Source organism: Rhinolophus hipposideros (assembly GCF_964194185.1).
Source record: "Rhinolophus hipposideros genome assembly, chromosome: 2".
NCBI lineage: Eukaryota > Metazoa > Chordata > Mammalia > Chiroptera > Rhinolophidae > Rhinolophus > Rhinolophus hipposideros.
The window spans coordinates 51,728,507-51,836,826 of record NC_138048.1 but is presented as its reverse complement, the minus strand read 5'-3'; the positions used below and the strand labels follow the sequence as shown (position 1 = coordinate 51,836,826).

Genomic DNA, 108,320 nt, shown 5'->3' with positions numbered 1-108,320 from the left:
TGATCTTAAAGTAGAGTTGGGCGATCCAATATGAACTACATTAATAAAACACAATTTAGCATTTCTGTAAAGTATTTTCAAAAGATAACCACATTTACTTGTTGGATTAGAGATACAAATGATGATATTTTGCCTAAGAACAATCACATATAATTCTGTTGCAACAAACAGCAAGTTTTTGTTGTTTGCTTAATGATATTCCTCTACAGAGATCAAAATGCTCTAAGTTTTTATATCCCTTATAAGGTCACTTTGGTTTTCAAATAAGAAGAATAGTCAAGCTAAGCTGGACTGAACATAAAAATTTTATATCCATCAAAAGAAGTTATTAATCTAACTGGGCTACTATGCATCATTCATTAGACATAGTAAATGGGAAACATTTCAAATCATTAGATGAATTCTAACTGGAATTGAACTCCCTTCCTTAAAATCTTTTTTTTTTTTTGCTTTTTTTCATGGAATCAGTATGGGCATCTTAACTGATAAGGGAGAAAGATTCTTGATATAGAATCATTCCGAGCCATTCTGCTTATTTTCCCTCTGTCATAGCTGGATTTAGAATATATGTCATCAGGATCTATTTCAAGTTAATGGCATTGAAATGTTGATGCTCAGTTGGATATCTTGCTGTTTTAAACAAAATGGTTTTAAAATGCTTTCTCAAAGCTTCTGTGTTCTTAATAATGGAAACTATCAATAAATTAAATGGTGTGATTCAAAATATAAATAGGTTTTTGACACTAATCATATGCTCTTAATAACTTTTTGATAATTTATTGCCCTGTAAGTTAAATCTCACATGGAGTGACCATTGCCATCAGAAAATCCCTTTACCTGCTAATTAGAATGAAAGTAGTTATGTGATCTCCACTTTTTAGTTAATGAGTAGCAAGCTTATAGTAGGGGCCTTTTATCTTAACCCATTTTGGGACTTGGGCCTTGTTACTTTCCTAGGTTTGTCCCTTCGGTTTGGAAAGGCTATTTAAAACATCTTCTGGAAAACAGAAACGAGTACCAGTTGATGCTAACATGGGACTTGTACTTTAAGGGGCTTCCATCCAAGTTATGGCATGAATCTGTTAGACAAAATTTTATTCACTCCTTTAAGAATCTTTTTTCTTAGAACGGTTTTCCTTTTGATTGTTAACAACTTCTAAGCACCTGGTGTCCTTTTTTTTAAGCCCTTTAAGAAACAAAGTCTGTTTCCAAGTAGGTATTGATTGTTCCATGGAAGCTCAGGAGTGTTTGTAGGCTCTGTGCATGCTTTGTGTATAAGTTCAGTTTGAACAATGTGTTTTGAATCATCTGGGATGTCCAATTCTGGCATGTCTTCATTAATTGTGTTTTTTAAACATTTTTCATGTCATTTTTCAAACCTCATTTCCCACCTTATTCAGAGAGGTTAATCAAGGAATGAAATTTCTTTGGGGATAGGGATGGGGGTGGGTTGGGAACTTGAGTGAAGTCAACTTGGGGTATTTGCTTTAAAGTGTTTCTCAAGCGGTTCCTAACAGTATTTAGAGATTCCCTGGGATGTTTGTGTACTCAACTTATTTTGGACAAAGTGGTGGTCTTAGTAAGATTTGCATTCTTAATGCAGGACAGGCTCTAAAATTTATCTGTAGTGTAACTTAGTTACTGAATCCAAGAAGATAATGGACATAGACAATGCTCCTATTGTAGTGTTTCTGGCAAGTGCTCCCTAAAATGCACAGGTAGTTCTGTTTTCCAGGCTTTTAATCCCATGGTGCTAGGAGAGACCATTTGTTTCTGCAGGTCTTCTCAAAAGTGGGAAGAAGGTTGGGGTGGCCGGTTAGCTCAATTGGTTAGAGCATGGTGCTGGTAGCATCAAGGTTGCCAGTGTGATCCCCGCATGGGCCACTGTGAGTCGCGCCCTCCTTAAAAAAAAAAAAGTGGGAAGAAGTCTTTGGGGCCAGTGAGTAAGGGGCAACTGGATCACCCACTAAATTTTTTGTTCAAGGCACAATAGAGACCCTCCTGTATATCTATCTAGTGAGTGATAAAGGTGCTAGGGAAAGCCTTCAATTTAAAGACACAAAAAGGCCGTAGAAAATCTAAACTTGTAGGAGAAAAACATGCCATTAGATAAGGCAGAGCTGTAACTGCTGGCTAAGACTCAATGGAACTTCCACTTGCTCTAAAACCAGGGAAATCTTAGATAACTGGGTGTGATATATCTATAGATACACATAGTCTATAGGTAAATGATTTCTGAAATGAGGATCTTTCTCTCAGTTGATCCTCTGGTTTTGGCTGTACCAAATTGTGAATATTCTTGCTGTGTTGTACCCAGTTGCTTTATATTATTGCAACTTGAATTGGGGAGGGGGGGTGGGACATTTTGGGTGGGGGAGGGAGGGGAGTGGGACGATAAGTCTTTTGAAGACATCAGCTCACTGTGCTGAGAGAGGGACCAAACTCAAGGAAACCTCTGATCTATAAATTCAACTGCTGCATTTTTTATAAATACATGTAAATGTCCTGTTGTAATATTTGATCTTGAAAATAAAATAAAAAACTTTTCAGTATTAGTTCTTCGCAGTGTTTTGTTAGATAAGACTGTGGATATAACTTTTATTAATACAATTCAGGTTTTAAAAGCTTTTCCACATATTGTCATGTTTAGGACGGTAGTATTTATGGACAAAAGTTAGTTCATTGTCCCATTGTCAAGGATAATGCTTGCTAGTTTTTTCTGCTCTTAGTAGTATGTTGGACATTTATGGTAAGTGTTCCATAAAAGTTGGTCAAATTGTCATGAAATCATTAGGTTTGCTAGCCTTGATGGGAAAGTAAGGTTCTATATTTGACACATTTGAGCAATTCAAGTGTCTATTTCGTTTTTCAGACTAACAATAATGACTAAGGACTTGGTGTAAGCAAGTGAAGAAAAAAGTAATTACTGAATTAATAGAAAAGCCAGGAGGTACGATTATATTGTTCAGTAGAAATGGAGATTGCCTCCTAGCTCGCAGTAACCTTGAGGGCCAGTTTGTGCTGCTACTTTTCTTCCTCTTGTGGAACTACTTCATCTCCATGCTTCAGCAACATATCCTCATTAGCCTTGCCATCTTCTCTCAAGACCTTGTTTCCCTGGCCACATGGACTGGTCAAGGGGTGGGCACCCTCCTATATTGGGCCAATAGGGTACCTTTCCCATTCCTCCAGCTGTAACGAGCCTCACAATATGCCAAATAGTAGAGACATGGTGATGAACAAAACACGCACAGCCCCTGCCTTCAAGGAATTTTCTTTTTAATTAGACATACAGACAAGAAGCAAATGAAAACAAACAGATTTGATTCAAATACTAGGAGAAAAACTAGTAAGGAGCGAATTTTGCTTTAAATAAGATGTTGGGGAATAATATTTAGGCTGAGACCTGAAAGATGAAAAGAAGGTGGCCATGGTAAGGATAGAAGGAAAACTTCCAAACAGAATGACAAATGCAAAGGCCATGGAGCAAGAAATTCTTTTATGTATTTGAGGTATTGAGGGAAGGCCAATGTGTGCCTGGCATGTAGTGAGCAAAGGGAATGGCATAAAATGAGTAAAAGCTAGATCATGCAAGGCCTTATTAAGCTCTGGTAAGGGACTCAGCTAGTGTCCCAAGTGTAATGAAGCCATTGACGTGGATGGTGATTGAAAGAGAGCAAGAGTAGAGACCATTGAATGATCAAGGTACAAAATAGGTTGCCTGGACCAGAGTGGTGGCAATGGAACTTGGAAGTAATGTATAAATTATAGATGCATTTTGAAGGTAGCAATTAGACAATGTTGGATTAGATGTGGTGGAGGAAAGGAAGGAAGGAAGGAAAGAAATCAAGAATGACTCAAGTTTCCAGCAGGTGGGTAGATAGATAATTGGTATCATCACTGAGGTGGGAAGACGGGTGGATCAAGCAGGTTTGGTGAGAGAGCAATCATTTTGGATGTGTTAATTGTGGTATTTCCAAGTGCGGTACAGTAGAGGAAGTTGGATGTGTGAGTCTGAAACTTAGAGGTGAGGTGGACTGGAGTTAGAAATTTGAAAAATCAGCATTATATGTGGAGTTTAGTACCTTGAGAAAGAATAAGGTCACCTAGGGAAAAAATTAAGAGTGCTCAGAATCCAGGCCTGGAGCTCACCAACATAAAGAGGCCCCGTCAAAGAGATGCAGCTCATGAGGGAGGAGACACACCAGAGTGGGGTGTCAAGGGAGCCAAGACAGAATGCTCAAGAAGGACCTAGCAGCCAACAATGTCTAATTCTGCCTGGGGGTCAAGTGAAAAGGACTAAAGTGTTCATTACATAGAAAAAGTCACTGGAGACCGAGGAGTGGGTTGAAGTTTTATTTTTATACTAATGAACTAAAAAAAAAATAGAACTTCCTCTTCAGTGCACTGGCAAAAATGGCAGCTCTTTCAACATCTCCTATCTTCCTTTTTTTCTCCCTCCAATTAAGGGAATGTGCTCTTGTTTAGTCAGCTGTCAGTTGAGGTTGGAGCCCACCCACAAGGAAGCTGATTAGTCTGTCACTTTTATCTGGGAAAGACTGGCCTGATTGTCATCTTTTCCCTTTTCCTCCTGCCACTGAATTCCATTTCTCATCTTCCTCTATTCCTTGCTCAGATCCCACCTCCAGACCCCACAGTAGCCCCCAGCATGGAACATCTGTCTATCCTGTTTTCCCAAGCCTTTCAGCTTTGGGAATCCTTTTATGGTGTTAGGCAAATTATTTTCCTACCCAGGCCCCATTCTTAATTTGTGCCCTCAGACTCCCATTTGTTTCTCCCTAGAAATAATCACCAACAAAGTGATAACTAGTAGCTGTGTCTCCAATAAATCAAATTCTAAGATAATTAACACATTTGTGGAAAGGTAATACTTTTAATTCTTTCATGGCAGTGACCAAGCCTCTGTTACAATAGAGGGCCTACTACAGGGAAGTTCGAACTTAACCGAAAGCTGGCCTTACTTAGTAAAACTATTGCAAGTATACTCGTATAGTTTCTAAAAGAAGTGTCTTGTTCATAAGGTTAATCACTGAACTAATTGTCACAAATTTATCGTAAGGAACAAAGACCTACAGCTGTCATCACCAGCCCCAACTACGTTTGTCACTTTAAGGGGTTAAAGCCAAATTCCAGCACTTGTCTTTGCTCTAAAAGCACCACTTAGGTATTCATGTGAGAGTGTCTGCTATTAGATAAGCCACTGGGTTCTGAACAGAGATACCTTCTAAAAATCCAAGTGATACCTGGCAGTCAGACATCAGATCATTCAAATTGCCTAATTACAAGATTTCTAACACACTGCATATAAAATCCCTGTTGCTAAGCTGAGATTCAAGAACTGGAGAGGACTAACCCACTCTAGGCAGCTTGCATCTTATTTAATTCTCAAAATAAACTTGAGGTAGGTATTTTATAAATGAGAAACTAAGTCTCAGATTATTACTGAGGTGCGGTAAACAACTGATAAATATTTGTAGCAGGAATTGAGACACAGATTTCTCAGGTGTCAAAACACCACAGTACTGCCTCCAAGAGGAAATACATGAAGATAGTTGGAATCTGGGTCGGGGCAAAATAATATCTCAGCCCTCAGTATGCGGGGCTGTGTGGAGTGTAGAGTTACACAACATAGGCTCATCTCTCCAACCTCACTGTTACTCTGAGCAAGTCAAATTCCTTTGGGCTATAATCCCTTTATCCACACAATGAAGCTAACCTAACATTTATTTTACTTGCCTTAGGTCTATTGTAAGGATCTAATGAAATAGTCTGTAAATGTGCTTTGTAGGGTGAATAAATGTTTCTTTGTATTATAAAGTTTTGTGCATCCTCAGCCTAGTGATATCTTCTATCTAAAATCAATTATCTGGGAAGAAACAAGAATTCATTTAAGCTCAAAAACCATTCCCTTTTACCAGGACAATGAAAACTGGATCCTATTTAATGAACTTTTCAATAGCTGTTTACCAGCTTTTGCTTCAGACATACATCTGCATGCATAAAAATTTCATACACAGAAAGCAGCTCGTATGCAGTTTCAAAGGATGTAATAGGCAGTTATAATTATTCCTTATATATATGTAGCAAGGGTTTTCTCAGTATTGTTTGTCTAATTTCATCATTAGAAGTAAAATCTTTGCGCATAGAGACTATGTGTTTTAACTTCATGCAGTGCATAAATTCATTAATCAAGTGATTCCTGAACTGCTGCCATATTCCAGGTGCTATGCTAAATTCTGGGTATACAGAGCAGACCCAGACACAGCTTCCGCCCTTAGGAATCTCACAGTTGTGGGGGTTGCCAATTAGCTCAGTTGGTTAGAGCATGGTGTTCTTAACAAGGTTGCCCATTTGATCGCCACATGGGTCACTGTGAGCTGTGCCCTCTACAACTAGATTGAGATAACTACTTGGAGCTGATGGGTTCTGAAAAAAACACAAACAAATAAAACTTAAAAAAAAAAAAAAGAATCTCACGGCTGTGGGGAAGAGGCACATAAATAGGACAGGTAAATCAAAATGAAATGGGAAGAAGGCAAAGATTTTTTTAAACAGGACACCAAAAGCGATGACCGTAAAGGGAAAGATTCATAAATGCAACTTAATTAAAATCAAGAACTTTTCTTCATCAAAGATATCATTAAGAGTGAAAAGGCAAACCACAGACAGGAGAAAATATCCATAGCATATATATTTGACAAAGGTCTCGTATTTGCAATTCTAAAGAACTATAAACCAGTAATAAAAAGACAAAGAACCAATAAAAACCGGACAAATGACTTGAACAGGTTCTCAAAAAAGGACCTCCAAATGGCCAATGAGTACATAAAAAGTGCTTACTCATCTTGAAAATGCAAATTAAAACCACAGTGAGATACTACTATACACCCGCCGGAATGCCTAAAATTAAAAATGTTGGTGAGAATGTGAAGAAACTGGAACTCTCACACCCTGCTGACGGGAGTATAACTTGGTAGGACCATTTTGGGAAACTGTTTGGCAATATCATTTACCAAAATTAAATATTCATATTCACCTACCCTATGACCCAGCAGTCCCTTTCCTAGATATATTCCCTAGAAAAATTAGTGCATAGGTAGTTCTTCCAAAAGACATGTATGAGAATATTCTTAGTAGCATTATTTATAATAGGCAAAAATTGAAAAGAATCTATCTTTTCAATATCCATCAATAGTACATTAAATTGTATTATAGTTGTGCAATGGATAATACTCAGCAACAGAAAAGAATGAATTATATGATGGATGAAACTCGCAGATATAATATTGAGTGAAAAAAGCCAAACATAAAAAAAGTACACACTGCATGATTCCATTTATATGAAATTCAAGAACAACCAAATGTTAATCGATGATAAAAGCCAAAATAGAAGTTAACACTGGGGATAGAGGTAATGATGGGAGGAAACACAATAGAAACTTCTGGGGATTTGGAGATGTCCTATATCTAGATCTGTGTGATGGTTGCTCTGGGTGCACATGTAAAAATTTGTCAATTTTTATAATTAAGATTTTCGCACTTTATGTAATACTTAAATTTAAAAAATAATAAAGTGCAATGGGAGCATAAGTGCTTAACTTTGAGTGAAGAAATCAGGGAAGACTTCCCTGGAGGTATTTGAACTAAACAGGGCCTTGTCAAAATGGGGTCACAGATCAGAGGAAGACAAATACCATATGATTTCACTTATGTGTGGAATCTAAAAAAATAAACAAACAAATAAAACAGAAACAGACTTATAGATACAGAGAACAAACTGATGGTTGCCAGATAGAAAGGGGGTTGCGGGGGCTGGGTGAAAAAGCCAGAAGTACAAATTGGCAGTTACAAATATGCTGTAAATAAAGTATAGCATAGAGAATTTAGTCAATAATATTATAATAACCATGTATGATGCCAGGTGGGTATTAAACTTATTGGAATTATCACTTCATAAGTTATATAAATGTCTAACCACTATGCTGTACACTTAAAAAAAAGAATCATAAAAATGTTTGTCCCTTGATTTGTAATCCTATTCTTGAGAATTTATCCCAAGGAAATAATTAAACATAAGATAAAAGCTATATGCATCTCCTCTAATGTAAAAAAAAAAAAAAAAGAGAGAGGGAGAGAATCTAAATTTTTAATAAATTATTGCCTGGGCAATCTTATATAAATTCACAAGGATTGCTATGAAAGCTGTAGAATCATAGGAAAGTGTTTATGATTTCATAATTAGTGAAAAAGGCAATATATGTATGTATAATATTGCTATAACAATGTAAAATAGAATATGCACGTGTTCAAAGGCTAAAAAGAAACATGCAAATATGAAAACAGATGTATAAAAGAGCTGAGATTATGGTGAAGATTTTCTTATTTCTTATAGATTGTCCTTATAATAAAGTTATTTTTTTTTTAAATCCTAAAAAATTGGGGTCACAGATCTCCCATGCAGGGAGCATAAAATGCTCAACAGTCTGGTGTGACTGTGCCTGGGGCTTGAACAAAATGTCGGAAGGTACTGGGTAAAAAAAGTAAAGGAGCCATGCAACACACAGAATTGAGCTAAGAGCAAAGCAAGCAGGGTAATAAGTTAAAAATGGTGGCTGCTCTGTTTAGGGCTGTTCTTCCAAAGAGCCCAAATTCTGCAATGAGTGAAACACAAATGGGCGGCTAGTTTGTGAAACTTGCTGCTTGGGAAAGAAGAGGAATGAAGGTATTTCTCACGGGTGCATCCTCTGACTCATTAAGACGTTTTTGCTCACGAGGCCATGCCTCCTGGTTCCTTCCTTAGCGTCACATGAAAATGAGCAAAGTGTGGGTCATCAGGAGAGGGCTCTCCAAGAGGAGGAAAGCTCCTTCAATGGAAGCCTGTGGGCAGTGTTGTGGGGGCACATACACACACACACACACACACCCGCGCATGCACACACATTCGCATTGGTGACCTCTACATATATTCAGAGTCTCCCTGGCCCTCCTCAAGGGTCCTGCAAAAGTAGCCCCAAGGTCCAGCCCTGCAGGAGTCCCAGCTGGCACTTGCAGGAGTGCTGGCCCACTCTTCTGAAGACAGAGGCTTCTCCAGGTTCTTTCTCTCGCATCTCGACTCTTGCCGACGGATGCAGGTAAGCACAGATGAAAGGGCCCAGTGAGGTAATGGCCAGGGAACAATACAGCCTAGCACGAACTTCCACTCAGGTGAGCCCTGGCTCTGCCACTGAGCAGCTCTGTGACTTCAGGTGATTTTTTTTACTTCTTTTCGCCTCCGTCTATCAACTTCAGACCTATATACATGCTTAGAATACTTTTCCCTTCCCAGCTTTGCCTGTCTCATGCCTGTTGTCATTTAAGTTTTAGCTCGCATAGCACTTTGTCCAGGAGGTTTTACCTTGAGTCTGCAGGACAAGATTAGGGTCCCTCTGTGTGCTTCCATTACACCTTAAATCTGATCCCTCTGCTCAGGACTTGATTGTTACCAGCCTTTAAGTTCCTCAAGGGAAGAGACTGTATCTGATTCACCATTCTATCCCAACCCCTAGCATATTGCCTGGCAGAAAGTGGTCATTTAATAAATATTTTGCTGTTCATGAGGAAAATGAAAGAAAAACCTGGCTAGATGATGAGTAAGGTAGATAGACACACAGAGAATTTTCGATTCCTTCTCATCTCACTTATATTGTTGCCCAGACAGCTAGCTGATGATTTGTTCACCCAGCCATGATCTCAGGTTGGAATATGGCCTCCCCTAAAGCCTGGTTTTAATAAGGTTTTACCTTATCATTCCTGCTTGTCTCTTCGGATATCAAATTAGCCAACCTCTTTGCCAATCTCCTAGCTCACATTTTGGAAAGCATTTCTCAGAGTGTTATGATTTCTAGGGAAACAAAGTCAGGAAGAGGAAGTGAAATTCAAACTAAGTGCCAGGCCTCCTGGCTGGAGCAGCACAGCAAGTGCTTTTGGTGTAAGATCAGTGTGACAGCCAGGATTCTCTGCATTCCACTCTTCCAAAGGCCATGCTCAATTTCGTGGGTTTTTCCTCTCATGTCCGTAATTTTTAGTTTCCCTTCTAAAACTCTTTCCTGATAGGAGAAATTTCCAGAGAAGAGATTGTCAGGGGGATGTTATTTTGGTGATCTGTATGGAAACAGGTCTTACTCAGAGGTGGAATGGTTTGAAGGCTGCTGAAAGTGTTTCTGAACAAAAGCTTCTCCCTTCCTGTGGTCTAGAGAGCATGTTTGAAAGTCCAACTACACACCAGTACTCATTTGGGCTCCTGAGAAAACGTCAGTCATGTGGGAGGGGTGTGGGTTAAAGTCGTAACTTGCTAACACCCTTGATTGGTTAATTCTCTCCAACACTGGGACACACTGACAACCCCGCACTCAGTGACAGGACAGTCTGGGGAGGGAGGCTGCTCAGACGTGCACTTGCATCACAAACTGTTACCCTACAGGTGTCCTGCTTAGTTATTGAATATGGATTGCAGTAATAGTCAAAGTATCTATTTTTCTGTTTTGCATATGGATTGCTCCAGCACCATTTGTTGAAGAGATTATCCTTTTCCAACTGACATACCGTCTTTTTCAAAAATAATTTGATCATTTGTGTGTAGGTGTATTGCTGAACTCTCTAGTCTGTTCCGTTGGTCTGTATGTCTTTATATGTATTTCTTTACCGTATTGATTACTGTAGCTTTATAATATCCTAAAATCACATGATGAAGAAGTCCTCCAACTTTGTTTTTCTTTTTTGAAATTGTTTTGGCTAATCTAGGTCCTTCGCATTTCCATATAAATTTAGATTCAGCTTCTCAATTTCTACAACAAAATCCTGCTGGGATTCTGACTGAGATTGCACTGAATCTATGCATCAATTTAGAGAGAATCGACATGTTAATGATACTGAGTCTTTTCATCCATGAATGTGGTATATCTCTCTATTTATTTAGGTTTTCTTTAATTTTTTTCAGCAATGTTTTGTAATTTTTAGTGTACAGGTCTTGCACATATTTTATTAAATTTATCCATAAGCATTTTCTATATTTATGCTATTGTAAATGGTATCTTTTAATTTTCACAATTTATCATTGATTGTGTATACAATAGAACACAATAGAATTTTTGTATATCAATTTTTTATTCTGTGACTTTGCTTAACTCACTTGTCGGTTCTAGTACTTTTTAAAATAGATTCCTTAGGATCTTCTACATAGACAATTACTCACAATATTACTTGTGAGCAATGATAATTCTCACTTCTTTCTTTCCTATCTATATAGCTTTTGCTTCTTTTTATTTTCTTATTGCACTGCAAAGGACCTCCTATACAATGTTGAATGGAAATTGTGAGAGTGGACATCTTTAAAATGCCATTTTTAAAGAGTAAGGATGACACTTTTAAAAATTTGTTTTTCTGTACCAAATAGAAATAATCACTGGCAGTAATAGAGGTACAAACAAAATATGAAGGGATGAAGTGTGTGTGTGTGTGTGTGTGTGTGTGTGTGTGTGTGTGAGTTGGCAGAAAATGGAACAATTAAATTCTATTGATTGGGGAATATTTATAAGAGATAGAGTTTTTAAGCAAGTTCCTTGGCTCTTCTTGATCTGACCCTGGGAGGTGACAGCATCTATAAGTCTGTTTCCCTCACCCCATGATTTCAGCAGCAGAACTATCATGACCTTCCTTCTGTTGGTTCTAGGACACAGTTGTCTCCCTGCATGATGAGATGTTCACAGACCTGCTCCCGCATCCTGGGGCTGAGCCTCAGTACTACAGCTCTGGTTGCTGCTGGGGCCAACGTGGCGCTCCTCTTTCCTAACTGGGATGTAACCTACCTGTGGAGGGGCCTCATTGGCAGGCATGCCATGCTGGGCTCTGGACTCTGGGGAGGAGGCCTCATGGTAAGTGTCCCGGGTTCCCTGGGTATGAACTCCCTAAGTGCCCTCCAGGGGTGGAGCAGGGTGGTGGTGGGGAAGGAGTGTTTTGATTCCTTGCAAAAAGGTTTGATGTAACAAGCTGGTCTTGAGTCTATAGCAACTCCAAGTGGTAGAAGATTCTAGGACGACTTGTCACAGTTGTTGAATTTTGGACTAGGCAGAATGGGTGTGAATGTTGTCAGATCAGACAACATTTAGAGTCAGATCAGAGTGACATCAGGCTAGCCATCCAAAATTGGGTCCTGACAGTCAAAGCCAAACTTGCTGAGAAAGATAGGATAATCAAGTCCATGTGTGGCTATCTCAATAGCCACAGGTGGCAGCTAAAATGTAAATTGCCTAGTCTCTTCTTACCATTTTTCTCTCCTCTCCCAGGTACTCACTGCAGCTACCCTCATTTCCTTGATGGGGTGGAGATATGGATGCTTCAGTAAGAGTGGGCCCTGCCAAAGTGTAAGCACCAGATTCCACTCTTCTAATACCTAGGATTTCCCACATTCTGTTTCTTTAGACCTAAGTAGTAAAAAGGCAATTTTGGTCTTCGGGTTTGATGTCAGGTTCTGACCATGCCCCTTAATCTCCCTAAGCTCTTAGGCAAGTTGCTTAACCTTTCTGAGCCTCAGGTCCCCACCTGTAAAATGGGAGTTAACAGGATCAAGTCAATGATCCCATTATATAATAAACCATAAATGTAATGAACTATAAATGTTGATACAAATGTGAGAAACTGTTATTTTTATTTTTTAGCCAGTTGAACAATATGGACATGAGTTATGTACATTGTAATCAGGTATTAATGATAGAAAATTAATGAAAGAAAATTTTTGCTTAAATGTTCTTAGAGCTGGAAGGTTCTCCCAAGATCATCTAATGACTAGATTCTGGTCTGATCTTTCCATTTTACAGATAATGAAACTGCAGCCCAGAATAAATCTGCTCTTTATTAATTACAGCGTCATCTATACACACATTTGAAAGCTCTCAGTTTGCTTACACACTATATTGCTTATTCAATCTCAGATGCATGAAACTGTGGCCCCCTTACAGTAACTCCGCGGCTTGCTTTGCTATCTGCAGCCCATGTATTGGAAATCCTACTCACTGAGTCAGAATGACATTTTAAAGAATTAAATATAAACACCCACACATTTCATTCATGATCTGTTCTCAGGCATGTCTGTTTTTCCCCTAGACAGGTGGTTTCAGACCTGAGTATGTATCAGAATCCCTGCAGGGTTTGTTAAAACACAGATTGCTGGGCCCTACTACCAGTTTCTGATTCAGTAGGTCTGGGGTAGAGCAACAAATCTGCATTGCTAACAAGTTTCCAGGTGATGTGACGCTGCTGGCACTGGGACCACATTTTGAGAATCACTGTCCTAAGCTTACATCAGACTAATTCATCTTGAATCTTTTAACTATGAGCCAAAACTTAGTGTGCACCTTTCTCTGTGTCCTCCTAAGTTCCAAACCAGCTTGACATTAGTGGGGAAATGACTCTATAGTTCTGATTAAAAACTATTTATATGTTTTATTTAAAATTATGTATTCTTTGGAAGGGAGAAAGACATCTAGTATCCTGGGAAAGAAGCCAATTTGGAAGCAAAGGAGAACTCTGCCAAGAAAATAAACTCATTGTTATCTTTTCGGAGGGAGGGGTGGGTGGGTGGTGCACCGACTAGAGAGGTACAGTGAAAGAATTAGTGTCATTTCAGAGTTGACTGTAATTTCCCTCCCTCTGTCTCTGTCTCCTTTCTTCCTTTCTTTCCTATCTTTCTTCCATGCTTGATTTGAGAAAGACAGGAATCAGGGATAGGAGCTTGGATATTTTAGAAAATACAGCTTTCCCTTAAAAGAGTCAGAAGTGTGCATGTGATAACCATTCTGACCTTTTAACCTATAGGCTGAATAACTGCAATCTAAGCTTTAAAATTTCTGATGCCAACCTGCTGAGAAGCTCTGAAAAGCCTTCTGAATCAGGGAGGTCCAGGTTCAAGTGCCAGTGTTTCCTCCTTCTCAGTTCTTCTTCTCCCACCCTTTCCTAGCCCTACCAACTGACCCCTCATCAGCCACCTTACCTTGGTTAAGCTTTAAAGGAGGGGCCGTGGGTAGGAGTAGCCCCATGGATATAATGGGAGAAAGCCTGAACACCAGAGAAGTTAGACTTGTCCGGATGGCCCCACAAGTCACCTAGTCATGATGCCATCTTAGGCTTACTGTTTCTTTTCTCCCTCTACAGATGCTCACTGCTCTGTTTTCAAGTGGCCTGGCTTTGCTTGGAGCCTTGATTTGCTTTGTCACTTCTGGAGTAGCCCTGAAAGATGGTCCTTTTTGTATGTTTGATGTCTCATCCTTCAATCAGACGCAAACTTGGAAATATGGTTACCCATTCAAAGACATGCATAACAGGTAAATGGATGGAGACTTGGACGAATTTGCAGCCTTTTCTGAGAGGGAGGGAGGGAGAAAGAGAGATGGACTACAATCTCCTTTTGGTGATGCATTCTAGCATTTCACTCCTCTGAAGCTCAGAAATTGCAAATACAGCAATAGTCACCCTAAAGAGTCTAGAACTAAGACCTGAGGTGGGCGAGGCCCCAGTTTTCTATTGAGATTGCTTATTTGTCTTTTCTTACTTATTCCTCAACTTCTGGTCTCCTTATATTTTGGGATAGGAATTATTTGTATGACCATTCACTCTGGAACTCTGGCTGCCTGGAGCCTTCTAAAGCTGTTGTTTGGCACGTGTCCTTCTTCTCCACCCTTCTGTGCGTCAGCCTCCTCCAGATTTTCCTCGTAGTCATTCATTTCTTCAACAGCATCCTGGGCCTTTTCTGCAGCCTCTGTGAGAAGTCATAGGTAATGCCGTTTCATGCGCGAGAGTTTTCATCAGAAGCTGCCTTGAATCCTCTCTGCAACTAGGACTTATGGGTATGAACATAAACAAACTTCCCTTTTAGGTATTCCTGCAGGAATAATAAAAAGAATAATTCCTTACATGTATGTTGAATGATATAATGTTTTTAAAATCACATTGTAAACTGCAAGATGATATATTTGTAGAAGGAATAATTAAGGCATTATTGTGTAGGAACTTACACTCTGTAAAGTGTCCTCCAGCCAGGATCTCATTTCAGTCTCTCAACAACGCCATAAAATCTGTCACATGTCATACATAGAGAAGTTAAGGCTCCTAGAGGATAACGGACTGGCTGCCCGAAAGCACTCAACTAGGTTCAGGTAACGTCAGTACCTGAGGCCCTATCTTCTAAATTCAAGTTCACCAGTTGTTATGGACTGAACTGGGTGCCCCCCAAATTCACAGGTTGAAGTCTTAATCCCAATTGTGACTTTATTTGGAGATAGGATTAAGGTTAAATGAGGTCATAAGGAAAGGACCCTAATCCACTAGGACTAGCGTCCTTATAAGAAGAGGATGAGATACCAGATCTCTCACTCCACACGAGCACCAAAAAAAAGGACATGGCTAGAAAGTTGCCATCTGCCAGCAAAGGAGAAAGGCCTCAGGAAAAACCAAACTTGTTGGCACCTTGATCTTCAACTTCCAACCTGCAGAAAATAAATTTCTGTTGTGTAAGCCACCCAGTCTGTGGTATTTTGTTATGGCAGTCTGAGCTGCTTAATCTACCAGTGTTCATTTCATTAGTGTTCAGTGCAATTCAAGAAGTAGTATATACTGAGTATCCACTGTGTGCCTGGCATTCACTGCTGTGTATACTGTGGATCTAAAGATGACTGAGACATGGTCCTTGACCTTGAACCCTGCCCTGTCCTTGAAGAGCTCATGGTCAGGTTAAGGAAACAAACACATGTGCCAATAATTTAAATGTCATATAGTAAGGGCCGTGGTAGAGGTCAACAAGGTGTAATGAGAGCTCAGAGAAACAATGAACCTCCAAGAAGAGGATCTGTAAGAGACTAAGGAAGACTTCAGTTATGTCTTAGCTGATTCTTGAAATAGCCCAGCAAATGGGGCAGGGTTTTCCCAGCAGAGGGACCAGCACGCTCTAAGGCATGAAGGAGAGACATGGAATGGGGTGTGTGCAAAACTGGGATGCCACAGCTACTTCTAATGTGGAACGTGGAAAGCAGAGGACCTCCCTCTCTCCCACTTTAGGTCATGAAGCGTCTTATCTGCAAGAAAAGAAGTGTGAATTCTGGCAACACAGCCATAAGGAGCCAATTGAAAGATTTCAAGCAGAGCAGTGGCAAAGGAAAGTCATTCTGAGGGCAGTGTGAAGTGGAGGCTGGAAAAGTGAAGGTGAAGTGAGTTTCTTGGGGTCCGGGAGACCAATGTAGGCAATACTATCAAGAAAACACTTTGTACAACAAAATCTGGAACAGTAAAATTACTTGGTTTCTAGTGGAACTTGCAAAGATATGCTTTTATAGAAACTATCCCCTTTGTGTCTTATAATAGCAAGTTTTGGAATGTGTTGATCCAACCAGTAGGTTAAAGGTTACCAAAGGAAGCCTGGATGGATATTGAAGAAATTTCTTTTCTGTTTTTGAAGCAGTCAGAGACCAGGATACTACATCTTTGTAAACAGGAACAGAAACTGGTGCTATCAGCAGGCAATGCACCCTAAGTCTGCTCCTTCTGACTTTTGCACAGGAGCAGGGTGTGGGTGAGGCTGGAGGAACTGTAGGTTGACAGTTATGGATTAGAGCAGGGCACTGCAAACCTTTTCTGTAAAGGGTCAGATAATATTTTAGACTTTGAGGGCCATAAGGCCTCTGTTGCAACTGCTCAATTCTGCCAACAGGACAAAAGCAGCCATAGACAACATATAAGCGAGCATGGATACGATACAATAAAACTTTATTGCTGGATACTAAAGTTTTAATTTCCAGTAATTTTCACCTGTCGTGAAATATTCTTCTTTTGATATTTTTCATTTAAAAATGTAAAACGTGTTCACAAGTCCTACAAAACAGGATAAAGGCTGGATTTGGCCCGCGGGTCAGTTTGAAGACCCTTTAGAATTTCCAGCCTGCTGTTCACTAACTGTGTATCTTTGGACCTCAACGGGCCTCAGGTTCCGTGTGAATTTCTTAAGATTGTAGGGCGGTTGCTAAGAGCTAGCGTATTAAGTTGTTTCGTAAACCAGGCAGACATACATCCAGTTTGGCCCAAGTGACCATCGCTCCCGCTCGCCTGAATCCCGCCCAGCAGCGGTGCGCACGCGCGGGAGAGGGCGGCGAGAGCCCGCGGAGGAGGGCGGGCGGCTCCGCGGGGAGCGCGCGGCCGCGTCGCGTCAGGGCCACGGGCCGCCCTGTTGCCCTGACTACGGGTTCCCAGTGCCTTGCCGCCGTCCGCCTGGCCTTCATCACGAGATACACTAGGCCAAGAAGTCCCGGCGATGGCTTCGTCCATCCGTCAGTCCATTTCTATGGGCGCGCGCTACTCTATGGCCGACGGGGTGCCTGAGACTGAGAAGACCTCAAGGGAGTCCGACAACACCTATATTCTGCGGCCCATTTTCCAGCAAAGGCGGGTAGCAGACGGGTTGTGGCAGGGACGACCTGCGGGTCTGTGGGTCAGGCAGGCAGAGATCGCCTGGCAACTCGGGGGTAGTTGCCCCCGGGTAGGTAGTGCGGGGGACTGACAGAGTGGGGCGGGGCGGGGCTGGGGCGCGGGGGCGGGGCTGGGGCGCGGGGGCGGGGCTGGGGCGGACGGGGCGGGGCTGGGGCGCGGGGGGCGGGGCTGGGCGGACGGGGCGGGGCTGGAGAGGGAGGAGCGAGTCGGGAAAGAGGGGTGCTGTTCTTGGGCTTTCAGCTGCAGGGGGCAGCAGAGGACCCGTCCTGCCACTGCGGTTTTAAAGCGCCTGGAGCGCCTAAGGCTAACGCAGTGGGGGTGGTTGGCTCTTGGAGGTTGCGGACGTGGGCACCCAGGAAAAAGGAGAGGGATAGAATGGACAGAGGAACAGAAAGCCAAGCGCATTGCGTCGAATGTCATTCGGTCGTGGTCGAGGGTTACTGTGTGCGTACACGTGCCAGAATATGCTTACTCCTCTGCAGGGCAGGGGACCTGTAGGTATACAAAGCTTTAACAAGGTAGTGTATAAAGGCCCTTGGCCTGTCACCCTGATACCTTCCTAAAATTAAGGCACACAGTGCAGAGGACAGCCTGCGAGGCCTGTAGGATACCTCACTAACTTCATTTTCACAAGGTAAACAAAATTTTAAATGAAAGATTTCCCAAGCTCCTCCTCTGCTGTTTGAAACCAGATTGCTGAATCAAATGGTTGGCTAATACTGGAAGCCAGAAATTTTGGTTGTAAAGTAATAAAAATTTTCATGCAGCGGTTTTCTGGTGGATAGGATGGACATAAAAGAAGATATGTTCAGTTATCTTGGTAAAGGAGTCGAAATGCATAGAATGCCATTCACCTGTGTTTCTACTTTAAATAGTGCAGAACATGATTCACAACAAATATATATTATGTAGGAATAATCCTGTGAAATTATTTGTGACTTGTTTGAAGATACAGTACATATGTACATAGGTAGACCACATTTTGAACAGATCAAATCCTGGAAATTTGTCAATAATTCTAAAGTTCTTCTGTGAGAGTAAGCAGGAAGAGACCAAAGAAAATACTGTTAAAAAGCAGTAAGGGGTCACTAGTACTACCAAATATTAAACCATATTATCAACTCAAAACTTAAACATTTTGGTAACTGCACATGACAGACAAATCGTCTGATAGACTCTATAGCTCAGAAAAGGAACTTGTGTAGTAATATATAGTAAATACAACTAAAATGCTAATGGTATTGCTAGGGTGGTGAAAAATTAGACTTTATTTTTCTCTGTCTTCATATTCAGTAATCCATTTCTTCAAAAAATATTGTCTACTATGTGCTGGGTGCTATTCTAGGTAATGGGGATATAACAGTGAACAAAGATAAAAATCCCTGCCCTCCTGGAAATTATGGTCTTGCTGGGTAAAAGGACAACAAACAAGATAAATACATACGTAAACTATGTAGTATGTCAGATAGTAGTAAGTACCAGGAAGGGAGATATAAAGTGATGTGGTAGGAGGGTGGTTTGAAGTTTTAGAAAAGGTGGCTAGGAAAGTGACTTTTGAATAAAGACTTGAAAGAAGTGATGCAGCTAGCTATGCATAAAGGGAGGAATTGAACTTCAGGCAGAGGTTAACAAGTGCAGAAGCACTGAGATTTGCATGCCTGGTGTTGTTAAAGAACACAGGGACGGCCTGTGGGGAGTGAGTGGCGAGAAGCAGGGGGAAAGTAGTAGGAAACCAAATCAGAGAGTTTTAGGATAGACCATATGGGACCTTGCAAGTCGCAGTTAGGATGTTGATTTTACTCGGAGTGAGCTGGGAAATATGTGGGGTATTTTGCATAAAGGAGTGTTAGAATCAGACATACAGTTTAACAGGACCAGTCTAGTTGCTATGGTGAGAACAGGATTTGGGGACAAAGGCAGACCCAGAGAGACTTATTTGTTAGGAGGCCGTTGTAATCCAAGCAAGAAGTAATGGTAGCTTGTAGCAAGGTTGGTGAGAGTGATTGAATTCTAGACTATTTTGATGGTAGAACTGATAAGATTTGCTCATGAATGGGCTGAGGGCTGTGAGTGAGAATGGCAACAAGACTGATACCAAAGTTTTTGGCTAGAGCAACTGGAAGAATGCAGTTACCATTGACTGAGATGGAGGGCCCACTGCAGGAAGACAGTTTTGGGGAAAGCAGATGATCAGAAGCTCAGTGTTGGATGTATTCAATTAGAGTTGCCTACTATACAACCAGATGGAATATGTGTTGGAATATGTGGTCTGAAATGCAGGGGAGAGTTCCAAGCTGGAGATAAAAATTTGGAATATGACTTGTTTCCTTAATTTGTTTTTATTTTATAATAAACAATACGAAAAAGAAGAATTAAATAGTTCTAATGACAAAGGAGCTGGGAGAAGTTGAACTGTGAAGGTAAGTTTGGGTTTTGGAATTACCAGTTAGATGTTTTGAACTCTTTCATTCAGGTTCAGACCCTCTGTGATTAAAGACTGTATCCATGCTGTGCTCAAGGAAGAACTGGCAAACGCTGAATACTCTCCAGAAGAAATGCCTCAGCTCACAAAACGTTTATCAGAAAATATTAAAGATAAATTAAAAGGTAATAGTAGTGATCATTGGAAACAATTTGTTCCCTTCAAACATTCGGTTCTACCCATTTGTCAACCTTCCCCATCTTTAAACAAGGAATATAAGCCATGGATACTATTGAAGACAAATTTCTCTTTAATGTCTAGTTTTCTTAATTATTTGGTAACTTTTATTCATGTAAGTTTTTGCAGATGGTGGGAAAGAGTAAAGATGTGAAATAAAACATTGTATGGAACTATCCAGGAAATCAGAGTATGTAGAATGACCAGGAAGTATAGGGGCTCCTTACCCCCATAATTCTTGGCTGTTTTTCCCACCAAGATATCAAGTCCTCAGCTTACTATTCAGTACCCGTTCAATCTGACCTCAGTCCATCTCTCCAGCTGAATCGTTACTACTTGTCCTATTCAACCCTTCACTCCTACCAAACTCTTCAAGTGCAGAGCAGATGTTGTGCTTTTCCGTCCGGTTCTTTATGTTTCTCTGTCTCTCTTTTATTAATAATGTTTTACCATCTGAAAACTCCTCTCTTTCTATCTCCTCTTTTTAAAATACTTTTTGAGGGAAGAAATATCTCTGTAATAATAATACATTTTCATTGTAATAAACCTGGACAATACAGTAGTTTCTCCTTATCTGTGGGGATACATTCTAAGATCCCCTGTGGATTCCCGAAACCATGGATAGTACTGAACCCTATATACACTATGTTTTTTTCCTATGCATACATACTTATGATAAAGTATAATTTATAAATTAGGCACAGTAAGAGGAACAATAATAACTAATAATAAAATAGGACAGTTATTACAATGTATTGTAATAAAAGTTATGTGAATGTGGTCTCTCAAAATGTCTTACTGTGCTGTACTTAACTTTTTCATGTCAAAGAAGCACATTATGGTTATTCTTTGGCATATCTGAATTGCTAGCATCACTACTTGGTGCTTTGGGGCCACATTAAGTAAAATAAGAATTGCTTGAACATAAGCACTTAAATACAGTAACAGTCGCTCTGACAACTGAGACAGCTACTAAGTGACTAATGGGTGGATACACTGGACAAAGGAATGATTCACGGTGTGGGTGGGACTGAGTGGGTCCTTGTGAAATTTCAGTATGCTATTCAGAATGGTCCACAACTTTAAACTTACGAATTGTTTATTTCTAGAATTTGCCATTTGACCACAGGAAATTGAAACTGGGGAAAGCAAAACCACAGATGAGGGAACTAATGTACACATAAAGTGTTTTTTTTAATTATATAAAATTTAATTACCTCAAAGTAGTTACTATTTAATATTCTGGTGTGTTTTCTTCTTTTCTTAATGTCTTAATTTTTAGAAATAAAAAAAAAGTATAAAGAAGAAAATAGCTATTCTATGTATTTTCATCACCCAAATGAACTGTTAGTATATTAGCATTTTTATTTTGAGGCTTTTAAATGAAAGTTCACTGTTAAAATTATTGTAAAAATATGCATGCTCGTTTAAAAAATTTTAAACAATTTAGAAAAATAAAATCAGAAAAATCACCCCAAATGCTACCCATAAATAATCATTAATATTAGGTGAATATCATACCAGAGCTCTTTTCTATGTATGATACAGATAGATAAATACTTTAATAACAATGGAATATTATAGACCTATTTCCCATAATGGGTATGGCATTCATTCTATATTTAAATGGAATGATTTCTCATTATTTAGTCCTTTTACCATTGCTGAGTTCTATATTTTGGTTCAGGGCTTACCTGACAAGATTTTGTTACAAGTCTTTTTAGGAAGGGCTCAGAAATGCTATATTCCATGGATTCTTTCATGTTTGAGAATACCTTTAAACCAGAATATATTTTGGATGAATATAATATTTTGAGGTAATTATTTTTTTGAAAATCTTAATAGAGTTTGCTTCGTTGTCTTCTAGCATAGAATTTTACTGTGGAGAAATCTGAGGTCAGTCTGAAGTTCTCTGCATAGGGAATTTGATCCTTCATCTTGATACTCAATAGCTTTTCTAGGGTATAGCTTGGTAGTGAGCATTCAAAAACCTGTAGATTTTATTTTTCCACATCAGGGAAATTTCCTGTACCTCTGAATACATTTCTTCTTCAGGACATCAAATATTGATATGTTGAATCATCTGTGTCTTCTGTATCTTTGGCTTTCCTCTGTGGTAATTTCTCCCTTTTTCTTTGATGTCTACTTGTCATTATCTTAAGCCAGTAATTCAGTTTTCATTTGTGTCTGATTTGTCTCTTGCCATTTTAAATTTATTAGTTCTGCATTGCTATTGTGTGGGTATTCAGTTTGTTTTCTAGGGCTTTCATCTCCCTTTTCATCTTTCTATTGTTTTATAATCTGATTGAGTTCTTATTTCATTGAATTTATGAGCTTATGTTGTTCTACATTGTGACTCAGTTGTGAGGAATTGCTCTTTGTTCCTTGATTTACATTATCTCCTAGGTTGAGTTTTTTTTCTTTTAAACGGTACATTTCTTTCTTTCTTGGTAGTCTTTTGTTTCTGCTGTTGCACTTGTGCATATTGCCATTCAGCTTTTTTTTAAATTTTGCTTTTATATAGTGTGATTTTATTTTTACTCTCCTTCCACTTTGCCTGTGACTTTTTATTTTTCTCTCAGAACTATGACTTAAGGGCTGAGTGTTTAATATTCTAGCCACAATTCTAAGGCATGGGTATGAGAAAAGGAGGAAGTGACGTGGGTAGAGAAAGGAGGAAGCTCAGCTAAGCTGTATGCTGTGATTTTAAAAAATAACTTGAGCTGTCATCTTCTGAGATTTTGTTAAGTTTCCTGAATTAGGGTTCATGTCCCACATGAGTGCGTACCTGTAGTGTTTGGATTGTTTGCCTAATTTACTGTATAACCGTGAAGTGTTTACTTTCATCAAGGAAAGTTGGCTGTGTTTCACGTTTGCCCATTTCACATTTTTGTTGTTATTGTTTCCACGATTCCCTGGTCATAAAAGGGGGAACATAAGGATACTCAGTTTTCTTCTCTCCAGATTTGTTGTTAGTGAGAAATTTCAGGATTTTGATTGTCTAAGGTCACACACTAAGTTTACAGTTAAGGTTTGTCCTCAAGTCTGACTCCTAAGCTTATTATAATCATACTCAGTAAGTGCTTATAGACTGAATGCTTATGGCCATTTCTAAGCAAATTTGCCTTCATTAAGTAGTTTTACCATATATTTGCTTATTGATAACTATCTCATTTTTTTTCTTTCTAGAAATGGGATTTGACCGATATAAAATGGTGGTGCAAGTAATGATTGGAGAACAAAGAGGTGAAGGAGTATTGTGAGTAGTTGTTTTTCTTCTTATGTTTCTTATTAGGTATTCATCTTCTTGATGATTCAGTAAGATTGTGTCTTGTCAAAAGTCAGAGGAAAGAACTCTGTGAACCCGAGTGATCCTGGTACTGAAACATGAGGTTGACAGTCTTGGTGAGCTCCATGGGGTAATTCTTCACAGTATCTGTAGGCTAATATATGTTCCCAAAGAAAATAAGATATTATGTATATATCTGTCCTCCCACATTCCTTGTTGCCCAGTTTTCGGTCCTACCATTCTCCTAAACTGATTTCTTTAAAATTATCTGAGACTTCCTTATTAGTAACCTAATAGCTTCTTCATAGCTCTTGTCATTGGCCCGGGCTTCTATTTCTTAAAATTCACTCTGGCTTTATTGGCCCTGATGTGACTTATCTAACTTGTTTCTCTCTTGTTTGTCCAACTGATTATTCTCTACTTCACTGGTTTCTCTTTGTCTCCTACATTCCCAGCTGTGAGCTTTCTTCAAGGCTTTCTTCTGCTCTTCTGCTCTTCTCTGTGCTTTTTCAATGAGCTCATTTATTCTCATGACCTCAAACTGTCATTCTTGTGTTGGTGAGTTCAAAATCTGTACTTCTTGTCTTTTCCTATGCTCAAGTGTTAATCGCCTGTTTCCGTTTGTAACCAGTGCCTAGTATAGTATTCTGTAAGAAAGTACTAAAATACTTGTTGAGTGAATTTAAAAAATACCTTGTAGATAATGTCACTAAGAATTTTCACTATAGAATGTTAGATTTGAAAGGGACTACACGTATTTTCTAGTGTGTAGTCCCCTTGTTTATAATGACACTTATGAGGTTCAGCATGATTTGCTCGAAATTATAGATATGGCTTGTGTCAGGGTCACTAATAGAATCCAGCCTTCTGACTCCCACCATAGTATTCTTCACCATGGTATCCTCTGCCATTTGGTTGAAAGGGTTCAGGAGATTTCCTCACCACAGAGAGCCTAAGAAATACTTTACTATTCTGTCACCTCATATTCAACATGTTCAGAATTCCGAATTTCTTCCTCTCCTTACATCAGCCTGTCATTTTAATTTCTCTGTCTCTCACAGTATTACCAAGGTTTTACTGACTCAAGCTTAAAATCTTGGAGTCTTCTTTTATCTTATTTAGTCATTACTCTCTCCCATTGCATGTATTGTAATCTGGATGTCAGGGTTACTTAGCAGCCCCTTATTAGCACTTCTTGACACTCTCTGATCTGTCTGCTCTACAGTTCATTTTGCATATTAGACTGTCTTCCAGGAGTACACCTCACTTTCTTTCCATAAACTCTTGAGTTTATTGCAAAACCTGTCAAGTATAAACTCCTTAAACTGACCTGGTTAAATGTGATTAAGCCAAACTCTAAAACATGGCACCCAAGGCCTCCCCTACCCCATTTTAAAATTTTTATCGTCTAAAGTTTCAAACATATGCAAAAGTATAGAAACTAAGGAATTCCCATGGAACTACTGTGCTTCTCTGAAAATAAAACCTAGCTGGACAATCAGCTCTAATGCATCTTTTGGAGCAAAAATTAATATAAGACCCGGTCTTATTTTACTGTAAGACCGGGTATAGTATAGTATAATATAATATAATACAATACAATATAATATTGGGTATAATATAATATAACATAATATAATATAATACCAGGTTATTAATTTTTGCTCCAAAAGACACATTAGAGCTGATTGTTCGGTTGGATCTTATTTTTTGGGAAACACGGTATTACCCAGATTCAAAGATTACCGACACATGTATTGTTTCATTTATACATCCACCTACTCTCCCTTCTCCCACCAGATTATTATGTTTTTATTTATTTATTGGGGTGACATTGGTTAATAATAATATATAGGTTTCAAGTGTACAGTTCTGTAATGCAGCATCTATTTATTGCATTGTGTGTTCACCATCCAAAGTCAAATCATACATCACCATATATTTGACTCTCTTTACCCTCATCTACCACTCCCTCCCTTAGTCTCTGGTAACTACTATATTGTTGTCTGTATCTATGAGTTTTTGTTTGTCTCGTTTGTTGCTTTCAGTTTTATATCCCACATATGAATGAAATCGTATCGTTTTTGACATTTTCTGTCTGACTTGTTTCACTCAGCATGATAATATCAAGATCCATTTATGGTGTCGCAAATGACAGTATTTCATCTTTTTTATGGCTGAGTAATATTCCATTGTATATATGTACCACGCCTTCTTGATCCAGTCATCACCAGTTGTTTCCATGTTTTAGCCACTGTGAATAATGCTGCAATGAACATAGAGGTACATATACATGTACAGATAAACGTTTTTATGCTTTTGGGGTAGATACCCATTAAAAGGATTGCTGGATCATATGGTAATTCTATTCTTAATTTTTTGAGGAAACTTTATACTGTTTTCTATAGTGGCTGTATCAATTTACATTCCCACCAGCAGTGTATGGGTTCCTTTTTCTCCACAACCTCTCCAACACTTGTTATTATTACTTGTCTTGTTGATAATAGTTATTCTATTAATAACAGGTGTGAGGTGGTGTCTTATTGCGGTTTTGATTTGCATTTCCCTAAGAGCTAGTGAAATTGAGGATCTTTTCATATATCTGTTGGCTGTTTGTATGTCTTCTTGGGAGAAGTGTCTTTTCAGGTCCTCTGCCCTTTTTCAATTGGATTGTTTTTATTGTTGTTGAGTTGTATGAGTTCTTTATATATTTTGGATATTAGCCCCTTATTGGAGGCATTGTTTACAAATATCTTCTCTCAGTCGGTTGGTTGCTTTTTTGTTTTGTTGAGGTTTCTTTTGCTGTGTAGAAGCTTTTTAGTTTGATATAATTCCATTCATTTATTTTTGCTTTTACTTCCCTTGCCTTTGAGGTCAAATTCATAAAATCCTCTCTGAATCCAAGGTCCATAAGTTTAGTACCTATGCTTTCCTTCTATGCAATTTATTGCTTCAGGTCTTACGTTTAGGTCTTTGATCCATTATGAGTTTATTTTGGTGTATGGTGACAGATAGCAGTCTCATTTCATTTTATTGCATGTGGCTTTCCAGTTTTTCCAGCACCATTTATTGAAGAGTCTTTCTTTTCTGCATTATATGTTTTTGGCTCCTTTGTTGAAAATTATTTGCCCATGTACATCTGGGTTTATTTCTGGGTTCTCAGTCTGTTCAATTGGTCTGTGTATCTGTTTTTCTGCCAATAACATGCAGTTTTGATTATTTTCACTTTGTAGTATAATTTGAAGTCAGGGAGTGTGATACTTCTGGCCTTGTTCTTTTTTTTTCAGGATTGCTTTGGCTATTTGGGTCTTTTGTGAGTCCATACATTCTGATGATTTTTCATTCCACTTCTTTAAAAAATGTCGTTGGGATTTTGGTGGGGATTGCATTAAATCTGTATATTGCTTTGGGTAATATGGCTATTTAACTATGTTGATTCTTTCAATCATGAACACAGAATATCTTTCCTTTTCTTTGTGTCTTAAATTTTTTAAATAATGTTTTGTACTTTTCAGTGTATAGGTCTTTCACATTCTATGTTAAGTTTATTTCTAGGTATTTTACTCTTTTTGTTGCAATTGCAGAAGGAATTGTTTTTTTCCATTTCTTTTTCTGAAATTTCATTGTTAGTATATAGGAACCACAACGGGTTTTTTTTACGTTGATTAGGTATCCTAAAACTTTATTGTATTTGTTTATTGTTTCTAACAGTTGTTTGGTGGAGTCTTTAGGGTTTTCTATATAAAGAATCATACCATATGTAAAAAGTGACAATTTGACCTCTTCATTCCTAATCTGGATGCCTTTTATTTCTTTCTCTTGCCTGATTGCTCTGGCGAGGACTTCCACATTGTGTTGAATAACAGTGGTGATGGGGGGCATCACTGTCGTGTTCCTGATCTTAGAGGAAAAACTTTCACTTTCTCACCATTATGTGTGATAATAGCTTTGGGTTTGTGATATATGGCCTTTAGTATGTTGAGGTACTTTCCTTCTGTACCTTTTATTAACTGTTTTAATTATAAATGGATGTTGTATCTTGTCAAGTGCTTTTTCTGCATCTATTGATATGATCATATGATTTTCATCCTTTATTTTGTTTATGTGGTGTATCACATTGATTGATTTGTGTATGATGAACCATCCTTGCACCCCTGGAATGAACCCCACTTGATCGTGATGTATGATCTTTTTGATGTATTCAATTTGCTAGTATTTTGTTTAGGATTTTTGCATCTATATTAATCAGAGATATTGGTCTGTAGTTTTTTTTTATGTGTTATCCTTATCAGGTTTTGGTACCAGGATAATGTTGGCCTCATAAAATGAGTTAGGAAGTATTGCCTCTTCTTCAGTGTTTTGGAAGAGTTTGAGAAGGACAGGTATTACATCATCTTTGAATGTTTGGTAGAATTCATTAGTGAAGCCATCTGGTCCTGGACTTTTGCTTTTGGGGAGGTTTTTTATGATTGTTTCAATTTCCTTACGTTGATCATTCTATTTAGATTTTCCAGTCTTAGTGATTCAGTCTAGGAAGGTTATATATGTCTAAGAACTTCTCCATTTCTTCTAGGTTATTGAATTTGGTGGCATATAGTCTTTCATAGTATTCTTATATGATCCTTTGTATTTCTTTGGTATTTGTTGTAACTTCTCCTCTTTCATTTCTGATTTTATTTGTGTTTTTTCTCTTTTTTCCTTAGTGAGTCTAGCCAAGGGTTTGTCAATTTTTTTTTTTTTAAGATTTTATTGGGGAATGGGAACAGGACTTTATTGTGGAACAGTGTGTATTTCCAGGCTTTTTTTACAAGTCAAGTTGTTGTCCTTTCAATCTTAGTTGTGGAGGGTGCAGCTCAGCTCCAGGTCCAGCCGCCGCTCCTAGTTGCAGGGGGGCACAGCCCACCATCCCTTGCGGGAGTCAAAGCAGCAACCCTGTGGTTGAGAGGACACACTCCAACCAACTGAGCCATCTGGGAGCTCAGAGGCAGCTCAGCTCAAGGTGCCATGTTCAGTTTTAGTTGCAGGGGGTGCTGCCCACCATCCCTTATGGGACTCGAGGAATTGAACTGGCAGCCTTGTGGTTGAGAGCCCAAGCTCCAGCCAACTGAGCAGAGGCAGCTCAGCTCAAGGTGCTGTGTTCAATCTTAGTTGCAGGGGGTGGAGCCCACCATCCCTTGCGGGACTCGAGGAATTGAACTGGCAACCTTGTGGTTGAGAGCCCACTGGCCCATGTGGGAATCGAACTGGCAGCCTTCAGAGTTAGGAGCACGGAGCCATAACCGACTGAGCCACCGGGCCGGCCGGGTTTGTCAATTTTATTAATGTTTTCAAAGAACCAGCTCTTTGTTGCGTTGTTTATATTGTCTTTTCTCTATTTCATTTAATTCTGCTCTAATTTTTATTATTTCCTATTTCTGCTGACTTTGGGCTTCATTTGTTCTTATTTTTCTAGTTCTTTAAGATGTAATATTAGGTTGTTTATTTGAGATTTTTCTTGTGTCTTGAGATAGGTCAGTAATGATATAAACTTTCCTCTTATTACTGCTTTGGCTGCATCCCAAAAGTTTTGCTATGTTGTATTTCATTCTCATTTATTTCTATGTGTCTTTTGATCTCTCCTTTTATTTCTTCTTTAACCAGTTGTTCTTTAGTAGCATGTTATTTAATGTCCACATATTTGTGTTTTTTCCTGTTTTGTTTTTGCAGTTGATCTCCAATTTCAAAGCATTGTGGTCAGAAAATATGCTTTGTATGATTTCAATCTTCTTATATTTGTTGAGGCTAGTTTTGTGTACAAACATATTGTCTATTATTGAGAATGTTTGATGTGCACTAGAGAAGAATGTATACATTCCCACCAGATTATTTTGAAGCTCATTCCAGTGATTATACCATTTCATCTGTAAATACAGCAATATATATCTCTAAACTATAAGGACCTTTTTAACATAATAAAGTATCATCACATTGAAATATTGTCAATTCTTAATATTATAAAATATTAAGTTAGTATTCAAATTTTCCCAGTTGTTTTGTTTTGTATGTGTGTGTTTGTATGTGTATATACATATATAAATACATATATATTTATATATATGTATATGCATATACATACATATAAGCACACATATATATATATTTACAATTTGTTCAACATAGGATCCAGACAAAGTCCACACATTGTATTTGGTTGATAACATCTGTTAAATTTTTAAAAATACATAATTTATCTCCTTCTTTTATCTATCTATCTGTCTGTCTGTCTGTCTGTCTGTCTATCTATCTATCATCTATCTTTCTTTCTATCTATCTATCTTGCCATTTATTTGTTGAACAGATTGGGTTGTCTGTTCTATAGAGTGTCTTATATTGTGGCATTTGCTGATTGTAGTTCCCTTGTATTGTTTATCACGTCTTCTATTTCCTGTATTTCTTTTAAATAAGTGGTTAGATCTAGTCTTAATCAGTCAGAGTTTTGAGTTTTTGGCAAGAATATTACATAGGTGTTTAGTTTACATCCTATTGCATCTCATCAGGAGGCACGAAATATCTGGTTGTCTCTTTTTTTAATTACGATTGATCATGTGTCACCCCAATAAACTTGACTTTAAAAAAAGATTGATTATGGAGTTCAGATATTGTCGAATAGATCCATCTATTATAAAGTTCCCTATCAACTTTACCATTAATGTATTTGGCATCCTATCCTAGATTCATTATTCATCAGAGTTATAAAATGGGGATCTTATAATTCTACTATTGTTCTTTATTTATTAGCTGGAATTCTATTAAGAATGAGGTGTGTTTTTTTTCCCAACTCTTTCATTACAATGAGTTATGACTTACACAGAAAAGGAAGGATAAATTTACCAATTTTCAGAATAATGCATTCCATAGTATCCTACAAAGGTTACCAATTATTTTTTTTATGTCTATGAACCTATGGTTTTAACTATATTTGATGTTTTTAAATCCATTGTAGTTATCCTTATTGATGCTCTAATTTTCCCATCTTTGGCCATTGGTAGTTTTTTCATGTTAACTTCTCATTCTTTTTGTTTCTTTTCTTTATTCCTTTTTCCCCTTTTCTTGTTTCTTTCTCTCTCTCTCTCCCTCTCCCTCTCCCTCTCCCTCCCTCTCTCTGTCTCTCCCTCTCCCTCTCCCTCTCCCTCTCCCTCTCCCTCTCCCTCTCCCTCTCCCTCTCCCTCTCCCTCTCCCTCTCCCTCTCCCTCTCCCTCTCCCTCTCCCTCTCCCTCTCCCTCTCCCTCTCCCTCTCCCTCTCCCTCTCCCTCTCTTTCTTTCAAAAAACAGAAGGCTAATTTCTTTTCATGAAACACACCACGCCAGGTAGGAGTCCAAGCCTGGTGTGGTGACTCACTGGTGTCAAGGACATAGGCGCTTATGTCTTGTTGCTCTGCTGTGTCCTCATTTGCATTGCTGAAGATGGCTCAGTACTACACTTACATTCCTTAAAGGAAAAAGAAGGAAAGTGTATGTGCCATTTCATTTTCAGCACTTTAAAGATGTGATCCGTTGTCTTCTGCTTTCCATTGTTTCTGTTGAGAAGTCAGCTATAAGTCTGGTCAGTGTTCCTTTTGAGGGATGTGTCTTTTTTTCCTAGCCACATTAAAATGTTTTTCTCACTGTCTTATTACTCTGATGTGTATGATTTTCTTTGTATTCATTCTTCTCGGTGTTCTCAGAGCCCCTTGAATCTGTGGGCTCTTGAATCTATTCTGTATCAGCTTGGGAAAATTCTTAGTGTGTGGACAGAGTTGACTCCATCTTGAAAAACTGACTGCATGTTGAAGCTAATCCATCAGCTTAACTTCTGAGTGAATGAACCTGGACCATTGACCCCACCTACCCTTTTCCCCCGTGGACTCTGGAATGTGTACAGAGGTTTCAGGGTAGCTGTGCAGTTTCTATTACTTCTTCTGGGGTAAGGAGCTCTAGATGTTATTGATCTCTTAGGTCACTCTGGTGCCAGAGTCTGCTGGTATCTGGCTCCTTTGTTTTCCCTGAACATGCACGCAGTCCTTTGGGAGCACATAGGTCTATTTCTGAGTGGGGATGAAAGAGGGTGGTCTAGAAGGGGAAAGATGGAGAGCTCACCGTCTTGTAGCCACCCAAGACAAGCATTTCCTGTACATAAGTTCCCTTAAATCCATTAACCAACAAATTGGACTTGTCTAGTTCTTTGGTCTGTTTGCCCCTTCAGCATTTGGGGGCTGCTTTTCATACACTGTCTTTTCATGGGACATTTAGCCATTATCTTTTTAAAAAAATAAACTTGCTATTTTAGAATAGTTTTAGATTTGTGGAAAAGTTGCAGAGATAGTACAGAGAGTTCCCACACACTCCATATCTAGTTTCCTCTCTCATTAACCTCTTACATTAGTATCATACATTTGTCACAACTAATGAATCAATATTGACACAGTATTATTAACTAAAGTTCATACTTTATTCATATTTCTTTAGTTTTTATCTAATGTCCTAATGTTCTAAGATCTTATCTAGGATATCAAATTACATGTCTCTTTAGGCTCCTCTTAGCTGTGACAGCTACTCAGACTCTCCTTGGTTTTGATGACCTCAACAGTTTGAGAATTACTGGTTAGGTATTTTGTAGAATGTCCCTCAATTGGGATTTGTCGGCTCATGGTTAGTCTGGACTTAGAGGTTTTGGGGATGAAGATTACAGAGGTAAAGTGCTGTTCTCATCATATCATATCAGAGTACATATTATTAACATGACATATTACCATTGATGTTAACTTTGATCACCTGCTTAAGGTTTAGGTTTTCTACTGTAAAGTAACTCTTTCTCCCCCTTTCATACTGTACTCTGGAAAAAAATCACTATGTGAAGCCCACACTTACGGAGCATGGAGTTATGCTCCACCTCCTTGAGGGCAGAGTATCTGTATAAATTATTTGGAATTTTTCAGCACAGATTTGTGCCTTATCATTTATTTATTTATTTATTCAGTCATTTGTTTCTCATGAATTTTTAGACTTTGTTTTATAATCTAGTACTACTTTATTTCATTACTCAAATTGTTCCAGTGTTGGCCATTTGAACTTTTTCGGTTGACTCCTTTCCCCGTTTGACATACTCTACTATTGTAGATTTTTTTGAGCACTTTCTTACTTATTGGTACTATGAGATGCTCCATCTTATTCATTCCTGCCCCAAGCTAGAATCAGCCATTTCTCCAAGGAGCCCTAATTCATTTTATTGGAAAATGGCATTAGAAACTAAGATCTGGGGACTAAGTATGGCCATTATCTTTGCTTTTCCTTCATTTGCTCTCTGTTTTTTAGACTCCAGTTACATATATGTAGATCTTTTTACTGTATTGCATGTCTTTTATGCTCTTGACTAAATTTTTATTTTTTCTCCCTGTGCTTCAGTTTGGATGTTTTTCTATTGAGCTGTCTTTCAGTTGACTAACCCTCTTTTTTGTTATGTCTAATCTGCTGTTAAACCCACCTACTGACTTTGTAATTTCAATTATATTTTTCAGGTCCAGAATTTTCATTTAATTCTTTTTTATAGATTCCAATGTTCTAGTGAAATTCTTTATTTTAAATCTATGTTCTTTATCCTCCTTCTCTCCTCCCTTTTTACATTTTGGTCATAGTAGTTATTGTTAACGTCTTTTCCTGCTTACTCTACCATCTAGATCATGTGTGAGTCTATTTCCATTCTTTTTTTTCTCTCTTGATAATCCTTCATATGGCTCTGTCTCCTGGCATGCCAAGTTTGAATCCTGGACATTGTGTTTAAAATATTATTTATAAAACCTCCAGATAATGTCACTTTTTCCCAAAGAGGGTTTACCATTTTCTTTGCTATTCGGGTAGAGTATGGGCTGCTTACTTTAATCCAATCAGGTACTGAGCTCAGTTGAAGTTGGGTTGCAGTTTTGATAATGCTCTCTCTATCTTCAGTTCACCCTTTTTTTTCTTGAATGTAATCCTCTAGATCTTTCAACTAACAACCTGAAGTGTTCATTGGAACCTCACCCCCAGTAAATACTGACTTTAGTCCTTGTTTCCTCAGCATAAAACTACTCTTCATTTCAGTCTTTTTCCTTAATGTATTTGTTTCCTATTGGTGCTGTAGCAAATTATAAACCAAGTGGCTTAAAATACCATACATATACTTTTACAGTTCTGGAGATTATAAATCCAAAATGGGTTTCATTGAGCTACAATCAAGGTATCAGCAGGACTATATTCCTTCTGGAGGCTCTAGGGGAGAATCCATTACCTTGCTTTGTCCAGCTTCTAGAAGCTGCCTGCATTTCTTAGCTCATAAACCTTTCCTCCATCTGCAAAACTAGCATATATCTTCAAATATCTCTTTGACTCTGACCTACCTGTCTCCCTCTTGCTTTTGTAAGGACCCTTACAAAATTACATTGAGCCCACCTGGGTAATGCAGGATAATCTCCCCATCCCAACATTTTTAACTTAATCATATGTCTGTAAAATCCTTTTTCCATGTAACATAACATATTCACAGGTTCTGGGGTTTAGGACAAAGACATATTTGGGCGGGGGGGCATTATTTTGCCCACCACACTTAAGTTTTTTAGGTTCCTGCTTACACAGTTTCAGAATTCAGCACATCTTGAGGGGAAACCTACCATGTAACATTAAGGCTCAGTTCTGCTCTCTTCTTTTTTATAGAGATCTTGGTCCTCCAGGTCTCCAATTTTATTTCCCTAGCCCAGAAAGACTGCCAGCAGTCCTGCTGGTTTATTTGTCCCTCAGTAATTGGTCCTCTACCTAGGCAAAACCCAGATTCTCTGCTGCTAGCCGTGTGCCCAGAGTTGGCAAATGCCCCACTGCAGAATACCAGTTTACCTCGTTGCAGTTCACCTCTCTGGAATTTTGGCTCTGATTCATTTTTTCGAGTTTTTCTAATTGATCTTGGTGGAAGCACTGACCTGCTACAAACTGTTGCATCATATTTCTTCTAAGTCCTTTTGACACAACTTTATAAATATATATCACTATATATATATTTAAATATAGCATTCTTTTTGATATAGCTCAGGGTTTTGATATGACTCAGATGTTTCGGGTTTATCTTATATGTTTCCAGCCCGAGGCCTGGAATTGGCCATTTATCCAAGTAGCTCTGGTTCTTTTTATTGGGAAATGGTATAAAGAGTCCTCTATCATTTGCACCTAGCACTCTGCTCACATATGATACTCAACAAATGTTCGTTAAATAAATTTTTATATTTATGTCTTCACTTGGTTCTACTCATCTTAACTACTACTTCTTTCAGTCTTCTTTGGCTTTTTTCTCCTCTCTAAATTCTCTAAATCTCTGTAGCACTTCTACAGATTTAGTTAAAATACTTTGCAACTTGGGGGCCGGCCCAGTGGTTCAGGCTGTTGGAGCTCCATGCTCCTAACTCCGAAGGCTGCTGGTTCAATTCCCACATGGGCCAGTGGGCTCTCAACCACAAGGCTGCCAGTTCAATTCCTCGAGTCCCGCAAGGGATGTTGGGCTCCGCCCCCTGCAACTAAGATTGAATACGGCACCTTGAGCTGAGCTGCTACTGAGCTCCCGGATGGCTCAGTTGGCTGGAGCATGGGTTCTCAGCCACAAGGTTGCCAGTTCGATTCCTCGAGTCCCGCAAGGGATGGTGGGCTGTGCCCCCTGCAACTAGACCTGGAGCTGAGCTGCGCCCTCCAACTAAGACTAAAAGGACAACAACTTGAAGCTGAACAGCACCCTCCACAACTAAGATTGAAAGGACAACAACTTGACTGGAAAAAAAGTCCTGGAAGTGCACACTCTTCCCCAATAAAGTCCTGTTCCCCTTCCCCCACTAAAATCTTTAAAAAAAAATACTTTGCAACTTAGACTTGGAGGCTGGGACTAGATAGACATTATAATCCCTTTTAATTTTAATAACCTATAAATTAACACCAATTATACATTCTTTTGATGTGTGTTTTTTTCCCCACTTAATTAAATTGAGATTTGAGGATAGAGCCAGATTTCACTCTTTCTGGACTTATGGTAGTTGCTAAATACTTGATTGATCAATTAAGTAGATTGATTTTATTACATATTGTTACTGTTGCAGCTTGGAAATAGGTGGAACTTTTTTGATTTAAGAATATGTGACATTATTAGGCTAGGGGGAACTCTTCTATGTAAAGCAAAAAAAAGCTCTCAAAAACGAACCAATATAATATGGTATGTGTACATCTTTCATTATAAACTTGAAGCTAAATTGCCTAGGTTCAAGTGAAGCTTTGTCAATATTTGAATGACCTTGAACAGTTTTCTTAATTTTTCTGATCCTCAGTTTTAATGTTTATTAAATGGGTATAATAATAGTACCTACCTTAGAGGATTGAGTTAATGCATTGTCATGCAGTGTCTCTGGTCCCACTTCTGCTCTCAGCGGGTGGACACAGAATATGGTGAGGCCAAAAAGGAACACCAATGGAGCCATAGATAGGGAGTCATACCACTATATTCTCCATGGCGGCTGGTCAAGACACAAAAGCAAACATCCGCCAGTACCCCAACAAGGGGTTTTCCTGCATCCCAGTCTCACTGGTGGCCGGGCGAGACATAGGAAGTAGGATCAACACGATCTGCAGTGTAATCCGCTTGCTAACCGCACTTGCTAGCCGCAATCTGCACCTGCTAGTTTAGCCACGGCAGTTATATTAGTGGCTAATGGCTCACTGGTTACAGCTGATGGGCAACTAGTCACAGCTGATGGCCATCCAATCACAGTTGATGGCCATTTACTACCTGAGCCAGCACCTTTCCATGTGTGGCCGAGAGCCTGGAAACTGCTCTCTGGGACTCTGTCCCCACATACATGTAAAGTAAAACATTTAGGGCAGAGGCTGGTACAAAGTAAACAAGCACTCAATAAATGTTATCAGTGAATCATATACATACATTTAACAAAAAATGTAAAATATCTGTAAATACTTTTTTTACTTAACATTGTGCACATCTTTTCATATTCTTGAAGTTTTTTTGTAAAAAATATCTTTAATGACTATATAGAAGTTCGTTGCCAACAAATACCCTAATTTCATTTACCAATTTACTGGGCATTTAAATTGTTCACATTTTTTAATTGGCTTTTATTTTAACTAACATTTTTTCTTATTCAAGAACTGGGAGAGGAGAATGGCCACATTGAGATTTTATTTTATTTTATTTTTATTTATTTTTTTAAATTGGGGAATATTGGGGAACAGTGTTTCTCCAGGGCCCATCAGCTCCAAGTTGCCATCCTTCAATCTAGTTGTGGAGGGCGCAGCTCAGCTCCAAGTCCAGTCACCGTTTTCAATCTTAGTTGCAGGGGGCGCAGCCCACCATCCCATGTGGGACTCAAACTGGCAACCTCGTTGTTGAGAGCTCGCGCTCTAACCTGCTGAGCCATCTGGCCATCCACACGTTGAGATTTTAGAAGTAGTATAGCATCCTTAGAGATAATACTGGATTTAGAATTAGTTAGAAGATTGAATTCTAGTTCATAGTCTGCCCCTATCTTTTTTAGGTTGGAGTAAATAATCAGTTGGATCCTTTCCAGAATTACCTTCTCATATTATTGTACAGGAATTAAGTCCATTTTAGTCTTAATTCTTAGGTATTATTTCCTCTAAAAGTCAAACACAAATATCTTAGCTGATTTAATCTATATAACAGAGCTTCCTGTCCAGAGTACCAAAGATCTCAAGGTAGTGACTCTTTTAGCCATTAGGCATCTAGTCAAAGTATGGGGCTGCTAGACCCCTGGGCTGGTCACCCCCAACTGCAAGCAGCCTAATCTATGACTCCAGACTCTTCTAGTTTACCCAGTATATTCTGCTGTACATATACAATTTTCTGTGTGTTATCCTGTGAATAGGTTTGAAAGTACTAATCTAAAAGAACGTGTCAAGGAAAACTTTTGCTGCTGGCAGATATATGTAGTTCAGATCCTTGCTATTTGTTGGTAAGTCTCCATTCTTTGACTTTTTAGCATGGCTGCTCGCTGTTTCTGGGATGCCGACACTGACAGCTATACCCATGATGTTTTCATGAATGTAAGTCTATTTGGAAACCTTTGCCTCTTTTCTAAGGACACGGGGGCATTCCAAATAAAATTAGTTAATATTTATTAAGATTATTAGTTTTAGATAATTATCTTAGACTCCTTCTGGATGAGATGATTTTCCTGTTCTTTTTTGTGTTACTAAAGCAGAAATCTAGTGTGCTGCTTATAAGCAAGGAAACTTGTTTGTATACAGGTGAAGTAACTCGTTACAAGTTTGAATGTGGGAATAGCATATTGTTAAATTAGTGCTAATAGACACATAGCACTTTGCTAAGTAGCAAAGACATTTGAGTGGCAGGGGTTCCATGAACAAAGTGATTTTCTTTCAGTAATAAAATTAATTTATCTTAGAGCTATTTCTCAAAACTGAGGAAAAACAAAGAGGAATTTTTAAAAAGAGTTTTCATTTAAACATTAGAAAGTTATTGGCATGAATGTTTTGTATATTTTAATCTCATGTTGTTATTTTATACTGGCTTCCAGGAATTATCCCCTCCTCTATCCAAATGCTCCCAGGTTGTAAATTAGTAGAGTCAAAATTAAGTATAGTAATGTAGAACAGAAACTGAATTGAGTGAATTAGGAGAAAAATTCCATTTCCAACTCTGTAATTTTCTAATTGATTGACTTTAGTTAAGTCATTGGACTTTTCTCTGATTGTGTCAGTAACGTTAGGAAACTGTACTAGATTTTTCCAAACACTGGCTGTGGCTGCCTAAGAATAATTTGAGGAACTTGTTTAAAACACAGATGCCAGGGCCCTATTCAAATAGATTCTAATCAAATAAGCCAGGGGTTGGATCAGTGAATCTGAATTTTTAAAAAAATTTCATCACATGATTATGCTTACTGCCAGTTTTGGAAGTTACTTATGTAGATGGTATCAAGGTACCTTTTAGCTTTAAAATTCTATGGTGCTACCAAAGTTTCATTTTATGCTCAGCTACCCTAGAGATCAAGGGCTGGACAATGGGAAGTATTATGTAAATCTTCATTTATAAACTCTTAGGGGTAAGGGTCAAGCTAAGGTGATGGTTTTTCCTGCTTGTTGAGGTTAAAAATGTATATTTCCCTGAGTCTTTATACAATACAATTCATTCATTCAACAGATAATTCTGAGCTCCTATTATGTGCCAACCTCTGTACTGGAGGTGCTAGGAATAAAATGATAAATAACACAGGCATGGTTTTTGTCTCTTGAGAGTTTATAAACCAGTAGGGGCCAGACAATACTCAAATTAAGAAACATGTAATATACAACTTTAGTTATCAATTATTACTTAAAAATTTCAGGATTGGGTTTTAGAACACAGGATTGGTGGGGGAGGTGTCTAAAAATCATATTTGAGAGCCTGGTCTAGGTTGATGAGTTAGTCTACTGTATCTTTACTACAGTTGGTTGAGTTGAGTGTTTATTTAGGTGTCATTTTCAGAATTTAAAGCACTTTACTATTTGGGAGATCCCAGGAAGACCCATAGAGGATGAAGAAATAAAGAGAGGGGAGAGAAAGGCATATGCTATTGAGCTGATAATTGCTGTGGATAACCGGGCTCAAGCCCGCTGGAGAACTCTGGGTGGCACTGTAGAACAGTGCCAATTCAAGTGGCGTCCACAGACCAGTGCTGTGAACCGTTTATTACAAGTCCTCCAGAAGATGAGTACATAAATTGAGTATAAGGGTTTAGAAACTCTTACATGAATTTGACAAAGTAATTTTATGTCCATTGACTCTAATAATAAAAAGGTTTAGGCTGTATTTGTATATTTCTTTATAATTTCATTTTCCTAGTTATTAATTGTTATTGTATTTTACAAAAGCATCAGTGCGTGAAGGAATGGAAATTAAAACAAAAACAAAAACAGGTCCCGCACCACAGATAGCACTGTTATAGAACACAGCTCACAGTTATCTCAGTCAAGGAGCCAGGGAACAGGGCTAACCAAAAAATTTTGCTTTTGGTTACTAATCAGGTACTTGAGTTCAGATTTTCTCCTATCACTGTCAAGCTGAAGGTGAGGTTGGTGGGTCAGGAGTTGTTCAGGCAGGTGGAACGCCTGTAAGAAGTACCTAAAAAGTGTTTTAACAAGTTTAACTGGGATCTGGAAAACATTTTGGGATTCTGAGCTAAAAGACGGACAAATGAATTTTATAAATTAAGAACAAAAATCCAGAGACCATTTCCCCATATTCAGAATTTATGACAAGGTGCTTATTTTTATTATCTGTGATACTATTATATAATATAGTTCTTTGGGTTAGGTAATGCATTTACTCTAAGAAACTCAAAGCATTTCATATATTATTTCTTTGATAAATCAGGAAAAATGGGAATACTTTTTTATGAACATGAATTACATAAAGTTCATTAGTTTGCATTTTATTTCTATATTCTGAAAATCTAACTTTACCCATCCTTACATTCTGGATTTGTGTATTTGTGTTTTCTGTTTTGTTTGTTTTTTAGGACAGTTTGTTCTGTGTTGTAGCAGCATTTGGCTGTTTCTACTATTGAATCTTTGAAAGCTGGGAAAAGATATGATCATGAAGAAATATGAACAACTTTTTTATATTGTTAAATATCTTGACAAAATAAAGATAATTTGGCAGCATGGCAACCAAGTCTGTTGAGTTCTAGGCCTTATGTTTTAATGTTTTGATTTTGTTATAGTATGTTCTTATTACATTTGGAAAGTAGAGGAAAAAGTAGGGGAAAATCCTTAAATAAATTGTTCTACATAACTAAATGTTTTGGTATATTTTCTACCAGTGTTTTTGTGTTTGCAGGGTTTAAAAGAAATCATATATACAATTTTGTAACCTGATTTTTCACTTCTCATAATGTCATGTGCAGTTTTAATGTCATTTTATTTGTATTATGATTTTCATAAACATAATTTAATATTTGCATATATTCCATTACGTTATACCATTGGTTATTTTTTGCCATGTCCTTATTGAGGGACTGATTATTTCTAAATTTTTAATATTATAAATAACACTGAGATGAATTTATTTGTGCATAAAGTTTTTTTCCTGCATTTTGAATTGTTGCCTTTAAATCTCACTCATTGTTTTTGCTCAGCTTTTGCCACGCTGCAGCTTACACAGCTTATTAGCTTAAACACGTATCTGTTTTTTCCAGGGTTTGTTCAGTGTCAGAATTTCTGACAAGGTCTGAGAGTTTCCAAGCTGCATGTGAAATTAGCCCTCCCTTAAGACTCTCCAAAATTATGTTGGTAACTATCCCAACTTCCATTGTCTTTGTAATGATGTTTTCCTTAGAATCTCTGGTGTCTTCTCCAGCTAGCTGTTCTTATTTGGATCACCTTAGTCTTTAGGCTGACAAGGAGAAAATTCTGAGATGTTCTAAATTAAATTATAGCAGCTAGAGAGTGAGAGAGACAGAACAGGTAGCCTGTTAATAGCTGTAGACTAGCTAACTAAAGACTACTCATATTCACATATGTGTGTTGGAACTTCCAGGTCGCTATTTCCATGATTATCCAAAAGAGAGAATAGTCAGCACCTTTGAACCCCAGGAGCGTCCACTTCTTGTCTGTGCATGAACCTTCTGGACTGTTGCCCACCAGTCCGAAGGAGTGGACGCTTCTTTCTTGTGGGTTCTGTGCTTATTCCCAGATCTGGCCCTGCTTCACCTTCTCCCACCCCCTTTGCCTATAGCTAATGTAAGAATTATTTCAGATGGCTCACATGTTCCGCCCCACCTCCACTCCCACACTTGATGTATAAAAAAAGTCTTTTCCTCCTAGCCATGCTGCTGCTGGTTTGGACTTCATGCCCCAAGACTGGTCTACTTGTTGGTTAGCATTTTTGGCTCAATAAAACCTTTCTTAAGAAAAAAACAAAAAAAAGACTTTCAGCTGTGGAAGTCAAATTTTTGTTTAACAGAGCCATGTTCAAATAATTATTTGACTCAAAAGGGAAAGTGTCACAGTTTAAATCCTTTTTCTCCCTGGAGGCTCCTCATGCATAAATTTATCCACCCTTTTCAAGTCAAGCATGTAGACAAAAATAAAAACGAATAATAAGAAAACACATTAAAAAGTTATTTTATATACTTCTTCCATAACAGTAAGTATCTACTTGCCTTACATCAGTGGACTCTAAAGAGACCCCTCCAGAGGTTCATTCTAGCAAAGGAAAAAGTTTCTCTTCACTAGACACCCTGCCATGTGATTTCCTACTACCAGTGGTCTCCCTTGAATCTGCTTGCTGACCTAAGAAACCTCTAAACCCATAGAGAATTTTTATGAATTTGAGCCAAACTGATGACATATGCCGGGGAGCAAGATCTCAAATGCTCCCAATAATAACAGTTTGCAGTTTCTTTTATGCATTTGAGATTAAGAAGGGAACGAATGTAATGAAGATTACTTGAATGTGGGAGAAAGCAAGGCAGGAATGGGATTACAGGAAATTTAAACTCTTGTCATGTATTAGAAGATGGGGTCTGAAAGGAGGGATTTCAAAGGTGTGTTAACCTAGAGGCACAGAAACAATGGACAGATCTTGCTTAAGGCAGAAATAAGCCTGCCCAGTTAGGAACTTATGATCAGGTCCTCCTGTGAGGCTACTGTCCATAGAACCCTCTTTTCTTCCACACCTTCCTGTTCACCTAGCCCTCGGTTGATTCCTAAGGATCATTTTTTGGTGAGCCCACCTGGGTCAGAAATAAAAGGGTCATTATATTCGTTATAGAGGTACATAATAAGGAAAGAGGGTTTGGGGTCAGCTACAGGTTTTCACAGGACTTGGTCGGTGGACATGAACTCTCTCTACAATTACCCAGTAGGGAAAAACTGGCGCTGTGAAGCAGCCACAGACCGGTGGGTCTTTGGAGGAAGGCGCCATGGCCACCTGCATTATGGATGCCCTGGTACGATTGCCTGGCACTGCGCCAGGCGTTGGGGATAGAGCAGGAAGGACCAAGACGGACAAGTCCGATCGCCAAGGTCCAACCCAACCCCGAGCAGGACAAAAGGGGAGCCGCAGGGTTAACGCTTCTTGACGAATTGCCGGGAAGCACGAGTGACAGTTCACTTCTGTCTCATTCCCAGGAGGTGTCTTCACCGCATATTCCAGTTCCGCAGGGAGACAGACCCTTAGTCAATCTATGGCCTGCCTGCTGTTTTCTGCTCAATCACTCTTGGAGGCGGAACCACTGTGTCAGGGGTCGAGTTTTCTGGGAAAAGTCGTGGTCGGATTGACAAGAGAGCGGGCAGTAGGCGGGACTTCCGGCCCGCTGTTCAGTCAGCTGCCTTTCCCGGGCGTCTCCCCGCAACCTCCTAAACTTCCCTTGTCCGTGACGCTGCGCCCAGGAGAAATCCGACGGGACAGGGGTCGGGATAACGTGAGCTGCAGGTGAGGACCCGGTGTGTGTGCATATCCTCGCGGCTCTGAGAGGAGAAACGGTGGGGCTGAGACCGCGAGGAGACTGAAAGAAGACTGGGTCAGTGACAGCGAGGGCAGTGTGAGGCAGGGGCTACGAGCCTACTGTGACCCAGTGGCAGTGACAGCGAGGGGACTGTGACCGAGATGTAGCTGCTTGCGAGGGGTCTGCGACCCAGGAGCAGTGAACGCAAAGGGACTCTGACCTCGGAGAGAGGCAGAGGTTGCCAAGGAACTATGACCGAGGAAGTATGAGGCAGTGACCGCGAGGCGACTGTGACCAAGGGCCGGTGACTCGGAGGAGACTCTGATCGATGGATAGTGACTGCGAGGAGACTCTGACCTAAGGGAACATGAAGCAACGGCCGTGGAGAGACTCTGACCAACTAGCAGTAACTTTGAGCGGCTGACGCGGAGAAGAAAGCGAGTGGGACGAGTGACTGGCTTTGGTACCGTGAGGCGAGGTTTGGGCGCGGGGTGTGATTGAATGGCCGTGACTGGGCAGAGAAGGTCTGTAGTGGAAAGGACAACGGAACGGGACGTACTGTGGCTGGTAAGCTTACCTCGCCACTGAACTGCAGTTTCTTCCTCAGTGAATGGGAAGTTTGGACTAGATTAACGTTTCCTAACCTATGGCTTCCATCCTATTATTAGTGGGTGGCGAAATCCATTTATGGATGGCACCTGAATGTTTTTAAAAAATGGAATAGGGTAGACATTTTCAGTGTGTTCACACAGTCAGTATTGTTTCACGAAATGTGTTTCAGTTGTGTGTGTATGAGATGGTTATGTAAAGTGGATTTTATGTATCTTGACACGTGGGAAATAAAATGTAGTACAAAAGATGATTACTAGATTACGCCTGAATTTTCTTTCAGATCATTTCTGAATTTTCTTTCAGGTCTAAAGTGCCATGGTTTTTATGATTAGGGGACTGTTGGGAAGTACAAAGATACAATGGGGAAGGCTGGATCTAGAGCTGGGGCACAGGCCCTATCAGATAGACTTAACCGGAGAAGGCTTCCCAGATAAAATTGAAGTGACAAGTTATGATGAGGACTGAAACTGGCGATCTCGGTTGGGAGCACCAGAACTTACATATTGAAGTGGGGACAGTGAGATTTACAGAGACAGCAAGGATATAGGGGTTTGTGATAGGAAAAACTGCTAGGAATAGACGTTGAGGAAGGGGACGCGTTAGGGAGGTTAAGCACAAGGCTTAGGAAGAGAACAGATGATAGAAACAAAAGACATGCTGCCAAGAATAAAATGGGAGTAGGGAGACATGACCTTCAGGGTCCTTTTCAATCTTGATATCTAGGGATTCTGCAAGTACAGAGAATGACTAGTAAAAAGATATTAGTTGAGAATGGGATTTGGTGCAATAGTCAGTGGTAAACAGATGATGAGTATCATGGAGAAGAAAGGATGACTCTGGGAAGGTCAACAATGGTGACTAAAATGCCACATGAAAGAGGCTTTAATGTATTTAGCTATTTAGCTCAATGATTTGTGTACTGGAGGCCACGACTGGCTTACTGGGTATGATACTGTATTTTGGGTAATTCAAATGATGTTTTAGCTGCTGATTTTATCTCCTACTGATTCCCTTTTCATGAGGGCTATTAGTGATGCAGATGAAATGAGTTAAAGTGAGTTTCACCACCTCCTCCCCTACAGCCCTTTGTAGAAGGTGCTACTGATTGTGCCACCCAATGTCGTTTTTGTTTCTTTCTTTTTTAAATGGGGTGACATTGGTTAATAAAATTACATAGGTTTCAAATGTACAATTTATAATACATCATCTATATGTTGCGTTGTGTGTTACCCACCCAAAGTCAAATTTTCTTCCATCACCATATATTTGATCCCCTTTATCCTCTTCTCCCTCCCCCCTTCCCTTACCCTCTGGTAACCACTAAACTGTTGTCTGTGTCTATGAGTTTTTATTTGTATGTTTGTCTTGTTTGTTTGTTGCTTTCAGTTTTATATCCCACATATCAGTGAAATCACATGCTTCTCGACTTTTTCTGTCTGACTTCGATTAGTAGTCGAAGATCCATCCATGTTGTTGCAAGTGGCAGCATTTCATCTTTTCTTATGGCTGAGTTATATTCCACCCAATTTTTAAAAATTATCTAACAGAAGAAGCTTGAGGTAATTTTAACTTATTAGACACTGTATTTAACTGATAACCTAATAGTCAGCCCCACCTCCCGTACACGTACACACTTTGTGATGGGGAAGAGAGTTCAGAAAGATTCTTGAATGGGAATAAGTTGGGATTGATGCATAGCCTTTGTTTAGCTAAAAAATGGCTAGTTACATCTTTTTCTAGAACATTGGGTGTGTACATGGCTTACATTCTACATAACTAAAAGGAACTGCTGAAGAATTTCTTTCTAGAAGAGAATATATGCTTCAAGGTAAGTGACCACAGAAGAGAAGACATTTAGGCTTGGGGAACTGCAGCACTGCCTTTGGGGTCTTTTGTGTTTGCTGAATGAAATAATTCTTTTTGACCTACGCCGCTTTGCAAATTACCTTTGAAAACCAATATAATGACCTGATTGATAAAGAATGAACTTTATTCCTTCTTCAGCCTATGTGTTCTCCTCCCATAAACAGGTGAGGTTTTATTTTTCTTGGGGTCCTGCCCTTTGAATATTTGATCCCTTAAGGGGAAGAATGATCTAGTCAGATAGAGCCTTGGATTCAGAAGTCCTGGATTGCTTTATCTGATATTAACATTGACTTACTCTGTGACTGTTGGAAGAATTATTGCTTTCTCTTGTTTTAGATTTTCTAATGGCAGAGGTAACTCTACTTCTGGGTAAACAGCCCTTTAATAATCTGCAATGTAATAACGATCACCAAATTTTGTGAACAATCTCATGGAATGTGTAAACCACACGATTCCTCTATGGAGCTGTCTGTCTAACCTCTAGGTTAGACATGACTCCCCCAAGGAGTTCAATAGCCTCTTCATCTTCTAAATGCTGATAAAAATTAATTTATGAAATATAGAAAAAGCAAGCATAATAGTTTGCTACTGTTATTGCATAACTCTGATCGGAAGTCAGATATCTGGCTTTTCTACTAACACAGGTAATTCCCACTTCTGAATCAAACAGAAATAGATCTCTCTTACACCAATATTTGTGTTATCCTAAAATAAGTTGGATAGACTAAATTTTTCTAAAAGTCATGACTTTTGGGGGAAATTTTTTCAGTTAGAGAAACCTGAAACTCAGAGTACTTGATAATCATTGTTGGACTGCGAGGGTTCCTTTTTGCTCAGGATTGTGGCTGCTTTTACATCTTTTACGTTATCACCACATGAGTCACAGAAAAACAATATGACTTAGGAAGGAGAAAATGAGATCAGGGCTCTAGGCTCAACCCTTCTGCTTATCTGCTCAGTGGGTGACTTCCAGCACCTCCTCTTTCTTAAGCTTAAACCTTTCTGTTTCTAGTCCCAAACTTCTCTTTTCACCATATTCCTGTCAAACGGATACCTGGACACGTGTTTGAAGTTCGAGTTATTTTGTTAATTGCTTTATGAATATTTGTGGCAAAACTTAAATCCTAACTCCCTTCTGCAATTCAGTGAGTAAATTCAAGGAATACAAATTTTTACATAATCTATTTTGCAGTATATGCCAGAGCTCCACTCCAGAAGAAAAAAAAAGAAACCATTTGTGAGTTTCTAAAATATATTTGACACTGTGTGAGATTAGTATACATACATTATCTCAGTAATAAATTATTTGAATTGCCCATAATTTACTGTTCACAAACCAGATTAGTAGCTGGAAATATAGCAAGCTTTTTTTTGGGGGGGGGGTCTTTTTTTTTCTCCTTTTCTTTTGGTAACTCTCTTGTTGAAAGTTGAAAGTTATATTAGTTTGAAGCTTTTCATATGTGAACTAGAATGACTACCAATGAGCCAGGGGAACCCATTGTCCCCTATGCTGTTATATCACATTCATTACTATTTGAAGTGAGAGCTGCTAAAAAAGTGACATACCGTCTTTGCTCTATATTAGAGAACAAAATGAGTGTATGGCACTTAGCATAAAATAAGTACGTAGTTTTTTTTTTTTTAATTTACAGAGAATTACCTTAGATGTGATTATATTTATTTTTTTGGCTCTAGAGCAGAAGTCTTAATCTTTTTTGTGTCATGAGCTCCTTTGGCAGTATGGTGAAACCTTGTGAACTCTCTTTTTGGAATAGTATTTTTATATGCAAAATATAAAATACATGGAATTATAAAGGAAACAGATTATGTTGAAATATAGTTATCAAAATATTTTTAAGTGTGACATAGCACTATATCTGCTTTTTATTAATATAGTAAATAATGTTTACTATCAGTGGGTCTTATAACTAATAATTTTTAAAAGATCGTGTGTTTAAACAATATTTGTAAGAAGTGTAATATGATATGAAAATATATTTATATTGGTGAGAAAGTCTATTATTCTAAATCTACTATTACTGTTGCAACTTAGGTTCATAATTGAAGGAAGTGGTGAATTTGCCAAGGTTAGCAAAAGTAAAGATAAAATTTTTTGTTCAAATCTCAGACTACCTGAATCTATCATAGCCCTTGCCTTAGACATATAAGTTCCATAACTCACTCTAGGAAGGACACAGCCTTTAAACACAGGGTTTACTCACTGAATCTTCTAGAATAGTGGCAGAGCACGTTCAACTGTAAGAACTATCACAAGTGTCCCTTGTGGTTTTTAAGATAATCTCTTTCCTGAAATATTCTACTGTGTGACCAAGCCCAAATATAGGCTTTATTTGGTTCCAGGGCTAACCGAGAGTCTGGCACAGGGTAAGTACCCACTCAGTATTTGTTGAATAAGGGTTTCTCTGAAGAAATTAGAGGGAAGAGATCAAGTTCAAAGCTAAGATATTAGATGTGGCAATTTACTGGCCTCAAACATTGAAGAGTAACACTGAGCTCTGCTTTAAAAGTAATGTCAGTGCAGGTCATGTTGTGAAATTTACCTTTATATTTAGAATTTCTCAAATCAGCCTTTTTTTTTTTTTTGATTTAATTCTGTGTATTGTGGTGACATAATGTTAGTGACATAAACTGAAGTAATCCTGTATCAGAAAGGTATGGTACAATTTCTTGATATAATCCTACTCCTAGAAGTATCCTCCACTTTAGAACTATTTGCATAATCTAGGTAGAATTTGCTATGACATTATTAATAAACCTGGTCCTGACTTCGTCTAGGATAGGACTTGACAAACTTTTTCGGTAATGGGCCAGATAGTAAATATTAGGCTTTGCATATCATACAGTTTCTGTTGCAACTACTCAACTCTGCAGTTGTAGCACAAAAGCAGCCATAGACAATAAACACATCAGTGAATGAGCATGGCTGTGTTTCAGTTCAACTTTAATTACAAAAGCAGGCAGTGGGCCATTTTTGGCGTGTGAGCTGTAGTTTGCTGACCTCTGATTTGGATGTCTGATGGTTCTTGAATCTCGTGCCTCCTCCTCGCTATGGATTAGATATATCCTCCCCTCTCAAGCTTTCAGCTTCAAAGCCCCTGATGTGACTGCCCTGTTGTTATCTGTGGAAAGGCCTGAATGGACAGCCCATGACATGATTAACACCGAGAGTATTGGCTGCACTCTAACCTTGCTTGTTAGAATGCCACTTTATTAAGTTTTCACATGGCACAAGCAGGTAAAGATCCCAAATTCGAAGTATGCTGACTGACTCAGCTTGGGAAGTGAACATGGGTATGCCAGAAGGAAATGACTGAGCATAAGGTTTTACTGAGGAAGATAATGTAGGCCCAGAGAAGGGGGAAGCAGGAATAGAATGCAAAGGGAAAATTTGTTTCCTCTTTCTGCAGATAATTCCCTATAGTATGCAGTCAAATTTGAATTAGAATTTGAAACTTGAAGAGTATATGTGATTGCAGCTTGCTGCTATTTATATTGTTGCAAAGCTTAAGAAGCAGAGTCCACTTCTTCTTTCACCTCGGGGTGCTGACTAGATCTAACAATAAGAAAAGAGAATAAAGAGGACGGAGTGGGAGTCCCTAAAACTGCACTAGTAGGAGACTTTCATCTTTAAAACCCAAGCACATGCATGCCATGCATGCCAGTGCCCAGATTTTGTCTCCTTCAGGACATTCAGACTGGAAAAATACCTGACTGGATTTATCCTCAGTATCTTCTCACCACTCTGCCCCCGCACATATTTCCAACTTATTCTCTGTACTTCCTTAGCAGCAAAGTTGATGCATCCAAATAGCCGTCTGTTGGAACATGGAAGAACAAAGCAAGCAGTGTGTCCTGGGAGGTGAGTCAGCAGAAGTGGAGGCAGATTTTGTGAGTCGGAGTAAAAAATCACAGGCACAATACTCCATTCTGTATCTTGAAGGCAGTTTGGAGACACTAAGGCACTTAGCAGGCAGGGTGGTAGCTGGTGGTGCTGTGGGTAGTTCTGTCCGTATTTAGAATCTGGTTGAATGGGGAGTTTGAGTGACTAAGATGAGGCGACTGACTAGGGACTAAATAGGTAGCAGTGTTGGAAAGACCAGGCCTTACAAATGCTGCATTCTGGCTGCCAGCTTCCTTTGTCTCTCTTTTGCTGTAGCTTCTCTTGACAAACACTTTTGGAGGATAAACCACTGAGAAAACAGGAAGTTTGGGCCCACCCTAATGAACTCCTGAGGGAGGCTCTGTATTCTCTCTCTAAGTACTTTCACAGTGACTCATCCCAGTTTAAGTAATGTGGGTGCTGTGGCTGGAAGCCATGATCCTTCTACAAATTGTAGGCAATTCCCCGCTCCTCATTCCCATTTTGATTTTGTACTGCATTGGCTTTGAGGAGGTGCCATCTTTTCTGAAGCCCATTGCCTACTGGACAAACTGATATTAAGCCAGCCTGTGTGTTGTGTGTATTTTTTCCCCTTTTAAATGTAGGTATTTAAAGCCATCTCCATTTTCAGGGCTATCACTGCACCTTTACCTGAATGGTGTTGGTTGATTACAAAGGTGCGGTTATCATAAATGGAGAGTTTGGGAAATATTGATCCTCACTGTTGGCAGTATTCAGTAGTTACTGTGCAATTGCGAATGTTGTAAAGGTAGTGTGGTTTTAGGTCCAGCTGTTTCAGTATAATGAACTAAAAAGCCAACATGTATTTATTATCCTGAGTATGCCCTCTTCCTCCCACTTAACTTTTTCTCAACAGCAAAGTTGATGTGTCCCAGCAGGCATTTATTAGAACTTTAGGGAAACGGGGTATTTTTTTCATTGTTTTAGGCACTAAATATTAAATTATTATATATGCATTTGTGGTGCATAAATTAGTAGATGTGAGGGAACATGGGGATGGTTTAAGAGAGCCAGTGAAAATGAAAATGAGACATATAAAGTCAAAGTTTTAAAATTATTAGTAGTTCTAGAGGAAACATGTGAGGGTTAATCTCTATAATTTCTAAAATCTTTTAGGGTTATTGTTAAGGAATGGCTGCAACCTTGGTGTTTTACATCTCTGAATAAAGGGTATAAGATACAGAAGTGTTAAAAACCCAAAAGTATTAGGTATGTTTGTTCTAAATCCAAAGGATCTCAAGACTTCAGTTTAAGTTTAATGTGTAATGTTCATTTTAAAATATAGTGTACAATATAATGTAAGACACAGAAGTCATTTTTAGAAAATGGAGGAACTGTATGTAAGCAGATAAAGAATTGTGCAAGCAGATAAGGGAAAACACTTTGACAGGATGGGAGCTCTGTTGCGCTATCTTTGGTACACTTATAAATTTACAAGTACTTGACTCCTTTCCATCAAAACAAGACAGTAATTAATGTATGTAGTGCTTTTGAAAATTTCAAAATGGTTTTCTATACATACTACACTTATTCAAATAGTCACTGACCGCCTGCTGTGTGCCGGGGATCATTGCTACATATTGGGTGCAGGGATCGTTGCTACGTATTGGGTGCATCAATTATGATTTTGTGGTTCCAAGTGATAAGAAACACAAGCAAAAACTTGTGCTTTTTGTGTTTTGACTTAAGCAAAAAGGGGATTGTCTTGGTTGGCAGTTAGACAGCTCAGGATCTGACTTTATCAACAGCTTTGTTTTTTCTTTGTTGACTATTTTGAAAAAGGCTCTCTTCCTGGTTATCGGTTGGCCACTAGATTGTTATGTGATTGTTCCTAGAGCCATGTCTCCATGTTCAAATCCACAAAGAAAGAAGTGATAATCTTTGTCCAAGCTTTCCCATCTGGTGAGTCCTGAAGTCACTCTGATTGGACTAACTCTGGTCACCTATCATTGCCCTCCCCTCCATCCTTCTTCCTGTACTGATGTACTAGTTGGTTTAGGGTTTGCACATGCTGCCTGCTGCTAGCTAGGGCTGAGGGTGAAGCTCACACAGACCAAATGAAAATGGGCTCTTTTCAGAATAGGTGGATTGAACAAGGGGAAGACGAACAACAAATATCTACCACATCAGGGAGTTTATAGTCTAATATCTCTTTATAGTCTAATTTCTCATTTGAACCTTACCATGACTTAGAAATGAAGTACATTTTATTAGAACCCTCCTTAACCACATGAAGAAACTCTTAGAGTTAAGGGACTTACCGTAACCTAGAGTTAAGGTACTGAAAGGAGCTAGAATTAAAATCCAGTTTTTGTTGTATGATTCCTGGTCTAGTGCCCTCTCTACTCTTCTACTCTGGCCCAGACCAAAACAAGCCCCTGGAGTTCCTGAGTAGTCTGCCAGTGATACGCCCAGTGGGAAGGGAGCCCAGTCTTTTTGAAAGATGAAATTAAGTTCCTGCTTGGCCCAGTGTAGCACATGACCAGAGTTTAGTAAGTGGTTTTGGTTAAATTCATATCTGACCATTTTTTTTCTAGGCAACATAACATTGTCATTAAACACACAGACCTGGAGCCAGAATGCCTGCATTCAAGTCCTGCCTTTGCCCTTTCCTAGGATGTGTGATCTCAGGCAAATCATTTAACTTAGCTGTGCCTCAATTTCTTCACCGGTAAAATAGAGATAATAGTATTACCTCATAGGATTGTTGTGAGGATTAAGTTATTTAATATAAATAAAAGGTTTATAACTTCCTGGCATATAGGAAGCACTCTATAAGTATCAGCTATCATTATAATCACTATAATTGTTATCACTATTTCAGGGACTGTGATAGATAGTACAGTGAAACAGGTTTACACTGAATACGCTAAATCATTATGAATTCTAAATATATCCTCTATTCTGTTTTCTAAAGATAAACTTTACTGTGTTTTACATTGTACTAACCTAAAGACTAGTAAGGGTTGTTCTCAATGAGGGGAGAGGGTTTTAATGGTATGTCACATGGGTGTATAGGGACATATATGAGGTATGATTGAAAAATATGGTGAATGTTTAAATAAAAAAAATTATTACAGTAAAAGACACATTGCCATTAATCCCTCTCAAAATATTCCCCCTCGCTTCGAACACACACATATCCCATTGTTCTTGCCACTTTCTGAAGCAGTTCTGGAAGTCCTCTTTCGTGAGTGTCTTTAGTTGTGCTGTCGTGGCTGCCTCGATGTCCTGAATCGATTCAAAACATTTACCTTTTATCATCATTTTGAACTTTGGGGAAGAACCAGAAGTCGCATGGTGCCAGATCCAGTGAATAAGGTGGATGAGGACACACTGTAATATTTTTATTTGACAGAAATTGCTGTACTAGAACCGATGTGTGACATGGAGTGTTGTCATGCTGAAGGATGAAATAAAGACACTCACGAAAGAGGACTTCCAGAACTGCTTCAGAAAGTGGCAAGAATGATGGGATAAGTATGTTTGAAGTGAGGGGGAGTGTTTTGAGGGGGATTAATGGCAAAATGACTCTTACTATAATAAATTTTTTTATTTAAACCTTCACTGTATTTTTTTTATCACACCTTGTATCTACCCTGATCAATATTTTCAGCCATGACTTGGATGGAGACATAAAAACCACGCTTTTCAAGTTTATAGATTACATACAATTGTGATAAGTAGCTAATAAAGGTGGTGGTCAAGATTTGAAATATTTTTAACAGATTGGAACAAACAAAAAGATCAGGATTAACAGGATTATGACCAGCAAAAAGAATAAATGTGTGTCTATACAACCTCCACTTTAAATGTGCTGGTGTGCCAAAATGGAACGTCTTCTGAGATTACGCAGTCCCTTCTCAAATAACCTTGTTCCTAAAAAAGATTTTTATTATGTTTCATTAAAATTTGTGTCTCTGCATCTTTCAACTAGTGATCCATGTTCTATTGTCTGAACGTTCACAGAATAAGTGTCTGCCCTATCCAACATAACAGGCATTTAAATATTTAGAGATAATTACCAGGTGCCTTCCTGTATCACATACAACAATAGTTAACGATGTGCGGTCTACAACCAAACTGACTGAATCTGATTTCTTTTTCTTTCTTTTTTTATAAAGTGATTTCTAGCTTCACCACGTACTAGCTATGTGGCCTTATCTTCTGTGGCTCAGTTTCCTCATCTGTAAAATAGTGATAAAAATAATATGCCTGTGTCAATGGGTTGTAAATATTCAGAGAATTTTAACAGTTTTAAAGTGTTTAGGCATACAGGTGGTATATAAGTGCTCACTGTGAGTAGCAGTAGCAATAGTAGTAATGTTTCTTTTCTTTCTTTGTCGTAGTTTAACATCAGACTCTAGAAGAGTTCTTGCTACAACAGTGATTCTTAAACCGGGTTGCGTAGGAATAGGGAAGATATAGCATACTTCATATTTTACCATACTTTTATGTAAGTATATGCTTTTTATAATAGTAATCATAGGGGGAAAACTAGGCAAAATCTTTTTGGATATAGGGGATACACAGAAGATAGGCTTTAAGGTAGACGATGACAACTACTAAATAACAGTAGCTAATAGTTACAAGCACTTACTGTGTGCCAGGCACTGAGTTAAGGCTTTACATGGATTATCCCATTTCAACTTCATTTGTTAGATGATGCAAGTAAGGGTGGGAGAAATTAAGGCATTTGTCCAAGTTCTCATGGCTCGTAAGTGGTAGAGATAGAATTCATACTTAGGCAATCTGATGTTAGGGCCTTAATCACTACGTTATGCTGACAGACTGATGTTAAAGATTTTTACATTTCTCAAAATGGAGCACAGATAAAAAATACTGAATTATACTGCCATAGACATTTGGTTAGAGGTGTTTATATAAGGCAGATGGAGAGATTTTGTCGAAGAATATATGTACTCAAATGAAATACAGGTAAAATGTATTAGTATTACTATTCTTTACAAAGACCTTTGTAATGTGTTAATAATATGGTTGTCTTGATTCTTTCTATGTTTGGAAATTTTACTTTAGCTTTAAATAGCTAGTCAGACAACTCTTTTCTCTTGCCTTGAGTCCTCGTTGTGATATTTTATTTTTTGTATGATTTTTTTTTAACCTAGTGGTTTTGGATTCTGTGTTCCAGTGTCACAAAATCTAGCAACTTCAGACATTAATCTGGCTTTAGAATATCTTGAAAACCACACTGACAGTATTTAACTATTAGGAGGAGAGCCTTTGCTTTTTTCTAGTAAAATGATATCCACCACTTGTTTGGCTGGTTAAGTTGAATCATATGACAAGATGGTTCAGTATTTAAAAAAGTAAGCAGTTAAAAAGCAAAGCAAATTTTATGTTATGTGTATTTGACACAATATGAAAAAAGAAAACAAACAAAAAAGCAAAGCAAAACCTGAGTGGAGAGGGAGAGATGAATTACAAGGTGGCATGAGGAAACTTGAGTGATAGATATGTTCATGACCCTAATTTTGATGATTTCACGGATGTGTGTATATATATATATATATATATATATATATATATATATATATATAAACTCATTAAATTATGTACTTTAAGTATGTACAATTTATTGTTTGTCAATTATACTTTAGTAAAGCTGCGAAAATATAGCATGCATACCTCTCCCTGCCAAACACAGAGCAAAGACTTCTGAGAAGTTCCTATAAGCATGTCTTTGGATATGTTAAGTATTTTTCTATTAAACATTAAAGAATTTTAATTTGCAGTTATAGAAAATAACTGGTGTGGGGCGGCTGGTTAGCTCAGTTGGTTAGAGCCTGGTGCTGATAACACCAAAGTCGCCAGTTCCATCCCCGCGTGGGCCACTGTGAGCTGCGCCTCCTTAAAAAAAAAAAAGAAAAGAAAAGAAAAGAAAATAACTGGTGAGAATATGACATGGCATTTATCCCCTTGATTTATTATGACACCCTTAAAACTGTTTTGAGTCATGAATGAAAAGTACAAGTGCCTTTAAAATATCACCTATTTGTAATGTCAGAGAGATAGAAGCAGAGATTAAAGAATTCTTTATTGCTTATCAGGAAATCCTAGCAAAACTTCCTAGTAGGAAAGATCTACAAATCTGCACAGCTGACAAATCAGGCAGCCTCTGATTCAGGCCAGTAGCCACGTCAGTTCTATTTGATTGGTCCTGGGACCTTGTTTACCTTTAAATAACTGTGACCTTTTATTTCACTGTTCAGTTAGACTGCTATGATTTATGTGTGCAAAAACATAAGGGACTCATGCTGTATAGAGAATGTTCTTGATTGAAAGAAGCAGCAGTAATGAGGATGAGACAGCTTCTTTTTAAAAATTTGGAATTTCTGGGAGACATCAGAATACAGTGGTAAGGACTTTGAAATTAGACAAGTCTGAATTTCAATCATGGCTCTCCTACTTACCAGCTATGTGATCTCTTAGATAGGTTGCTTAACTTCCCTGATCCTTAGTTTTCTCATTTGTTAATTGGGGCTAATAATACCTGCTTCTCAGATTATATGGGTTAAATGAAAATAATGTGTATATAAATTGGTATTCAAAAAAGATAGCCAATATCATGATTGTTGCTGTTGTTATCTACCATGCAAGACATTTAGATTACTAAATAGACTTCTTGGAATATGTATATTATGTATACTGATTCAAAGAGTCAGGAAGGAGAGGGAATCAGTTTCTAGAGACCTCAAAAGACAATCTTATATGAGGGCCTATCTCTGTAGAAATTATTATAGAGCATTTTAAAAGTTAAACTTTTTATTTTGAACAAAAATGTAAAGCCTACAGAAAAGTTATAAGAATGTAGAAGAAACTCCTTTATGCCCCATCTAGATTCATACATTGATGTTTGCCATATTTGCTTTACCTTTTTTATAGGTATAATATACACATTTTTCTCTCTCCCTCTCTCTCCTTTCCCCCCCTTCCTTCCTTCCTTTCTTTTTCTCTCTCTCTTTCTCTCTTTCTTGCTGATTGTAAGTTGCAGACATTATGACCTTTTATTTCTAGATAAGTCAGCATATACTCATATCTCCTAAAAAAACAAGGAGAGTCTTTTACGTAATACAATGTAAACTATCAAATTCGGGAAGTTTAAGATTAATACATATTGTTATCTGATGCATAACCCATATTCAAATTTTACTGATTGTCCTAATAACTGTTTTTTATAACAATTTCTCCCCCAATCTAGAATTTTGCACTACATTTGGTTGTCATTTCTTTGTGTTTTTTTAACCTGGAACATCAGCCTTTCATTGTTTTTAACGGCTGACATTTTTTGAAGAATATAGGCTTGTTGCTTTGTATAGTGTCCTTTAATTAAGGTTTGTCTGCTTGTTCCTCATGAATCCATACAGGTTATGCTTTTTTTTAAAAATTTTTATTCGGAAATACTGAGGAACAGTGTATTTTTCCAGGACCCATTAGCTCCAAGTCAAGTCGTTGTTTTCAGTCTAGTTGGGGAGGGCGCATCTCACTGGACCATGTGGGAATCGAACCGGCAACCTGGGTGTTACTAGCACTGTGCTCTAACCTATTGAGCTAACCAGCCACCCAGGTTGTGCCTTTTATGGCAGGTAATGAGTCCTCAGTGTCTTACCTCAGGAGGTATTACTGGTGATGTTAGTTAACTTTGTTCACGTTAGCTAAGAGATTTTTTTCACTATAAAGGTAACTCTTTTCCCTTTGTAATTAATAAGTAATCTATGGGGAGGTATTTTGAAACTGTGTAAATATCCTGTTCCTCAACAAACTTGCCCACAATGATTTTTAGAATCCTAAGGAGTATTTTTATATCCTAAACATATGGTTTCCTCACTTTGATTTAAGTCTTCTTGAGAAAATAGTTTTTGCTTTACAATTGTTCTAGTACCTTGTCCACAGTAAGTCCTTAATATTATTGACTACCTGACCTTGAGCTGCCTGTCACCAGATTGCTGATTTCATTTCTCGAATGGATTTTTTCTGCCTACACTGAGAAGAATTTAACAGGGACTTACAGGGAAGTCCTGTCTATGCAAATTAGAAACAGATTAATTGGACTGATTAGGCATTCTTAGCAGGCCTCTCAGACCAGTGAGATGGGAGTAGTAATACTGACCTGGATATTTTGAAAGAATAATTAATAATCATGAAGAAAGGCTCTGATCGTCATCACTGGAAATACTTGTTAAATGTACAGTAGTACCCTTCTTCCGTTTGAATTTGCATTTGTGATGAAAGGAAGTTTCTGGGTGGTGTTCATCTTTCGCTTTAGACTCACATTTTTTCAAGTCATCCTACTACTTAGGCACGACTCCTGGGGAGTCACCTTCAGTCTCTAAGAATTAAGTCAGGTTTCTTGTAGATCTTGTCACGCTGCCACTTGGAATGTAGCTGGAGGACAAAGTAAGGCACAATTGCTGGTGCTTAGATGAACACCTGATTCAGGAGGGCTTATTAGAGGCAGTGTGGCAGACTAGAATGGCCTCATTTGTCGGGCATCTGTTTTGTTCTCCACCTTTGCTCTGCGGGTCTTTTCTTCCACCTTTCTCTGTCCTATAACTTGGCCAAAGGTGGCAGTTGACCATTAAAGTCAACTTTATCCTCTATCCCAATTTCTGGTTGATGCCTAAAATTTCATCACTATCAAGAAATTAATTTGTGCAAATTATGTTACCAAGAAAAATCTAGATATCTTTGCAGGGGGTTGGAGAAGTAGCACAAGCCAACATCTAAACATGAAGCATGACACATTCAGAACTTTTATATGATAGCTAGTTACTAGAAGCGCTCTGCTAAGTGAGACCGTAATACATTTTTCTTGGGGGAAGGAGAAGCCTGGATGAGGTTTGAATAGTTGGGGACTCTGAATAAGCTTAAGGTGCTAAACTCTGAAAGAGGAAGGGGAAATGAGATTTGAAGAAGGAAGAGGAAGGACATTTAAACGAGACAGTACACTTAATGTCACAGTTAGCTCAAACCCTGGTGGAGTGGTCTCTGAAATCTACAGAACATTTAGAGTTAAGAGATCCATGCCTTGTTAAACCAGGAATTGGTGATGGCCATTCTTTAAAAAAGGTTCTTTTCTCTATCTGCACCAAAGACATATCCTCTATCCCAATTTCTGGTTGATGCCTAAAATTTCATCACTATCAAGAAATTAATTTGTGCAAATTATGTTACCAAGAAAAATCTAGATATCCTTGCAGGGGGTTGGAGAAGTAGCACAAGCCAACATCTAAACATGAAGCATGACACATTCAGAACTTTTATATGATAGCTAGTGGAGTGGTCAAACCCTGGTGGAGTGGTCTCTGAAATCTGCAGAACATTTAGAGTTAAGAGATCCATGCCTTGTTAAACCAGGAATTGGTGATGGCCATTCCTTAAAAAAGGTTCTTTTCTCCATCTGCACCAAAGACATATCTTTTCCATTTCCTTGGGGAATGACATAAGGAGTAGTGGTAAAGTCTGTATAACCAACTTTCTCAGCCAAGTTATTTCAGTCTTTTGCATGCAGTCACGATATGCAATTAGCAGTTGGTATACAGGCTTCATTGGTCAGGAGGAATAATTTCCCAGGTCCAATGATTCATTGTGGCCATTGTTCCACACAGAAGCATTTCAGTGTTTCTATTAGAGCCTATGTTTTGTGAAGCTTTGTTTTTGCCAGATGCAGTTGGCTCATCTTTGTGAAATATCGGCTATCGAATCGGTCTTTTGCTGAATATAATTTGTGTTAACATGTCTGAAATACTGGTGACAGACTTTTTTCTACCCCAATGAGACAAAAATTCTTTTTTACTTTCTAAGACCAGTTAAAATAAGATGGATGCACAGAGTTCAGCCAAAGTCAACACAAGGAAGAGGAGGAAAGAGGCACCTGGACCCAATGGGGCAACAGAGGAAGATGGAATTCCTTCAAAAATGACACGCTGTGCAGTTGTAAGTAAGGAAGAGATTTCTGTTGTACACTTAACCTGGCGGGGGAGGGTAGAAAACTGATATGACATTGATGATATCAGTGTTACAAGTCTTCTTAAATAATGGAGAGAATGAATAGTAAGTATTTTCACAGTTGTTGGAAATCTTATACTTTCTCATCAGATTATAACTCACAGCTCAGCTGTAAGAGCTTTACATTGGAATTGAAAAAATAATGTTAGGAAAATTTGGACGTTGTGTTGTATATTAGGCCAAAGATCAAATTTCAACTAATGAAATAGAGAAATTGGGGCTCCAGACAGTAATCTAACCTTGATATCATCTCATGGTGTTTAGTTTTCTGTGTCTTACAGTCTTTTCTCCCATATCAGTTATCCACTCTATTACTGGTTATATCTTAGATGAGAGCCTTTTTGTATTACTGCCTACCTTATGTTCCTTTATCTCTGTGATGGTATCTTTGTATTTCTAACTACTGCCAAGCCTTTGATAAAAGACCCATTCCAAACTGCTCATCCTGTCTCAGGTTGGTACTCTTCCTAAAGCTTCCCCTAAAGAACATGTCAACGAACACACAATTGAAGTTATTGTTGATATACTATATTATGAAACCCATGTTTCAAAATCCCAGTGATAGAATTGCATGTTTCTGTATTTTCTTTACCTACATTGACCATTAGCCACTGATCAAACTGCAGTTTCCATTGGTTAGTTCTGGAGCTTCATAGCCCAAAAGGAAAAAACATTTCCACTCTAGCACAGTTAACAATTTGTCCAAACCAATGCTCTGTCTTGAGTAATAAAAACAGCTGTACTCCACAAATACGAGGCATATGCGAATGCTCCAGCCTGATGTTGATGACATTGGTGGGGGCAAGTGTATTCGTTCATGTTGCTGCTGTAACAAATTACCACAAATTTAATGGCCAAAAACAATGCAAACATGTTATTTTATAGTTCTGGTGGTCAGAGACTAAGATGGGTCTCCGAGGGCTGAAACCAAAGTGTAGGCACGGGTGGAGGTCCTAGGGGAGAATGTTTCCTTGCCTTTTCCAGCTTCTAGTTGCCCCCATTGCTTTGCTCATCACATCACTCTGACCATTGCTTATGTCATCACATCTCCTGATTCTGAATCTCCTGCCTCCCTCATTCACTTATAAAGACCCTTGTGATTACATCAGACATACCTGAATAACCCAGGGTTATCTCCCTGTCTCAAAACTCTTGAATTTAATCACACCTGCAAAGCCCCTTTTGCCATGTAAGGTAGCATTGTCATAGGTTCTAGAGAGTAACATGTAGACCTCCTTAGGGGGCTATGATTTGCATACCAAGCAAGTACACTCAGAAAATGACTCAGTAGTCAACAAAACAGGGCTTTGTGAATTTTTGAAGGTTTCTTAGACAGTTTAGGTAAAAGATGGTGGTAGGCACCAATTCAGCAATCTCACTTGGAGTAGGAACAAGTTATAACCAAGTGGATGATACTCTCAGCCAATCCCCATAACCCAGAATAGAGCAAAAAAGGCCAGTCTTGGTGGAATGGGCTCTGAGAAGATTTAAATTTCTTGGTCTTTAGAATCTGAGGAGTCTCAGTGCTTTAAATTCCTTTGCTTCATATATTCATGTCATAGATCAGTTGAGTGACGTGTTGCCTATTCCACCTTCCTCTCTGGTACACACCGGCTGTTTAGCTTGGGCAAATGGTTAAAGATTCACTCACTCAACTGGCTGGACCCTAATGAGGAGTATCTGTTAAATAACCTGTCATTACCACTATCTACCTGTACTTTCTATCTCTGATCCCCTTTCAGCTCTGTAGCAAAAGCAAATGAAGTTTTTTTTTTCTTTTTTAATAATAGCTTTATTGAGATCATCTAATCCCCCCCTTTAAGCTATACAATTCAGTGGGTTTTAGTATATTCACAGAGTTGGGCAATCATCACCACAAACAAATTTAGAATATTTTTATCACTCCAAAAGAAGCCCCATACTCATTAGCAATCACTCCCCATTTTCTTTCAATCTCCCCAGCCTCTGGAAACCACTAATCTACTTTCAGTAGCTATAGATTTGCCTATTCTGGACATTACATACAAATGGCATCATACACCATGTGGTCTTTTGTGGCCGGCTTCTTTCACTGAGCATGTTTTCAAGATTCATTAATATTGTAGCATGTATCAGTACTTCATTTCTCTCTATTGACAAATAGCATTCCATCATATACTGCATATTACATTTTATTTATCCATTCATTAGTTGACATTTGGGTTGAGCAAGCAAGATTTTATCACACACTTACAATGTGCCAACATGGCATAGGTCCTAGAAGTGTAAAAAGATAAGCAAGACCTTCCCTTTGAGAGATATGAGCATAATGCAGAGCTTCAGAGCTCAGAGCTCATTAGCTTTAGAAAAGTGCTTTCCTTGCCAGTGGGGTAAGGAATGGGAAGGAACACCAAGTGTTAGTTGACACCAAGTTGATCAACACCAAGTTGATCAACACCAAGGGTTGATCAACCAGGATCAACCCATCCTGGTTGATGGGTCAGGATGAAATAGATAGAAGAAAGAGAACAGAGTTGAGGAAAAATTACGTGATAACTTTATGGCTAGTTTGTCTCTAAGTATAAAGAATTTACTTACTGATACAAATGTTTCTAAAGAAAAGTACAATCAAAAGCATCACAAAAATATTTACAAAGAATAGGACATTTAGCCTATCTTAATATTTATATGTATGAATATGTCACAAAGTACGTATACTCCGGGGGAGATTTGCCACAGTTCTGCTTTATGAAGATAGATCTCATAATCTCATTTCAGTCAATATATGTTGAGAACCTCTCTGTGCCGGTTGCTAGAATTGGAGATACAAAGATGAAAAGACGACCTTGCACTTAAGAACCTCTCAGACGAACAGAGGAGAGAGACATAATTAAGACATAGTAGGAAAAGGGCCACAGAGAAGGAGGTTAGAGGAACAATGGCTGTCTAGAGGAGCAACAGATTCACTTTGTCAGAATGCAGAGGATGTGAAGAATGACTCCTTGGTTTCAGGCTTCGGCAGATTGTGTCAGTGGGGTGTTTCTCACTCAGATAAGAAACACAGGAGTAAGAGCTGGTTTAGGGGGAAGATGGGGTTAATTTAGTGTAAGTTCAACATAGAAGGTCTGTGTGACATCCAAATAGTAGATAGATGAGCCCATTATTTATATTCAGTGAATTTACATTCAGTGAATATATTCAGTGAAATGGCAATCAGAGGCAGGGAGAATTACTGCTCTTCTGTTTTTGTTTTTTTCTTAGTAGATCTCCAGAGGCAGAATCTCCTGTTCATTATCCCCTTTTTTCTCACACTACATAATATTCCTCTTGACTCTACAATGCCTTTCCCCTGGCATTATTGAAATAGTTTGGATCTCAGGAGAACCTGTTACCATTTGTGCAGAATGTTTGGGTAAAAGAGAGATTTTTCTCTGTGGCATTCTGCAACATTTTGCTGAAAAATGTTTAAGACTCCTTGGAAGTAGAAAGAGAACTAGAAAGCTAATATCAAGTACTAGTCTTACATTATGTGCGTTATCTCCATTTCCCTATTAATAAGGACGCCAGAATCTCTTCTTCTCTTTCACTGGAATATTGAGGAATGAGTTAATAATGTATATGAACAAAACCGGGAAAAGGTTCTTATAGAAGCAATGCTGCAATCAGAAGATCATTTATAATTTGGGAGATGATGATCATTATTAGTTATAATTTCTAGTTACAATAATATTAGTTATAATTTGCATAGATTTAGAAACTTTATATAGCATTTAGAAGCTAACATCTTAGATTAATACAATTAATTTTGTTGGCATAATGAAACCTGTGCCATGGAATGGAAGAGAAAATGAGTTAACATTGTTGATGATGAATAAATTTGTTGAGTGCCAACTGTATGTGAAATATTGTGGGGCAGGTGGTATTACCTTCCAGTTTTATAGAAGATGAAATGAAAGTTTAAAAGCTTGCTGTGATTTCACCACTATCGATAGAGCTGGGATTTAGATCTAAGTCCAAAATCCATTCCCTTTCATTTATACTTCACTACCAGGTAGTCAAAAGACTTGAAAGCGATGCTATTCTGTAGGATTCCCTTGAGGTTAAAATAAAAGAGGTATGTTTTATAACATACGAGTAGGTAGAAATACTTTGTCCTACTTTTATAAACCTCAATTTGCTTGTAGGCACCGTTCTCTAACTGAGAAGAGAATAACAGAACGCTTTAAAAAAAACTACACCTTCTAACTGAAGGCAATCCTAGAAAAATAAAGATTTTGCTGATTCTGCTGTAGCTGAAGAACCTTAGATGTCATTCTGTACACTTAGGAGGAATTGATCCCACACAAACTCTTGCCAGGAGAGAGCAGCATTTGCCTTCTGCCTTGGAATGTACACAGAATGCTACAAGGAAGATCGAAGAAACAGAGTTATGAAAGATAGGATACTTAATGTATCTTTTAAAATTGAGATAAAATTCACATACCATAAAATTCACCATTTTCACCTTTTAAAGTGTACAATTCAGTAGTTTTTAAAATTGTGCAACCTTCACTTTTATCTAATTCCAGAACATTTTCATCCCTACAAAGAGAAAGCCCTTACTCATTAGCAGTCACTCCCCATTTTCTCTTCTCTCTCTACCTGCTGGAAACCACTAATCTACTTTCTCTCCCTATGGATTTGCTTATTCTGGACATTTCATATAAATAGAATCATGCAGTGTGTGGCCTCTTGTGTCTTTTATTTAGCATAATGTTTTTAAGGTCCATCCAGGTATCAGCGAGTATTAATACTTCATTCCTTTTTATAAGTGAATAATATTCCACATGGACATGCCATTTTGTTTATCCATTCATCAGTTGATGGATATTTGGATTGTTTCCATTTTGGCTGTTGTGAAGAATGCTGTTATGAACATTATTCGTGTACAAGTTCTTTTTTAAACATATGTTTTCATTATCTTGGCTCTGTAACTGGGAGGGTAACTTCTGGGTCATGTGGTATTCTAGGTTTAACGTACTGAAGAACTGTTTTCCGGAGCTGTGTACCAGTTACGTTCACAGCAGCAGTGTATGAAGGTTCCCGTTTCTCCTCACCATCGTTGTTAGTACCTGTCTTTTTTGCTTATAGCCATCCTTTTGGGTATGAAGGGGTATTTCATTGCGGTTTTAATTTGCATTTCTATAATGACTAATATTGTTGAGCATCTTTTCATGTACTTTTTGGCCATTAGCATATCGCCTTTGGAGAAATGTCTAGATCCCTTTGTCACCTTAACTCTTCACTTCCCTCTTCTGCCTGCCTTCCATTCGCCAGGGCCTAACCCTGTATCTTTCACAGTTCCTGTTAATTCTTTGTTTCTGTTCCCAGACTTATAAATATGGCTTCTAAAGATTAAAGTTTCTAGCCTGATCTGGACTGAATGCAGTGCTCGATAGTTCAGTTGCTCACTCTGCTGTATACATTTGCCACAGTGTCTGTTCCAAATATTGTTTTCCTTCCTCAAGCTTTCAGTCTCATTCCAACCTGTTCCATATCTGTTCTTCCTAGGTAACTTCACTTCCTTTTTTAACTATACTGAGAAAATTGAAGGCATCAGATATAGGTTTATACACCTTTCCTCCTTTACATTCAACATTATCCTCTTATCACCCTTCCTTTCTTATGCTTTTAGAAAAATGTGATCCTTCTTATTTCTAAGGCTAACACCTTCGCCTTGCTCTCCTTTGAGGCCATTTCCTGCCATTCCTCCAGACTCCTCCTTCCTTAATTATCTGTTTTATTCCTTCTCTGATATTTTCTATCTCTTTGACTCCTTTTCCTCTGTCTTGGACATGTACAAATCTCCTTACTTAAAAAAAAAACAACAAACAACTGCCACTTGATCCTTCTGTTTCCTGTATGTACCTTTCTGTTTTTCTCATTATCTTTATGGTCACACATCGCTAATGAGAGACTATTACTAATCTATTTCCCTGTCTTTCAATTTTCTTAACGGCACTGGTGTTCTGACTTTCAGTAATAGTAGTCTAGAAGGTCTCTAATAGTCATTTGAATCTCCAAATTCAAAGACTTTTCTCAGTTCTCATTGTCTTTTATCTCAACTCCTTTTAAAACCTCTCTATTCCTGATAATGGTTCTACAATCTTATTTTCTTCACTTCAGAATCTCACTTATTGTAAACTCCTTTCTTTCTCAGTTGACAATATTTTTTTCCTTTTTCCATATCCCACCTAGTCTTCCTTCATAAAATCTTTTATCTGTTACCCTTCCTACTCCCACTGCAATATTAATGGGAAAATCTGTAAGTCCATATCCTTTTCCCTATAATAACCTCTGAACTGATCTGTTTCTAAATATGCAAAATAACCAGAAGTAAACTGGCTCCATGTGCGAGAGGGAAGGGGACTTCTGACATGTAGCATTTTCTGATTTCTGTGGCTGATTTCAAGTACCAATGATTTAATAACTAGCCCACAAAATTCCTGAATATTGAACATCAAACGTCAGTGTGCCATTGGTAATAACTTTCAGAAACACAGTGAGACCAATCTTTTATTTACATGTAATGCTATTGTTAATAAGCATAATTTTTCTCTTTGTTTTATATATTTTTTATACTTTACATACTTTTATAAACACATAAGTAACTTCATTGAAATATAGTTCATATACCATTATAATTCCCATGCCACTTAAAGTGCAAGTCAATGGTTTTTAGACTATTCACAGAGTTGTACAACTATCACAATCCATTTTAAAACATTTCATCACCCCAGAGAGAAACCCTGTACCCATTAGCAGTCACTCCCCATTTCTGCCCAACCTGTCCAGCCCAATGTAAATACTAATCTACTTTCTGTCTATAAATTTTCCTATTCTGGATATTGCATGTAAATGGAATCATATAACAAGTGGTCTTTTGTGTCTGGCTTCTTTCATTTAGCATAATGTTTTCAAAGTTGATCAATGTTGTAGCATGTATTAGTACTGCATTTTTATGGCTGAATGTCATTTGTTTCTTGAGGTATAACTTACATACAGTAGAGTACATAAACCTTAAATGTACAGCTCAGTAAATCTTTACATATGTATACATCCATATAATCACCAGTACTCCCAGAAGACTTTGTCACTCCACCTGCTCGTCAGTATCCTCTTTCCCCAAATTTCCTGTTTGTCCTCTGGCTTCTATTAACCATAGCTTAGCTTTGCTTGTTCTTAACCTTTATATAGATGAAATCATAGAATATGTATTATGTTGGGAATAGCATATACTTTTAGAAACACAAATTACTGTTAAGCAACTCTTTGAGTACTAACTACTAGAAGATAAATTGTTTAATCTGTAAGAAAATCACTAATAATTTGAGAAAACTGCACATTAGGGTCCTTGATTTGGGTAAGTGAGTTTAAAAAGAAATATGTTTTAATTTTAAAACCTAATTTCAAAAACCCTTATCTGAAAGCAAAACAAAACAATATCTTTCCAATCTCTGGATTCAGCTCAATCAGGATGTGATCTGTTTAGAATTTAAAATTCTAAGTGAATATCATTACAGCCCAACAGAAATTAAAGGGATTTATAAGGGAGTATTATGAATAACTCCATGCCAAAAAATTTGACAATTTAGATGAAATTCTTAGAAAGAGACAATCTACCAAAACCGACCCAAGGTGAAATAGAAAAATCTGAATAGACCTGTCCCAAGTAAAAAAATAAATAAATTAGTTTTTAAAAATTTTCCTGCGAAGACAAGTCCAGGCCCAGATGACTTCATTGGTGAATTCTATCAAACATTTAAGAAAAATAATACCAATCCTATACAAATACTTTCAGGAAGTAGAGGAAGCCATTTTATGAGGCCAGATATCAAAGTGAGGCAAAAACAGCACAAGAAAAGAAAACTACTCATATAGTTCAAAATCCCTTACAAACTTAGATGTAAAAATCCTTAACAATATATTAACAAATTGAATCCAGGAATATATAAACTTACTTATACAACATGAGGGATTTCACTCAGGTATACAAGGATGGTTTAACATCCTAAAATCAATTAATATATTAATAATATACCATAATTAATAAAATATAAAACAAAACCAAAATATATTGTTTCAATAATGCAGAAAAGCATGTGACAAAATCCAATACCCATTCATTATAAAAACTCAACAAACTACAAAAAGAAGGGAGATTTCTCAACCTGATAAAAGGCATCTATGAAAAACTTACAGGTAACATAATACTTAATGGTGAAAGATTGTATGCTTCCCCCTCAAGACTGGGAAGAAGGCAAGGAAGGGTATGTGTCCTTCCCACTTCCATTCAAAGCTGTACAGGAGGTTCTAACTAGTGCACAAAGGGATAATAAAAGGAAATTAAGGGCATCCAGATTGGAAAGAAATAAGTAAAAGTGTTTTTATTCACAGACGACAGGATTTCATATGTAGAAAACCCTAAGGAATCTACCAAACAGCTAGAATTAATCATTGAGTTTAGCAAAGTCATAGGACATAAGATCAATATATAAAGATCAACTGAAATTACGCTCACATACACACATACAAATCAATTGCATTTCTATGTACTAGCAAGGAACGATCCAAAAATAAAATTAGGAAAACAGTTACATTCACAATAGCATCAAGTAGAATAAAATGCTTAGAAATAAATTTAACAAAAACTCTTAAGTAAGGCTTTCCTCTATAGAGGAAAGAGCATACCTGCATTCTTTGCCTCTGACAATTGCATACAATTTATATAACTTCTCTGAATCTTGTTTTCCTCATCTTTAAATTGAGGGTACTGTTGTACTACTCGCTTCACAGGGCTGTTATAAGCATTGGAACCTAGTTACAGTGCAAAGCATTACACAGTGATCATCGTACGCAATAAAGTACACAGAAGTTGTTTGCCGTCCCAGTCCCCTAGTTGAAGTGGTATGAAAGTACACTTATGAACCTTGGCAATTTTACTACGTACAACAAGGTTGGCTGTTCTGCCAGGCAGCAGAGGAGCCATTGTTCTGGACCCAGTTATTTGGGACTAAGCTTAGGTTCCCACCCACCTCATTCAGTCTTTACCCTGAAATCATCAGCAAGACATTTGTCTTTCATGCCACAATTTACCCATTTGGTAAAAGGTTACATCTTTTACTTGTCATGTTGGATGACTTTTTTCTTCTTCTTTATGTTATGAAGTTTTAGGAGGAATTGTAATCACAGCATGTTGAATAACTGATTGTTCTTTAATGATGCCGTTTTTTGAGTATTTCCATTTGTACCATTGAATTTAACTGTCTTTTCCTTCACTTTCCTCTTAAGGGCTTACGAGAGCCAGCTCCTTTTTCTGATGAAATTGAAGTAGACTTTAGTAAGCCCTATGTCAGGGTAACTATGGAAGAAGCCAGCAGAGGAACTCCTTGTAAGTAAATACCCAATTATGTTATTATTTTACTGTTGTTTTTAGCATTCCATAGTATTTATCAAATATATACCTACTCTGTATATTCTTTCCTCAGTTTACCTGTAAAGACTGGTTGGAACAAAGGGGAGGAGGTCTCCCATCTCTCTTGCTGTTCTATTTGGGAGGACAACTACTCCTTAAATTTCGTTTTCCTTCTTACTCTCTACTTGTCTGCCAGGATGTTGTCACAGCTGTGAGATACAGTGTTACACACTTGCTTCCTGGGCTATTATCACAGCTACGAGATGTAGTGGAACAAAGACAATAAGATGTTAATTAGCCTGAGCTGGATTATAATCTTGTCTATTTTTACAAAGGTCCAAATAATATGTCAGGCTGTCACATTTTTCGTAGCCTTCAGATTGTTCCCCAAGTCTTCCTTTGTATTGCCAGCACCGTCACTGTGTCACTGTGATGATGGAGGACAAAAACATCCCAAGCTGGGCGATGCCCATCACTGAATTTTCTCTTTATTGGTATTCTCATTTTCCAGTTTTATGTAAGACTCACTTTATTATTTTCAAAGCCCATGCTCTTTACTTGTATGCTTAGGTTACATTATATATGTGTTCTAAATGCTCTCCCATTTTGGGCAAATGGTTTTAGGCATCATCATAAATAGAAACTTCCATGAGGATTTGTTATGAATACGGAGTCCTATAGGGAGCTTTCCTTACTTCTATGTTAATTCTCCAATTCTCCTTTTTTTTTCAATCCTTTTTCAGTTCTTCCAATTACTATGGTAAGTGTTCTCTCTACTCTGTAAATGTCAGGCTGGACTCAAACCCAGGCAAGTACTAGGGAATGAGAAGCAGTTATAGCCACAAACATCTATAAATTTCCAGTGTATGAAAGATATCTGCGGTTACTTTTTAATTGTTAGTTTGTGTGCTGTCTGTAAGCAAAATACGTATGATTGCTGGCCAGTGGTCAGGCCAGTGGTCCCTTGACTATACCTTGGCTATATGGACTAGAGTTTTGGGGTCCTCAAAATTCCAGAGAGTGCTTTCCTTTTGCAAAAGTGTTTAGATATGGCTCATATTGATCACGAGCCTTCTAATTCATAATGTGATTTTTTGGGGGTTTGGCTCCCCTTGTGGAATAGGCAAGCTAATGAGGCACGTAAAATGACAACAAGGAAAAACATGTGTATGTGTTTAACAGAGTGCAATGGTGACAGGTCAGATTTCAAAATGCCACCAAACAATTCAAGGATCACATTCAGATGTGACAGTAGTATGTTGAGGGCAAGAACTTTTCATGTACTCTCTAATGACACACATTCAGAATGCAGTACCTTGCTCAAATCTGATCACTGTAGTTGTATTTCCCAGCTTCTTGCTAGTCTATCCATGCCACTTGTGGTACATGGAATGTATGTATGTGTATATGTACTTTAAACAAGTTTAGGTGCTTATAATTAGCAAACACTAATAAATCTAATTTAAAAATATTTTGGAATAATAGAATTTTACAAGTTCATTTTTGAGATAATCTACTTTATAATCTATTGTATACATGAAGAAATTAAGGTCCATAGAAACTTAGAAGTGAAATCTCCCCTACAGTAAATAAATAATTAGTGATAGAATTGAAGCTAAAACCTAAGTGTTTCCATCTTTGTGTTCTTTTCACCCTGGAGTGGTGCTACTGTTTGTAGACATCAGTTATCAACAATAGAAGGCCATCTGACAGACAAACTTGATTGGATTTTAGACAGTGTAGATAGTCACAAATTAGCCTATAAAGTTTGACAGTATACTTCTATCTCTGGTTTTCCTCCTAAATCTCATTCTTTCAGTTCCTTTTCATTTTAAATAACCAAGTAACTGAATTCATATCAGTGCTGGACCAGGGATAAACCAGTAATGAATCCACATACACATGCCATAGGCAGTGAATTTTAAACCAATAATTGGTACAAGGAGGCATCCTTCCCTCTGCCCCCAGGTTTTCACTTGGGAGGTTAAGGAAGTACAAGAGGGAAGTTTGTATAATCCAGGGAAAACTCCACTACCCAAAGAAAAAACAAATATGGCTTGAGAGATGAGAAGATCATCCCTTTTGAAAGATGGGGCGGGGGGGGGGGGAAATAAGCTATATGTTCTCTTGGAGAAAGGAAGGAAAAAGCAGAGTCTAAAGGGCAATGGAAATCTGTTAGCGACAAAATGATTCAGGGATAGGTATCTGCGAGACTATATCAAAAGAGACAATAAATTGAAATGCAGGTCTGTTCTGCCTGAAGGAGAACATCTAATTACTCAGCCAGCAGTAGTGTAATCCAAGTAGTGTAATCCAAATTAGTACCATTTCAGAATGAAAGGGGTTGCTTTTAATAATACGCTGAGACAACGGATGTAAATCAGGTTTCACATCTGTTATCCTGGCCTATAACCACTTGGTAAAAGAATGGGTAACTTGTGCTTTCTCCCCAGGTTTTCTAGTTCAACAGTGGCCTCTTCTGGCCATTTGGTTAATATGCCAGTCTTTGTTCACCGAAGACTTGGGGTTAAGTCCCAGGGAATTGAGAAGTTGGGAGGCTGGGGAAACACTGAGGAAGACACGAGGCACGTCTAGAGTTGGTCCGAGAAAAAGGACGTAGTGGCGACATGGCTTAATATGGGTGATTCCTGATCGAGTGGTCGAGTTTAGGAAAGATGGACGTATGTTAGTCACTTTATGGTCAGAATTTCTAGGATGTAGATGAGCGATTATACTGCTCGGATTTTGTTTTACCTTTTTTTCTCTCACTGCCTCTTTGATCAGGTTTTTATTCAAAATTAGCTGTCCAAACTGATTTGACCTTTACGGAATACACAAATTTTAGTTTATGCCGCAGGCTTCTCCTCTTCCGTGGTGGGTTTCTTTTCTGCAGGCTTCTTCTCAGCTGCTGGTTTCTTGGTAGCTTCAGCCTTTTTTCCCACCAGAGGCCTCTTATGCATCGTAGCATCACAACCTTCTTTCCTTTCTTCCCTACGGCTGGCTTCTTGCCTGGAACGCCCTTCTCATCTGACTTGGCTTCTAGAGTTGCTGCTGCGTATTCTCCCTGGAGCTAGTGGTTCTTGACCTGGAGAAGAAGGGTGTTCCGGCGCATGATCTTTGCATATAGGTTTAGCTTCAACATGATTCTCAAGTTTTTCAGTGGATTCTTCTTCAGGGCTCTGCGCTGAATCTTCTTGCGTGGTACTTGGAGGGCTCTTGGGATCTCTAGGCTTTTCAAGATTCTGCTAAGGTCTATATTCAGCGTCTTCTGCATGGGAAGGTTGCCGTTACTCTTGAGGGAGGCAGCTTTACGCTAAGGGCCATACAGAACATCTAACTTGCAGAAAGCATGTTCAGTACAAATGCAGAAAAGGCTCCCACCAGGAGCAAGTTTCAGAATGTTCAGTTTGCCCCTTCAGCTGCGGCAGCGATTGGGAGCAGCAGCCATGGCTCTGCGCTACCCTGTGGCCGAGCGCCACAAGGTGACCGAGGACGTGAGCAGGCCGAGGCACAGCCGCCGCTGCGGGTGCCTCACCAAACACACCAAGTGCACGCGGGCCGTGATCCGAGAGGTGTGTGGCTTTGCCCCCTATGAGCACGTGCCGTGGAGCTACCCAAGGTGTCTCAGGACAAGTGGGCCCTGAAGTTCATCAAGAAAAGGGTGGGGACACACATCTGTGTCAAGAGGAAGAGAGAGAGCTGAGCAGTGTCCTCGCAGCCATGAAGAAGGCAGCAGCTAAGAAGGACTGAGCCCCATCTCCTCTGTGTGGGATAAAACCTTTTCAGAAACAAAACAAACAAAAATGTTCAGTTTGCCTACACTAAGCAGAGTAATTCCAAGGATGTTTCTAAGGCTTTGATGATGCCGTTGTCCTCATTATACCGGGGTGCCCAAAAAATGTACACAAGTGGACACTTAGGTCACCGTTGCTCAAGCAGCGCTTTTCCATAATCAGAAGTGTCTGGACGCTGAGGTAACCACTCTGAGCACATCTTGTCATTGCAGCAGTCAAACATGACTCGTATTCATCTTTTGTTATCTGTTATATATTGAGTATTATAATTTTAATAGTTTTTTCCTTTCTTAATGTGTGTATACATTTTTGGGGGGCACCCTCTGTAGATGATGCAAGGTCCCCTGCGCTGGATATGACCACGGTTTCTCATTTTGCCCTTGCCAGCTCTCATTCACTGATGGGCCTGGACTTTTTGTCATCATACCAGGCCTTAAATTTCTTAAGAAGCAAAACAGCCTCCTTGGTCTGCTTGCCTTCAGCTTTATCTTCAACCACGACAGGAGGTTCAGGAACTTCCTCTGTGACGATGACCTCTAGACCTGACCAGCACTGGTAAGGCTGAGGCAGCCAGGGCAGAGCAGATGGCCTATCGCTTCTGTGTTGTGTTCGCTCTGCAGTGCCAACGGCGCCATGTTTTGGTTAGTGCAAACATGCAGCTCCCACGACACATACTGCCCAAAGCACTCTGGCCAGAACGATGAGTCCTACCACCTTGAACTCTGGGAACTGGAGCCACAGCTCAGCCAGGACCCCACGGCTCAGCTTTAGTTTGATGACCTGCTAATTCACTGACAGCACAGCGCTGTTGTTTTGCGCCCATTGATATGAACAGAGTTCACAGTATCTGGCCAAATGGGAGCCTTGAATACAGCAGGCAAAGTGACATTTTTGCCACGTGATTCCCCCTTTTCGGAGTACACCGATATCAGCGGACAAGCAGCCTTTTGCTTTGTCATATAGATGAGGAAACTGAGGCTTAAAGAGGTTAAGATGAGAGAGGAAGGAGGCTGGTTGGCAAACTTATGCTATAACCTTTCTGACTCTTTAATCTACCATATAATTTCTCAGCTTTTCATTGTACTGGTATATATTTATTTTATTTAAAAATGTTATTTCCTGTATTATAAAATCAGTACATTCCCATGGCCTAGCATTCATAAAGTACAAAAAGGGTATAGAGTGAAATGTCTTCCTTTCACCACTGTCTCATAGCCACATAGTATCCCTCTTACGGGTTGGCAAGCAGTTTTACCAACTTCTTGTGGATATCTAAGCAAATAACATATATGTCCTCCCACCCTTTTAGTGGGTGTATCAGGGTATATTCAGTCTGCCATTGGAATTTAGGTTGTTTCCGAACTTTTGCTATTACAAACAATGCTGCAATGAACAACATACAGTTTGACAAATATATCTGTGAGAAAAATTCCTAGAATTGGAATAGCTGGGCCAAAGGGTATAAGCATTTGTCATTTATCTTTTAATAGGTATTGACTAATTGCCCTTAAGTTCTATGAGTTTATATTTCTATAAGTAATGTATGATTTTTCAGTTTAAAAGCTATTTGTTTATGGATAAAACTATCTGGAAAGAAAAGTCCATAAGCCTCCTGAGAATCAGTTTTCTCCCCTTTGAGTCACTCTCCTCAAGACAGGAGGTAGATACGTCTCACCCCTGCCTTCAGACTGGCCCTTCTCTCCCAGAGTGATGTAGATGCTTCTACTCTTGTTTTCTGCTGTGACAGTAAAATAGTAATAGTTCTCCCTTTGTTCACATAGTGGGAATATGTCACTAGGACTCGGATTTATCATTTGAAGCATGATGAACCATTATATACATTTTATTCTCAATGTGTTTTTTTGGCTTGGAATTAATCTCATCATTTCCTGGCTTTTCTTTCGTAATCTACTACCACGAAAAATAAATTGACCATCAGTGCTTTATTATTCTCACTAACGGAGAGAAGAGGAAAAGCTCTAATACAAAGTCCTAAAGTATTTATATTTGATTTTCAAACACTGACTATATTGAGAAATTGTACGATCGTGCTCACTGTGAAGGAGAAGTGCTTGAAGGATTTCTAGCTGTTACCGCAGAGCAGGTGTTGAGGGTGAATCTGGGACTGAGAAACATACATTGATAACTGGCACCTACCTGCCATCTTTCTCAATCTCACCTTTCTGGATCATTCCTTACTCTGGGCAATAGCAGGGAGGTTTATTTTCAAAGCAAAGCATCAGTCATTAGTAATCAAGTCAGCCTGAAAATGAGAGAACAAGCAGCCAGAGTATAGTCTAACTATCCTCTGTTCAAACATGACTGAAGTTTAAATATAAATTGAAGGTGACACTTTTGAAGTTTTGGGTATGAGTGTTGTATAACCCTTCCCTTCCACTTCTAAAATAACTAAGAAAAAGCAACCATTAAATCCAATTACCTGAGAAGTTTGAAACAACCAGGCTGACAGGAGAGAGAGTAGATACGATGTCTGGAGTGTCTTTGTAGCCAAAGAGGTTTGTGATGTGATTCCTCACAACCCCAGGCCACCCGCAAATCAGGGTGACGATCCAGAGAACACTGTGAGAAGGAGGCATGCTGGGATGGAACACAGTGCCACTGGCATTTGTCAAATACGAGATACTGAATCAGCGTATTTCTATGACAAATTTTTTCTTTTGGATTTAGATGAGCGGCCTGTGAGAGTGTATGCAGATGGAATATTTGACTTATTTCATTCTGGTCATGCCCGGGCTCTGATGCAAGCAAAGAACCTTTTCCCTAATACGTACCTCATTGTGGGAGGTAAGACAACATCTAATGACCTTAGGTACTGCCCAGAAAAAGAATTACAGTAGCTTTTCCCCCCTGGTTTTAGAACCTGAGTATATTGGCTCTTGCTTTGGTTTTTAAACATGAAGTATATAAACCGGAGAGAGACGTTCCAAGCTCACTGACCTGAGATGTCCAGTGTTTATCCCACTGTTCTTAGCCGAGTTTTTGAGTCATGGGAGCAACACTGGTCCCTATTTCCTGCTTAAGACCAGCATTTACTTTGCATGTCAGTTTTTATTTTGAATCAACTGAATTACGAAAGTCTGCTAAGCAAATGTTATGTGGTCCAGGCTTATAAAGATGTAACAAGAACACATTTTTGAAAACTTAAATGATGCAGAAATATACAGCTCGATCATTTCAAAGCCAGAGATCTCAAGCCCGTGTTGGATGCTCTCTTCTCCAAAGTGTGAACACACTGTGTAGTGAGGGTCGCTCCTGCAGGTGCATCTTGGATTAGGAAAAGCATTGTTGCCCAGCCTGAGCTACATCCAGCTTTTTCTCCAGGTGGGGAGAATGGTTACAGTCCTAGAAAATGTAGAGGTTGGTGACTGAGGAATGGTTTAGCCTAGAGGACTTTGACTTACAACTTTATCATGTGGTGAACTCAGTTTGCAGTGATGAGCTAACGCACAACTTCAAAGGCTTCACCGTGATGAACGAAACTGAGCGCTATGACGCAGTACAGCACTGCCGCTATGTGGATGAGGTGGTGAGGAACGCCCCCTGGACCCTGACGCCAGAGTTCCTGGCAGAACACCGGGTAAGAGACTGAGCACTGGCCCCATTCCCGCTTCCGGAAGGCCTGCAGCTCTCAAGGCTGCTGGGACTTGGCCTACTTTTCCACTAGCCTTATTTTACTTTTACCGTCTATGTAAATTTCACACAGGCGATGACAGTGATATGACTACTAATAATAGTCATCCCTGACATTTTATGGGTTTGATGGTTTACACGCACTTTTACAGCCATTATATTTCTTTTGCTCTCCCTATAACAATCCTGTTGGGTAATTATTATTTTCACTTTACATGTGAGAACAAGGCCAGAGAGACCAAATGACTGGGTCCAGGTCACACTGTGGCAGGACTAGAAATTGAACTCTACAGTTAGGGGATTTCCTACCCTCCAGCACACACACACACACACACACACACACTATAGTTGTGTCCAGCCTCATAGCATTCCTGTCTCTTTTAGAATAGACTGTGTTTCCCTGAAAATAAGACCTAGCCGGACAATCAGCTCTAATGCGTCTTTTGGAGCAAAACTTAATATAAGACCAGGTATTATATTATGTTATGTTATGTTATGTTATGTTATGTTATACTATACTATATTATATTAGACCTGGTCTTATATTATAGTAAAATAAGACCAGGTCTTATATTAATTTTTGCTCCAAAAGACGCATTAGAGCTGATTGTCCGGCTAGGTCTTATTTTCAGGGAAACAGGGTACATGGCCCCAGTGATGCTCTCCAGGAGCACACATTCCAAGATACAAGATAGACAGACGTAGACTTATGTTGACTTAAATTTAGTTGCAGGGCTTTGATTATGGGCGAGAAGTTGTGTGGGATCAGAAACCAGGGAGGTTTCTCACTTTTGCTCAGTGAGTTAGTACTCACAACCCCTTACCTTCTTTTAATTCTCCCACATTAAAACAACAAATTTCCTACAAAAGGTAGATATAAAAGATGAGAGGGATTTATCAGATCAGGTTGGAGGCCCTCAAGCTTGAGGTACCGTCAAGCATATTATGAGTTCTCCAGAGGGGTGTGTGGAACGTTGAAGGTAAATTGTGTAACGAGAAAGGAAAGCACAAAGATAGCCAAAGTGCTTCAAAAGCAATACTTGGATAGGCCTGCAGTAAGGGTGTTTGTTATAACTATTTAGAATTAGGGCACACCTCTTGTAGTTCTCTAGCTTTTCTACATCAACACTTACGTAGCAGCCAGTGGTACCAGAAGTAATCAGCAAGATTGTTCCTAGTAACACAGCCAGGCAGGCCCAGCAGAAGAGGTTAGAGGAACTTCCAGCTTCCCTTTCCTCCTTGTTAAGAGTGTATCCTCAACCACAAGTCTTACCTGCCCCCCATTCTTGGTTTCACTTTGCTGCCCATGGCTCTCTGATAAGTTGTTTGTAGGTAATTGAGATGTTAGCTAGAGTCCTGGTGAGCATGCTTCACACTACAGTGGTTTCTGGGAATTGGGTATGGTGGTGTTAGCAATTATACTAGCAAGTGGCCTATTCAGGAAGGAGTAAATATGTGAGGGTTAGCATGTTTCTCAGAAAGATTATTGATTCCCAGTGCCAATGATCTCTTCTGCTGCAAGACAGTAATAAAATAGTAGATCCTGAGACTTAGAGTCTTTCATAGCTTTCAGTTTTGCATTTCTCAGGAGTACAGATGTATCTATTCTAGTAAAAAGGCTCTTGGTTGCTATTTTTATATTCCTACTCATCGCATGAACTGAGAGAGAAACCAGTTCACAAAGAAGTGACCTCTTTCTCTTACTTTTAGAAACGCTTATTTGACCAATTCTTCCAGACCCAGGAGGATGGGGAGATTTCCTTTCTTTTTTCCTTGGCTGCACTCACTTATTAGCACACCAGCAAATCCTCCAGTCCTATTTTCCAAGCATGGTGACTAGTATACAGTTTGAGGATGGCACCTCCAGTAGACCAGTAGAAACAGCTAAAAGAAAGAAACTGGCTGACTTTATATTTATGATCCGTAAATAATTAGGTTGGGTGGACTTGTAAATGAATCGTGGAATTTAGAAGCAAAGCAAAGAGAGAGAAAGAGAAAAATGTCCGTTTGAGGCCTGGCCGCTCCTTGTTTTTCTTTTTATGGGCCTGAGAGCATTTACTAGTTCTTTCTGAATGGCAGTTATCCTGGGTTTTAAATGATATTTCCTTATTTGCAGATTGATTTTGTAGCCCATGATGACATCCCTTATTCTTCTGCTGGGAGTGATGATGTTTATAAACACATCAAGGAAGCAGGTGAGTAAGTTGATTTGCATCCTCACTTTGTGGAGTCTCAGGGCCAGTGACAGAGATTCTACCACATCGCTGCTTTCAGAGCAAAATTTACACACTGAGAAAGTCGACATCCACTTTCAGGTCACACTTTGGATAAGAGGTTAAGGTGAGCGTCACACTGACGTCCACCAATTCTCAGCCTCGACTTTCGATATCTCTTTAATTTCCGGAATCCTTTCTTCAGCCCCATGTTTTTCCTAATATGAGAGCCACAGAGCCCCTCCTTTCCGTAACGCCTATTCTCTGATTCACTCCTCCTGCTGTAGATCAGTCTTTCTACACTGCCCTTAATAATAGCAGATTCTGCTTCTTGAGGAAAAGAAAGGAATGTTGCTCCCAGTTGACACCTAGCGCTACCGCCTGAGCTAATCAGCACATCACCGTGTTTGTATGTGTTCTTGGGGTAGGCATGTTTGCTCCAACACAGAGGACAGAAGGTATCTCCACATCAGATATCATCACCCGAATTGTCCGCGACTACGACGTGTACGCCAGACGGAACCTACAGCGGGGCTACACAGCCAAGGAGCTCAATGTCAGCTTTATCAACGTGAGTGCCGGCCGCATCCCAGAGTGCTCTGGTCCTACAGAACACATGTTGCCTTCCACTTCCTCTGAGCTGAACTTGCTTTTCAGTCTGCTGTAATTATCACCTCCTAAAGCTCATTGAATGCTTCTTTGCAGATGACACCATGCTAAACTCATTACAAAGAGACTAAAACAGAGGCATTTGCTGCCTTTATGCTCTAGTATCAACACATTGATATCAGGACACACAGCCAATTAAATGAATAAGAATGTGTAACTTACATAATGGTATGTACATCAAATACATTTAAAACAGAGGTTCTTAGCCTTTTTATTTTTTGATTGGATGGGCTTTGAAAATCTGAGGAAAGCTGTGGATCCTTTCTCTGATTGGATAGTGACACACAACATTTTGCTTGCAATTTCTCAGGACCTGTGGACCTACGCTTTAGTTTACCATGTTCCCTCACCGGCTCCCAGCTCTGTGAATTATGAATAAGTGAAATGATTTTATCTAAATATGATTTTTATCTATGTAGATAAACCCTAGCTGTTGTTAACCTCCGACTACAGAATCTTTATTTTCAGGTGTTTAAAAATCCTAAACATATTCCCTTTCCCCTTTATGATCAGGAAATTATGAGACTGTTTTTTCATTTGACTAAAGATTCTCCTCTCTATGCCGCATCCCTAAAGAGTTCATACCATTTTCTCTTATCTTTAGGGAAGCTGGTAGGAACAAAGGGTATCATCTTTATTTTGCAAATGAGCAAACAGACCTCAAAGTATTAAAACAACTCTTTTAAAATCATAGAATAAGCCAATGATAGAGGGGGGGAAAATTTAGTACAGCGGGCAGCAGGATGGCTCAGTTGGTCAGAGCGGGGTGCTCTTAACAACAAGGTTGCCGGTTCGATCCCCACATGGGCCACGGTGAGCTGCGCCCTCCACAACTAGATTGAAACAACTCCTTGGCTTAGAGTTGGTGGGTCCTGGAAAAACACACTTAAAATAAATAAAAGTTTTTTAAAAAACATCCAGTACAATAAATGAATTAATGAAGTAAAAGATCTACTACTTCCATTTTTAGCCTGTTATAGTTGGCTTATTCTTGGCAATGTTGTGCAGTGATCTTATTACTGCCTTTACATCTCCATCTGGAATGGGGTTTGGGTTATGTTGGGCATGGTTATGTTCTAAGTTTATGCTTTTTCTTTAAAAAGTGTGACTTCATTTGACTATACATATGTTACTGGGCCTACCCTATATATTTAGTTTAGTCCTGGGCTTCTATGATGTTAGAATTATCTTTTTGTATAACATGACCATCCAGAGCATGTCTTATGTTATAACACTAGAGAAGTGTGGGATAGATTAAAGCAAAGTGGAATTCTAAAGATTAAAAATAATATTAATAGAGTGCCAAAACATATTTTTCCTTCCTTTGGTATGGACGGTCAGGGTAAGTATTAGTTCTCAACAGTTATTTCTTTACCTAGGAGAAGAAATACCACTTGCAGGAGCGGGTTGACAAAGTAAAGAAGAAAGTGAAAGATGTGGAAGAAAAGTCAAAGGAATTTGTTCAGAAGGTAGAGGAAAAGAGCATTGACCTCATTCAGAAATGGGAGGAGAAATCCCGAGAATTCATTGGAAGTTTTCTGGAAATGTTTGGTCCAGAAGGAGCACTGGTATGTTCTTTTCTGCTGGACAATTTGGGGATTTTTAGGGAATTCTCATGCTGTCGGGAAAAAAAAAATTATAGAATCCTTGAGCAGCAAGGGACGTTGGCAGTAAGAAGTTATCTTATCTGTTCTCCTTATTGGGCAGAACTCTATTTCAGCTGTCCACAAAAAGTTCTTTAAAATCTTTACAGAAAGAGGTTACATATTCTAAATTATTTTGCCAGCTCTCCATCAATGTCCAAATCTGGTGACAAGATAAGCAAGTAGCCTTGTTCAGCTTGCTTTTCTACATTATAGTTTTAGATAGAAGGAAAGAACAAAGAACAGTGAAAAGAAAGCTGCCTCCACTACAAACAGCTGCTGCAGGATTGCTGCGCGAGATGGGAATTCTGTCCTTGAGGAGTAGCAAGGTCTTTTCAAGCCAAATGAAGGGTGTATGTGTAGCTGTTCGGCAAGTGAGCCCTAGGTTAGATATAAGGAAGGATCTGAGTGTGAGGATGTTTGGATACCAGAATAGATTATTCAGGAAGAATATGGAATTTCTTTTTTTCAGAGAACTCTAAAACTAGGGTAGGTACCCTTTTGTCTGAGTCAGTTCCTTTGTTTTTGCCTGGAGCCTGAACTACAAGCCAAGTGGCCTTTTAAGAATACCTTTGACATAGAAGTGCAGGGTTGGGTGACTGTGGACAGCAGGTGGGGAACCTGGAGGTAAGTAGCACGGCATGGACCGCTTTAGGGAGGAAATTGCTTAGGATTATAGTTGTATCCCTCCTCTGGCTTACTCCATCACTTTTGACATTGCAGAGGGCCCTCGTGGTAATCTGAAGTCTCAGACCCTCCAGTGGTGATTTAGTAGGATCCATGGGTTTCTTCTAACTCTTCCTTTTGGTCTTCCCAGAAACACATGCTGAAAGAGGGGAAAGGCCGGATGCTGCAGGCCATCAGTCCAAAGCAGAGTCCCAGCAGCAGTCCCACTCGTGAACGCTCCCCTTCCCCCTCTTTCCGATGGCCCTTCTCTGGCAAGACTTCCCCGCCTTCCTCCCCAGCAAACCTCTCCAGGCACAAGGCCGCAGCCTATGATATCAGTGAGGATGAAGAAGACTAATTTCTCACCCCGCCTGTCCTCTCTCGTCCCTCTGTCCCATCATCTGCAGAAGCTCTCTGTTGAATTCCAAATTGTGATCCCAACACTACACCTAAGGACAGCGACAAGGGAAGACAATTGGGGCCAGAGGACCTAGGCTGGGGGTCCAGACAGCCCATCCTCCCAGAGACACCACCTACCACACTAAGGAGGCTGACTATGTCTTAGAAGCCGGTTCTGCATCCAATACTCTCCCCACAGGCGTCGCTTTACTGTTTATGTGAGCTTGACAGGGAAATTGTCGTTTTTATTTTTTTAAAAATTAGTCTTTCAAATTGTAAGTAGGACTAATTTTTTGCCCCTGAGGAGTGGGCAGAAGGAAGTGGTGTGATACCCAGAGGCCTTTTCTTCCTGATACACTATAGTGTTTGCCTTCTGTTCTGAGGCAAACTGGCTTGCCAAGTCCTTCAAGCAATGAGCCATGCTGACAGGTGATTTGGGAGACATATACTTTTGGTTTCCTTTAAAAAAAAAAAAAAAGCTAAAAGCTGGGCCATAGTCACAAATCCCCTAACTGTACTCCTGGCACGTGTCGATGTGGCTGTGGGAAGATCTGAGCCAAACTTTTCTTGCTCCCTGAAGAGTTGCTTGGTCCCAGTGGGCTCCATGAAGATACCGATGGGGATGGAACCAGACCACATGGCGTCAGCTGCGGTTTTGCTACCGTGTTCATCTCAGACAATTCTATTGCCCAGTTATTTGGGAACTCTTGTGAGTCTCCTTTTTGCAATCTCCCTTTCAGGAAAAACATTTTCAGGTTTACTGTGATTGAGGAAGCGAGTGGGACAATACTCAGTCTTACACCAAATCAGTTTGGATTAATTTCCCTCCTGGAGTAAGTCCCTGCCCTGCTGTTCCTGTTTCTATGCCCACTTCCTAGCTTTCTACAAAAGAATACTTTGTAAATGTCTGCAGTTTGAACACAGTCTGTTCATCTATGTTGCTCATAACCATATTGAATAGTTAGTCATTTGCACAGAACACAGACGCAAAAGCACAAGGAAACACCCCCCTTCCTAACGCCTTATCTTGACCTCTGCACCTCTTAAGAATGTTCTTGACGGGAACCAGTGCTCCCTAGTCTTTCCTTTCCTGTGAGGGTGGCAGCTGGCAGGGACTCACTTCCCTCTACCAGCCCGCCAGCAGCCACAAAGCCACATTCACACTAGAAGAGTACGGGAGGTTCTCTCCACCCGTGCCTGATGGTTATGGCCCCACGTCCCGTCAGGTTGCCCAGGGGCATTCATCACTTACACTTCACATCGCAGAGTGCTGAAGCTGAACACCTGCTGTTGAGCGGGAGCTCATGTGCAACCTCTAGCCCCCTCCAGCTGTGTGACCTAGCAGATCAGCAGCCATCAGTCACCTTCAGGCTCGGTTCAGGGGAAGACTGCTGATGTCCAGGCCCCACCCCACCACTCGTCAGTACCCCTTGTGGGTGGCGGTGGAGTTTTAGTGTTTTCAGCTAAGAAAACCCATTTTCTCTCTTCTTGCCCCTCTGTTAGGGCTGTGAGCATCTCATAGTCGCCACCCTACACACTTGGTAAAGCCGGCCTGCCTGCGCAGCACGAACACCTGGCTTCTTCACTCAGACCACCCAGAGGCAGAGCACGGCAGCTAGAGGGACAAAGGGGGGGAAGCTCTTGTCCTGATGGCCTGTGAAAACTGCATTTAAATTCTTCTCGTGAAGTGCTATTTTTACTGTCAGATCTGGTTTCCAGGAGCTTCGGCTTGGGATCCTTTTTTTTTTTGAAACAGTTGAAGTTAATGTTTGCCTACATTACTCAGCCTCATGATTACATTTTAACTTTTCTGGTAACTTCTTCGGCAGTCTTCCTTCTGTGGGAATTCTGCCTATTTCGTTCTTATTCTCCCTGGTATAGGAAGGCAATGAAGTCACCACTGAAGCCCACCTACTTGTTTCCTCAAAGCACACGTTATCCAGTATATTTGGAAAGGGAGATGCCTAAAATATGGGTTTCCTCCCTGTAGTTACTTCCCTCAAGTATATTATCTGGGCCCCAAATCTTTGGGACCTTCTCTGCTCTTATCAACAGGCTGCTTGGGCCATGCCGGGCCCGTGGAATAATCTCTGGGCTGATACACTCCGAGACTACTAGGGCCAGCATGTGCACACATTCTTGGGAAATTCGCTCACCTCTTTGGGCGTGACTACAGCCTCAGTCTCCTAACACTACAATATCTTCAAATAATTTTGACTGAAAGCAACAACTTTTATAGTGTGGCATGTTAGATATGTTGGGATAAATGTGATCCTGGGTGCTGGACAAGAATGGGCAGATGGAGGAAGCTGTCGGAACGATGCGTGATTTGATCCTTTGGGCCTAATTCAGTGAGGTTAAGAGGTTCACATACCATGACCATGCCTGTAATCTGTAAATCCTCTAGTATTAATGTTTGAGGCTGTGGAGCTGTTTCTCTGAATCCCCCACACACAAAACTATCAGTCTGAATAGGCCAAATGTGGCAGAGATGGGAGAGCCTGAAAAGGTGGTTGGCCTCAGAGCCTCTAAGATAGAAAGAGAATGGAGAAGGAAGTCCTACAGCTAAGCTGGTGCTGAGGAGCTGCCATTTCAACAGTTTCCTTGAGATGCACTGGGCAGAAAGTTCGCTCTTTTCATACACTAGATTCAGTAGAACTGAAGAATAAAAGTTGAAGTTTTAGAGGAATGGAAAAGGATCCTTTGTACTGCTACAGCTCTTTCTGAAAGCTAGAGTCAAATACCATTATTTTGCTGAGGCTTGGGTAAGAAGGTCAGGGATGTGAGGAGGTTGAAAATCCTGGAGAAACAATATGAGAGAGGTAAAGAGAAATTTTGACCTTTTCTGATCACTGATAACTTCTTAGGCAGCACCTGAGTTCCAGTTTTCAAAATTTTACTTGTGACCACACAGCTGGTCAGTTGGTCTCTGGGTATTCCCTCTGCAGTGGTTCTTCACAGTGCTTTTGTTACTCTTTCTGGATTATCTTGACTTGTGGGGTACTTTTGATGTTCTGGAGCTCATTGCCTTTTTAAGCCTTTTCCAGATTCCATACTTAAAATCTTTCCAAATCAATTCTATTTTGCTGCATTTCTTTAATTCCCTAAAAGCCATAACTTCTACATTTTCTGTCAGCACACACTCTTACCAGAATTGCAACCAATACTGGTCGGGGGAAAAACTCCCTTAACAATGTTTTTAACTAATGGTATTTTTTTTTAAGCTTACCAATATAAGTATTTTTGAATGTTATATTTTTCCAAGTCACACAATGATGATTCTTTTTTTCTCTCATAGAATAGATTGTCATGAGATAAAGAGTGATCCCTAGCTTCTATTTTTCCAAATAAGTAGAACATGTTCTTGGGATTACACTATTAAATGTTAATTTTCTTTAAAAGAAGAAAGATTTTCTGTCTGCCAAAATTATATGTTCGTATTCAGATTGGGGTAGAAAACAACAGTGCTAGATTTAGCATTAAGGATGACTCAGGTTGTGTGCCTTTAGGTTTGAAGTGGGCTTCCCCACCCTTTTTCGGAGGCACTGGCTGTGTTTTGAATACAGACTTACTTGATTGGTTGAATTGCTTTGTGTTGAGGAAACTGAAAAAAAAAAAAAAAGTCTTGGAAAGAAATTCTGGCCTTGGCATGAAAGCCCGTCACCAGTGCCGAAATCCGCAGGACTGTTTTCCTTAATTGCTGTTCAGTATATTGTTTTCCTGTCTGAGTATTAGTAATTTGTTCAAACTTATTTTGGCTTTTGTCATTTAGGCAAATAAAGGCAAAGTGGTTTTACCTCATGCTTTATTTTCTGTGTTTTTGACCCAATCTACAGGTGTATGATACAGTTTATGTCCTGGGTGCTTTTATCTGTACTCTCAGTTCCTTTACTTTTGCATCCTAATTTATTTCCTCAAAATCAAGCTCCATGACCATATTCCTGGAGGATACCTTTTGCAGCTTGGCACAGAGACTCAAAAAACCACGGTCTCAGGAAGGGAGGCTGATCCTGCTCTCCCAGGTCTGACGTCATCAGTGCCCTATTGACACAGATGTAAGGGAAACAACACCTTCAATCTAGTCTTTAGAAGCCTGGTTTCCTTGAGACTTTGGGCTTGTACTGTCTTTGCCTGGCTGAGTTCTACTCCCATCCGAATATCAGACAGACTACCATGTACTCTTCCCCCCTTTCATTTGCTTTGAGAAAATTCAGTGACCTTTCAATATACAAGTTTTAAGGGCTAATAGTGGCACCCCCAGGGGCAATGCGCGCAGTTATAAAGTTTCAAACTTCATCCTGTTTATCTATTATATAATAAAACTTAAAATACCGTCAAAGGCAATATCAAAAACAATTTCATCCTATTGCATAATTCACCTCCATCTCTATAGTCAAATAGAATCGGCCAGCTTGTGTTGACTAAGGAATCCTTCCCCATTTGGTCAAGGTGGAGGGACAGTGAAGAAATATTGTGCCTGTCTCACGAGTACAGTGTCTCTTTCGTTGCCCGAGCCATCCACCTCAGGCTTTGAGGTCCAGATCCCGGTGTGGAGAAGAAAAAGGTTCATATCCAACCTTGTCGTCTTTCCTTCTGTAGTACATTCGTGCCAGCACAGTAATCAGAAAAGTCTCCAGTATGAGGAGGTGGCAATTCATCACTGCATTGTGGGGTGAAATATAATATAGGTTATGCTAAATTATCTAGGTGGTGTCCCACCAGCAGCCCTGGCATGTGAGCTGAACAACTTTCTCCAATTTATCCTCAAATCAGGACCTAGAGATAGTAAGTTGTCCTGAGTAGCGTACCAGGTTAATGGCAGAGCCAGAAGCAGGACTTAGCTCTCTATCTTCCGCAGTCTGAGGCTAGCTTAAACCTCATTTCTTTTGTGTTTTATTGGCATGACCTGCTTTCTGACCACACCCATTCCTCTCCCTAAAGCTAAGGATTGAACCCACGGCTTCCTGGGTTGGCCATCAAGGCTGGCTTCAAGCTGTGGAATTGCAGCTCTCCTTTGGGTGATGAGAGAAGTCGTAGTCTCCTTAAAGTCTCTGTGGGGATTCTTGGAGATCCCTTTCTGGGTATTCCGAGCAGCAGCCAGCCTGGCCTACCTCTATGCTAAGGTCCTCTCTTTCCTGACCCTCCCCCTCTCTCCCATCCTGGAATGCGATAGGAGCCCCTGTGTGCTCACCTTGAGACCTGATTTTAGAGGAAAAGGGAGGCGAACAAGCAATCTGCCCACCGTTGGCCAAGACTGAGAAGATGGCTGGCTGCAGGGCGGTCAGGATGAGGAGCACCTGCAGAGGGAAGAGAGCAGCAAGGGCAGGGCGGGCCCGGCGGCCGTGGCCCCGAGGCCGCTGGCTGTGCTCGTGCTGCCCGCCAGTGTGTCAGCCAGCCCGTAGGTCTGTACGGAGGGTCAAGACTCACACTTGATTACAACTTGATGGAGTTATAGTCTTTCGGAAAATGATAATCTCGTCTTCTATCCAATTTGTTATGAGTTCCAGACAAGGAACAGTAAGAACTGAGTGGAGGTTCAAGTTTATTTCCCTGTCTCAGCCATGGCTACTGATGAGCACGTAATGGATGAAAAGGATGGATGAATAGGGAATAGTCCTTCCGTCTGGCTCAAGTACTTAAGGTCTCTACTGATAGAATGACAGACAATTAACCATTAAAGTGCCCTTGGAAAACTCTGCCATGTCGGGAGCTAAGTGGTGGGGGGAAGAGGAATTAGTGTTCAGTGGGTACAGAGTTTCCGTGTGGAAGATGAAAAAGTTCTGGGAATGGATGGTGGTGCTGATGGTTGCACAGCAATGTGAATGCCCTTAATGCCACTGAACTATCCGCTTAAAAATGGTTAAAATTGTAAATTTTATGTATATTAATTCACAAGAAAGGAGGGGAAGGAGAAGGAAAAGAAGAAAATCTCTGTCCTGAGGCTCCCAGAGCACCATGTGTCTCCTTAGCACTTGCCCTCCCTGAGACGAGGCAGGCTCTGCTGGTCCAGTAATCACAGGCAATCACAGGCTTTTTTACCTTGTGACCTGACCCTATGTGCTTTTGGGGCCCAGATCCTTTCTGCCCTTTCAGTCCCTGACTCCATTTCAGGCTCTTCTCTCTTCTCTTTTTCCCTAGCCCCTTCAATTCTACCTTCTAGGTGCATGGAAATTCACATTTCAGACACATCTGAACACATCAAATGAGAATGTATGTGAAATCACTATTAACTATACGGCAGTCATTATGCCATGGGAGTAGCAGAAGGGCCTGGCAAGGTGACAAAGAATGGAGAGAGAAGGAAAACAAGTTTGGGCTAGAAGTCATTTGCATTTGGTGGAAAAGTTATCTTTGGACTGAGAGAATGCAAAATGTAAAAAGGGAACAAACATACCATTGAGAGAATTTTCAGAAGGGGTGTAAAGATAAAGCGGCAGTGTGACGGGAAGGAATGTGAGTTGGGGAGTCAGACAAATCTAGGTTTAAGTTCTAGCCCCATCCCTCTGTGCCTTTGAACAAGTCCCCTAACCTCTGTGGGTCTCAGTTTCCTCATTTATAAAACCAAAATAATAATGACTCTTAAGATGATTGTGAAAATTAAAATGCAATGTATACCTAGCACATGGTGTAGGTAGTTCATAGTTGTAGCTGAGATAGGGGTGGTGATCGATTATAGGGTTTTAGTAAGTGATTGTAGGCAAAAAAGCAAGGGCAGAAGAATAGAAGGTTTGATAATACATGTGATGGATTGAATCGTGCCCCCCACCCCCGCCAACAGCTATGTTGAAGACCTAACCCCAGGACCTCAGAATGTGACCTGAGTTTGAAACAGGATCATTGTTTCGGTTAACTAATTATACTAATTAGTTAATTAGTATAGTACTAATTAGTACTAGTAGTATACTAATTAGTTAAGATGAGGTCATACTGGAGTAAGGTGGGTCCTTATTCCAACATGACTGGTGTCCTTATAAGAAGAGGAAAAGAGACCCAAAACCCAGACACGTGAGGGGAGCCTGCCATCTGAGGATGGAGGCAGAAATCAGAGTGACGGAGCTGCAAGTCGAGGAATGCCGAGATTGCTGGCAAAACAGCAGAAGCTAGGAGGAGAAAGGAAGGATTCTCCCTTGTAGGATTCAGAGGGAGCATAGCCCAGCTGACACCTTGCATTTGGACTTCAAGCCTCCAGAGCTGTGAGACAATACATTGCTGTTGTCTTAAGCCAGTCGGTCGGCATTTTATGGCAGCCCTAGCAAATGATTATAGCACAGAAAAGCAAAAACTGGGAAGGGGCAAGGATCATTTTTCAAATCTCACAGGAAACCTAAGGCTTAAGAAGATTCCCAAACCTGCTTTTAGCAGTCATTAGCCTCACCTCCTAACCGCAATTATTTGTAGCTCTATTATGAACCATCTTTTCTCTCCCAGGATATAGTTACCTGGAACAGAGCAAATTTGGCTCCCATGTTCTGCTCGCCCAGGTGCAGCTTGGCTTGACGGAAAATGATGGCCAGGGACCAGAGAGCCAAGAGGGTGGACACACCAAGGAAAGTGTTGATCCATAAAGCTGTGCTCTTCTCAGAAATCTGATGGCAGACCAGACAGTAGTCAAAGACGGAGGCAAGCCCTTTTCTTCTATTTCTTCCCCCGTAGTGGGACAGGTAATAAAAAAGGTCCCAAAGCCGTGGCCTATCCCAGTCTCCTCTCTCTCCACCAGAGTCCTTGAGCCTCTATTTTCCCATATCCACCCTGTCCCTGGGGTCCTGCATCAGGGGGTGTCGGCTCTAGCTATTCCTTCTAGAACTCAAAGGTACTGAACGGGTCTTAGACTTTACTCCTGCCCCTTAGTCCTGGCTTACGTCTGCTGGGTCAAAAATGCCATCAGGGACGAGAAACAGGCCCACCAGACACAGAGCTATCCTGAAGAAGGCATACTGGAAAGGGCCGAACATCAGCAGCTGGAGCTTCCTCCTGAGGGCAGAAGAGGGCTAGGAACATGGATCCATGAACTACCCACCTCGAGAAAACCTCCCAACCCCCTCGCTGGGCTCCTGGGCCCAGGCTTGGCTGCCATCACAGATACCAAAATAGTTAAATGAATGGGGACATAGGGAGAAGCCAGAGTGCTGAGCACTGGGAATCTCCTTCTCGCCTCCTGCTCACTCCCAGACCACAATGGTACCTTTTGAGCAAGAACTATCTGGCAGTGTTGACCCAACCTCGTTAACCAAAATGGGCAGGGGGCGAGTAAATAGCCAAAGTCCAGTTTGCTCTGTGTGCCTAAAGTTTGCAGGGGGCAGTGGGCTTAAGTGGCGGGACCTTTGTAGTACTCCTTGCCTCCCCTTATGCCTGGGTGGGTGCCTCGTGTGTGGGTCCTGGCTGGGGGAGGCCCACCCTTTCATCATTGGGTTTGTTCCCCATAAGTCTAATTTCAAGAGGCGTGCAGCAGGGCAGAGGGAAGTAGCAGACTCTCTCGGGAGAGTGCGGGAGGAGGTAACGTTCTCCGAGGACGTCTCTCCCTCCTGCCTTACCTGGTGAGCCTGAGTGGGGGGCAGCAGAGGCAGCAGCAGCAGCAGGGGCCTGTGTGGACCCTCATCGGCGTGTCCTTCAGTGTCCTCACTACTGCCTCCTTCCCACCAAAGCCCTCCACCATGACCTGCATCAGCAGGTAAAAGCACACTGCATAAAACCTGGAGTGGGGAAGAGTGGGCCTGAGAGTACCAGAGGAGGCCAGCCAGCGGAGGGGACGCCCTTTGCTGCCAAAGAAGATGGACTGCAAAGGGAGCAGGGAGAGGTGGCGCTTACCAAGGGGATCATGGTAAGGGCTGGCATTCTGAATGTGTGACCTGAGAAGAGAGGGAGGACGGGGGTCCAGGGGCCTGGGAAGGGGAATTTCAGGCTGTGGGAACAACATGGTGGCTGAGGATGGACACATCCAGAAGTTCAAGGCACCTGGGTTAGCACAAGTTGGAAAGGGATCAATTTGTGATCAATTACTAATTAGTTTGCAGGGATTTATGGACGGGATAGGGGATTCCGGAGTTGTGGGTAAGTGGGAAGCAGAAGGATACCCGGCCCCAAGCTGGGGGCGGGCAGGACACTTACGAGGTTATGGCCATTTCTACGAGCATGAGGGAACGAGGAATCCAGAGACCGAAGCAGCAGAACATGGACACCACCTGCTCGGAGAGGAGCAAGAAGCCAGTTAGGGCAAGCAGGAGACTCCGTGTTCTCTCTCTCTTGAACTTTTTGTGGCAAAGGCTCAAGGAACCCAAACCTAAACATCTAAGGCACCATTACTTAAAAGTGGCCAGCTCGAAAAATCACTAATTAAATTAACTAATTACAAACTTTTATTTTAATTCAGCTGTCAGTTGCTTCTATGTCCAAGGTGAGAGACAGCAAGTCTCCTTGAGACAAGGATCTTATGAAGACTATCCCATCCTGTATCCCTGGGTTAGGAGTATGTAAGTTAATCCTTAGGAGTAAATGGATCAAGATCCAGCACGCTCTTTTCAACACGTCATGTTATTAAAACATCTCTGATGACTTGAGATGGGCTAGGCAGATGTCATCTGGCAGGAAAGGACCTCAAGGGCCCCACTGTCCACCCCAAACAGACACTTAGAGCTCATCACAAGGAAATAGAGGTCCAATTTTATGGTCAACGAGCAATACAAAGGCCTATATATTATAATACAGTGTTTCCCCCCAAATAAGACCTAGCCGGACAATCAGCTCTAATGCGTCTTTTGGAGCAAAAATTAATGTAAGACCAGTATTGTATTATATTATTATATTATATTTATTATATTATATTATATTATATTATATTATATTATATTATATTATATTATATTAAGACCCAGTCTTATATAAGACCTTATATTAATTTTTGTTCCAGTCTTATATTAATTTTTGTTCCAAAAGGCACATTAGAGCTGATTGTCTGGCTAGGTTTTATTTTCGGGGAAACACGGTAGCGGTGGGAGTTTAAATAGCCTACAGTGGAAGGATAGAGTAAAGTATGACCCCATGGGGAAAAATTCCCTTCTACACGGTGAGGAAACACTGCTTGCCTGTACAGGAAGGAGGCTTGCTTTTAACAGTAATACTGTAGCGAGGGGAGTAGTGAGTAGGCTGAGCAGTTTCTTCAGCTGTCTCTGTAGCTCTAAGAATTCAAACACTCCATCCCACTGCCTGTTGGCCCTCCAAGCATGGGGTCCTGAATGCAAATGGAGATCAGATTATAACCCCCCACCCTAAGGTGGTAGAGGCAGGCAACCCTTTGCTGACTTGAATTGCTGAGTTTGGAGGAATTCTCAAAATGGTCCCTGCCTCCTCGCCAGTCCGTCCCAAAGGGCAGCTACAGGGGCCTCACCGTGGGTGCAGAGCTGCTCCACAGCAGAGTCCGCCTCTTGATGGGGCAACGGGTGTTCTTATACAGGTAGACAGCGTCCTCCAGAAAGATGGCGATTGAGCCCAGCACAAGCAAGGTCATGACGACCGTGAGAGCAATTTCCACAGGGCCCAATGCTAGACAGGAAAGAGGGCGGATTCCAGTGAGTTGACGATCAGGCCTGAGGGGCACCGATGGGGCTTCTTCGCTCGGATCTAAATTGCTTTACCATATATAGAATTGTCTGGCCCAGACACCCCTCCATGCAGAAGATTAGCTTTATCTTAGACCTAGAATAGCCAACACGTGGCTAAGAAATAGTCATTCTTCTGCATGGAAGGGAGACTAGACCAGACAATTCCAGATATGGTGAGGCTCACCTGAACCAAACAAGTTTTAACATAATTAGACACCAAACAAGTTTTAACATAATTAGCAAAAATATTGAGTTCAGAGTTCAGTAGGGCCTATTCATTTTTCTACCTCCGGTGTCCAGTGTCCTGCTAGTGAACACAGACCGATTAACATTATAATTGAAGCAGAATATAATTAGTGGTATATACTTTAGAAATGTTTAAATTTTATTTAAAAATTATGTTATGAAACTGGAATATTAGAAAAGGATTTGAATAACAACAAAAAAATGGATACAAGTAAAGACTATAAGGTTTTTCACCTGTGTTGGCCTCACAACTTCATTTTACATTAAATGTGGTCTCTTTAGTGTTTACTATAATCTTTTGAGGAGTTGTTAAAAGTAGCTGTCCAGGCTCTACCCTCAGAGATGCTGCTTCAGTAGATCTGGAATGGGCCCAGGAATCTGCATTTTTAACGAGCTCACCTGATAATGGTCAGTGGTAACAAACATTTTGACGAACACTGGTGAAGCTCTTCTGACCTCACCATTGCTACAGAAAAAATTAATATAGTCACAACGTGTATGTCTGAACATGTGACTCATCAGTGCAACAGTCAGTTTTAAAGTGTTCTGTGACTAAGCCCAGACCCTCATTCATCTATATCGCTTCCCTAGTTGGCAGACTCTCTCCTTTCTACCTTCTAACTGGCTAGATCAGTGGAAGAAGGGGAAAAGAAGACAGTTCATTGTCTTATTGTCTTGGGAGTAAAGAATGAGGAAGGTATTGGCTAGTCTGCCTTATGTTTTGGTAACTGAGGGCAACTCAGTCCGAGAGATATTACCGCTGAAACCAAACCAGGTGGGAAGGAGACCGTACCACAGTAAAGACTTGAGATGTCATCTGGGTCAGTCATACCTGGTGGCACCACAAAGAGCAACCAGGTCAAAGGTAAATCTGTCAAAAATACCACATTGCTCCTGGTTGCTTTTATTTCAGGGCACACGTTTTTCTCACCGTTTGCTTTACCCAAGGGGATCCCTTTATCTCTGACCACAGTTAGGTCTAATGACCAATCCAGAGGACCTGCCAAGGGGAAGGTAGCCCTTGGATTCCAACTCCCAGGCAGGACTTCTGAAGTCACAGAAAACTTCAATCACAGGCCATAAAAGACTGGATTGTGCCGTTTTTCTTTCCTGTTACCCATCCGTTTCTCCACCCACCTCCATTTAGTTAGGCTACAGCCCTCTGGGTGTCTAAATTCCTGGCTTGGCTTTGCTGTTACTGTTGAACTCTATTGCTTCTTTCTCAATTATCTCTCCAGATATTGCTCTAGTAGGCCCTACAACTTTTGAATGTTAAAAAACTGGTTGCAGTCCTTTCTTTAAAAAGACTTTACCGTTTCCTACTTGAAATGTTAAAAATATAAACATCACAGAGGATTTTTTTTTACACAATTTTACCCTTATACAACAAAAATGTGTATCTAAAACAATTATGGAGATACTCATAAAATCTGCCATATTTCAAAATAATTCCAGATTAAAGAGATAAGTCTTTTAAAAATCAAACAGGGAAAATTGAGAGAGAAAAAAGAGAGCGAGAGAGAATTGTACTTTCATCAGGACTTTGGAGACAGGAGACATTTCTAAGCTTAGGATCAATCCAAAAAATCACAGAGAAGGATGGTCAAATTTGACATAAAGTGTTTAAACTTTTAAATGTTAGGAAAAGGGGGAGCAAACAGACTGGGGGAAAGCATTTTTAATAAACGTGTACTCAAATTTAATATCTTTATTGCATAAAGAAAATTAATAACAAAAACAGGAGGCTCTTGCAAAAAAAAATAGAAAAGTGATATTAATACAGCTTAGGACATGTGGGAAAATGGTCAACCTGCCTAGTAGAGAAGAGAAAATAACAGTGACATATTATTTTTGTTTTATTAAAAGATAATGTTTATAATATTATTGACTAATAGCCCTAAATTAAAAACAACTTAAGTGTCTGACAATATTGGAATTATTAAGTAAATTATACAACAGAGTATTATCCAGACATAAAAAATTGTGCATGCTATAAAATCTTTGCAAAGAGTACATAATATTTTTTAAACTTATTAACACTCAATTAAAAAAACCCAAAACTTATTAGCAGACCCACACGTATGTAGTCATCTGACTCATGACAAAGGTTCCATTACAATTTGGGGGGAAAGCATGTTTTTTTTCAAGACGGTGCTGGGTTAATTGGATATCCTTTGGGGGATAAAAAAGAACATCCTTCTTTTTTGACCCATCCTTCATATCATACAAAATACTTAAATGTAAGTTAAAACAGAGTTTTTCAAAGAAAACAGAGAAGTATATCTTCATGATTTTGAGAGAGGTAAAGATGTTTTAAAGTAGGACACAAGAGCACTAGTCATAAAGAAAAAATTGATAAATTGGACTTCCTTAAAATTAAGAATTTCCATTCGTCAAAAGAAACCACTAAGAGAATAAAAAGGCAAGCTCAGCCTGAGAGAAGATATTTGCAATACACACATCCATCAAGAGACTCATATCCATAATATGTAAAGAATTCCTATCAGTCAGAAAAAGACAACATAATTTTTTTAAATGAAAAAAAATTTTTTTTTTCATTTTGACCCGAACAATTATTTTACAAAAGAAAATATCCAAATCTTCAAGAAACAGAAAAAGGTGCTAAGTATCAACAGTTATCAGAGAAATACAAATGTGAGATATTATGACATACCCACCAAAAGAGCTAAAATTAACAGAACCAACGATTCCAAGTGTTGGTGAGGAGGAGGAACAATTGAAACTCTCATACATTGCTGTTGGGAGTGATACAAGCAGTTTGGGAAACAGATTGGTAGTATCTATTAAAGTTAAATATACACACCTACCCTATGACATAGGAATTCCACTCCTGGACACATATTCAGTAGAAATGAGTGCTTATAATCACCAGAAGAATGCTCAGAGCAGCATTATTTATAGTGGCCCAAACTGGAAATAGCCCATATATTCTTCAATAAGAATACAGACAAATAAATTGCGATGTATTCCCACAATGGAATATCTCACAGCAATAAACAAGGATGAGCGAGCTACTGATACATGCGACGAAATGGATTATCTTAGAAACATAATGAAAAGTGAAGGAAGCCAGGCACAAGAACACATACTGCTTGATTTTGTTTATATAATTGGAAAACCAATCTATAAAGCTGACAGAGTTTAGAATAATGGTCTTTGTAGGAATATTAAGTGAGGGGAGTATGAGAGACCCTACTGGATACTGGAAATGTTCTAAATCTGGATCTGGGTGGTGGTTTCACAGATGTACACATAGGTTAAAATATATCAAACCATATATTTAAGATTCATTGCTCTTTACGGCATGTAATTTACCTTAAACAAAAGAAACGTCTTGTGTGAACAAAGCAGAATGCAAAATTAGTGCAGTAAAATTATAACCATGTTTAAAGGATTTGATTGGGGAGAAAAAGGTAGAAAAGAGTTGAAGGAAAGAGCGAGGCACTACAAAACGGAAAGTCACAAAGAATTGTCCATAGTTGGCAGAATAAGAAATAAACTATAGGTATAGTATATAAAACTATAAGATAACCAACTAAAAATATTGACATAATTATACGGAGAGAACGGAAGACGGTCGGCACTAAGTAAGCTAAATCCGCATGTATCATAGAGGCAGCCACAGATAATGCCCAAAAATCAGTGCCCCAGGGAATAATGGTGTACACATATTGGTGATTTGAAGGTAACTATCAAAAGAACCATCAGCTATAAAAGGAGGAGGATGATTAGAAATGGGAATGGATAGGGCAAGGGATTGTTTTTGTTTGTTTTGTTTTTAGTGAACATATCCTCAAGATTTTATTGTCTTCATAATAAAACAAAATATGAAGCTTACAACTGGATCACTTGGCTCTTTCTCCTATCTCCTCCCAGTTCAAAATGCTTGCATCTCTTAATAGCCAGCATTCTCTTAGATCTGCTGTGGGGCTCATGCATTCAAGCCTCAGGACAATCTTCGTAGTGTTAGCCGTTTTGTGGAAAATCAGCAGAAGTCTGCTCACCATAACCAGTCTGCTTCCTGTCATAACACTGCATTCCCTGCAAATACAGAGAACCCTTGCCCTTCTTTGTACTGTGGCACTTTGTGGGGTTGGTGCTTGCCACACTTCTTACAGAAAGTCAGGGACTTTTTAGGACCGTTCACCATGTTTTTGAGAGCGCTATCGGCACGGAAATGTGGGAGAGGATTGCTGATTTTCATTAGCAGCCCTTTTGCACTATTTGAATTTTTAACCATGTTCATGCATTACTTTGATAAAATAAAAACATAAAAATCATTGCATCCAAAAATGCCTCGAAACACTAAAACAACACTAGCAATGCTGTCTTCAGGTGATGAGACTGTGGTGTTTCTGTCTTCTATCTTTTCCAATTATTCTATAATAAAAATGTATTTTATAACAAAATTTTTTTTAAAAACCACATTTTGCCAAACATATACTAACATAAAAAATATGTATGCTGTAATGCTTATAAAAACAGGACATAAAATTGTAGGTATAGGACTATTTCTACTAATATTAAATAAAAACATAGAAAGAGGAAATTACACTAGATGTGTCGTGGCATGGAATTAACCCCTGGTTGTTCGCAAAAGGTGAAAGCATTCACAGACTCTATAAAGTGGGAGAGTGAAGAAAGGCTTTATTAAAGTTAGGAAGAGAGAGGCAGTGTCCAAAGATGATGGCTGCCACGGGTTGTAAGAAGAGAAACACCGGCGTGGGGGTGGTCACCGGGGCAGAGTCCAGAGTCTGAGGGTGGACAGCTGCACTAACTTCAGGTTAGCTTTTTCTTAGATAGCAAAGGGGGAGTCGGTCAGGCAGGTTTGAGAGCTGACATCTCTTCCTGGGGTCTGGTCTGTTTGAAGACGATGTTATATCCAGACTCTCGACTTGGACTCAGCCATCCAGGCCTGGGACTCTAATGTGTCACCAGTAAATACTGCTAGGGAGTTGTAATTGAATTCCAGTGTCCGGGCACCTGAGGATTAAGAAAGTGCTCTTTCCCAGTTAGGATGTTGTTAATTAATGAGGTATAGGTAGTCTTGAGAAAGGGAACAGCGTTCTTCAGTTAACAGTGAAGGGAGAAGCAAAGAGAAAACAGCTGAATATCAGGATGGATCTAACTGCAAACTAAGTCTAATTACAGGTGAATAGATAGCGAACTATACGGTGAGTTAAATGGCAAACTAGCTAAGTCTGACTGCATTGTTGATTCGCCTGTCTTTGAGTAGTGGGACTATAAATTACTTCTCTTCTTTTTACTGTTCTGGATTTTCAGATTTATTTTACTGAACCTGAATTATTTTTACAACAGAAATGTTTAATTACAAAATATACATATAATTTCATTTATATGTGGAATCTAAAAAAACAAAAAAAATAAATGAACAAACAAAACAGAAACAAACTCATTGATACAGAGAACAAAGTGATGGTTGCCAGATGGGAGGAGGGTTGGGGGGGCTGGGTGAAAAAAGTGAAGGGATTTAGAAGTACAAATAGACAGTTACAAAATAGTAGAGGGAATGTAAAGTACAGCATAGGGAATATAGTCAATAAGATTGTAATAACTATGTATGGTGCCAGGTGGGTATAGACTTACCAGGGGAATCACTTCATTAGTTACATAAATGTCTAACTACTATGCTGTACACCTGCAACTAATATGTACTTATTGAATGTTAACTGTAATTGAAAAAAAAATTAAAGACATGTCTATTCAAAATATATAGAGACAAAAGACAAAGTCCAGATAGGCAGAAACCAAAATTAATTCAGTAGATTTCTAAAAACCGATGTCCATTGTTGTGAGAGGGAGTCGCTGCTGGGGGCCTTTCCTTGCCTGACTCTCACCGGCGACTTGACTCTCGTCCTCAGCTCCCTGAGAGCTGAGGGTGGAAACTGCCCTTTCACACACAAGCCATCGAAGCCAAAGCCTTTCCCAATCTCCCCGGTCCTTGCCGACTCCCTCCTCCTTGGACATCTCCTTCTCCTTGACTCACAGAATCACAGTCCTCCTCGTTCTACTCCTGGCCTCTGACCTTAGGTCTCCCCTATGATTCCTCATCCTCTCCCACACTTTGTGTCCTCCAAACTCAGTCACTGCAGCTCAGCTCTTCTCTGTTTACTGAGGTTTAGAATTTCCCTGCCACTCCTTCAGCCTCCTGACAACCACGTGAGCTCTTCCCACCTTCAGGACTTTATACTTGACTTCTGCTGGGTCAGCTTTTCTTCCTGAGCTCCTAATGGCTGGCTCCTTCTCCTCACCCAGCTCTCAGCTCAAATGCCCCTCCTCAGTCAACCTGCTCTAAGTGCCGAGGTGATCTGCCCCCACCTCCACATGAGGTTATTTGCATATTTAGTTACTTGCTCATTGTCTGTCCCCTCATCTTAGTGTAAATTCCACCAAGACAGGAACTTTGTCAGGTTTGTGCCTGGAACAGCAACTATGGACTATATGTTGAATGGAAGAGATAACTTCATGAGAATTCCTATTGTCATCTCCGTTATACAGGCTTTTTCAGGAAACAAAGTTAGAGTGTTAAGTACCTAGCCCAGGGTCACACAGCTTGGGAGGGAAGGAGGTAGGATTTAAACCCAGGGGTTGCTGATGCTACACCCATACTCTTAACCATTATACCTGCCCGCTCACTATTGGTGTGTGTTCGCATAGATATGGGAGAGCATGTGGAATGATATAAACAACCAAATGCAACCCTAAAAGGTTGTTCAAGTTCATGAAGGAAGGGGTGGGGCATATTCAGACTGTTCAATATAGAAATACTTTTGCAAGTTCTTGTGACTGCTGGCTTTGGTACTCTATTCTTTCTCATACTTGCAGTATCTACAGGCTCTTGCGTGCACTTCCACGGTGCAAAAGCTAAGAAAGACAGAAATTCTTTGGCATCCATACCTTGACACCACTGCCCTCCATCAAACTCATTTAGCTTTTTGAAAGATTGTCCCCTACAAAGGAATTTTGGAAATGCCTTCAACAAAGTTAAATATGTTTTTTTCCTGCAGAGCCTACTCAAGAGTTTAATCTGATTTACATTGTTAATTTCCAAAAGGGTTACGGAATATAGCTTTTACAGAACTTGTTTTTCTATACACTCTGTTTTCATGAAGCACTCCTTGGGATTAGTATTCCAGGAAACACACTTTGCTAAATGCTTGTCTAACTGACCATTTTGAATACAATCATATCTTTAGCAACTAGCAAATTTCCCACTGTCTTGAAATAGTGAAGATTACTTTTTTAAATAATGAAAATAAAAGAACATTAAAATTTTGAAGAAAGTATCAGCCATAATCCTAGCTAGTTCCTAACCAAAAATTATTTTATTTTTGCGTATTTGTTCCATAGAGGTGAAGAGCATATGCTCCGGAGTCAGAGATACCTGAATTCAAAGCAAAGTTCCACTCACTGCTTGCTCTTGGACAGGTTACTCATCCTCTCATTAAACCTCTTAGTACAGCACCTGACATGTAGTATTTTTGCTCAATAAAAAGTAGCTTTAAAAAACATCCTGGTTAAAGTGCATACATATTATATGACTGCAATCATACTGTAAAATTTTGTGTTCTGTTTTTTTTATCTAACTTTTCATCACAGCCTGTCAAAAACGATTTTTATAATTATTTTTTAAGTTATACATATTTCAAAAATGAAAGTAATAGAGCAAACATTACTATACCCATAAACCGTTTTAAGGTGTTATGATATTGCCAATTTTGCTTCAAAAGTTATTTTTAGAAAAATTAAACATTACAGATGTATTTGAAGGCCCGAGTATGTACGTTCTGGATCCTTTTCCCTTCCTTACCTCACTTCACAGGGCTCACTACTATTCTGAAGTTAGTGTATATCTTTTCCATTTATGGTTTAATGTTTCACAACATGTGTACATATTCAACACGCTATATTGCTTTCTCATTTAAAAAAATCTATATAAATGGCATTTATCCTGCAAAATGCTTTTTCCACTCAACATTGTTTTCATGATTGTTATTTTCAGAGAGTTCCTCTATTCATATACCTACAATTAGAATTGCTGGGTTGTAGGAGATGTGAATCTTCAGTGTTACAGAGATCTAATTACTCTCCGAAGTATTGATACCAATTTATACTCCCATCAGCAATCTATGCAAGTCCATGGTTCATCTCAATTTCAACGTCACTTGGGATTAACAAGACTTTTTATTTTTGCCTATAAGAGTAGTGACATGATATTTTATTATTTAATTTGTGGTTCCCTAATTCCCAAGAAAATAGATAATCTTTTTGTGTATTTATTGCCCATTTGGATTTCCCCTTCTGTGAATTATCTGTTCATATATTTTATCCAATTTTTATTGGTAATTTTCCTACTACTAACTACTCATCCTTTGTTCGTTATAGGCTTGAAAATATCTTCTCCAAGTCTATGGTTTGGCTTTTAACGTTGTTGATAGTGTTTTCAGTTGTGCAGAAGTTTGTTTGCTTTATGTAGTCAATCTCCATGATTATTTATGGTTTCTGTGTTGAAGAAATTACTCTCTGCTGTCAGAAAGATATCTTTTCTCTATTTTCTTTTGTAAAAATGTTTGCATTTTACATTTAGCTGTTTAATGTACCGGGATTGAAGCTATGTTGGAGCTATTTTCATGTTCATTTATTTGCCATAGGGACAGGCAATTGTCCAGCATCACTTTTTGAAGAGACCGTATTGCCCCACTGATGTGTACTAGCTCTCTGAAAGTGGGCATGGGTCTGTTTCTGGGCCCTCTATTTTGTTCCTTTTTTCTACTTGTCAGATCCCTTGTAGTTATTGCCTCAGTGCTTTAATTAGTCTTATTATAAGCCTTAATTTCTGGTAGGGCAGGTACCCTCCTTGTACTTTTTCAAAACTGTCTTGGCTTTTCATAGCTCTTTACAGTTCCGTATAAATGTTTGGATCAGTCCATTAAAAAAAAATCCTGTAAGGATAATTGCAATCACATTGTATGCATTTCAAAAATGGATTAGCGAAAGGTCCAGTAGTTCTTCCAGAGTAGCTTTCTTGAATTTATTATAAGGAACAGCAGAGTTTATAAGTGAAGGAGGAAGGAGTTCTCCACATCCTCCAATGGGCACCGCTTCCTGACTCTCCTGTTTCTGTCAGTGTCGTCGCCATTGCCCGGATTCCCAGAGTCATCTTTAGAGTCTCTTTTTCCTTCACTCACCTTGTCTAGATATTTACCAGATTGCCTGCTCTTTCTTTGGATTGCCTGTGTTTCCCAACCTTCCCTTCCTGTCCCTGATATTGCTCTGGTTCAGACTCTTGTCCCTCATTCTGGGCTGTGGCAATAACCTCCAATTTATACCCCTGCCGCTCACGGTTCTTCTTCACTAGGTCCGTCTTGATTACTCATCCTGAAGCACTATTTTGCCCCTCCCAATGTGAGAGCCCTCACAAGAGCTCCTTCTGTCTACAGGATAAAGTACAACTTCTCGATCATTGGGCCCCACCTTACCTGCCCAGCCTCTCAATTACCCCCTGCCTCCCTACCTGCAACCTAGAATCCCGCCAGACCTAGCTCCTCAGAGTCTGGGGGAGCTGTCTGCTCCTTCTATCTCTTCCCTACCCCTGCTGTGCCCACCGCATGCTCGCCAGCCAGTCTCCAGCTGCTATCCACTCCAACATTTCTGTCTGGGAACAAGGCAGCTCGCCAGACTTCCTGGCCCAGAAGGGTCTGCCTATTTTGAACATTCTCGGTGCTTCTATTTCACATTTTGTAGCAGAGCACTGTGAAAGTCAGGGTTTCTCAATTCAGCATTGCTGACGCTCTGACTCAGATAATTCCTTGTTGTGTGTGTGGGGGGGTTCCTTTGTTTGCAACATCCCTGGCCTCTACCCACTACATGCCAAGTAGCACACCCTAGTTGTAGCAACTGAAACTGTCTCCAGACGTTGCCAAAAGTCCCCTGGGGGAAACACTGCCTTGGTGTAAGGGAAGACTTGTATCACCGGCTGCCCTCTGTGAATAAGCGGTTCTTGGAGTTAGACGCAGCAGCTGCCTATGGGCACGAACCACAGAGCAGCTATGAGGTTTCTCTGGGCCCTCTCTGGCAGCTGGCCTTTGCCCTGGTCCAGAGCATCTGAAACAAGGCTGAGCATTGTCTAAGGACATGCCCACGTGTGCCGCCTAATGCACACTGACCACAGCCTGTCTAGTCCTTGAGGTGACAACATCAGGAAAAGGGCTGGAAAAGGTTAAGGTACCATGGAGACACAGGCTCCTATTCATCTCTGTCTGAGAAGTAGTTCATCGTGCAATAGAAAAACAAAATAGATGTGGGTGAGCCACATTGACTATGAAGATGCTGGGGTCATTTGATCATCACATTTTAGACATCCAAGAAATAAACTGTGTCTCATTCTCAGCCTTTCGCTTTCAAAAAGCAGTTCGGTGATAGGAATCTAGTTGGCCAACACTGTCAGAATACTTTTCCAGGTTCATCTAAGTTTTAACAACATCATTCACAATAAACCCCTCAAATGACATAGGTCCTTCCCTTGAGGCTGTTGTGCAGGCCTCAAGGGGATTCTGTGGGGTTTGGGTCATTGGGGCCATCTTGAGTCCCTGGATGGCTCTGGGCTCTGAAAAATGCTCTAGGCCAGCGTTCCCAATTTGAGTGAGCTTTGAAGCTAGGATTTGTGGGAGGCCCAACATGCAAGTTTGTCTCCTGGGCTAGGTTGTCATGTTCCTCTTTCGGCCTATTGGCTCCTCAAAGAGTTGATGTTCTCCAAGACCTTAACCATGACAGACAGACAGTGGGCCAGCCATCCTCTCAGGGTCTCTAGGCTGGCTGCTCAGGGCCACTTCTCTGCTCCTCTCAGCTGTCCTGACTTACCACTGGGATGCTCACTTCCCTCTGGTGCAGGTTCCTGACTCACCTCTCAGAAGCTGGGCTGCAGTGGGAGGGTGAGAGAAGCAGGCAGAGGGGATGCTGTAATTATTTTTCAATATTTCCAGAAGATCTGCCGTGTACCTGGAGAGACACCAGCCTGTGTTCAGAATATGAGGATTTGTGGAGGGGAGAGGTACCTGATGGGACACCAGTTACTTGACACTCCCGAGGGATGGGTACCCAGCTGGTGGGGCTTCTGTGCATGCGCCCCACAGCTCCCAAGTCTGAACTCTTTCACTCCCTGATTGCGGATAGAAAGCCAAAGCTCTAGGGGTCACGCACTGGCCCCACTCTATAGTGTCCCTGAGGACCTAGAGGCCACCCAGACCGTTATCAGCCCTGTCTCATTCTGTGGACCGGGAACCAAAGGGCCCTGGCAGGGAAGCAGGGACAGGCTGGAGCGATAGGAGCCACCTGATGCTTAGCAACTGGCTGTTGGCTTAGGGCCTGCTGCCCTCACTCACCTGGGGTCAAGCTTTATCTGAGTCCTGTCTGGCTCCATTGTCTTCTCTCCCTCTCCGGTTCTCCTGGCAGGCACTGAGGGGCAAGGAAGGGCGGGCGAGCAGGTGAGGGCCCTGAGGGAGGCAGCTCCTGGCCGTGCTGCCTGCAGGCTTTTCCAGAGGTCTCCCGCAGAAGGTAGGTACAGTGGCTTTGTTTTCACCTGGGGATTTCTCCCTCCTCAGGCTTCCTGTGCCTGTGGGTCCCTACCTTGGAGTTCGTTACAGAGGAATTTGAAACTTGATCCTTTCCGCTGGCTGAGTTCCCAGGTTCCTGACTCCTCCCCATTCCTAGGTGTGGTCCCTCCTGCCTCCCTCCCACAAGTGCCTTTGGCCATCCCTTGCCCAGGCCTCCCTCGCCCCCCGACACAGCCCACCTCCATCCTCAATCTCCCACCTAAGGAGCCTTCTGGGGCATTGGTAGGACAAAGTTCTTGATCCTCCCCTCTTCGCTCCCTGGTCACCAACTCCCTCTCCCCCAAAACCTGGCTGGAACTCAAGCTCTGGGGCCCTGGATGTTACGGAGCGAGTCCCCAAGAAATGACCACGGAGCCGAATTGGACAAATTAACAAGGCCTTTATTACAGATTCGAATCTGGGCTCAAGCCTCCACTGACATAGCAGTGAGCGAGAGCCCTGAGCACTGTTTCCCATCCCTATTTATTCTTTTCTGTTACTTGTCCTTTTTCTGATTTATGTGCCTTGGAGAAAAAAGGGGTGCTGGTTATTATTTTTTAAGGGGATGTTCTCAGGGGTAGGTTTTCCTTAAGGGAATGTTCCCAGGGGTAAGGGGATGTTCTGCTTATCTTTGCTGCAGCAACAGGATCTGCTTATCTTTGCTGCAGCAACAGGATATCTAGTTTTGGGGTAAGCTTAACTGGGTACATGGTTTTAACGGAAGATATGTTCGGGTGGCCGAAAATTTCCCACGGCACTTTTGCTCTGACCTGCTTATCTTCCATTGTTAAGTAGATTGCCTAAACTGAATTGAGGCACGGTTTTTTTTTTTTCTTTTCTTGACCTCCTTGTCACATTCCCTACTGGTCTTACCCGGGAATCAAATCATTGATTCTCGATCTTCTTCTGGGAAGTTAGCGTCATCTAGGGCTAAGTTTTGATACTGAGTACGAACCGTGAGGACCTTGACAGCTTGGACCCTAGAGTGAACTAGGTTGACTAGAGATGGAAATATGTAGGGTCCGATAGTGACTATTAAGATGAGGAGAACTAGGGGCCCAGCGGCCGCACTAAGGAGAGTAGTGAGGCATGGGGACCAGGAAAATAGGTTCGCATACCAGTTTCCTTGCCTGGCTCGCTCTTCCTCTCTCTCCTTGAGTCTCTGTCTAAGCTGGCTAAGACTTTTTTTATGACCTCAGAATGGTTAGTATAGAAACAACAGGCTTCTCCCCAGGGTGAGGCATAGTCCTCCTTGTTTAAGGAAAAGGAGGTCGAGGCCTCTTTTTTTCTGGAGAACAACCTCGGCAAGGGAGCTCAGAGAGCTTTTAAGTTTTGTAACCATTCCCTCAAGGGTACTGAGGTCTAAGTCCACTTGTCTAGTTAACTCTCAGTAATCTTGGTCTTGTTTTACGAGGGAGGCAGTACCGACCGCAGTGGAACCGGCGACACCCAATGTGATCAAGAGTGGGATTAGGACTGGGGCCCTCCTGGCCCTATGGGGCTCTAATCCTAGATGTTCTCTACCCCCTTCACCAGAATAATAATAGACCTGAGGAAGAATACGGGTAAGGATACAGAGCTCTGGAGAGTTGTTGTTTATGATAGCAGGGAGGTAAGCACAAGGGGTGATACCCTCCGTGCAGGCTCACCAAGTCCCTTCGGGGGCGACGAGAAGGACGTTTTCCCCGTCGGTCTCTGTCTCTGGAAGGATGATGGTCTGAACACAGGAGGATGAATAAGGAGAATCCTCTATGCGAAAGTTGGCTGGGAAAAGGCATGTGCCTTCTCCTTGCAGGTCGTCAAGAGTTAGTTTTGGGTGGGCTCCCCACGGGCAGAAGTGTTCTAGGAGAGTCCCTGGAGAGGGGGTCTGACAGGTCCCCGGTGCGTCTGGAGCCCCCGTGGCGAGCGACCCTCCGGAATCTTAGGTGCTGGTCGGTCGTGGTCCAAGGGGCTAGGGTGACACAGCCCCAGGCAGCGCAGTAGAAGTCGTTTTCTCCCCCACATTCGCTAGGCCCTATAGGCGGCTGGTCGATGTTGTGAGCCGGTTGTCGGGACCGTCCCTTAACCGCAGTCGGGGTGCTCAGGATCACCGTGAATGGGCCAGTCCATCTGGGTTTAAGCTGGCCTGGGTTGAGCTTCTTGACCCAGACTAATTTACCAGGTTTAATAACAGGAGTCCTCACTGGGCTGGAAGTCTCCGGGTCTCTCTCCACACACCGCAGTCTGAGCAGCGTTCCGTGTTACCTGGAGAGCCTGTAAAGACTTAAGAAGATTATGGTTTTTGATGGCCCCCAGCTGTTCTTCCCCAACCGGGGTAGGAGTGGAGGAGGATGCCCAAACATTATTTTATAAGGAGTAAAACCCTGGGTATACGGAGTACACCGGGCCCTCAGGAGGGCGAAAGGGAGAAGACTTACCCAATCACCGCCAGTTTTCAGCTTTAATTTTGTTAGGGTTTCCTTAAGAGTCCGATTCATCCTTTCTACCTGGCCAGAACTCTGTGGTCTATATATGTAGTGGAGTTTCCACTTAATTTTTAAGGTGGAAGCCAATAACTGGGTGACCTGGGCGGTGAACGCCGGGCCATTGTCAGATCCCAAGTATAGCGGTAGGCCAAACCGAGGGAGAATTTCAGAAACCAATTGTTTAACTACTACCTGGGCTGTCTCTTGTCTGGTTGCATAAGCCTCTGGCCATCCTGAGAAAGTATCTACCATGACGAGGAGGTACTTGTACCCTCCTTTGGCTGGTGGCAACTCAGTGAAGTCTAACTCCCAATGTTTACCTGGGGACCCTCCCCTAAACCGGAGCCCAGGTTCCTTGACGGGAGTAGGGTTGGAGTTCACTTGAGCACAAGTCTGACATCTCCTTGCGATGTCCTGGGTCATCTTATAGAGTCCCTTTATGAAAAAATTTTTTTTTAAGAGTTCTGCGAGCTTGGTACCACCTAGATGTATACTTTTGTGGATCTGTTCGGCGATTTGTCTGCCCAAGCTTTGAGGAAGTAAGGTCCTTTTATCTGGGAGCTGGATCCATCCTTTTTCTGTTTCGGTTCCTCCCAGTTTATATCCTAATTTCCTTTCTTCTGGTGTGTAATACGGGCCCGGAGGGAGGGTGACCTCATGGAGGCTCAGGACTTGTAGGGGCCCTACTGGTCTTTTGGCAACGTCTCGGGCTGTCCGGTCGGCAAACCTGTTTTCCTGTGACACTATTGATTTGTCCTTTTGGTGCTGCCGGCAATGGATGACTGCTACTGCAGTAGGACCCCAGATGGAGGCCAGTAGGGTCAGGATTTCCTGGGAGTTTTTAATGTCCTTTCCTCCTGCCGTGAGGTGGGTCTAACAGGAGGACCTGGTATTGGGTCACTCTGGCATTTGACAGCCACCTCTCTGGTGGAGACCGCAGTAAGCCCTCAATACCATGAGGGGCAGTGACCTGGAGGTTCTGCTCAAACGTTAGTTTCAGAGGCTTTTTTTTTTTTTTTTTTTTTACCAAGAAGGCAGTGGCAGCGATGGCCCGGAGGCACCCAGGCTAGCCAGCAGCTACTGGATCTAGTCACTTAGATAAGAAAGCCACGGGGCGTTTCCAGGGCCCCAAGGTCTGGGTCAAAACTCCTTTTGCGATCCCCTTAGACTCAGCCACAAATAGTTGGAAGGGCTTCTCCAGGTCAGGGAGAGCTAGGACGGGGGCACTCACCAGGGCTGTCTTGAGTGCGGTGAAGGCTTTTTCTTTGTTTTCTGTCCACTTGAGTTCTGTTTCCTTTCCCCCGGTTGCTGCGTACAGAGGCTTGGCGATCTCAGCAAACCCGAGGATCCAGAGTCTGTAATAGCCCACGGCCCCAAGGAATTCCCGTACTTGCCTCTTAGTCCGTGGCGCGGGGATTTGGAGAATCGCCTGGATCCGGCTCCGGGATAAAGTGCGCTTCCCCTCTTGGATAAGATAACCCAGATAGGTGAACTTCGTCCTGCAGAGC

General features: G+C 40.1%; 4 protein-coding genes and 2 pseudogenes across 11 annotated transcripts; 4 read left to right on the top strand and 2 right to left on the bottom strand.

The window, feature by feature from the left end:
- Nucleotides 1–11,747: 11,747 nt before the first annotated feature.
- On the top strand, nt 11,748–14,825 carry TM4SF19 (transmembrane 4 L six family member 19; the record flags this gene model as incomplete). Its single annotated transcript, XM_081072615.1, has 4 exons — nt 11,748–11,930; nt 12,342–12,419; nt 14,206–14,375; nt 14,642–14,825. 4 exons carry the CDS (start codon nt 11,748–11,750, stop codon nt 14,823–14,825), a joined length of 615 nt encoding a protein of 204 aa, XP_080928741.1.
- A 2,350-nt stretch (nt 14,826–17,175) lies between these two features.
- DYNLT2B (dynein light chain Tctex-type 2B) lies at nt 17,176–41,671 on the top strand. Its single transcript, XM_081078185.1, has 5 exons — nt 17,176–17,481; nt 20,000–20,133; nt 23,375–23,444; nt 37,508–37,571; nt 40,049–41,671. Exons 1-5 carry the CDS (start codon nt 17,351–17,353, stop codon nt 40,094–40,096), a joined length of 447 nt encoding a protein of 148 aa, XP_080934311.1. The 5' UTR covers nt 17,176–17,350; the 3' UTR covers nt 40,097–41,671.
- A 1,154-nt stretch (nt 41,672–42,825) lies between these two features.
- PCYT1A (phosphate cytidylyltransferase 1A, choline) lies at nt 42,826–85,674 on the top strand. 6 transcript variants are annotated; one of them, XM_081078079.1, is made up of 9 exons: nt 42,826–42,966; nt 59,202–59,333; nt 68,715–68,814; nt 75,321–75,437; nt 76,079–76,230; nt 78,400–78,478; nt 78,925–79,067; nt 80,545–80,733; nt 81,626–85,674. In XM_081078079.1, the coding sequence occupies exons 2-9, from the start codon at nt 59,217–59,219 to the stop codon at nt 81,830–81,832; spliced, it is 1,104 nt and encodes a 367-aa protein (XP_080934205.1). In that variant the 5' UTR covers nt 42,826–42,966; nt 59,202–59,216; the 3' UTR covers nt 81,833–85,674. The 6 variants fall into 6 exon arrangements, with proteins under 6 accessions (XP_080934205.1, XP_080934207.1, XP_080934210.1 ...); XM_081078081.1 differs by having other exon boundaries at nt 42,956–43,546; XM_081078084.1 differs by lacking the exon at nt 42,826–42,966 and adding an exon at nt 43,034–43,054.
- LOC308509707 (large ribosomal subunit protein eL36-like) lies at nt 72,078–72,588 on the top strand (annotated as a pseudogene). Its single transcript has one exon. The product of its transcript is annotated as a large ribosomal subunit protein eL36-like (transcript).
- SLC51A (solute carrier family 51 member A) lies at nt 85,661–104,389 on the bottom strand. Its single transcript, XM_081078164.1, has 9 exons — nt 104,138–104,389; nt 103,660–103,754; nt 92,255–92,409; nt 90,979–91,052; nt 90,405–90,563; nt 89,733–89,844; nt 89,313–89,459; nt 87,065–87,170; nt 85,661–86,533 (listed from the first exon to the last, which is right to left on the bottom strand). The coding sequence occupies exons 1-9, from the start codon at nt 104,173–104,175 to the stop codon at nt 86,397–86,399; spliced, it is 1,023 nt and encodes a 340-aa protein (XP_080934290.1). The 5' UTR covers nt 104,176–104,389; the 3' UTR covers nt 85,661–86,396.
- LOC308509710 (large ribosomal subunit protein eL42-like) lies at nt 96,546–96,885 on the bottom strand (annotated as a pseudogene). The gene has a single exon. The product of its transcript is annotated as a large ribosomal subunit protein eL42-like (transcript).
- Nucleotides 104,390–108,320: the final 3,931 nt, after the last annotated feature.

Bases quoted from the DNA above. Each gene is read 5' to 3' on its own strand.
- DYNLT2B (XM_081078185.1), top strand. From the start codon at position 17,351: ATGGCTTCGTCCATCCGTCAGTCCATTTCTATGGGCGCGCGCTACTCT. The intron at 23,445-37,507 runs GTGAGTAGTTGT...TTGACTTTTTAG, and splicing joins CAAAGAGGTGAAGGAGTATT to CATGGCTGCTCGCTGTTTCT. The intron at 37,572-40,048 runs GTAAGTCTATTT...TTTGTTTTTTAG, and splicing joins CCCATGATGTTTTCATGAAT to GACAGTTTGTTCTGTGTTGT.
- SLC51A (XM_081078164.1), bottom strand. From the start codon at position 104,175: ATGGAGCCAGACAGGACTCAGATAAAGCTTGACCCCAG. The intron at 90,564-90,978 runs GTAAGTGTCCTG...TCCCCACTCCAG, and splicing joins GTAGAAATGGCCATAACCTC to GTTTTATGCAGTGTGCTTTT. The intron at 87,171-89,312 runs GTAACTATATCC...TTCCCTCTGCAG, and splicing joins CCAAATTTGCTCTGTTCCAG to GTGCTCCTCATCCTGACCGC.
- PCYT1A (XM_081078079.1), top strand. From the start codon at position 59,217: ATGGATGCACAGAGTTCAGCCAAAGTCAACACAAGGAAGAGGAGGAAA. The intron at 59,334-68,714 runs GTAAGTAAGGAA...TTTCCTCTTAAG, and splicing joins AAATGACACGCTGTGCAGTT to GGCTTACGAGAGCCAGCTCC. The intron at 68,815-75,320 runs GTAAGTAAATAC...TTTTGGATTTAG, and splicing joins AGCCAGCAGAGGAACTCCTT to ATGAGCGGCCTGTGAGAGTG.